The sequence below is a fragment of the Humulus lupulus genome, chromosome 7 (genome assembly GCF_963169125.1).
Source record: "Humulus lupulus chromosome 7, drHumLupu1.1, whole genome shotgun sequence".
Lineage (NCBI taxonomy): Eukaryota > Viridiplantae > Streptophyta > Magnoliopsida > Rosales > Cannabaceae > Humulus > Humulus lupulus.
In genome coordinates, this window is record NC_084799.1 from 8,267,872 (window position 1) to 8,377,000 (window position 109,129).

General features: G+C 35.5%; 7 protein-coding genes, 1 long non-coding RNA gene and 1 other non-coding gene across 12 annotated transcripts; 3 read left to right on the top strand and 6 right to left on the bottom strand.

Moving 5' to 3' along the window:
• Positions 1-9,988: 9,988 nt before the first annotated feature.
• Positions 9,989-11,112, bottom strand: LOC133790594 (putative F-box protein PP2-B12). Its single transcript, XM_062228268.1, has 3 exons — positions 10,768-11,112; positions 10,551-10,669; positions 9,989-10,478 (listed from the first exon to the last, which is right to left on the bottom strand). Exons 1-3 carry the CDS (start codon positions 11,017-11,019, stop codon positions 10,067-10,069), a joined length of 783 nt encoding a protein of 260 aa, XP_062084252.1. The 5' UTR covers positions 11,020-11,112; the 3' UTR covers positions 9,989-10,066.
• Positions 11,113-15,497: 4,385 nt separating this feature from the next.
• On the bottom strand, positions 15,498-17,789 carry LOC133790595 (F-box protein PP2-B10-like). Its single transcript, XM_062228269.1, has 3 exons — positions 17,310-17,789; positions 16,447-16,565; positions 15,498-16,338 (listed from the first exon to the last, which is right to left on the bottom strand). Exons 1-3 carry the CDS (start codon positions 17,667-17,669, stop codon positions 15,810-15,812), a joined length of 1,008 nt encoding a protein of 335 aa, XP_062084253.1. The 5' UTR covers positions 17,670-17,789; the 3' UTR covers positions 15,498-15,809.
• Positions 17,790-26,092: 8,303 nt separating this feature from the next.
• Positions 26,093-28,334, top strand: LOC133791324 (probable serine/threonine-protein kinase PBL25). Its single transcript, XM_062229247.1, has 6 exons — positions 26,093-26,192; positions 26,322-26,476; positions 26,620-26,809; positions 26,898-27,286; positions 27,465-27,841; positions 27,902-28,334. The coding sequence occupies exons 1-6, from the start codon at positions 26,093-26,095 to the stop codon at positions 28,332-28,334; spliced, it is 1,644 nt and encodes a 547-aa protein (XP_062085231.1).
• Positions 28,335-57,421: 29,087 nt separating this feature from the next.
• On the bottom strand, positions 57,422-58,536 carry LOC133790598 (uncharacterized). Its single transcript, XR_009874043.1, has 2 exons — positions 57,778-58,536; positions 57,422-57,665 (listed from the first exon to the last, which is right to left on the bottom strand). It is a non-coding gene; the product is annotated as an uncharacterized LOC133790598 (long non-coding RNA).
• A 296-nt stretch (positions 58,537-58,832) lies between these two features.
• Positions 58,833-62,051, bottom strand: LOC133790597 (syntaxin-52-like). The gene is made up of 7 exons (XM_062228270.1): positions 61,883-62,051; positions 61,695-61,768; positions 60,729-60,951; positions 60,189-60,394; positions 59,987-60,087; positions 59,846-59,890; positions 58,833-59,170 (listed from the first exon to the last, which is right to left on the bottom strand). Exons 3-7 carry the CDS (start codon positions 60,944-60,946, stop codon positions 59,039-59,041), a joined length of 702 nt encoding a protein of 233 aa, XP_062084254.1. The 5' UTR covers positions 60,947-60,951; positions 61,695-61,768; positions 61,883-62,051; the 3' UTR covers positions 58,833-59,038.
• Positions 62,052-62,196: 145 nt separating this feature from the next.
• LOC133790599 (inactive protein kinase SELMODRAFT_444075-like) lies at positions 62,197-67,446 on the top strand. Of its 4 annotated transcripts, XM_062228272.1 has the most exons (12): positions 62,201-62,301; positions 63,155-63,209; positions 64,255-64,321; positions 64,401-64,558; positions 64,641-64,735; positions 64,804-65,336; positions 65,422-66,030; positions 66,130-66,293; positions 66,412-66,488; positions 66,589-66,736; positions 66,823-66,972; positions 67,106-67,446. In XM_062228272.1, the coding sequence occupies exons 2-12, from the start codon at positions 63,165-63,167 to the stop codon at positions 67,406-67,408; spliced, it is 2,349 nt and encodes a 782-aa protein (XP_062084256.1). In that variant the 5' UTR covers positions 62,201-62,301; positions 63,155-63,164; the 3' UTR covers positions 67,409-67,446. The 4 variants fall into 4 exon arrangements, with proteins under 4 accessions (XP_062084258.1, XP_062084259.1, XP_062084256.1 ...); XM_062228274.1 differs by lacking the exon at positions 63,155-63,209 and having other exon boundaries at positions 62,197-62,301; XM_062228275.1 differs by lacking the exon at positions 63,155-63,209 and having other exon boundaries at positions 62,197-62,301; positions 64,641-64,721.
• An 818-nt stretch (positions 67,447-68,264) lies between these two features.
• LOC133790600 (violaxanthin de-epoxidase, chloroplastic) lies at positions 68,265-70,767 on the bottom strand. Its single transcript, XM_062228276.1, has 6 exons — positions 70,654-70,767; positions 70,127-70,442; positions 69,854-70,026; positions 69,487-69,583; positions 68,996-69,387; positions 68,265-68,901 (listed from the first exon to the last, which is right to left on the bottom strand). The coding sequence occupies exons 2-6, from the start codon at positions 70,412-70,414 to the stop codon at positions 68,400-68,402; spliced, it is 1,452 nt and encodes a 483-aa protein (XP_062084260.1). The 5' UTR covers positions 70,415-70,442; positions 70,654-70,767; the 3' UTR covers positions 68,265-68,399.
• Positions 70,768-83,590: 12,823 nt separating this feature from the next.
• LOC133791325 (uncharacterized) lies at positions 83,591-85,240 on the bottom strand. The gene is made up of 3 exons (XM_062229249.1): positions 84,847-85,240; positions 84,443-84,699; positions 83,591-84,199 (listed from the first exon to the last, which is right to left on the bottom strand). Exons 1-3 carry the CDS (start codon positions 85,238-85,240, stop codon positions 83,591-83,593), a joined length of 1,260 nt encoding a protein of 419 aa, XP_062085233.1.
• An 88-nt stretch (positions 85,241-85,328) lies between these two features.
• On the top strand, positions 85,329-85,434 carry LOC133792860 (small nucleolar RNA R71). The gene has a single exon (XR_009874332.1). It is a non-coding gene; the product is annotated as a small nucleolar RNA R71 (small nucleolar RNA).
• The last annotated feature ends 23,695 nt before the right edge of the window (positions 85,435-109,129 follow it).

The window sequence follows — 109,129 nt, forward strand, 5'->3', positions numbered from 1 at the left end:
TGGCTTAAAGCATCCGCTACCACGTTGGCTTTCCCTGGGTGATACAGAATCTCACAATCATAATCTTTCACTAATTCCAGCCAACGCCTTTGCTTCATGTTCAAGTCCTTCTGGGTGAAGAAATACTTCAGGCTCTTGTGGTCTGTATAAATCTCACACTTCTCTCCATAGAGATAATGCCTCCATATCTTTAAAGCAAAAACCATTGCTGCCAACTCTAAGTCATGAGTAGGATACCTCTTCTCGTACTCCTTCAACTGACGAGAAGCATAAGCTATGACTCTCTCTGATTGCATCAAATCACAGCCCAAACCCTGATGAGAAGCATCGCAGTATATCACAAACTTCTCCTGGTCTGTTGGAAGACTCAGAACTGGAGCTGTAATCAACCTCTGTTTCAACTCTTGGAAGCTGTTCTCACATTTGTCTGACCACACGAACTTCTGACCCTTGCGTGTCAGCTCAGTCAACGAAGTAGTAATCTTTGAGAACCCTTCCACAAAACGCCTGTAATACCCTGCCAATCCAAGGAAACTTCTAACCTCAGAAGCATTCTTTGGCCTTGGCCAATCTCTGACCGCTTCAATCTTTGATGGATCCACTTTAATCCCCTCCTTACTGACAATATGCCCAAGGAAGGACACCTGAGACAACCAGAACTCATACTTCTTGAACTTTGCAAACAATCCGTGTTCTCTCAACCTCTGCAGAACCAACCTCAGATGATGCTCATGCTCTGACTCAGTCTGAGAATATACCAGAATATCATCGATAAAGACGATCACAAACTGGTCTAAATAATCCTTGAACACCCTGTTCATCATATCCATGAAAGCGGCAGGGGCATTAGTCAATCCAAATGACATAACTAGAAACTCATAATGCCCATACCTAGTGCGAAAAGCGGTCTTCGGTATGTCTCCCTCCTTGACCCTCAACTGATGATAACCAGAACGAAGATCGATCTTAGAGAATACCGTCTTACCCTGCAATTGATCAAACAGATCATCTATCCTTGGCAAAGGATACCGGTTCTTAATTGTCAACTTATTCAGTTCTCTGTAATCTATACACATCCTCAGAGAACCATCCTTCTTCTTTACAAACAGAACTGGCGCACCCCAAGGTGAAAAGCTAGGTCTGATAAAACCCAAATCCAACAGCTCTTGCAGCTGTACCTTTAATTCTTTCAACTCAGCTGGGGCCATTCTGTATGGTGCTCTAGACACTAGCTCCGTTCCTGGGGCCTGTTCTATAACGAACTCAATCTCTCTGTGTGGAGGCAACCTTGGCAGATCCTCTGGAAACACATCCAGAAACTCACATACAAGTCTAGTATCCTCTGGTCTCACTGGCACGACCTGGGTGGTATCAACCACACTGGCTAAGAATCCAATGCAACCCCCTTGCAATAAATCCCTAGCCCTCAATGCTGAAATCATAGGAATACGGGGTCCATGCACAGTACCAAAAAATACAAAAGGATCCTCACCTTCAGGCACAAAGGTGACCATCTTCCTTCTGCAGTCAATGGTTGCCCCATACTTGGCTAACCAGTCCATACCTAGTATCATATCAAAGTCAGTCATAACCAACTCTATAAGATCCACTGACAACTCTCTGCCCTCTACTATCACTGGCAAAGATCTGACCCATCTTCTGGATACAACCAGCTCCCCAGTGGGTAACAGAGTACCAAACCCCACATCATAGAAATCACAAGGTCAACACAATATATCAATAACACTACTAGCAACAAAGGAATGTGTAGCACCAGAGTCAATCAATACATTATAAACAGTTCCTGCACTAAGAAGCTGACCTGTAACAACTGAGGGGGAAGCCTCAGCTTCTGCCTGAGTCAATGCAAACACTCGCGCTGGGGCCGAGCTGTCTGCCTTCTTGGGTTCTTCCTTTCTTGCCTTAGGGAAATCCTTTTTGAGATGACCCACTGCTCCACAAGAGAAGCAGGCCCTTGCTTTACACTCTCCCAAGTGATGCCTCTTGCATCTAGGACACTCGGGATAGGATTTCCAGGCTTCACTGCCCCCAGGACGACCTATTGTAATACCACGAGGTCTTCTGTTAGGACCTGGAACTGGGAAGGTATCAGGAACCTTCCTCTTCTGATCACTGGGGCCAACACCCCTACCAGAACCCACAAATGGAGGACCTAGCCTCCTGAAATCCCTTCTGGCTGCATTTTCACGCCAGATCTTAATCTCTGCAGTTTCAGCTGTAAGGGCCTTCTCCACCACCTGTGCATAAGTAGTCACTCCTGCCACAGTGGTGATGCGCACATCTCGGGCTAACCTGGGCTGTAGCCCCTGTAAGAAACGCTCTCTCCTGGTCCCATCAGTGGGCACCAACTCCTTGGCAAACTTTGCCAAACGGTCAAACCTTAAGGCATACTCGGTTACTGATAAGTTTCCCTGAAGTAGCCTCATAAATTCATCAGCCTTCGCCGCTCTAATGGCGTCATTGTAGTACTTTTCATTGAACAAGGTCTGGAATTCCTCCCAGCTCAAGAGATTAACATCCTTGGTCTGACCAACCACTTCCCACCAAATCCGGGCATCTTCCCGAAACATATAGGCAGCACAGGCCACCCTCTCAGTACCAACTACCTTCATAAAGTCAAGAACAGTGGTAATCATGCTCATCCATTGTTCAGCTTTGGTGGGATCAGCACTGCCTTCAAACACAGGAGGTTGCTGTTTCCTGAACCGCTCATAAAGAGGTTCCAATCTGTTTTCAACCCCAGGCAGTGGCCCAATAACTGACACCGACACAGAAGGTGCCTCCGCAACATTGGCCACCACAGGCAATTGCTGCTGTCTTAAGAGACGAAGCTCCTCTCCCTGTTTAATCACTATAGCCTGCAAATCATTAAACATCTACTGCCAGTTTGCAGGTGCTGGCTGTGGAACCTGAGATTGGTCATTCACTTGACCCTGACTATTGTCATTATTCTGACCCTGACAACTTTGGCCAGCTGAGGTGCCTGTCTGTTCTGGGTTCATTCTGTCACTGATACCTTACTGAAACAACAATCAACATGGCCAATCAGGTAGTAATAACTAAACCTCTTGCCGTCTTACGGTCCAAGAACAAACAGATAATAATCACATTCCACAGTCATTCAATATTCACAATCAGATACATGTTCATGGCATTCAACACTCAGCATGTATCACATAATAACCCATAAACAACCATACTAATAGGCAGGTGCCAGCAATCTCAGTACTAATCAGTACACATTTGCTGTGGATATAATATTTCAAGGCACAGGCTCAACATAATATCTCATGCTCACAGGTAAAGCATATATATCACATTTAAACAATTACACATGTAACCACGTAAATAGTTACCAAACCATGAGTCGAGCTTGACTTCGGTGGTGTGTGTACATACCCAGCCAGTCTACAGGAACCCTAACCTTGGCATTGCTCTGATACCAAGTTGTAACGCCCTGGTTACCCCAGAACAGTTACGGTGAACGGTGAACCGGAAATTTGACTCGCTACCCGAGTCCTTTGGTTAAAAACGTGATCTAAGTGTTATTATCAGGTTAAGGTGGAAACCAGTAAAAAGGAAAGGGTACATTTCATTAAGCAAATAAATTGCTCATGAGCCTTTTAAAATGTTTACAAGATGTCCATAATACAAAATAGTCGCTACAGTTTCAAATTTACAATCCCCGCCGGCCTAAGCGGCAAAAATAGGGTAAACCCCTAGTCCCTCTCAGAACTCCTTGACCGTGGCGGTCAAGCGGCCCTGTATGTACATCACATCGCCCAAGCTCTCCACTCAGGGTTGGTTAAGCTTTTCCTTCCCTTTACCTGCACCACATAGCACCCATGAGCCAAGGCCCAGCAAGAAAACATAATAAGACATGATATAATATCGACAACGATCATGATAACCATTCAGGACTATCAGTCCAACAAATAGGTGACAATAGCCAAAAGTCACAATAATGAGCATCGCTCCCTCTAGTCATGTGACGATAGGGTCACCAGGGCTTAACTGATAAGTGATTCTTTCATAAGCTTGTTCAGGACAGGTGCATGGTGATTGGTCACCAACATAACCTTCCTCACGACTCTAGAGTCGAAACTATGGACAACGTCCCTTAGCCACGTGACAAACGGTCACCGGGGTCATACACCTTGGCTATAGTCATCTGGTCGTAGACCAGGCAAGCGCTTATAAGTTCTTCGACCTTAGGGTCGGTCCCGCATTAATGCCATAGAGCCATTCAATGCGTGATCATCGACTTTAGAGTCGGTCCCTGACTAGTCAGTGTCTCAAACAGGTAATCAGCGTTCACTAGCATTTAACATGAAATCCATGTCCACATAAATCAACCAACATGCCTCAATATCAAACCGTGCATGTCATATACCTATACAGGGTGCAAATGTAATCATACACCGCTTTCTTACCTCTGGTTCGAGTGAGAATTATAATATGAACGACCCCTGAGAACGATCAACCTTTAAAATCCTTGACGGTCACCTGGTCATAACCAAATTATAGAATTCATCAATAAAAATGATAACTGAGGGTTCCCAAACCAAGATCTAGCCTCCGGGACATCAAACATAACTCACCTAGGTACTAGGTTCAACCCCGAGGCCTAAGGTTTGAATCCCTAAGCTAAAAACATGCTTTTGGCTAAATCTGCCCTGATGGGCCGCGGCTCACCAGAGCCATGCCGCGGCTCACCCTCCTGACAGGGCCATTTTCACATTTTGAGCCATCATAGGCCGCGGCACGCCATAGACAGGCCGCGGCTCATTACGCAAAACAACCAAGAACTAGCACGCACCAGCCAACTCTACCCTGCGTTTTCCCTTGGAACTAACCCTTCAAACCAACTCCAAACCTCCTCCAAACACCCAATTAAACCCCTAAATAACACCCATAGCTCACCCTCATCAAACCCCAATCAAAACAACACAAAAACCCCCTTTGATTTCTCACTTCCCACATCAAAACCATGAATTGAAAACTAAAACGAAAAACAGAGCATGTATAAAACCAGTGGCTAAAACTCACCTTGGAACCAGTTTTGAACCTCCCTTACAAGCTAAACCAAGTCTCCAATCCAGCCCTTAAGTTTCCCTAGCTTGAATCTCCACCAAGAACTCAAAACCCTCAAAGGAAAAGTGAGGAAGATGATGTACGGGAATGGAGGAAGCAAACCCCTGTTTTTATTCTGTTTATTCCACCACCTTCTACAGCCACTAAACATCATATATATCCTCCCTAAAAAGACCAAAATACCCTTGTGTCATTTAAAGCCTTTCAAGCTACTCTAGGGGTAAAATTGGTACTTTTAGCTTAACCCGTTAATCATAACTAACGCTTCCCAATTCCCGCTAATCTCAATATCCTTAAACACCAATAATTCATATCCCGTTACCCTAAAATCCCCGGTAACGCTATAGTCATTAATAACACCCCGAGACTCACCCTGAGCCCCGAGCTCAAACCTGTTATGACCAAACCGATAAATCATGTTTAAAGATCGTCTCGTGTCGAAATATTCGAACCAATCCACATTATAATGTGGTCTCACAATATATCATTAACATGCAAACAAATATTCAATTATACAATTATACCCTCAACGGGCCAAATTACCAAAACACCCCTGTAAACAAATGTGGACCCACATGCACGTACTTAACATCATATTATAATATAATTCTCATAAACATGCATAAACACACTTAATGGCATAATTAAACAGTTATGGCCCTCCCGGCCTACTCATCGAGCCATTAACCATAATAGGGAATCTGGGGCATTACAAGGTCACCCAAGTTCAGATGTTATTTCCCATGTTTCTTCTACTTGTAATTTTTCATTTCCAAGAAAAGATAGTTTATCCTTTTGTACTTCCTGTCAATTAGGCAAATCTCATAGGCTGAGTTTTCCTAACTCTGTATCTCAGGCTACAAAGCCTTTTGAATTAATACATTCAGACATTTGGGGACCAGCCTCGGTTTCATCCATTACTGGTGTTAAATATTTTCTCTTGTTTATTGATGATTTCACTCGTTTTACATGGTTTTATTTGCTTACTAATTGAGATGAAGCCTTCTCTACTTTTCTAACGTTTCGACAATTGGTTTCCACACAATTTCACTCAACTATTCAGACTGTTCGCACGAATTGGGGCGGTGAATACCAACCCCTTTCTCGCTTCTTCACCACTCATGGTATAAACACATGAAATTTCTTGTCCCCACACTCCCCAACAAAATGGTCGCGTCGAACGCAAAAATCGTCATATAGTTGAAACCGGTCTAACCATGCTTGCCCATGCTCATTTACCCTTGACATATTGGCCGTATGCCTTTTCCACAACCACCTACTTGATCAATAGGCTTCCCACTTGGGTCCTCAATTACTCCAGCCCATATCAACTTCTTTATCAAAAAGTCCCTAACTACTCACTCCTTCGTGTCTTCGGATGTCAATGTTTTCCCTTTCTCCACCCATATAATCATCACAAACTTGAGTTTCGCTCTCATCCTTTCACCTTTCTTGGTTATAGTAGCAAACACAAAGGCTACTTGTGTCTTCATCAAACTTCAGGTCGTATTTTCGTCACTCGTCACGTTATCTTCAATGAATCCCATTTTCCCTATTCTTCTTTCTCGACCTCCCCTCCATCTCCACAACAACCTCATTCTCTTGTCCCGTGTCTACCTTTTTCAGTCCCAACACCAAGTTCAGTCTCCCCACCTCCTCAATCTTCTCAGCCCTCGGCTCAAATGTCCCCGTTCCCCTCGTCCATGGCCCGTTCTCGATCCCCCATCCCCCATCCCCTTCCCCGACACTCCTCTTTCCCTTTCTCCCTCTACTCAATCTTCTAGTCCTTCACCTACTCACTCCTCCCCTACCTCATCCCCAACAATTCCCCTTGTGGTTGATATGCACGGTCCACATCCACTTCCCATTGCCCCTACTAATTTGCACCCAATGGTTACTAGAGCTAAATCGGGCATCCATAAGCCCCGTCTCTTTTTTAGTGTGGCTGCAGGTACACCAGTTGAGCCCTCCACTTTTCGTGAAGCAAGTGCTGATCCTCGCTGGAATGAGGCCATGAAAGCCGAGATTACTGCCTTACAATCTCAAGGCACTTGGGTTCTTGATCCTCCACCTACTGGTGCGCGTATTATTGGTTGCAAGTGGGTGTATCGCATCAAGCTTTGTGCAGATGGTTCTGTGGACAGGTATAAAGCCCGCTTGGTGGCAAAGGGGTTCCATCAAACACCTGGCATCCACTACCACGAAACATTTAGCCCCGTGATAAAGCCGAACTCTATTCAGCTAGTGCTTTCTCTTGCTGTTTCTTTCCATTGGTCTATCAAGCAACTTGACATTCAAAATGCATTCCTCCATGGGGATCTTACGGAAACCGTGTACATGAAACAGCCTCCAGGCTTTGTGGACTCATCTTCTCCTCATCATGTTTGTAAGCTGTCCAAGTCTCTTTATGGGTTAAAACAATCCCCACGTGCCTGGTTTCTGAAGTTAAGCACAGCTATACTTGACTGGGGTTTTGTTGCATCACAAGCAGATGCCTCTCTTTTTATTTACAGGAAAAACAATGAAGTAATCATCCTCCTCATCTACGTCGATGACATTATCCTTACTGGTTCATCTGATGTGGTTATTGCTGACTTATTATCATTTCTTAACACCAAGTTTGCGGTCAAGGACCTCGGGCATCTCCATTTTTTCCTTGGTATTCAAGTTCATCGGTCCCCTCGTGGCATTCATTTATCGCAAACTGAATACATTCGGGACCTCCTCGTGGCCACCCCGATGGCTTTGACTCCCTTGTCTCTGTATGATGGTGAGTTGCTCTCGGATCCTACCCCATTTCGCAGTTTGGTTGGCGCTTTGCAATACTGTACTATCACTCGTCCCGACATTTCTTTTACGGTGTACAAACTATGTCAGTTTCTTCATGCTCCCACTAGTGTTCACTATCAAGCGGCCAAGCGAGTCCTTCGATACCTCAAAGGTACAGCTCACCTTGGTACACTGCTACAACCCGATCCAACTCATGAGCTTCATTGTTTTACAGATGCGGATTGGGCCTCTTACCCCGACGATCGCCGCAGTACAAGCGCCTACTGTGTCTTCTTCGATCTGAATCTTATTTCCTGGTCATCCGCCAAACAGAAAGTCGTCTCACGCTCGAGTACCGAGTCGGAATATCGTGCATTAGCTAATGGCGCCGCTGAGATATCATGGCTTCAATCGTTACTGGCAGAAATCGGCTTCCCTCTCCGAGCTCCACCAACACTTCATTGTGATAATATGAGCACCCTCCATCTCGCGTCGAATCCTGTACTCCATGCTCGCACCAAACATGTCGAAATCAACTACCATTTTGTTCGGGAACGGGTCAAAAGCGGTCATCTTCGGCTCTGCTTCACACCTTCAGATAACCAAGTCGCCGACTGCCTCACCAAACCTCTGGTTACGTCTCGCTTCCAAGAACTACGAACCAAACTCACGGTTCCCAGTACCGTGTGTTTGCGGGGGCTGTTAAACAATAGAAAATACCTTCTGCCTTTTTCCTGCTTTTCTTTGTTATTGGTTCATTTCTCTTATTTGCTATTGTATGGACAAGTGTCTCTTTTACCCATTCACGTGTATTATAAATAGCCTTGTACTATGTACTACTTTTACTCAAGGAATACAATACACAATTTCTGATTCCTTCTGTGAATCATATACAAGAATCTGTGTCAAAAACCAATGTTATGTATTGAATATATTTAATTGTATTAATATTTAAAATGATTTTAAATTTAATTATTTATATAAGGTTAATTTTGTGACGTTAAGCAAAATAGAGTGTCTTAAGCATATCTAATAGTGCAATGCAATATTTAGCACATCTTACAAAAAATATAATTTTAATGGTATTTCAAAAAAATATCTTAAATTTGGCACATACTAAAAACTATGTCAAATTTAGCACAAAATATATCACGAGTCAAATTTGACATATTATTAAATGCTATTTTTTTATTTAACATATTGCCGCTAATTACTATAATTTAGTAATTGACAATTAATGAACAACTACATATCATTTTTTATTTATTTTTTTAATGACAAATTTTTTAGAGTACATAATTTAAATAATTAAAAAAATTAATTTTTGTATGGTCTCAATAAATATTAGATGAATTATTGATTTTTTTTGTGGTAACTTGCATCTTGTGCATTAGAACACATTTGTAAATATTGAGCCAAATATAATAATAACTCATTTTTGTGCTAAATTTAGATCTTGAAGATGGTCTTATAAGCTATAATATAAACTTATTAAATTTTATATCCAATAAAAAAATATATTAATTTTATATTAAATTATTGCTCTAATTTAAAGATAAAGAAAACAAAAAATTTATCATTTTAGAAAAGAAAAATAGGAGTTTGATCCTTATATTTTTTTTGAATATACGATCGATTTCTGTGTTTTGTTAAATGACAATTCAAATCATGTGTATTACAAAATATATCAAAATAGTACCTTATATCCAAGTTTAATAAAAAAAATCAAAATATAATTTTTCATGCTACTCGACCACTTTTTCTGGACTCATCGCATCGCTAACGATCCAAAAATTAATTTTATAATTAAAAATATTTTAATTAGAATCAAGTTTGATCAACTTTGTAAAACTTGTCTCAAATTGTTATTTAACAGCAGATCGGATAATTGAGAAAACACAATCCCAAAAAAATAGTATTTTTTTCCAATTAAAAAAATTTAGTACTTTGATTATGGACTATCCTTGCAACAATTGCATAATTTAGAGTACTTTATCAAGAGAGATTGGAGAGAGAAAATATGAAAATTAATCCCATATTGTCGATTACAAAAACACCAAACGACAGTAACTTATTTTTCTCTAATTCTATTTTAAAAAAAATAAAAAAAGCTTTTTGCTATTATTTCTCACATAAAATTCAAGATATTGAGAATATGAACAAACATAAACAGTGTTGTATCTTATTTTGGTCTAATTTCGATGCCAAGAACAATGAGACCATCCTTCCAATGGCTACTCAAATCCTGAAACTTCATTTCCAGCTCACCCTCTTGTCTTCCATCGTAGAAAAACTCACCCAGCTCAATTTCCATCCACCCATCTCTTCTCTCCTTCGGATAGTTATGCCCATCTCCTTCTTCTCTTTCGTAGTAATCGCCGTCTACAGCCGCTGTTCCCCGAACAATCTCTCCCGATCCCACAAATCCAATTGTAGTATTTCCTACTTGGGTTTTGAATCCATAAAAATCTTCATGCCTTACCTTGAAGACCAGATATGCAGTGTACAGTGTCAATGGAGATAGCATCGAAACCTCAATCTTCCCACTGATCTCCAACCAACACACCTGAAGGAGCAGAGCCACTTCTTCAAACCTGTTTGATTTCAATTTCAGTTCATATTCATTCACACAATTCTAAAATATATGTATATATATATATGCATACCTAGCATCAGGTGAAGAAATCCATTTCCAATATTGAGGAGTATCACCCCAAATGATACAGAGCTCTCTCGCAGATATCATGAAACACTTTTTTCCGGTCTCCTTCTCCAATGAAAAGCTCTAATCAAAGTCAATTAAAAAAGAGTTGAATTAGATCTGAATCGAAATAGAGAAGACTGGAGAGACGATGGGTGAATTGATGGTGATAGCGAAATTACCTTTCTACCCCCATCGATGAGTAAGGGTTGATCGCAGAGGGAGATGTACAAGTCTTTAAGGCGAGAGAAGGTCGGAACAAGTGTGGATCGAGCGACGAGGGAGGAGGAATCGGGTGGGAGAAACCTCTCCCACACGGTGTCGGATTCGGCGGCGGACCTGAAGGTGGTGGACACCGAACAGAGGCGGCATGCGTCGCGAGGAGTGGTGAAGGAGATGATATCGGCAATGCAGCCTTCGGGAAAATCGGCCATTGAAGATGATGAAGAAGAAGATTTGTGTTCTGGTTGAAATTTTTCACAGCTTCAAAACCAGTGTAGGTGAGAGTTGAGGGAGGAGATGGTTTTTATAAGCTTTTAATAAAATTAAATAATTAAATTAATAGGATTATGAAGAGGATAGGTGGAGGCTTAGTTGCTAAGTCATGGACACTCGAATTGGATAGTTGAGAGAAGATTCTCTTTCTGTCCAATAGGATAAGAACACGTGGTCAAAATTTGTTTGACTTTTGTTCCAACGCGTTCTGACTTGTTTTTGTAAGGATTTCGTACTTTCCTTAGTAAAAAAGAAAAAGAAACACTGCATTGTTGCGAGTATTGGTTGGGTTGGACTTGGAACAGTACACGCTAAATTAATATTCAATGAAATAATAAATTTAATTAAATGTTGATTTTCCACGTATAAGATTGAATTAATAATTTTGCTAAAATTTTTACCTATGTTTAAATTATTGGAAATTTTGTTGGGTAGGGTTTCAAAAAGTAGGGATGAGCATCGATCGGTTTGGACGGTACATAAAATCCAGAATTCGGTTTTTGGTCCGGATTGGTGCAATCCAAAAACCGACCGACCAAACCAGTTAAAATAAAAAAGGGAAGTTTACATAAATATGGGAAAAATATATATAGTTTCTAAATTTATGGGAAAAAAAATAATTGTACAAAATATGGTAAGTTTTGGAAAAAAAGTTTAAAATATAGTAAATAAATTACCATATCTTATTTTCTCTTCTCTTCTCACGATCTTTCTCTCTTCATCTCATTTCTTTCTTTCTCCTCCCCATTTCTTCCTCATTTCTTATTTTCTTCCTCACAATCTCTTCTCAGATTTCTTCCGGCGATGCTACCTCCGACAACGACAAACTGATTTTCTTCTTCTTCTTCTTCTTCTTCTTTCTTTCTTCTTTTTCTTCTTTCTTTCTTCTTATTCGGTCTTTCTTATTCTTCTTTTTCTTTCTTCAAATCTAGTTTTATTCTTTTTCTTCTTTTTCACATTTGATTTTGAACTTCATATTTGATTTTTCTGGGTTTTTTTTTTCTAAATCTGTTTAAGTAATCAGGTACTTGACTTCATATTTGATTTTTTCTGGGTTTTTTTTTTTCTTCTGAATCTGTTTAAGTAACCAGGTACTTGACTTCATATTTGATTTTTCTGGGTTTTTTTTTTCTTTCTAAATCTGTTTAAGTAACCAGGTACTTGACTTCATATTTGATTTTTTCTGGGTTTTTTTTTTTTCTTCTGAATCTGTTTAAGTAACCAGGTACTTGACTTCATATTTGATTTTTCTAGGTTTTTTTTTCTTTCTAAATCTGTTTAAGTAACTAGGTACTTGACTTCATATTTGATTTGATTTAAGAAATGTACTTAAGAAAAGTTGACTGCTATTATTTAGTGTAGACTAGGGTAGTATAAAAAGCTAGGTAGTTGAATATTTTAGGGTACTTTTAACATATGAAAGCTTAGGTTAGCTGATTAGCTTTTTTGGTTGAAAAGGGCAAAAGTTGTCAAAAGGTTTTTCTCTGTCATGTTTAGATCAATTGGATATAGGTTTAGCAGCCAAACGTTCATCAAATAAGGTTCTAACATAAATATTTATGTGTTTATTAATTATTTAAAGAAATAGAACTAGAACGTTTGCTCAAAAAATAAATTTATTTAGAATACAAGTACAAGAAATAAAAAAACAAGCAAACAAAATTTTTGATTTTTCTGGGTTTTTTTTTCCAAATCTGTTTAAGTAACCAGGTACCATGATGCCTGAATCATTTTATTCATATCAGATTTTTTTAAACCTAGGTGTAACCAGTTACAATAGCGATTAATTTAGATTTTTTTATTTAGATTTGATTTTTTTTTGACACATGACTATGCAACCAGGTACCATAGCAATTGATTATTTTTTTTAAATTTGATTTTTTTTTCAAACTTCACTGTAACCGGTTATGATTATAAAGTGGTACGTGAGCATTCAGTAGGTCGCGAGACAGATATGTCCATATCCGGTGAACAAAACAAATTACACTTTGTAAAAATGTATAAACCCTTTATATATTCCTTTTATTTTATTTATTTGGGGAAGAGAGAGACTTAAAAGTGCGGCAAAGTGGCCATTACAGAGGAAATGGCAAGCCTTCGTTAATAGCAGAGGAATTGACGACAAGGGAAAACTCCCCCATTCACACGCTGAAAACCCATTACAAGGAAGAGAAAGGGGTGCAAAAATGGTGGACGAAACTACGACTAGACATAGGCGAGTTGGGGTGCAAAAAGTGTAATTGTCTTCTTCAACGCCGCATCGCACCACTTCCAGAGAAGAAAACCCATATATGTATTAAGAAACAAAAAGCTCCCAACAAAACGCAGAGGATCCTTTCGGGTCTCCAGCCAGAAATTGTTGCTGATTGTTCTCCAACTGGGACTCATCATCCATGGCTGCGGTTAGTGGTGGCACTCACGGTTGCCGACGTAAACAAGATCAAACTCCCCCATCATCCCGGTCTATAAAGCTTTGAAAATCGATGGATCATTAAGAAGATTTGAGGTGCTGCCGGAAGTGAATACCGTAAAAATGAAAAAGTTTGAATAGTATAAAAGAAAAAAGTATCGTCTAACCGTATTTTTGTTTTTTTTTTTTTTTTGCTTAAAACAGTTTTAAACAGTTTTCTGTGTAAAATTCCCAAGATTATTTATATAGCTTGTCTCTTTTTTATTTGTTTATTTGTCTTAGTATATTAGACTCTCTGTTTCTCCCCCTATCCGATATCTCTTTAATTTTTAAGTTAGTAATAATCATGTCATTTTCTTCATTTTTCTACATCAACGCTTCCTTGATATTGTTATTCTTATATTAAAAAAATAGTAGGTTATTGAAAACATTAAACTATTAATTTAAAAAATATTAAAGAAACAGAATAAATACAAAGGTATAAACTTTTTCAGTCTTCACATTTTGATTGACTGCTGAGAAAATTGATGAGAAAGAAAAAGTTTTTCAGTTGTCTTGGCTGTTTTAGATGAAGTTTCGTTTAAAGATTTTTCATCATTAGAATAGAAGGAAAGTATGCAACTGAGTCGAAAGAATGGATAAAAATTAACACAGATAAATTAAAATTATAAAAAATAGGTACCAAAAATGGTACAAAAGATAAAATATGGTCTGCAAATAAAATTTTATATATATATGGGAAAAAAATTCCCATAAAAATATAAATAAAAAAAATATGCCATAAAAAACTTAAAAAAAAAAAATTGCCATATTTTTCAAAATTTATAAAAAATTCCCATATTTGGTGTAATTTCCTCAATAAAAAACTGACCGTTTTGGACCGCAGTACCGACCAAACCGAATTTCTTATTTTTTTTAATTTTTTTTTGAAAGTTTTAGTTAAAAAACTAAATTTTTTAGATTGTTGGAATCCATTTTTGTGCATTTTTAAAACATACATATATAGAACATAATTTTATATATTTTTTATTTTTATTTAATAATTAATAATTATATAATATTATATTGTTCGGTCGGTTTCGGTTCCGCTGGTCGGTCCGGAAAAAATTTTCAAACCGACCGAACAATGGTGTTTTGCGCCGTTGGCGGTTTTTTCGGTGTTCGGTTTAATCGGTTTCGATTTTTTCGGTGTTCAGAAGGTCGGTGTATACGGTTTTTTTGGTTTTTCGAATTTTATGCTCAGCCCTATCAAAAAGAGGCTATCAGTGAGCATTTTTTGTGTTCTTAACCCGTGAATAATTTTTGGTGCGATTTTTTTTATGATAGTGTATATTGTAGTTATTTAGAGCATCCTGCAAATTTTCAGAAAATTCTGAATAATTTACAGTACCAAAACTAGTTTAAAAACAGGTTGTTACATGCGTGACTAGTTTTTTTATGTGCATGGAAAATAACATGTTTAAACCTAGTTTTTGGTACGGTAAATTATTCAGAATTTTCTGAAAATTTGCAGGATATTCTAAATAACTACAATATATACGATCATGAAAAAAATTACGCCGAAAATTGTTCACGGATCAAAAATACAAAAAAGCACCACCGATGGGACTCTTTTTGAAGCCCTTCCGTAGAATAGTCCTTATTAATTAATTAAATACACAAAATATTCTGCCTTTTTAGGTTTTTTTTTACCGTTTTTTTAATTAAGTGAATTTTTAGGATGCATAAATGATATGATATGGTATTTTCCAATAAGAGTAATGATATGTGCACCCAAAATATGCACCCAAACATTACACTTAGTAACGTGTCACTGCGTTTTAAAACAATAGATCCCAATTTTAATAAATGTGATTGGCTAAGTCAAACTGCCACATCACTGTGTGTAATATTTGTGTGTATATTTTTAGTGCACGTATCATTACTCTTTCCAATAAATATGTTTGTATATATATATATATATTAAGAAAATTAAAATGTTGTTCTAATCAATACTCAGAAATCAAATTTTACACTAAAGATCACTGTATTTCTAAATTTAATTGTAAACCTGACTCCATATTTCTTGAGGAAAAATAGTTGCATTTAGAAAATGGATAGAGTATTACAAAAGATGGGAAGTAATTAAAGAAAAATAACATCACAAAGAACAATATTACATTTCAGAAGACCAAAACACCATAGACTTTTTTCTATGGTCAACTTAGAAATGGTCTTGGTAATATTGCAGAACACATGAGTTTGGTTATACAACTTCAGCATAACCTGTCAGAACATATGTACATAAGAATGGACATATATTTCAAGTACTAGCTTAAGCTAGATCTTTTTTGGCCTGATTTCGATCCCTTGAACAATGAGACCACCTTTCCAATTACCACCTTTCACTTCCAAAACATTAATTTCCAACTCCCCTTCTTGTCCTCCATCGTAGAAAAACTCACCAAGCTCCACTTCCATCCACCCATCTCCTCTCTCTTTTGGACGGTTATGCTCATTATTACTATATATATCCCTATTCCTGTTCCTATCTGATCTGGGTGTCGATATTTCTGTCTCCATGTTTCTGCGGTTTCGAAATAACAGCCCCATACGCCGCGGCACAATCTGACTCCTACGACTCCCTTGCTCTGCTACATCATTTAAATACACCGAGCGCGTAGATTTCTGCCCTCCAACAAGTCCAACTATTGCATCTAGTGTTTGAAGTTCAAATCCATAAGCACCCACAGTGGGCTTGAACACGAAATTTGCAGTGTACAATGTAGACGGAGACAGCATTCGAATGTCAATCTTGCCCCGGATTTCGAACCAGCAGACGCTAATAAGCTCGGCCACATCTCCAAATCTGATTCCAAATACACAAACAGACATTTTAGTAACCACAAAACCATGCTTGGTGTTGTATGGGAAGATATCAGTATAAATACATATGTATACATGTTTTTGTATATACCTGGTCTCTGGGGTAGGAATCCATGCCCAATACCTTGGAGTGTCACCCCAAACAATAGAGAGTGCCCTTGCTGATAGCATGTAGCATTTTTTTCCACTCATTTTGTCCAATGAGAAGCTCTGAGCAATGTGTCAAACTAACAAGTCAGCACATAAAATTGAGAGTAATACAACATTTGGCATAGTGGTTAATGAAAACCCTTCATCATTCCAAATAGAATAAAAACAGATGAGAAGTTTCATCAAGAGTGGAGGAAAACTTACAAAATAAGCTAGTTAAAGGTGGACAAAACATGTAGAAAAAGAAATAGGAATACTCAAGTGTATTGTACTGATAAAAAAGTAGTGACTCTGGTGGATAGTGATGTGAAACACAGTACTATTCCAACTCAAAAAGTATTCTTCTTTAGTTTTCTAATACCATTGCAAAACATCCCTAATACTACAATGGTGTCACTTTCACATTAAAAGTAGTCTAATTTTCATTTTCAAAATTATTCTAAACATTTTGGAACAAAGATATACATTTAGAAATACAAATAAATAAATTAAAATATTAAAGTTAAACGGGAAATAAAATTAAATATTCATATTGTTATAAGAACAGAGACAAATCTTCCAGAATTGCGCAACAAAAGGGCGCAATCATGTAATCCAGAAGAAGCTAGACCAAATTGCAAAATCCATAAATTGATAAATTTGTTCGATGTCCGCCGACAGAAATAAAAATCAAAATTAAAATTTCAATATCACTATTCTGAAAAGTGAATCAAAAAGCGATGAGTCCAAAGTACAGATTTTACCTCCATTAAATTAATAAAAAAATATCAATACATAAGGAAATCGAAATTTCATCAAACTTACCTTTCTACCCTCGTCAAAGAGGACAGGCGAATCGCAGAGAGAGAAATAGAGGTCCTTCTTCGACAAACGACGATAATCAGAAGAATCGACGGAGGAGGAGGAAGAGCGAGAGATGAAGGAATTGTACCCCGGCGGGAGGAACCTCTCCCAAACGGCGTCGGATTCGGCTGCCGATTTGAAAATGGACGACACCAAACACAACCGGCAAGCATCTTGTGGACTGGTCAACGACACAATATGCGCTATGCAACCTTCCGGCAACATGTAAAAGTAATCCACCGCCTCACCGTCGCTACCGCCGTCGTCGCAACCGACCTTTCCCGTTTCTCCTTCCATTTCGATCCCCATTACAGTTCCCATAAATGCTTTATTCGTGAGTTTGCGACTGTATATTCGTATTCTGCCGTTGTTAATTTGTGACAAGATTGATAGAGCTTTATATAGGAGAGTTTCGAGAGATGAGGAGAAAGGAAAGCTTAGCGCTTAAGAATGTGTTTTTATTTTTTATTTTATTTTATTTTATTTAAAGTACATATATATCCTTCAGACAAAAATAGATAAAATTCTTGGAATATATTACTGTAAATTTAAAATTCATGTACGCTTTAAAAAAGAAAAGAAAAGAAAAAAAAGAGAAATGAATCTTTCAACTTTCTAGATTTTTTTCTATCTTTTAAATTAATGTCGGTACAGTGTCCACTGCTTTTATATTATTATTTTATTTAACAAAATACATATAAATGTGAAAATAATTACAGATAAAATAGTTCGAAATAAATATATATTTTTCGAAAACAGTAAATACATATGAGTAAAAGAAAATGGTGAAATTTGCGTGAATAGAAAACAGTAAATTTTGATTTTATTTTTAAATAAGCTGGAATAAATTTTGTTAGATGATGGATGATTCATTTCATAGTAATTATTGGTGACTAGTGACTAGATTTGGTCAGTTGGTCGCTATTATTACAAAGGTAATATTTAAAAAAAAAACAAAAATAATATAAATAGGCCTTTTTATTTATTTAATTATTTGAAAAAGTGATTTTTAGTAACTCGATTGTGACTTAAAATATTTGAAGTCACTTTATTTATTGAGTAATTAATGAAAATTGTTTATTTTTTTAAAACTCTGTCGTAGTTTTGATAATTTTTGTCAAAAATTAATTTTTTAATTAACTGTTTAAAAAATTTGGTCTAACATCTGAAGTGTCGACACCATTTTATAAAAAATTATAACATTAAAACATACTGTAAAATAACTTCGAAAAAAAGCCATTTTGACAAGTGACAGCTTATTTATTTTTGACAAGGACAGCACTCACTGCATAATTGCAAGGCTCTTTTTATTTAGGAGGACAAGAACTTGTTTGAGTGGCACAACATAAGGAAAAAGTGCTCCCAATCAAGTACAGTGCCATGCAATAATAGCGGTTATAGTGGCTTTTTGTGAAATAATATTTTGGGACAAAAATAAGGTGACAAACAATCACATATACTCCAAGCATCACTAGTTGTTTCAAACACCACCATCTCCATCTCCAATCAAATAATATTTGACTACTAATTCTAATCCGAAAATTACACAATAACAATCTCTTTATCATAATTCATTTCTTAAAAATATATATGTTATAAATAAATCATGTTAAATAGGTCACAAACATATTATATTAATGTTAAACGAATAAGTTGTAAACGTTTTAAATACATTATATATAAGTTAATGGATTGATTTATCGACACAAATCGAACACAAATTTTCTGTAAACAGATTACACGAGTTATGTTATGTTAACTTATTTATAAATATGTTGGATTTTGGATTTGATATTTTGACACAATTATTATATAAGTCTAGTTTGGGTTCAATGTTTGCTTGTAATACATGAATCTCAACATGAGACGAATACTAATCGTGAAAATGAGATTTCGTGTTATTTTCTTGACCAAATGAGTCGATAATGGAATTGTTTTCAAATCAAACAGCTTTTCATCTTATACTTAACATTATAAATAAACTTAGACAATATATGAGTGCTCCTAGAGAGGAAAATTAGCAAATAAGATACCATATCTTTCACTTTTTTTTTATACTAGAATACTATATTTATTTTTTTTACGAAAAAGTACCAAACTTTAAATTTTCTTGATATTCTATAGATACCAGTTGATCAATGGTGTAAAAGTTTTTTTAAAAACTATTTTATCAGTTTTATAAATCATTAAAATTTTAATTTTGTAATGGACACAATAAAAAAGAAAATATAGAGATTATAATGAAAATTATTGAAGTTTGTGATGGACATATATTTATATATACTAAATACAAACAACGTTCAATATCCACGTTTAGTTAGTTTTATTTATAAAATTTATTAATTATTTTTATTAAATTTATATTAATGTCATAAATTTTAAAATAAATATCTTATTTTAATTAAATAACTTATTTATTTTTGTTTAAGTTTATGTTTGTTGTGGTTTTTGAATTTGATAGTGGCAACAAGAGATTATATATTATATGTTTAATATAATATTAAATATTATAGGTGGATTTTAAATTTATGTTTATTCCTAGTTTTTTTTTAAAAAAAAAGCAATTTGTTGCTAATTTAACAGTAAATTATTTATATGTTTAATATGATATTATTGTAATAAGTGAGTTTAAGTTTAATTAAATTTTATTTAAGTTATAAAACGTATGATTTTATTATTTTTAAATAATAATTATTAAAATATCTAAAAGATATTATATTTTAATTTGTTTAATTATTTATCATTTTTAAATAATTATTATTGTAAAATATCTTAAAAATATCATATTTTAATTTGTTTAATTATTTATTATTTAAAAATAATTATCATTATAAAATATCTCAAAAATATCCTATTTGAATTTTTTGAATTATTTATTTTATTTTATTTAAGTTGAAGGGTTTACAAACTAACGTTAAATATAAGAATATTCTGTTAAATATAATAATATTCCGTTAAAGTTAACATTACAAAAATAAAAAACTGTTAAAACTAAGAATTTCCGTTATCTACACACTTATTATATAGAATAGATATATATATATATCTATATTTATACCCGTCCAAAGTTTTATTATTTTTTGTCTAAGCATTCAATACTTGTAGAAAATTAGTTTAAATAAAGAGAAAAAGTTTGGTATTTGTTTTTTAAATCACCAATATTTTTTTATATAGATTTTTTTGTTATTTTAGAATACATTCCCTCCCTTTAATTCGTTTTTGATAGGTGAAAATATCATATTAATAATATTTAGTGGGCAAAATAATTTTTTTATTTGTATAATAGTATTTTTTTTTCTTCATAAAATTACATTCCAATCACATTTGGTATTCTGTCTAACACATTATCAAAAATACTTGACACACTGTCGAAAATACTTGATACCTTATCTAAAATACCATTTTGAAAAATGACACAAACCTTATCTGAAATACCATTTTGAAAAATGACATGAAAAAGGTTCAGTTACTTTTCACCAATTATATACTCATCAAAATTATTAGATATACGTTCATCAAATTAGGCACATCATATTAATGACTTAATTGCTATCTATTCTTTAGGGTTTAATTTGTAAAATTATAAATCGTTCGAGAACCAACCAAAATCACTAATAATTATAGTACTCAATAGTCATAAATTAATTAGAGTATTTTTCTTTCATAAATTAATAAGGATAAAAATTAATGGTCACATCCCTACATAAAAATGACTATTTCTTAAAAGATTTTTTTAAAAAAAAATAAGAACAAAAACTTTGACCTTCTTACTAATTGATATTACCAAAGTCCTAATTATATAAATTTCTAGTATATATGATATCTTCATTTATGATAATAGTTTTACATATTAAGTTTCAATAATACTACTAAATATTATGATTTGTTGGTTTTTGTCAAAATGTACACATGGTCTGCATATATACTATATATTTATTTATGTAAACAACCTTGGTATGCCTTGTGCTAGTTCATAACATTAAATATTCAAATTACAAGTCTATTCTCCTAAGCTTTCATTATCCTTTAACAAAAAGAAGATCACATGCTTCTCTCTATCTAATCTTCCAAGAACTATAAAGTACACACAATTATTTTTTAATAACAAAAAGAAGGGAAAATAATACAAGTGATGATAACCTTTACAATAGCCTATCATATTAGAAATAAAAATAAAATAATATGATCATGAGCAGCATATGATCTTTTGATGTCTGAAATTGCAACTTTCTAATGTGGCCACTAGTGTGGGCTTGCATGCCTACTCCCTCTTCACCCTCCTAAAAAAGAAAAAAAGAAAAGAAAAAAAAAAGTTTGAATGTGTTGTTGTAACATCCCATGCATTATTTAGGTACTTTAAGTATTTTAGGGTTTATACCTTTTTGGACATGTGTTTTTTCTCATTATCTGTTTGGACTATGTGTTTTGACAAATTACTTTTTGAACCCTATGTTTTGTAAAATGGTTAAAATAGAACCCGTAATCCGATTTTGGTCAATGTTTTTTCAACTAAAATCACAAATAATTTACCAAACTAATAATTCAGAACAAAAATAAAATCATTCTGCTTAAAAACTGTGTTGTTATATTCAATTTTTTCTTCATCAAAATTGAGTTTAGGGTTTTATTTTAACTATTTTACAAAACATAGGGTCCAAAAAGTAATTTGTCAAAACACAGGGTCCAAACAAATAATGAAAAAAAACACAGGGTCCAAAAAAGTATAAACCCATTATTTTATTGCTTCTTATGTGCCTTTCCACATAGCCAATTTATTGGCCCACATGTTCTTTTTCATGAAAAAATAAATACTATTTATTTTGACAAACATGTCACATTTGAAAGACTACATAAAGTGTACTAAAGTAGACAAAAAATATATGTATAAAAAAAATGTTCAAGTCGAGCAAAAAAATAAAATTTTATCACTACAAATGTCTAAGATGTGGATTTGCCTGTTTTTGACATCAACATTTTGAACGTTTATGTCTGTTTCATACAAGGACGTTTATACATAAAATGATCTCAAAACTTTATTTTGTGTTTAATTTGTGTATTGGGACTCTTTAGACTTGGACTAACTCAAATTTGTTTTCTTCTGGGATAGGATTTAGGGAAATCTACAAAAATACACTAAAAGTTAAAAAAAATCTGAAAAATACGGTACATTACAAAAATACAGAATTTTTGGATAAAAACACAGAATGACAAAATTGTAAATACGGAGTGGCAAAATCATAAATAAAAGCTGTAAAATACAATTTTTTGTAACCAACGTTTACAAACTAGTAAATATCTGTTACAAACTTGTAAATATCTGTTACGTGTTTGTAAATAATATTTACAAAATCAGTTATAGAATTGTAATTTTTATTTTATTTTTTTGTAAATAAAACTTACAAACAAATTCGTAACTAATTTTTTTATTTTTGTAACAATAGTTTATAAATCTAGTTTTACAACTAAGAAAGATATTTTTGTAACTAACATTAACGAAAATATTTTATAGTTAAGAAATCATAAACAAAAAATACATAAAAATATTATACTTTTCCATATTGTTACAATATTGTACCAAAAAATTACATGAACCATCATATTTATACTATAAAACTTAAAAATATAAATTTAAGATATTCATTATTTATAAAACACTTTATTGAATATAGTGGTGAAATACAATATTTTTTTTAACAAGTTTTACATTTTTGTAACAACAATTTACAAAACTAATTTCACAACTAAAACGTTTATTTTGTAACTCACATTTACATAAATATTTATAAATTTATTTAATATGATTATTACAAAGATTTACAAAACTAATTTTTTAACTTTAAATTTATTTTTGTAACAAAACTTGAAACTTGGATTAAATTTTGATTTTGGTTTAACATTGAGTGTTGAGACTTGACTAACTATGATTTAATAAAAAAATATATATAATATTTTTATAAAGAATAATAATATTGTGATTATCTTTAAATATATATATTGTAACATATAGTTATTAATATTAATTTTAATTAACAACATATTGTAATTTGTATAAATATTTATTTATTTTTTGAGTAATTGTATAAATATTAATTTTAATATTAATAAATACATTTATTTTAAATAAAAATAAATTAATCTACTTTATTTTATTTTATTGAAAGTAGTAACTATAATTATTATTATATATTATTTGATATGCCTAAATTTAAGACAAAAAAATAAAACAAAAGATCTTTATATATATATATATACATGGTTGAGGAAAGCCGTAATTTTGTTATTTATTAAACATACTATATAAAACGAATTTTTTTTTATATTACGGTGTGAGATGTAATTATCTCTAGGATTTATGCAACGAATATAGAAATGATTTTGAAAGTTTTCTGGGTCTAACAGAAGGTCAAAAAAAAAAAACAATTAAGTAATGTCTTTGTAACTCCTATAATTTTAAGAACGTTTATAAAATGACATTTTACCTATTTCATTTTTTTTTTCAAATAATGTCATTTTACTCAAGTCATGTTGTTTAGTGTCATTTTTCTTTAATATCGTCGTTTTACTTAAACCCTCATTTGATGTCGTTTTAATTAAGCACTATCGTTCGATGTCAATTCTTTTATGGGCGAATTTCATTCTGATCATGTTTCCCTGTGATTAGAGGTGAAAAGTGCACTTGTGTTGATCTTAAATGTCAAAATAAATTAAGTTTTGATTACTATTTTCATTTAATTAATATGATATATTTTATGGATAAAAATATTTGATCATGATTTAATTTATTATTATTTTGTAGGAATTAAAGTGTATTTTGGCACTTGGAAACAAAGAAAAAAGAAAATAATTAAATCTGAAAAAAAAAAAGAGAAAATGGTATATTTGAAAATCAAAGCCCAAGAAGAAAGCCCATTTTTTTGGCCCAAGCCCAGCAGCAAGATCCCTCTTCTCCTTGCCCAGCCGCCAGGTGTCACAGCTTCAGCCTCCCAGCGCGCCACGTGTCCCAGCATACCCATATTTCTCCACCTGCGTTGACTGGTCAAACTTGGCTCCTCATTTCCCTTTATTTGATCCACGTCTCACCCTCAGCAAATCAAGCCGCCAGCAAGCCCATCAAACCTCAAGGCCCAAATGAAGATCAGCCTCCAACGTGACCCAACATCATTCCTTTCCTCCAACGTGACCCTCCAAAGCCTCCTTCAGCATTTATCTCGAGCAGGCCTAGCAACATCCAACGGCCCAACACAGCAAGCTCAATCCGAATCAGTCCCAGCCAGCGCCTACGTGGCACCTTCCCATTGGCTGGGAGTGGGTCAAAACACCCATCTGCCACCAGCCACTTTCAACCTGCCACCAGCCACTTTCAACCTATATTTTGTGGGTATTGGGCCTTGCAAAATTACCATTTCGAGCTTTAAAGCTCATATTTTTTGGTGCTTTTGAAAAATGGCATTTTGACCATACACCAAAATAACTAGGTTAATATTTATAATAAGATTTGATTTTTCAAAATCATATTTTATTATTAATATTTCAGATTTATTTTGTAAACCCTAAATTGTTATTTAATTTCTTTTTAGTAATTTTTCTCCCTCTATAAATAGGGACTCTCATTTCACATTTTGTATGTAATTTTTAAGTAGCAAAACTCTACCAAATCTTAGTCTCATTTCTCATATTTTATAGGATGATCTTATATGCACAATATTTTCCAACATTTATGGCCGTGATGAATATAGACCATGGTCATTTATTTTAATCGTTGACCAAAAAATTCATATTTTTATAGATTATTTTTTTCCAAAATAACTTTTATTTATGTTTATTATATAGTATTTTTACAGGATTTGAAAGTTTGTTTCTTTCCTTTCTAACAAGGTTCCCCAAACATGTACCATTTTTTAATAAAAAATCACATAGTAAATGTATTTTTTATATACATACTGTAAATTTTTTATAATCATATATATACAAATATTTTCGGTTACAAATAGTTCCTTTTTTTTTTGGCAAAATATACCCTTAGTTCTTAGTTTGATTTGAGATGAAAGTGACCAGTTTGATGTATTATTCAATATTTGAGTTAAATATAGAGATGAAAAAACAGGTGTTGAGTCAAAATTGTGCTTAAAATAACACTTTTGCATTTAGGCTCTATAGAGTTGGACACCATCCATATATAGCCATAACCCTATATGGTATTATATATGGAACAAACAACAAAGCACATATATGCATATATATGGATTCTAATTAATCTTGATCTCTCCTCCTCCTCCATTCCATAATTACCTCCCAATTTATATCAATAATTGATCTTAATTCTCTCCAATAATCATTCCTACCCAATAAACTCCTCAAATCTCCACTCAATCTCCCTCATTTTTCTCCGAGAACTCTAAGGCAAACTCTCTCATTTTCTTGCACCAAAATAATAATAATGGTCTTCTTCTCTCTCCTTAGCCCTTTTCTTCTTTCCCTCTTCTGGTTATTCCTAAAAGCTTTTACCCACGTGGGGTCCCTTCAACACACCTTGGGGGACCCTTCGTTAATGGATTTTTGAGATTTGCTGGACTCAAACACACATATAAATCAAAGCTACTAAACTACTTGTCAACTTTTGCATATGCATGGCTTATTGATATTGATAAGAGAAAACCAGTTTATATAATATTTATTTATTATTGATATATATATATATATATATATTCTTGGTCTAGCTATAGCAAAAAAAAAAGTCTGGAGAAATGAGTTGTTTTCCGTGTTTCACATCCCAGAGGACTAAGAAATCGAGTTCTAGGAATGAGAACGGCGAATCACGTAATGTTAGTGGTGCAAAATCACCTGGTAAGCTCTCTTAAACCATATTAACTACGTACGTAATCCATGCACACATGCATGGTAATCCTTGGCTTAACATTTTCTTTTGTAGATTTACTTGTTTTTTTGTTCTCCCTTTGAAAAAAAAAATAGCAGAGAACAAGAAAGAAGACGAAGATAAATATATCAATGCTAAGAGTTTTACATTCCGTGAGTTGGCAAGTGCAACAAAGAACTTTAGGCAAGAATGTCTTTTAGGCGAAGGGGGATTTGGAAGAGTCTACAAGGGGACAATTCTGGCTACTGGACAGGTTTTCATAACTTCAACTCAAAATAACATTAAGAACATATCTCTTTTCACCAATTACTTACTTAATTAATTCAATCAATAAGTTAACTATCATTACATTGAGAATCTCTTTTAATTAGCACTAATGAATAACATTTTGCATAGGTTGTGGCTGTTAAGCAACTCGATAGGAATGGACTTCAAGGGAACAAGGATTTCTTATCAGAAGTTTCGACTCTAAGTCTCATACACCATCCAAATTTGGTCAATCTTATTGGGTACTGTGCAGATGGAGATCAGAGACTTCTGGTGTATGAATACGTGGCTGGGAGATGTTTAAACAACCATCTTCTTGGTGCCCTTCTTATGCTAGAACCACTATTTTTCTGTTTGTACATACAAGTTTATTCATTTAGTATTGACCCCAGTTTCTGTTTTGGCAGACAGGGAACCAAATCAGAAAGTGTTAGATTGGTTTACAAGGATTAAAATCGGATTTGGAATAGCTACAGGGTTGGAGTACTTGCATGAGAAAGCTAATCCTCCAGTTATATACCGTGATTTAAAGTCTGCAAATGTGTTGTTAGATGATGACTTGAACCCCAAGCTTTCTGATTTTGGATTGGCCAATCTTGGACGTGGTGGTGATACGCATATATCATCAAGGGTGATGGGGACATATGGTTACTCTGCCCCAGAGTATACTAGAGGTGGTCAGCTCACACTGCATTCTGATATATACAGTTTTGGAGTTGTTTTTCTTGAGCTCATTACTGGAAGAAAAGCCATTGATACTACAAGACCAAACGCTGAACAAAATCTAGTTTCTTGGGTAACTAAACAATTTCACTCTCTTTTATTTTGTTCTTAGTTTATATGGATTTTTCATCTACTTGCATGCACACACTCGACACTCCGTGTAAGCAAAAAATGGTCAATTTTCACCAGTAACTCATTTATCATCTACTAGCTAGACAGTTTGTTTATGACACACGTGTATTTTTGAGCAGGCTCAACCCTTTTTCCGCGATCCAAAGAAGTTTCCAGCACTGGCAGATCCGCTTCTTAATGGGAAATTCCCAGAAAAGGACTTGAATCAAGCTGTTGCAGTAGCTGCAATGTGCCTGCAAGAGGAACCATCAGCTCGTCCGCTGATTAGTGATGTTTTAACAACTCTAAGTTTCCTTACTACAACACCTGTTGAGTGTATCCCTGCTCCTATTCCTACTCCTACTACTGAAGAAGCTTACGAAATTTTGGACAGTGAAAGGAGTTCAAAGCCTCAGGAGGCAGATAATGAAGAGGGTCAGGAAACCAACAATTCAGATCATGAGAGTGGTGAGAGTTCAGAGAGTGAAGATAGTGACAGCTCAGAAAATGAAGATGAGTGCAAAGATGAAGGCCATGAGACTGTTAAAGAATCCGAAGAATGTGAGCAGTCATACAGATCACCTGACACAAGTGCTTCATCAAGCTCAAAAAGCAGCTCTGGATCAAACGAGGGAAGTGTTTGTTCAAGTTACAGAAGCAGCAAAAGATCACCATCAAGCCATGGAAGTGGTTCAAGCCGCAGAAGCAGCAGCAACAGATCCAATCGCCTTTCTTCTTCAGCTTCAAGCAGTAGAAAATCAAGTGAAGGAAGTACTTCTTTAGACCAGAAAGACAGCATGGAATCCATAACAAGAAGCAGCACAAAGGGATCAAGGGATGGAAGTTTTTCTTTGAGCTGCAGGAGCAGCAGCAAGGCTGCTCAGAGCGAAATTTTTTCGTTTAGGCGCAATGACAGCATTGGCAGTGAGGGATCACAAGGTAGAAGTGAGTGCCTAGAGCAGAGCTACAGCATAGGATCACAAGATGGGATTATTTCTTCACTCTCGTAACAATAATAACTTATATATCTCAATGAAGTCATCATATAGTGGACATGGTATTTTCTACTAAGCCATGTCGATTCTTTTGCCTTCACAAAAAGAAAATCTACACTTGGTTGGTACCTCTTTGAGCTATGTTGGTTGAGGGAGAAGGCTACATGAGGTTCTCTTCTAGTATTCATTTTGATGGATTTTGAATTCAAGGATTTTTGTATCTTCTTTTATTCAAAGAAAGAAAGAAAAAAATCATAAGTTTAGAAAGCAGCACTTATATTTTTTTTTATTCCTTGTAATCATAAGAGTTTGTATAACTACTGCCCTGAGTACTATGCCAGAGAGACTACACAAAGGAATGCACAGGGTGGTGTGGTGACTCCTTGAAGGAATGGTTTCTTATCTTTTATTTTATTTTAGCATATTGTGAATATTTTATGATCATTGTGTATAAGTTGATGAATTGGGTACTTATTCCATGGGTTAATTGGTGAATTTTCCATGTGAATCAAAGCTAGATTATTCATGTGTTTCAGAAATAAAAAGATGGTGACAAATTACCATGTTTTGTGAGAAAATTCTCCATGTTATCAAAACACCATTTTTTATTTGTTTTATGTTGTGTTTGATATGTATACTAAAATTTCTTGTCACTACAATTGTACAATTTCCATCACATTAGTAAATGATAAACTATGGAATACACTTGATTTTTGAAGTTAAACATTAACATTTTAAGTAAAGTAACTAAATTATATAATTTCAAGCATTTAAATCTATTAATATAAAAATTTAACTTTTAGTAAGTAAACAACAAAACTAGTAGAATTATAAATCTATTTTTTAGAGCCTTAAATTTAAATTCCGATAGGGGAATGACTACAGCGCATTCACCTTATTGACAACATCGGTGCAGTCAGTTTGTGTTTTCTATAACTCGATAATTTTTTTATATGACAGTGTACATTGTAATCATTTAAGACACTGCAATTTTTCAATAAATTCTGAATAATTTACAGTGTCGAAAACAAGGTTCAAACAATTGATTTTTACATTGCGTATAGAAAAAAATAAACACGTGTGCAACAAACTGTTTGAACCCTGTTTTTAGTATCATAATTTATTAGGAATTTCTTAAAAAAAATTAGGATGTTCTAGATAGCTATAATTTACACCATCATATAAAAAAATGAGATTATATCTATCCAGGTGTCGTTAATAGAAAAATGATACACCGATATTGTAAAAAAAGTGGATGCGTTGTAGTCGCTCCCCATATATATATATATATATATATATAGGGCCACGATTCCGTCCCGCCTTGTACGGCAACGAAACATGTTCCGTTTTTACAATCTCAGCCGTCCAATACAAATTTAATTGATCCAATGGTTCTGGTGCTTTTATATACTTTTCATCGTGACCATTTATGTAATCTATGGCTGGGGAGTGACCTGCGCAAAAGACTGTGCAACTGTCACTAATTTGACAGTTATAGACTAGGGAGTAAGGGTATGGCTTCAATTCAACATTGGTATTGCTGGAGAGAGAGAGCCGATTACCATTTCCATTATTCCTCAAGCCAAGCTCTGCGCCCACCTTCTCCTGGGTACAACCCAAGTTTAAAATTTGGTTCAATTACTTTTGATCAAGGCTTTAGGAACCTTTGGGGTTCTAAGCATCAAAGTCTTAACCAAGACTCATTGACCATCTGGCTTGATAGTCTCAGGTCTCGCTTCATTACTTCTTCTCTCATTTTCTTCATCTTAATCTATAATTATGTGGAACAACAAAAATATGAATCGAATTGGGCTTGCTCGTACTGATTTTTCTCTTCTAAAATCAGTGTTGTAGTGAGCCGGTTACCATTTCCATTATCTTGCAATTCTTAACATTACCCTCTTCTCAGGAAGAAAACCCCTGCATTATTTTTATTGTTTTGATTTCATCCTTTAATACTCCGTCAGTTGCTGTTGTGACTTTCAGTCGAGTGTTCTTGCTGTTGTAGGGGCATTCAATATCCGGTGTAGAAACCTGAGAAGAACGAAGCATTAGAGCCTACTCAAGCACGAAATCCAGGTATAAAGTTTTGTATGATCTTGTTCATTGTTCTTTACTGTGATTCACTCGCAGAGGCTTTTCGTTGAAAAGTTTTTGTTGTATTTTGTGGAGTATTTTCAAAAGTGTTGTTTATGCGAGTAGAAAATGGGTTTATGGAAAATAATTTGATTTCTTGTATATGATACCGAGGACACTCGTACAGATACTTTGAATTTTTGGAACAAAAAGGCAGTCTAGTTTAGTTTACTAAAAGCATTGCTAATAGTAGTATACTTGATACGAAAGTGGAAGTTCATTTTTTATGTTTAATACTTTATGCAACTATATGGATGAAAACAAAAAATTAGTTCACATTTATATTTTATAAGCAATATACTATCTTTTTATGGGTAGATTTTGCATAAAGTGAGAATTGCAGTGGCAATTACTTTGAAAAAATGTCCTTTTAATAAATCTTGTAATTAGTGGTTAGCTCTGCAACATTAAATCAATATGCCTAATAATAATGTGTGATTAAACTTTTTGTATGTTTAGAGTTGTTGTACTGTATATTGAGTTCATGAGTCGAACTCCTAATTTTGGTATCATTCTAATTTTGGTGTATAGGCGTGATATTAAGTAGTATATATTGAGTTTTAAACATGCACATAACCTATTTGATTGAATGCTCTAAAAAAAGGTACAAGAACTACTTATTGTTATATTTTATAGACTTATTTTGATTGTGATATACCCAAGTTCTGGATTTCGAGATTTAGTTGGATTTGATATGTATTTAGAGACTAGTTTATTTATTATTTCTATTTAATTATTGTTATTGTGTTGAGTGTCTGACAGTTACTTGTTTGCTATAGTAAGAATGTTTTTAATGTTTTGGCTGAAAAATATATAGTACTAATAATGCATAATTGCTCCCTCTGTTGAGTGTGGTGTTGTGTTTGATTCCCTGGTCTTGAAACTTGTTTGTGCAATTCATTAAACCCTCAGTGGAGAAATTAGAATTTTTTGTTCTTGAGGTACGAAACATGTGTTTGTTTCTTTGTATGCAATTTTGTTAATGATCATTAGTGTAAAGGTGATTATTTTGAATAGTTTTTGGGTGAAAAATTGTTTGTGCTTTCTAGGTTCAAACTTTCTGATGATGGAGTCTTGGTTCTAATGTTTTGGCTAAAAAATATTTAGTGCTAATAATGCATAATTGCTCCCTCGGTTGGGTGTGGTGTTGTGTTTGATTCCATGGTCTTGAAACTTGTTTGTGCAATTCATTAGTTCATAAGCACTAGCAACTATACTATCTATGTGTGGTGTATGATCTGGGTGTGGTGTGTCTTCAAAAGTATTTGGCTCTTCCATTTTCTCATCATTGCATGTAATAAAAATGATAATGGAAAAAGGTTTTGTAAAACCTTAGAAATCTTGAAGACAAAAAGAACTTAGAACAGGGCAAAAATGAATAGCTTAACACAACTAAATTGACTATGTGATAATATCAATTACAGAAAACATATGAAAATGATATGTATGTATATCATGGTCAGTTAAGTTCCTTATTATTACTAGTGTATTTTCTTGTTGTTTTATATAAGTATAAAACTAAAGTGTGTTGTTATCAAGTTACTATTTAACAAAGTCAAAATAGTAAAATATTTTAACCATTTTGATAATTGGGTTTTGATGCCTGAGTGCGCCATCCTGTGTCTTGAAATTATTTGAAAGTTGTGGTTGGTCTTAATGATAAATGTTAGCTATCTGCACATTATTTACAAATGTTAGCACAGAGATTTAATAAAAGATACACAACTGTTACTATAGGATGCACATTTATTTTTTAATTTTTTTTTTGTTGCTAGAACTCATGGCCTTCAACATTTATATTATTTTTTTTTACTTGAAAGATGATTATCTACTATTCATTTATCTTTTCTGTGAAGGACCATTATCTTTAGAAAAAATAATATTCTCCTTTCTCTTTGTTTCCATTTTTCAAGACTAAAAATAACAAATATTCTCCAAACTATGTCTAAAAACAGAGAAAGACTATATAATTATCTTAATGCTTCATAAATGCTCCCATTGCAACTTGTTTTGGCTGCCCTATATTCGTGCCTCGGCTCATTTTCTTAGCTGCCCAATATGCTGATGCAAGGCTTAAAAACTATAAAAGATATCCACTAAAATATTAGCAAATATTCATGACTGTAGTACTATCCTCTCTTTGTTGTTAAATTGTAATTTATACTTGTTAAATGTATCTTTTGTAAGTAGCAATTTATTGGGGACAAATATATATTTTAAAAATGCTGGCAAATCAAGTTAACACTACTGCTTTTGTGAGTTACATTAACATGTTTTTTCCTTAAGTATAAAATAAGACAATAATTATTAGCTTTACCTACTGCTATTGTTGTCTTTTGGTACTATAATCATTTTCTTGGTCCAAAACCAGTCAGGAGTATCATACCAATCCACCCAGAAAATGATTATAGTACCAAAAGACAACAATAGCAGTAGGTAAAGCTAATAATTATTGTCTTATTTTATACTTAAGGAAAAAACATGTTAATGTAACTCACAAAAGCAGTAGTGTTAACTTGATTTCTAAATATAAAGTTTACGTGAAACAAAATTCTTAGAAGCACTTCGAGTCCTAGACGACACGGCAGGTATCATGTTTGCCCGCTTTGCTTTCTTTGTCAAAAAACGCACGTCGGGTATGTCTTTGCTCGGACTGCCTAGACATTCAGATGGTGGACCGGTTTCCTCTTCCAAATATATAACAGTGTCTCCACTAGCTAGCCCAAATTCAAACTGAAAGTGGTCCTCACTTTCCCTCAGCACTTGCTCCATATTTTGATTTAGCTCGTGGAGAACAATCTCATGGCCAAGACGGTATCGCTCGACCATGGTATCAAACTGGATACAAGTAAACAATAAATACAATTGTTAACAATTAAAATTTCACTAATGTGTTCATTTAAATCAAAATAATGTACGCTCGTACCTCGTACACCGTTCCGTTCCCATCTCCAAGTGCTTCCATAAATTTCATAACATAAAGACTAGTATCATACTCTGAATTCTGCTGGGGTAGACCACTCTCAAATGTGATGGAAAATGTCTTGAATGAAAAACCTGGATCCTGTGTGGAATTTATGTCATATGTGAACAGCTCCTCCATAGTCGCCAGCTGAAAAAAGTCATGAAATAAGTATTAGAAATGCACAAAATAAGCTCCAGTCAAAATAATCAATGCATAAATGATCAACTGAGGTATATGCATATACCATTTCTTTTGTGTGGTCCAATTTTTCATCCTTTTCCTCTTCTGTTTGTTTAGGATCCCAAATTTGAATTGCTTTTCGACCCATGATTATCCTCGCCAGGAAACAGTTTGACACAATAGGACTATTATCAGTGAACATAGGGACTAGAATATGAAAATCAAATTGTGAATCAACAAATGTGATATACTTTATATCAATTAACACTGATTTCAAATATTTTATGTTCAGAAACTTTCAAAGTAGGGATAATAAAACCTCTCGACATAGACGGAAATTGCCAAAATGATATTCCTTCCACTTGTTTTCAAAAGCAGCCCGCCGAACAGGGTAATAAGGCCCGAGTTGTTCTTGCTGTAAAATTTAAATTTAACAAATGGAAATTAGATGTTTCTTAGCATCTAAGATACAATATTTAAGACAATGGAACACACCCAAAAAATTATCTATAAGTTCATTACCGAAACATCTGCTGGCATAAACCAGATCAAAGGACAAGAATCGATAATGAATTTTTGGCGTTCCTTAAAAGTCATGATTCGTGCATAGGCCGATATTATCTGAAAACAAACATTTAGTCCACTAAACTACCTTAGAACTAAACATTCAATGCAAAGAAATGAAGTAAAAAAGAAAACTTAAAATGGCCATTCAATCATACCAAGCAACAGTTATCATTACAAAACTATTATTCATATAATTGAACCAATTTATACCTCTTTGCGCACCCTGTTATGAGGCTGAATTGACCTAATGCATTCCCTATCCAATTTAAGCTCGTCATAATCACAAACTACATAACTGCATCCAATGAAAATGAAAATCAGCTTAATTATTTTCGTATAATAAACACACTTGACAGTAATAATTTTAGGAATTATCGAAACTTACGAATCTTGCAGTTCCGGGTTATAGATGAACTCGGCCAACTTATACATACATGGAGATCGATGAAGACAACTTGAAAGGCCCTGCTATAAAACATTCACTTGACTGAAACTTCTCATAACCTTCCTTCCCCCAATTCTTCGGTTCAGCAGGTTGTTTGAAATGGTCATTGCTAGCATTCCGGAACTCATCGATCACTGTGGTCAGGTCCATAACGGGAGGAAATCCAGCTCCCTCGGTGTCTTTTTCTGCATTATCTTTAGCAGTACGGTCGTCTTGTTTGGGAGGGCCATCCACAACCACATTGTTTGCAATGAAGTTCTTCATCTCCCTTGAAACCATTACCTTAATAACCTCTGGTAACCCCTCAACTAAGGCAACCAAGGAATCCATTTGAGAAGATAGCTTCGTAACCTTCTCCATCAATAAGTTAATAACATCATTATTTGAGGTAGACGGACTAGTATCATTGTCATTCAGGACATCCACGAGTTTGATCTGGTATCAACAAACAACATTAGCCAACATAAAATATAAGAAACTTAATAAAAAAAAAGGAAATATAAGAAGGTTCTTACAGTTTTGCACCCACTATAACCACCATTGTGACAAATATGATTCTTCACCCTTTTGCAAGAAGCATCATTCCAAAATTTAATTGGAGGAACACTCCGGTCAACAGAAAATTTGGGCACATCAATATGGTTAAAGTACAAAAGCTATAAAGTAAAATAAATATGGGTCAGTAACCAATTAAACAATGTATGCAAAGTAAAGTTAAATAAAATATTATAAAGTAGATAAGTTAGATATTAAAGAAAATGATTACCTGAAGAAAAGCAGTGCATCCGTTTATGTGATATGAAGAATTAGACAGATACTTGCCAATGGATTTCATTAGCGTGCTGTATGAGTGGTCGGCCCAGTTGTATGACCGAATCTTGGTGGGATCACTTACTGCATTTATGTAACTGACTCGAATATCCGGTCCAGCACGAGGGACCAAGACGCTGCCAACAATCATAAGAATGAAATTCCCTATGAAAAAATCATCAGCCAACTTGTAATTATTAAGACTTCTCTCCAAATATGCAAGAGAGATTCGAGGTTTGCCACCCGAAATCCTAGCCTTCAGATCCTTATCACGGACTCTTTCATCAACTTGAATGGGCAAGTGACCATTCGGAATGTCCATTACACGTTGTAAAATCCTACTTGATAATAAAATCTTATGGCCATACAGATTGAGACAGTTACTACCCACATCAACCCCCTGAACAAGGCACTGAACTAGTGGACTATACACATGTGGAAAATCAACATTTAAATATGAACCAAACCCTGCTACTACTACCATTGCTTTTTGTTCATTAGTTAAGCAACTCACTATTCTAATTACCCATTCAAAGGAACATCTTGTGACTATGTCACGTGAATCAACCTCTAAACAAACCTCATCTTCTCCAGACTTGCTAGAAGAAGCTGTATTAATTGCTTTTTTTTTCCCAGAATTCTTTGGGGAGGCTGTATTGAAAGCAGCCATCCACTTTCCAGCCAACTCCTTCTTCATCTACACGAAACCAAATAATACCATTAATCATTGCTAATAAATAACACATGAAAAATACAAAGTGTGGTTATATTCCAAGTACAGTATCATACCCCAGCGAGCTGAATTCGATTCTGCTATCTCATAGTGGCCTCCATTTTGCGGGTAGTTTCTGTTGTCATTTTCTCAATTGTAGCACTCCTAATAGAATAGAACATAGTAAACATTAAATACAAAATAATGTGGCCAGTTAATCAATACTCAACAGACTAATTGAAAAAAACAATGGTAACAAATTCTCACATTAAATCAGTCACATTGTCCTTCTTAGCAGCGACCTTTTCGTTCTTAACCGCGCCGTTCTTGGCCACCTTATCATTAGTAGCCACAACACCGCGCTTTCGTTTAATCATCATTTAAAAAATGATCAATAATTTATGACTAGCACAGTGATTCAGGCAACAACTAAATAATTTAGCCTGCAAAAAGTCAAGAATTTGCTCCAAAATTAAGGACAAGTCTACTTGTAAACTTATACAACCTCTAGTTCATATAATAAACTATTCCTCACTGTTTTACTTGATTTGCCAGCATTTTTAAAATATATATTTGTCCCCAATAAATTGCTACTTACAAAAGATACATTTAACAAGTATAAATTACAATTTAACAACAAAGAGAGGATAGTACTACAGTCATGAATATTTGCTAATATTTTAGTGGATATCTTTTATAGTTTTTAAGCCTTGCATCAGCATATTGGGCAGCTAAGAAAATGAGCCGAGGCACGAATATAAGGCAGCCAAAACAAGTTGCAATGGGAGCATTTATGAAGCATTAAGATAATTATATAGTCTTTCTCTGTTTTCAGACATAGTTTGGAGAATATTTGTTATTTTTAGTCTTGAAAAATGGAAACAAAGAGAAAGGAGAATATTATTTTTTCTAAAGATAATGGTCCTTCACAGAAAAGATAAATGAATAGTAGATAATCATCTTTCAAGTCAAAAAAAATAATATAAATGTTGAAGGCCATGAGTTCTAGCAACAAAAAAAAAATTAAAAAATAAATGTGCATCCTATAGTAACAGTTGTGTATCTTTTATTAAATCTCTGTGCTAACATTTGTAAATAATGTGCAGATAGCTAACATTTATCATTAAGACCAACCACAACTTTCAAATAATTTCAAGACACAGGATGGCGCACTCAGGCATCAAAACCCAATTATCAAAATGGTTAAAATATTTTACTATTTTGACTTTGTTAAATAGTAACTTGATAACAACACACTTTAGTTTTATACTTATATAAAACAACAAGAAAATACACTAGTAATAATAAGGAACTTAACTGACCATGATATACATACATATCATTTTCATATGTTTTCTGTAATTGATATTATCACATAGTCAATTTAGTTGTGTTAAGCTATTCATTTTTGCCCTGTTCTAAGTTCTTTTTGTCTTCAAGATTTCTAAGGTTTTACAAAACCTTTTTCCATTATCATTTTTATTACATGCAATGATGAGAAAATGGAAGAGCCAAATACTTTTGAAGACACACCACACCCAGATCATACACCACACATAGATAGTATAGTTGCTAGTGCTTATGAACTAATGAATTGCACAAACAAGTTTCAAGACCATGGAATCAAACACAACACCACACCCAACCGAGGGAGCAATTATGCATTATTAGCACTAAATATTTTTTAGCCAAAACATTAGAACCAAGACTCCATCATCAGAAAGTTTGAACCTAGAAAGCACAAACAATTTTTCACCCAAAAACTATTCAAAATAATCACCTTTACACTAATGATCATTAACAAAATTGCATACAAAGAAACAAACACATGTTTCGTACCTCAAGAACAAAAAATTCTAATTTCTCCACTGAGGGTTTAATGAATTGCACAAACAAGTTTCAAGACCAGGGTGTAACGTCCCTAAGGTAGGGTACGTCTGCCACATACTCGTAATTCTAGGGTTTACGAGTATGTAAGGCACTTGACCAAAAGAATTAAATAAAATGATACGAAGAAATACAGAAAAATTTAAAACTTTTATATAAACTTATTAGAAGAAATTATTACACGTATGAATACTTTAAATTTAAGGCAGCCATATGAAAACTCTAAACCATTATTGCATTGCTACTGAGTCCGTGCTCCACAAGTTGCTCAACAGCTAAAGCCACACCTGGAAAAATGTTGGAAAATAACATAATGAGCTAACGCTCAGTAAGCAAATCTCATGCATACACATACACATGAATGTCGTGAGTTTGTAGTGCACATATACTAATATGCTGACTTATATACTTATGCATTTCATTTATTGCTCATGCACTTTCAAACTTTACTTTTATGCTCTTTCTTTTAGTTTCACATTTTTATGGGCCCAATATCTCTTGTGCACACTGTTTGATTCAGCCAATGCCTGCAGGGCTTGTTACACATATCATATAGAATCCCATGGGTTCTCCTCCGGCTAGCCATCATCTCAGCTAGGCTCATCATAACACTCATTTCATCGTTGCCATAGCTGCCATACTTATTACACATATGGAGGAGAAAGACGGAAACATGGCAAACATATCTGAATGGTCAACTCTGACCTAGCCCACACTAGTGGGCAGCCACTATAAGTCTTATAGACTTCCGTCTTCTTTACTGAACTTACTTGATTGCTTCATCAAAACAGTGGCACCCTTTTTAAACATCTTATTATCACTTTGCTTAAGCCTTGTGTCATTAGAATGTTTAACTTTACATAAGACTTTTCAAGACATTTCATAACTTTTCTTATATTCATATGCATGGTCTTATATCACATAATAATGTATCACATAACTGTACATGCCATGCATACATGCTGATGCTGAAATGCCAATGTTCGTGTTCATGACTCATGTTGATGGTATTCAATCAAGGCATTGTATCACATCTCATATAACTCAAAACATCTTTAGTCATAATACATGAAGCTTTGGGTTGGTGGCGTTGTTATACCTTAACGTAGAGCTATGGCTCAGGTCTAAGGTTTCCAGCCTAAAAACTTAAACGCTTCATATATCATAACATATAACAAATCATGAACATAGAGTAATCCACATATCCATCAACATAAGAACACATACTTGCACATAATTCATATCATTCTTAACCAAGTAAGACATCTTTCACATATCACAGAATTCATCAATTACATATCACACAACACCCTTATGGTGTTCATATAACCATTCTTCACATACTTATCATATGCATCATCATCATACCATACTTAACTCATCAGATGTACACAATCAATGTAGTCATGCATCTTACACTTAAGCACAAAAGGTGAGATTTACTTACCTTAGGTCCTTAGCTTATTTTAAAATTCCTCACCAAGAGTCAATCAATCAAATCCATACAAATCCTATTCAAGGCACATCATTTATTAAATTCTATCAAAATCATAAATATACACTATTGATAGTGTATATTAATAATACCAGAAACTATATAAATGATAATAATAAATTATTATCAACGTAATGCAAATAACTCTTCATATAAAACCATGCTTTAAACCTTGCTCATAAGATAATGTACCTTTATGATAATAATAATAATAATCCCAACAAAAATAATAATTATCGTCTATAATTAAACTTATTTCGATATTAATAACAAAATACTTCAATAGCAATACGTATATGGATGTATATATTCAAATAGTCATTTTATAAAAGAAATCATATTTTTAACATAAAGTTGTAATAATCAATATAATGATAATAATATAAATATAAATATTTATATTATTATTAATTAGTCATAATATCAATTCCAGTGATATAATAAATATACTTTCTCCAAACTTCACTGGTCTTACAAATATCAATAACTGTAGGAAACTAATATTTGATATTGTTTTAATATTCAAATATTAATATACAATAATAATGGTTAGATAATAGGTTTACTATAAATCATACTTTTCATATATATATATATATATATATGAATCTGTATTCTTGATTTACTTAACAAAATAATAACAATAATAATTAAAATTACTTAATCATAATAATTTCCATATTAATATAAAATCAATTAAATATGTATTTTTATACTTGATTTAATATCTAATATTTTCTAGAAAATTAGACAGCACAACGGCTATACAGTGGACAATTCCAAAATCAAAACCTGTATCAAAAATATATATAATCCCAGACAGCCAGTAAATTACAGAAAATATTCCATATATCAATAATATATAATTATATACCATAAATACACATAATAACAATTACTCTAATCAATCACAATTAAATCACAATATATAGGTTAAAGAAATTATACCAAAATGATCGGGTTCCACAATAAGTCAAACGATGATTTTCTGAGACTCAAAACGTACTTCGGAACCTCGAACACTAAGTTTCGACCGTCGGTCTACGGTGGATCGCGGTGGCTCGTGGTGGGCCCACCACCCAACTATGGTAGATGTAGGAACAAGTTATTGGGTTTTGAAGCCCACAACACGAGGAGCACGATGGTGGTGACGGATCGGCAAACGGATGCCCGAGGTGGCCGAATCGCAACTTTGAAGTCGCGGGGTGGCCGAACTTAAATCGAGTGGTTGAGGCGTTTAATCGGCGAGTGAGCTCTAGATTCCCGCGTGGGTCGATAGTTCGGAGGCCTCTGAATCCAACGGTCCGGCGCGTGGCTAAAAATGGTGGCCGGAAAGTACTCCTGCGTCGTCGGCAACAGTGATACGTAGAGGAGAGAGAGAGAGAGAGAGAGAGAGAGAGAGAGAGAGAGAGAGAGAGAGGGGTTTTCTGAGGAGAGAGAGAGAGGGGCTCGGGTAAAATGAAAGGCTGAAGCCTTTTATTTTATTTTATTTTATTTATTTATTTATTTATTTATTTTTAAAAATTACACTTGGACCCAAAATACTAAAATTCTTTTCAAATAAGCCCTTTAGCCAAACTTTCTTAATTTTATAAAAATCCCCAATTAAAATTATATGACATTTGGGTCCAATACTTGACTACTCAAGTTTCTCTTTCTTTAATCTCATTAAAAACATAAAATCATATTTTAAACACTATTTTTCCATTACTATTTCTTAAATTTGTAAAGTTGTACATTTTATGTATTAAAACTCTGATTTATTATAAATAAATGTATTATGAAAATGTTGGATATTACAATCCTTCCCCCGTTAAAATAATTTCGTCCTCGAAATTTCAAACTAAAATTTGATAATCGGAGACAAGAACTACCATTACAAATAAACAGAACAACATTTCACAGCATAAGATTTTATACACAACACTTACTTTCACCCCGAAAACAAAACTTATTCCTGACTTCTTGTAATCCTTATCATATATAAAAAGGCGAGGATGTGTAAACGCCTCACATGAGGACTACAATATAGATAGAAAGGAAATAAGCTATAACAATAGTATAAATTACGATGAATGTATACGAAAATACAAACGAATCCTCATCATCCATACTTTTGAACACAAACCACATAACGTAAGAAGAGAAAATGACCATCATCATGAAAACATCCTTGATCTTCATGTCTTACAGTCAAATTTTTTTTTTTTTTTTTTTTTTTTTTAAGCAGATGCAATTGACTGGTTATACCTTGATAATAGATGCTAAATTGAGCAACAAGTTTGTTCAATAGAAAGTTTTTCGGCATAAAAAAAAAATTGGATAACTAGAAAACAATTATATAGCCGATGAAGATTATTCTTTAAAACCAAGTCTCTGTGAAACCCTTTCGTTGTCAAAACCGACTTCTTGCCCTGAATGAGAAATAGTGAGATAGGCCATTCATTAGGTACCAGTTCAGAAAAGCCTGACTCTCATTCTTTCTCTAAGAAAACATTTAAAAATCAAAATTGTTTCCAAATGTATAAAATAATAAAGGGCATATTGATACTATGCTAGAATGCAAATAACCGTGGCCACTCGGAAATTCACACACTTAGCTTAGTATCCCTTCATTGAATAAAACATGGGATAAGTCTTGACTGACCAATCCACCACTTCATCTACGAAAACGAATAATTCTCACATGTCTAATAAGTTAGACATGTCTCATTTCAACACCTATACCAATAATACTCAGTCATCACTTCACACAAGTAATACATTATCTTACTTTCGGGATAAAACAGCTAATATACTATAATTTAATCGCCGAAAGTAATTCACACTACAGAGTAATTCAGTAAATAACATTTATCACCTCGATTCATTCAACAATTTACAAATTGTTTCCATGTTCAAATCAGGATCGCAAAATCAATAGAAGTGATTTCCATGTCGACAACATCTAATAAGTTTGACTTTCATCATCAGAGAGGATAGCGTAACACATTGAACAAGATAAAATCTGTGATATCTATCTTGAAAACAAACAAATTCAAGGATCCAATGACCCAACAGTTCAACAAATTTTTCTATAAATAAAATTCATCACATACACACTAAAACACAATCAATCTCAAGCTTTTGAAAACCAAATCATTATTACTTCCGTCCATTACTCAAGCTAAGCAACCCATGGCATCCTCATCATCTCAGCTGAACTTAGACCTAACTTTAGCTTTACCTGAGCCAAATCTTCCCACTATCGAATCTTCACCACAAATTTCTGCACCCCTACCACAGCTAATGGTGTATCCTACGGTACACATCCCAGAACGAAATACTCAATTTCCCAGAGTTTGGCTTCCCAAATTTTATTCTGATACTGGCCTTGTCACGGTGGAGGATTCAGCTATTGTAACGTCCCTAAGGTAGGGTACGTCTGCCACATACTCGTAATTCTAGGGTTTACGAGTATGTAAGGCACTTGACCAAAAGAATTAAATAAAATGATACGAAGAAATACAGAAAAATTTAAAACTTTTATATAAACTTATTAGAAGAAATTATTACACGTATGAATACTTTAAATTTAAGGCAGCCATATGAAAACTCTAAACCATTATTGCATTGCTACTGAGTCCGTGCTCCACAAGTTGCTCAACAGCTAAAGCCACACCTGGAAAAATGTTGGAAAATAACATAATGAGCTAACGCTCAGTAAGCAAATCTCATGCATACACATACACATGAATGTCGTGAGTTTGTAGTGCACATATACTAATATGCTGACTTATATACTTATGCATTTCATTTATTGCTCATGCACTTTCAAACTTTACTTTTATGCTCTTTCTTTTAGTTTCACATTTTTATGGGCCCAATATCTCTTGTGCACACTGTTTGATTCAGCCAATGCCTGCAGGGCTTGTTACACATATCATATAGAATCCCATGGGTTCTCCTCCGGCTAGCCATCATCTCAGCTAGGCTCATCATAACACTCATTTCATCGTTGCCATAGCTGCCATACTTATTACACATATGGAGGAGACAGACGGAAACATGGCAAACATATCTGAATGGTCAACTCTGACCTAGCCCACACTAGTGGGCAGCCACTATAAGTCTTATAGACTTCCGTCTTCTTTACTGAACTTACTTGATTGCTTCATCAAAACAGTGGCACCCTTTTTAAACATCTTATTATCATTTTGCTTAAGCCTTGTATCATTAAAATGTTTAACTTTACATAAGACTTTTCAAGGCATTTCATAACTTTTCTCATATTCATATGCATGGTCTTATATCACATAATAATGTATCACATAACTGTACATGCCATGCATACATGCTGATGCTGAAATGCCAATGTTCATGTTCATGATTCGTGTTGATGGTATTCAATCAAGGCATTGTATCACATCTCATATAACTCAAAACATCTTTAGTCATAATACATGAAGCTTTGGGTTGGTGGCGTTGTTATACCTTAACGTAGAGCTATGGCTCAGGTCTAAGGTTTCCAGCCTAAAAACTTAAACGCTTCATATATCATAACATATAACAAATCATGAACATAGAGTAATCCACATATCCATCAACATAAGAACACATACTTGCACATAATTCATATCATTCTTAACCAAGTAAGACATCTTTCACATATCACATAATTCATCAATTACATATCACACAACACCCTTATGGTGTTCATATAACCATTTTTCACATACTTATCATATGCATCATCATCATACCATACTTAACTCGTCAGATGTACACAATCAATGTAGTCATGCATCTTACACTTAAGCACAAAAGGTGAGATTTACTTACCTTAGGTCCTTAGCTTATTTTAAAATTCCTCACCAAGAGTCAATCAATCAAATCCATACAAATCCTATTCAAGGCACATCATTTATTAAATTCTATCAAAATCATAAATATACACTATTGATAGTGTATATTAATAATACCAGAAACTATATAAATGATAATAATAAATTATTATCAACGTAATGCAAATAACTCTTCATATAAAACCATGCTTTAAACCTTGCTCATAAGATAATGTACCTTTATGATAATAATAATAATAATCCCAACAAAAATAATAATTATCGTCTATAATTAAACTTATTTCGATATTAATAACAAAATACTTCAATAGCAATACGTATATGGATGTATATATTCAAATAGTCATTTTATAAAAGAAATCATATTTTTAACATAAAGTTGTAATAATCAATATAATGATAATAATATAAATATAAATATTTATATTATTATTAATTAGTCATAATATCAATTCCAGTGATATAATAAATATACTTTCTCCAAACTTCACTGGTCTTACAAATATCAATAACTGTAGGAAACTAATATTTGATATTGTTTTAATATTCAAATATTAATATACAATAATAATGGTTAGATAATAGGTTTACTATAAATCATACTTTTCATATATATATATATATATATATGAATCTGTATTCTTGATTTACTTAACAAAATAATAACAATAATAATTAAAATTACTTAATCATAATAATTTCCATATTAATATAAAATCAATTAAATATGTATTTTTATACTTGATTTAATATCTAATATTTTCTAGAAAATTAGACAGCACAACGGCTATACAGTGGACAATTCCAAAATCAAAACCTGTATCAAAAATATATATAATCCCAGACAGCCAGTAAATTACAGAAAATATTCCATATATCAATAATATATAATTATATACCATAAATACACATAATAACAATTACTCTAATCAATCACAATTAAATCACAATATATAGGTTAAAGAAATTATACCAAAATGATCGGGTTCCACAATAAGTCAAACGATGATTTTCTGAGACTCAAAACGTACTTCGGAACCTCGAACACTAAGTTTCGACCGTCGGTCTACGGTGGATCGCGGTGGCTCGTGGTGGGCCCACCACCCAACTATGGTAGATGTAGGAACAAGTTATTGGGTTTTGAAGCCCACAACACGAGGAGCACGATGGTGGTGACGGATCGGCAAACGGATGCCCGAGGTGGCCGAATCGCAACTTTGAAGTCGCGGGGTGGCCGAACTTAAATCGAGTGGTTGAGGCGTTTAATCGGCGAGTGAGCTCTAGATTCCCGCGTGGGTCGATAGTTCGGAGGCCTCTGAATCCAACGGTCCGGCGCGTGGCTAAAAATGGTGGCCGGAAAGTACTCCTGCGTCGTCGGCAACAGTGATACGTAGAGGAGAGAGAGAGAGAGAGAGAGAGAGAGAGAGAGAGAGAGAGAGAGAGAGAGGGGCTCGGGTAAAATGAAAGGCTGAAGCCTTTTATTTTATTTTATTTTATTTATTTATTTATTTATTTTTAAAAATTACACTTGGACCCAAAATACTAAAATTCTTTTCAAATAAGCCCTTTAGCCAAACTTTCTTAATTTTATAAAAATCCCCAATTAAAATTATATGACATTTGGGTCCAATACTTGACTACTCAAGTTTCTCTTTCTTTAATCTCATTAAAAACATAAAATCATATTTTAAACACTATTTTTCCATTACTATTTCTTAAATTTGTAAAGTTGTACATTTTATGTATTAAAACTTTGATTTATAATAAATAAATGTATTATGAAAATGTTGGATATTACAGCTATGCTCGATAAAAAGGTGGCCATTAGTATAGGTCAAAGCATACTCACCCCTAAAGACCAAATAATTTTATCCCATAGGTCAGACCTACAAGCTGTAAAAGATTCCTTAGTTCTTACCACTCAGGCGGCAGCATCGGTCTCAAACCTAGGCCAACGGGTTCTTGCAAGAGAACAAGAGGTTGACCACTTGAAAAGGTATATAGAAACACAAAAACAAGAGATGATAACCATTAGAAATGCCAACAAGGCATTGACTCGAGAGAAGGAGAAGTTGGTTAAGGAGAATGGGACTTTAACTACACTTCTTGCTAACTACTCAGTCGATATGAAGGAAAAATTTCAGACACTGCAAACTACTGGGGAGACCCTTAGAGTTGAACAACAAAAGTTGATTGACGAGGTAGAACGTGTCCAAAACCCCAATCCTTAATAGATTATGTATTTTTTTTTTTTTTTTATCTATATATTACTACTGTTTCACTAAAGTCTCTTATTGTGTGTGCTCTCAGCAACAACCTAAAACTTTGCTCTCCAAAACACTAACCTGACATATTAACCCTTAACACACTAACTGAACTGATAGATCACTTTCAAAGCTTGAGAATATCAATTAACAATCCAAACATTGACATCGATAAATCATCAATTATTTATCACATCAATAATAAAGGCATGCATTCAGATAAATAACAAACTTCAATTTCTCTACCGTGCATGAGAATATTCATTTAATCCAAGCTCATACTTATATCATGGAAACTCAAACACACAATGAGTTTCTAATACAATTATACAACATCATTAACATACATTAACTAAAATATGGATAAATTATACTAACCATTAACGTGTGGCTTGTCTTGTGGCGGAACTCAGTAGCATTTCAGATCCCAAAATCTAATAACATAACGAGTATACGACATCTACAAACTCAAAGCTCTGATACCATTTGTAACGTCCCTAAGGTAGGGTACGTCTGCCACATACTCGTAATTCTAGGGTTTACGAGTATGTAAGGCACTTGACCAAAAGAATTAAATAAAATGATACGAAGAAATACAGAAAAATTTAAAACTTTTATATAAACTTATTAGAAGAAATTATTACACGTATGAATACTTTAAATTTAAGGCAGCCATATGAAAACTCTAAACCATTATTGCATTGCTACTGAGTCCGTGCTCCACAAGTTGCTCAACAGCTAAAGCCACACCTGGAAAAATGTTGGAAAATAACATAATGAGCTAACGCTCAGTAAGCAAATCTCATGCATACACATACACATGAATGTCGTGAGTTTGTAGTGCACATATACTAATATGCTGACTTATATACTTATGCATTTCATTTATTGCTCATGCACTTTCAAACTTTACTTTTATGCTCTTTCTTTTAGTTTCACATTTTTATGGGCCCAATATCTCTTGTGCACACTGTTTGATTCAGCCAATGCCTGCAGGGCTTGTTACACATATCATATAGAATCCCATGGGTTCTCCTCCGGCTAGCCATCATCTCAGCTAGGCTCATCATAACACTCATTTCATCGTTGCCATAGCTGCCATACTTATTACACATATGGAGGAGAAAGACGGAAACATGGCAAACATATCTGAATGGTCAACTCTGACCTAGCCCACACTAGTGGGCAGCCACTATAAGTCTTATAGACTTCCGTCTTCTTTACTGAACTTACTTGATTGCTTCATCAAAACAGTGGCACCCTTTTTAAACATCTTATTATCACTTTGCTTAAGCCTTGTGTCATTAGAATGTTTAACTTTACATAAGACTTTTCAAGACATTTCATAACTTTTCTTATATTCATATGCATGGTCTTATATCACATAATAATGTATCACATAACTGTACATGCCATGCATACATGCTGATGCTGAAATGCCAATGTTCGTGTTCATGACTCATGTTGATGGTATTCAATCAAGGCATTGTATCACATCTCATATAACTCAAAACATCTTTAGTCATAATACATGAAGCTTTGGGTTGGTGGCGTTGTTATACCTTAACGTAGAGCTATGGCTCAGGTCTAAGGTTTCCAGCCTAAAAACTTAAACGCTTCATATATCATAACATATAACAAATCATGAACATAGAGTAATCCACATATCCATCAACATAAGAACACATACTTGCACATAATTCATATCATTCTTAACCAAGTAAGACATCTTTCACATATCACAGAATTCATCAATTACATATCACACAACACCCTTATGGTGTTCATATAACCATTCTTCACATACTTATCATATGCATCATCATCATACCATACTTAACTCATCAGATGTACACAATCAATGTAGTCATGCATCTTACACTTAAGCACAAAAGGTGAGATTTACTTACCTTAGGTCCTTAGCTTATTTTAAAATTCCTCACCAAGAGTCAATCAATCAAATCCATACAAATCCTATTCAAGGCACATCATTTATTAAATTCTATCAAAATCATAAATATACACTATTGATAGTGTATATTAATAATACCAGAAACTATATAAATGATAATAATAAATTATTATCAACGTAATGCAAATAACTCTTCATATAAAACCATGCTTTAAACCTTGCTCATAAGATAATGTACCTTTATGATAATAATAATAATAATCCCAACAAAAATAATAATTATCGTCTATAATTAAACTTATTTCGATATTAATAACAAAATACTTCAATAGCAATACGTATATGGATGTATATATTCAAATAGTCATTTTATAAAAGAAATCATATTTTTAACATAAAGTTGTAATAATCAATATAATGATAATAATATAAATATAAATATTTATATTATTATTAATTAGTCATAATATCAATTCCAGTGATATAATAAATATACTTTCTCCAAACTTCACTGGTCTTACAAATATCAATAACTGTAGGAAACTAATATTTGATATTGTTTTAATATTCAAATATTAATATACAATAATAATGGTTAGATAATAGGTTTACTATAAATCATACTTTTCATATATATATATATATATATGAATCTGTATTCTTGATTTACTTAACAAAATAATAACAATAATAATTAAAATTACTTAATCATAATAATTTCCATATTAATATAAAATCAATTAAATATGTATTTTTATACTTGATTTAATATCTAATATTTTCTAGAAAATTAGACAGCACAACGGCTATACAGTGGACAATTCCAAAATCAAAACCTGTATCAAAAATATATATAATCCCAGACAGCCAGTAAATTACAGAAAATATTCCATATATCAATAATATATAATTATATACCATAAATACACATAATAACAATTACTCTAATCAATCACAATTAAATCACAATATATAGGTTAAAGAAATTATACCAAAATGATCGGGTTCCACAATAAGTCAAACGATGATTTTCTGAGACTCAAAACGTACTTCGGAACCTCGAACACTAAGTTTCGACCGTCGGTCTACGGTGGATCGCGGTGGCTCGTGGTGGGCCCACCACCCAACTATGGTAGATGTAGGAACAAGTTATTGGGTTTTGAAGCCCACAACACGAGGAGCACGATGGTGGTGACGGATCGGCAAACGGATGCCCGAGGTGGCCGAATCGCAACTTTGAAGTCGCGGGGTGGCCGAACTTAAATCGAGTGGTTGAGGCGTTTAATCGGCGAGTGAGCTCTAGATTCCCGCGTGGGTCGATAGTTCGGAGGCCTCTGAATCCAACGGTCCGGCGCGTGGCTAAAAATGGTGGCCGGAAAGTACTCCTGCGTCGTCGGCAACAGTGATACGTAGAGGAGAGAGAGAGAGAGAGAGAGAGAGAGAGAGAGAGAGAGAGGGGTTTTCTGAGGAGAGAGAGAGAGGGGCTCGGGTAAAATGAAAGGCTGAAGCCTTTTATTTTATTTTATTTTATTTATTTATTTATTTATTTATTTTTAAAAATTACACTTGGACCCAAAATACTAAAATTCTTTTCAAATAAGCCCTTTAGCCAAACTTTCTTAATTTTATAAAAATCCCCAATTAAAATTATATGACATTTGGGTCCAATACTTGACTACTCAAGTTTCTCTTTCTTTAATCTCATTAAAAACATAAAATCATATTTTAAACACTATTTTTCCATTACTATTTCTTAAATTTGTAAAGTTGTACATTTTATGTATTAAAACTCTGATTTATTATAAATAAATGTATTATGAAAATGTTGGATATTACAATCCTTCCCCCGTTAAAATAATTTCGTCCTCGAAATTTCAAACTAAAATTTGATAATCGGAGACAAGAACTACCATTACAAATAAACAGAACAACATTTCACAGCATAAGATTTTATACACAACACTTACTTTCACCCCGAAAACAAAACTTATTCCTGACTTCTTGTAATCCTTATCATATATAAAAAGGCGAGGATGTGTAAACGCCTCACATGAGGACTACAATATAGATAGAAAGGAAATAAGCTATAACAATAGTATAAATTACGATGAATGTATACGAAAATACAAACGAATCCTCATCATCCATACTTTTGAACACAAACCACATAACGTAAGAAGAGAAAATGACCATCATCATGAAAACATCCTTGATCTTCATGTCTTACAGTCAAATTTTTTTTTTTTTTTTTTTTTTTTTTAAGCAGATGCAATTGACTGGTTATACCTTGATAATAGATGCTAAATTGAGCAACAAGTTTGTTCAATAGAAAGTTTTTCGGCATAAAAAAAAAATTGGATAACTAGAAAACAATTATATAGCCGATGAAGATTATTCTTTAAAACCAAGTCTCTGTGAAACCCTTTCGTTGTCAAAACCGACTTCTTGCCCTGAATGAGAAATAGTGAGATAGGCCATTCATTAGGTACCAGTTCAGAAAAGCCTGACTCTCATTCTTTCTCTAAGAAAACATTTAAAAATCAAAATTGTTTCCAAATGTATAAAATAATAAAGGGCATATTGATACTATGCTAGAATGCAAATAACCGTGGCCACTCGGAAATTCACACACTTAGCTTAGTATCCCTTCATTGAATAAAACATGGGATAAGTCTTGACTGACCAATCCACCACTTCATCTACGAAAACGAATAATTCTCACATGTCTAATAAGTTAGACATGTCTCATTTCAACACCTATACCAATAATACTCAGTCATCACTTCACACAAGTAATACATTATCTTACTTTCGGGATAAAACAGCTAATATACTATAATTTAATCGCCGAAAGTAATTCACACTACAGAGTAATTCAGTAAATAACATTTATCACCTCGATTCATTCAACAATTTACAAATTGTTTCCATGTTCAAATCAGGATCGCAAAATCAATAGAAGTGATTTCCATGTCGACAACATCTAATAAGTTTGACTTTCATCATCAGAGAGGATAGCGTAACACATTGAACAAGATAAAATCTGTGATATCTATCTTGAAAACAAACAAATTCAAGGATCCAATGACCCAACAGTTCAACAAATTTTTCTATAAATAAAATTCATCACATACACACTAAAACACAATCAATCTCAAGCTTTTGAAAACCAAATCATTATTACTTCCGTCCATTACTCAAGCTAAGCAACCCATGGCATCCTCATCATCTCAGCTGAACTTAGACCTAACTTTAGCTTTACCTGAGCCAAATCTTCCCACTATCGAATCTTCACCACAAATTTCTGCACCCCTACCACAGCTAATGGTGTATCCTACGGTACACATCCCAGAACGAAATACTCAATTTCCCAGAGTTTGGCTTCCCAAATTTTATTCTGATACTGGCCTTGTCACGGTGGAGGATTCAGCTATTGTAACGTCCCTAAGGTAGGGTACGTCTGCCACATACTCGTAATTCTAGGGTTTACGAGTATGTAAGGCACTTGACCAAAAGAATTAAATAAAATGATACGAAGAAATACAGAAAAATTTAAAACTTTTATATAAACTTATTAGAAGAAATTATTACACGTATGAATACTTTAAATTTAAGGCAGCCATATGAAAACTCTAAACCATTATTGCATTGCTACTGAGTCCGTGCTCCACAAGTTGCTCAACAGCTAAAGCCACACCTGGAAAAATGTTGGAAAATAACATAATGAGCTAACGCTCAGTAAGCAAATCTCATGCATACACATACACATGAATGTCGTGAGTTTGTAGTGCACATATACTAATATGCTGACTTATATACTTATGCATTTCATTTATTGCTCATGCACTTTCAAACTTTACTTTTATGCTCTTTCTTTTAGTTTCACATTTTTATGGGCCCAATATCTCTTGTGCACACTGTTTGATTCAGCCAATGCCTGCAGGGCTTGTTACACATATCATATAGAATCCCATGGGTTCTCCTCCGGCTAGCCATCATCTCAGCTAGGCTCATCATAACACTCATTTCATCGTTGCCATAGCTGCCATACTTATTACACATATGGAGGAGACAGACGGAAACATGGCAAACATATCTGAATGGTCAACTCTGACCTAGCCCACACTAGTGGGCAGCCACTATAAGTCTTATAGACTTCCGTCTTCTTTACTGAACTTACTTGATTGCTTCATCAAAACAGTGGCACCCTTTTTAAACATCTTATTATCATTTTGCTTAAGCCTTGTATCATTAAAATGTTTAACTTTACATAAGACTTTTCAAGGCATTTCATAACTTTTCTCATATTCATATGCATGGTCTTATATCACATAATAATGTATCACATAACTGTACATGCCATGCATACATGCTGATGCTGAAATGCCAATGTTCATGTTCATGATTCGTGTTGATGGTATTCAATCAAGGCATTGTATCACATCTCATATAACTCAAAACATCTTTAGTCATAATACATGAAGCTTTGGGTTGGTGGCGTTGTTATACCTTAACGTAGAGCTATGGCTCAGGTCTAAGGTTTCCAGCCTAAAAACTTAAACGCTTCATATATCATAACATATAACAAATCATGAACATAGAGTAATCCACATATCCATCAACATAAGAACACATACTTGCACATAATTCATATCATTCTTAACCAAGTAAGACATCTTTCACATATCACATAATTCATCAATTACATATCACACAACACCCTTATGGTGTTCATATAACCATTTTTCACATACTTATCATATGCATCATCATCATACCATACTTAACTCGTCAGATGTACACAATCAATGTAGTCATGCATCTTACACTTAAGCACAAAAGGTGAGATTTACTTACCTTAGGTCCTTAGCTTATTTTAAAATTCCTCACCAAGAGTCAATCAATCAAATCCATACAAATCCTATTCAAGGCACATCATTTATTAAATTCTATCAAAATCATAAATATACACTATTGATAGTGTATATTAATAATACCAGAAACTATATAAATGATAATAATAAATTATTATCAACGTAATGCAAATAACTCTTCATATAAAACCATGCTTTAAACCTTGCTCATAAGATAATGTACCTTTATGATAATAATAATAATAATCCCAACAAAAATAATAATTATCGTCTATAATTAAACTTATTTCGATATTAATAACAAAATACTTCAATAGCAATACGTATATGGATGTATATATTCAAATAGTCATTTTATAAAAGAAATCATATTTTTAACATAAAGTTGTAATAATCAATATAATGATAATAATATAAATATAAATATTTATATTATTATTAATTAGTCATAATATCAATTCCAGTGATATAATAAATATACTTTCTCCAAACTTCACTGGTCTTACAAATATCAATAACTGTAGGAAACTAATATTTGATATTGTTTTAATATTCAAATATTAATATACAATAATAATGGTTAGATAATAGGTTTACTATAAATCATACTTTTCATATATATATATATATATATATGAATCTGTATTCTTGATTTACTTAACAAAATAATAACAATAATAATTAAAATTACTTAATCATAATAATTTCCATATTAATATAAAATCAATTAAATATGTATTTTTATACTTGATTTAATATCTAATATTTTCTAGAAAATTAGACAGCACAACGGCTATACAGTGGACAATTCCAAAATCAAAACCTGTATCAAAAATATATATAATCCCAGACAGCCAGTAAATTACAGAAAATATTCCATATATCAATAATATATAATTATATACCATAAATACACATAATAACAATTACTCTAATCAATCACAATTAAATCACAATATATAGGTTAAAGAAATTATACCAAAATGATCGGGTTCCACAATAAGTCAAACGATGATTTTCTGAGACTCAAAACGTACTTCGGAACCTCGAACACTAAGTTTCGACCGTCGGTCTACGGTGGATCGCGGTGGCTCGTGGTGGGCCCACCACCCAACTATGGTAGATGTAGGAACAAGTTATTGGGTTTTGAAGCCCACAACACGAGGAGCACGATGGTGGTGACGGATCGGCAAACGGATGCCCGAGGTGGCCGAATCGCAACTTTGAAGTCGCGGGGTGGCCGAACTTAAATCGAGTGGTTGAGGCGTTTAATCGGCGAGTGAGCTCTAGATTCCCGCGTGGGTCGATAGTTCGGAGGCCTCTGAATCCAACGGTCCGGCGCGTGGCTAAAAATGGTGGCCGGAAAGTACTCCTGCGTCGTCGGCAACAGTGATACGTAGAGGAGAGAGAGAGAGAGAGAGAGAGAGAGAGAGAGAGGGGTTTTCTGAGGAGAGAGAGAGAGGGGCTCGGGTAAAATGAAAGGCTGAAGCCTTTTATTTTATTTTATTTTATTTATTTATTTATTTATTTTTAAAAATTACACTTGGACCCAAAATACTAAAATTCTTTTCAAATAAGCCCTTTAGCCAAACTTTCTTAATTTTATAAAAATCCCCAATTAAAATTATATGACATTTGGGTCCAATACTTGACTACTCAAGTTTCTCTTTCTTTAATCTCATTAAAAACATAAAATCATATTTTAAACACTATTTTTCCATTACTATTTCTTAAATTTGTAAAGTTGTACATTTTATGTATTAAAACTCTGATTTATTATAAATAAATGTATTATGAAAATGTTGGATATTACACAGGGAATCAAACACAACACCACACTCAACAGAGGGAGCAATTATGCATTATTAGTACTATATATTTTTCAGCCAAAACATTAAAAACATTCTTACTATAGCAAACAAGTAACTGTCAGACACTCAACACAATAACAATAATTAAATAGAAATAATAAATAAACTAGTCTCTAAATACATATCAAATCCAACTAAATCTCGAAATCCAGAACTTGGGTATATCACAATCAAAATAAGTCTATAAAATATAACAATAAGTAGTTCTTGTACCTTTTTTTAGAGCATTCAATCAAATAGGTTATGTGCATGTTTAAAACTCAATATATACTACTTAATATCACGCCTATACACCAAAATTAGAATGATACCAAAATTAGGAGTTCGACTCATGAACTCAATATACAGTACAACAACTCTAAACATGCAAAAAGTTTAATCACACATTATTATTAGGCATATTGATTTAATGTTGCAGAGCTAACCACTAATTACAAGATTTATTAAAAGGACATTTTTTCAAAGTAATTGCCACTGCAATTCTCACTTTATGCAAAATCTACCCATAAAAAGATAGTATATTGCTTATAAAATATAAATGTGAACTAATTTTTTGTTTTCATCCATATAGTTGCATAAAGTATTAAACATAAAAAATGAACTTCCACTTTCGTATCAAGTATACTACTATTAGCAATGCTTTTAGTAAACTAAACTAGACTGCCTTTTTGTTCCAAAAATTCAAAGTATCTGTACGAGTGTCCTCAGTCTCATATACAAGAAATCAAATTATTTTCCATAAACCCATTTTCTACTCGCATAAACAACACTTTTGAAAATACTCCACAAAATACAACAAAAACTTTTCAACGAAAAGCCTCTGCGAGTGAATCACAGTAAAGAACAATGAACAAGATCATACAAAACTTTATACCTGGATTTCGTGCTTGAGTAGGCTCTAATGCTTCGTTCTTCTCAGGTTTCTACACCGGATATTGAATGCCCCTACAACAGCAAGAACACTCGACTGAAAGTCACAACAGCAACTGATGGAGTATTAAAGGATGAAATCAAAACAATAAAAATAATGCAGGGGTTTTCTTCCTGAGAAGAGGGTAATGTTAAGAACTGCAAGATAATGGAAATGGTAACCGGCTCACTACAACACTGATTTTAGAAGAGAAAAATCAGTACGAGCAAGCCCAATTCGATTCATATTTTTGTTGTTCCACATAATTATAGAATAAGGTGAAGAAAATGAGAGAAGAAGTAATGAAGCGAGACCTGAGTTACTATCAAGCCAGATGGTCAATGAGTCTTGGTTAAGACTTTGATGCTTAGAACCCCAAAGGTTCCTAAAGCCTTGATCAAAAGTAATTGAACCAAATTTTAAACTTGGGTTGTACCCAGGAGAAGGTGGGCGCAGAGCTTGGCTTGAGGAATAATGGAAATGGTAACTGACTCTCTCTCTCTCCAGCAATACCAATGTTGAATTGAAGCCATACCCCTACTCCATAGTCTATAACTGTCAAATTAGTGACAGTTGCATAGTCTTTTGCTCAGGCCACTCCCCAGCCATAGATTACATAAATGGTCACGATGAAAAGTATATAAAAGCACCAGAACCATTGGATCAATTAAATTTGTATTGGACGGCTGAGATTGTAAAAACGGAACATGCTTCGTTGCCGTACAAGGCGGGACGGAATCGTGGCCCTAATAACACATTGGTAAAATTTATTATGGAATAATCATATAATATGAAAGTCATTGTCTTTGTATTTTTTTAATATATATTTATTTTAAAGATTTTATCAAACCTCCACGTGTGATTATTTTAAAAATAGAGTGCACATTATTTATATTTAAGATTTTATCAAACCTCCATCTAATATAAAAAATATGAGAAGTAGAAATTTAGTTTTAAGTGTAAATATATGGGATCAAATTTAACTCTCATTGAGTAATCCGCACTTACACTAGTGTGGACTCCAATTGATAAGCCTCACAAGTGCCCTTTTGCATATATTATAGGGAAATTTACAAAAAAATACTTGATTTTGCCAAAGAATTTCTTTTTTATTTGTAAGATTTTGCCTATTTTCTTTCCTTATTTGTGCTGTTTTCAATTTTTTTTAGTTATTTTAATTGTTATTTTAAATCCCCTTATAAGCTTTCATACAAAGTTTCGGTTACAACAAATCAAGAACATAGTTACTCAAATCAAGATAATTACATCAAGGCAAGTTTATTTTACCAGAAACTCAGCTCAACACAACAGTCTCAACAAACTTCTCACAGATATGCATCTCTACAGAAATATATATAAATAAGAGGAAAGGGATTCAGAAAATCATATCATCCAAAAGATAAGGCTAGATCTTAGAGAGAGAAGCTCCTGTTCCAATAGTGTGTTTCCAGATCTTGAGAGAGAAAGAGAGAACCTCGTGAGGTGTTCATGTAAAGAAAGAAAAGAGAGATAGTTAGTTTCAGTGAGAAAAAAAAGTTGATAAACTGAGAAACAAAAGTAAGGAAGAGAAAGGTATTGAGGCTTACCAGTCAATCTATGACTTGGATCCTCCATTGCTGTACAGAACCTTTGATTGATTAGTGGAAGAACAGAGCTGCATCCCTGAGGCGAGCTCAACGAGGAAGTACTCCAGATTTGGGTCGAACCTCGATAAATCACTGTGTTTGTTTTTCATTTTCCCTCCACTCTCATCTTGCATCTCTGATTTGTTTTTCTTTTCTCTGAATATATTGTTCTCTGGTTTTTTTCCCTAACCATAAATCTCAGAAAATGTTTTTGTGTTAAGGAAAGAAGAAAAAGAAAAAAGATCTAATATAGTATCTGAATACAAAAAAGGCAATATTAAATAATAGGGTATTATTGATTTGTGTGTAACGTTTCACTTTATTGAGCAGTAAGTGTATTTAGTCTTTGGGAAATGTCATTTTGACCTTGATATTTTAAAGTAATCTTCTGAGTTGGTGTAGGGTCAAATCACTTTCAGTAAAAAAGATCCTACATTAATGTTGATGTTTATTTGTTCTAATGTGTATTGTTCTATGTTATTTTAGTTATTTTTTTAAATTTATTTTAGGTTGATATAGTGAATTGCTGACAAGTTGTTTTCTAGTGTATATTGTTTTTTGTGTTGTTTTTGTAGTGGATTGTTGTCAAATTATTTTCTAGATGATTCTTAGTTGTTTTTAATTTTTTTTTTCTTGCTGAAACCATATTTTTGTAATTATAAAACTTTTAAAATCGTATTTTTTTAAATTTGAGTTAGCAAAATTAAAAAAAAAATCATTAAAAATGTGAAGAAAAAAAACGTGTATTTAAGAAAAATCTCCTATATTATATTATAAGAGATAATACGTATGCCTGATTCCCAAAAATTTCTGTAATTGTTGTTTGTCTTGACTGACATAATCTCTAAACATATTGGTTTTTTATTCTTTTTCCAATATGCAATTGTCTATTAAATTAGTATCTTCCTCAGTCATATGTTATCCTTTTTCAATCATTTGTTCAATATTCGTTGCTTTTATCTGGCCAGTGAGGTGGAAATAGAGGAAAGAATAAGCACGAGAAAAGAAAAAAAAAAGAAGAAAAAAAATATTAAATTGTGCCAATGATACATCAAACAAGTAATTTAATTTATCCACAATTAAATCACGTAGGCACAAGAGGAAATTACAAAAACCATATACTATATTACAACCATTATGGCAATTGTCAAAGTCAAACCACACAAAGAAGCACAGTCATAGAAAATGCAGGCCCTGTTTTTGTTATAATCTCGTGATTCTACTAGAGGTATTTGACTAGCAGATATATGATAGCAGCCAAAGCCACAATCCCAACAACAGACAACAACATGCACATGCAGGAGCAACCACCCTTGGTGCGCTTGTTCATAATTGCCAAGGTCTTCTGCACTCTCTGTTTTTGTATAATAGAAAACAAACATAAGATGATGCTATTTTCAAATTTCGATGTATGAACTAAGGGCACGACATTTTACTCTGTTTTTGTATAATAGTACCGAACATAAGGGGTGTTGGTTTCAGATTTCGATGTATGAGCGTAAAATAGATAACAAAGATAAGATGATGTTAGTTTCAGATCTCGACGTATGAACACAACATTTTCAGCAAAAATACCATCTTTTGTTGAGGAATCGTTTAGTGTGATAGTTTCATAACAAAAGTAAGCATCTAATAATGATTTACAGGTGGTAATTTAGTTGTCTTTAGACATGCATTTTCTTTTCTCTCTCTTTGGCTTCCTTCCAAGTCGATTCATCCAATTATTTGGAGATGACTCCAAGAATTCCAAATATTCTAAAACTATGTCATATCCAAGTCTTCAGCATTGTGTACCTTAGAATCTGAATTATATTGCTACTTATTTTTTTTTTTTTGCATTTTAAAATTACAAAAGTAGAACAGAATTTTTGTCAGCAACATTCATCTTCACATATCTAAGAACAACAAAGGCACAAACAAGTTTTGACTAAGGACAGGACCGCAGACTGAAGGTATAAAAGTAAAGCACATGCAGTTGAAACAAGCAACTTAAGGCTTATTAGAATTATATGAGCAATGAGATTATTACCCGCAGCCTAGAGTCTGTAGTATCCACATGGTAGTCCAAGTCATCCTGCACAACAACATAGTTGCATTATTACTCGTACAGAGCAGAGTACATTTTAAAATATAAACAATCAAGGTGAAATATCAGAGACAAAACCCATACAATAAGTCTGGTGTGCAGATCTAGTTCTTCATTAACTGCCAGTGCAATATGCTTTGTGCTTATTACAGTTTCCTCCAACTTCTCAAGGCCTTCATCTTGCTCTGTTTCAAAGTTATGAATTAGAATTAATGATTAAAAAAAATCATAAAGAAACAGTAATACAAAAAGAAAAATATCGTTTCAAATAATTAAAGTGGATTGCCTTTCATAACTTGTCGTTGGAAACCGACAAGGCCATTATTGTCCAAGCCAGCTGCCTTGCTCATGGCATCAGCAGGCTTTATTTCTGGACCAAGCAAGCTGTCTCTATTAGCAAAGTTTGACATGTTCAATGCTGAAGCCATTTGGGAAACTTTTGTCCTAAGATTTCCAAGCATGTCTTTGCGGCGATTCATCTCTTTCTCTGATCTGTGAGCAGGCAATAAGCAACATTAACAAGTTTCAAACCAACACCCAGACTTCTATTTGTGAACTGAAGAATTTCCTAACATCACCATGTTCGATCAAGTGAACATTTATACAAATCAAGTTCAGTACTTCTTTAACTACTTCATGGAATCTTCCAAATTCCAGCTTATCAAATGGAAAATAGTAGAATCAACTTAATCAAAAAGCATAATCATTTTTTATCTAAGCAAACATCAATTCTATATTGGGAACAACATTTGACACCCTGCTAAGTTCCATGATATAATCGGGTTTCTATTTTATAAGTTGCTCAAATTCAATGAAGTTAACTTACATAGGCTGCTTCCCAGGAAGCTTAAATAAAAGGGACTGTAAACTATCAAGTCTAGTCCCTAAGATTGTAATCTTCCTCCTAATAGCAGAGGCATGACGCTGCAGTTCTGGGCCTGATGCAGGCAGTGAACTTCGTTCCGATATCATCCCATTGATATCATCAGCAAGCTTCACAGCTTCATTATATTCTTTCATCCATGAATCCGAAGAAGATGCCATCAAACCTAAAATATAAAATTTAATTTCCTATAAGACTCGCATAATAATCAGTAGAAACAACAAACAAAATAAGAATGTTAAGCATTAAGTGCAGGGAAAATATGGCTATTTGGCATTGAAATTATTCATTTTGGTTCACACAACCATTATTTATTTTTTTCTCTAAATTCAAGTCCTAGACTAACCCAACCCTACCCCCAATGCTTAGGAAAAACCCTAGGGGATTCTTTAATATCACAAAACAAAACAAGACATGACATAATAGGAATAATGCACACAATTCAAAACCATGGAGAAGCTACCAAGCCTAAACTTCTCTCCGTTAAAAGAAATGCACAAGTCAACTCAAGTAATGGTATAAGCACAAATCAAGATCAAGTTTCTAAATTGAAAAATAATGTGAGAAAACTCAATCAAAGAGAGAAACCAAACCAAATCACAACAAAACCTATTCATTCAGATAGACCATTATTATAAACAGTAATCAATTGAAATTGCTTTTCCAGCAGACATACTAAACAAATAAATTGACAAAATTACCACCTTTACCACCAATTTATAATACCCAAAATCTAACCAATACCAAATTGATCTTAAAACAACCAATACGAACCAAAATTGTGCACATAAACCAATACAAGAAACTGATCAATATTTGGGAAAAGTAAACCGACAATCGTATTAGCCATAAACAAAATCGAATTAGGAAGAATCAAAGGATCGCAAAAGAAGCCGTAAATAGAATTACCTGGTTTAGGGCTAAAATTGAGGTTCGATCGGATAATGGGGTTGACAAAAACAAAATTTTATATAAATTTCGATCTGAAATCAACAAAAAGAACAAAAAAAATAGACAAAACAAGGTCAGACCCAACGTGATTAAGAAAAAAAAATTACCAAAAAATCTTACAAATTAACAATAAAAACTATGAAGACCTTGTTATTTCATGCAATTGACGGAAGAATTTGGGAGTCTCAGTTGCCTTGGTCTTTGCCGGCGAGGGAATTGACAGAGAGGTACGACGGCGGACGGCTGGATTCTCTCTCTCACGCACGGCTGAGTGAGGCTTTTGAGTTATATGACCGGACCTTTAACAATTACTTTTTTCATTAAATTATTATTTTCAATTCATTTTTTTATTTAAATTATTTTTTTACGCTTATAATCATACTTTTACTAAAATACCCTTGCTAAAATAAGATAATAAAAAAAAAAATCAAAAGCCCGCTCGGCACGTTTTTATTTATACAACAACTCCAATAACTCATTCCATTTTTCACGTCCAACCACCGCCACTATGACGTCCGACCGATATAAACTCCGACGCCGGCGCTTTTGAACTCCGACGTTCAATGTGAGTTTGTACATTATTCATGATACTAGATCATTTCTGTGATTAGTGATTGTTGTTTGGTTGTTGAGGTGGATTATTCATATGAATTCTAAGTGTTTGATAAAATCTCCAAGTAAACATGTTTATTTTTTGAACATTTTAATCAATGATATGATTTGGTGTGTAAAGACAAGGCATGAATTTTAAAAATTGTAGCTACCAAGTTTTTTAGTCCATTTCACTTATTATATCATGAATAAATTTTTTTTATACATTTTTTATTTAAAGAATTTGTGATAAGCATGGTTGGTACTATAGCTTGAAGGTCCTTAGTAGTTGGAAATTTAAATTTAAACCATCCTAAATATTCTGATCATAACATAAATATATAGATAAGACCAAAAAGGTAGGACACTAAACCAGATAAAAATCTATTTTACATTCGATTTTTTAACAATTTCATTACACTCATAATAATAATAGCAGGGGATCTACAAATAGAACATGTCACAAAAATGTACAAAACTATAACCAATTATAGTTGGCTATTTTACCTCCACAAAAAGAAAATCGACAAATACATTACATCGAAAACGAGTTCAATGATCTGAGCAAAAAGAAAACGAATTCAATGAGACAGAGTTCAATGAGGTTCTCTCTTCTAGTATTCGTTTCAATAGAATACATTCATTTCAAGACACTTCATTATTCAAAGATACACCATTAATGAATACTTTATCTTCTTTTATTTGATTTAAGCATATTGTGAATATTTATGATCATTGTGTATAAGTTGAAGAATTGGGTACTTTATTCCATGGGTTAATTGGTGAATTTTCTATGTAAATCAAAGCTAGATATTCATATTTTTCAGAAATAAAAAGATGGTGCCAAATTATCATGTCAGAATCACATTGGAAGAAAATTCGGTATGTTATTAAAATACCATTTTTTAATGTGTCATTTGCATACTAAATTTCTTGTGACTACAACTGTACAATTGACCTGTCCATCAAGTTGACATGTCTTGGATTTTCTGCATTGGTTTTAAGGAGTGAGAAGAAAAAAATAATACATAATGTTTAATCTTAGCAAGTAAAAGAAAAGGACAAAAGCATAGTATAATATGATATTCAGATATTAAAAGTTACAAAGAGTCCAAAATTACAAAGAAATTGTTTCATTAGTCACTTAAATAAGTAGTTAGTAATATCTGAGAGCAATAATGCCCTCCCTCATAAAGGCAAAAAAGATCTCCCATAGATGTCCCACTAACTCTATCATTAATTTTCCTGTCACTGTGTTATCCTAAACCAATTATTGTTAAATTTTAGTGGTAGGTAATGGGAATCCAAACAAAAGAATTCCAAATTCTTGGTTAGGTTAAAACTCTACCAATGGATCATATAAAGTGAAATGATAGCAGTAAAATGGATGAGTATAGAGGAACATTACAACATAGAAAAGGTCCCCATAATAAATAAACAAATAGTTATAGTTGCTATATGTGATAATTGTTATGAAAAAGTCGAAGTGAAAATTCCAAAGCTTTGGTTAATGATTGACACTTGCATCTCCCTCCAAATACTAACAGACAAGAGAAAAAACATTTCGAAGGTTTCTCTTATCTTGCATAGTGGTGTTTTGTGGATCTTCTTGATTATGTCTGTCTCATACTTTTTTCCTTTGGTTCATTCTTTGGAGCCCATTTAACAGTCAACCTAGAAAATAGAAAATGTCACAAAAATGTACAAAACTATAACCAATTATAACATTGGGTGCCAAGGCATGTCTCATAAGTGGCATAATAAAAATATTGAGATTCCATTCAGCAACAAAAAAATGGATGGAGAGGTTATTTTAGTGGCAGTTGATGCTAGTAAAGAAATCACAGATTATGCACTTGAATGGGCAGTGATTAATGTGGCTAGAGCTTCAGACACTCTAATCCTGCTAGCTCTTCTTCCTTCACAGACATCTTCTTCTGCAGCGAGTCCAAGTATTCAATCACATCGTTCAAAAACAACTCAGTTCTTCTCTTGTAAGTCTTTTTTCTTTGAGAATTGTTCTTTTGGATAATGCTATCGATTTCAGCATCTCACCAATTTTTTTGTATTTAGGCCTGCTAAACAAGTTTGGTATAGGCCACAACAACGAGGGTAGTTCTAATGATGATATAGTACTTATAAATGGGGTTGATCATGATGTTTTGCATAGAGTGAACAGTGTTTGTGCTGATATGATGCAACAACTCTGCTCAGCTCTTGATCTAAAGCTGGTAATATGCTTCTCTTTCTTCATAAAAATCTTAAGAATAAAAACTTCTGAGTTCATTCTAATCCCAGCATGCATTTTAATAGGTGCATACTGAAGTAAAAGTTGTGACTGATGCTCAATTGGGAACAGTTACTTCTAGAGCTGAAGAGCTTCAAGCAACTTGGGTAATTTTAGACAGGTATTCATATTTCTTTTGAAAGGTTTTATAGATAGTTAAACTTGTTAAAACTAGACTTTCAATTACAGACGCTTGAAGAGAGAAAGTGATCATTGCCTTAAACAACTGAATTGCAATATTGTGCTCATAGACCATGCAATACCAAAGATCCTCAAAGCTGTAAATCTTCCAAAAGGAAAGAAACTTGTTAAGGGCAATCATCAAATTGAAACAGAAACGAAAATGCTTGGTTTGCTTCCAAGAAAGGCTCCTGAGTACACCAGTACTACTACAACTGGAAGCAGTCTAACTACTCTGAGTGAAATTTTCGACACAGATGTTTCACTCTCAATATCCAGTACAGATAGAGGTCATTTCAACAAGCACAGCCCTTCAACTAGAAAACTTATTCCATGCAAACAGTATCTTGATCTTAATTCCCAGTACTTTCCTGAGAAAGTAGAGGCTCAAGAAACAGTCAGCAAGCCTCATTTTCACAGTAATTTCCAACCATTTGAGAAGGCATCGAGTCTTATCACTGGTAAATCACATCCCAAGTCATTGGCCAATCCATTGTATGAGAAGAATAAAAGCTATGATGTTCTTTCAAAAGATAAAACTGGTGAGATATTCCCCTCTTAACTTTTTCAATAAAAATTGCATCATTTTACCATTGAGTTACTAAGATTTGCAATTTTTTGAAACAGACATGGATAAGGTTTATGATACTAATACACAGAAGTCAATGGTTCCACCTAGAAGATCAGCTGACTTACCGCATCTGAGGAAAACTCAAGAGGGCATTTACTCTTCAAAACAGCTGATAACTACAAGAGACTCTTTAACTGAGTACAAAAGAGAAGATTGTGAACCATTAGTACCCTCCACTTCACAAACCATGAACAGAATCTCAAGTATAAGAAAAGCCATGTCCTTATATACTAAACACCCGCCAAACCCTCCACCTCTTTGCTCTATCTGTAAGCATAATACTCCTATTTTTGGCAAGGCCCCCAGGAAGTTCAGTTTTAAAGAGATAGAAAGAGCAACAGACAGATTCTCAAGCAAAAACTTCTTGGCAGAAGGCGGTTTCGGTCCTGTACACAGAGGGGTGTTACATGATGGTCAAGTTGTTGCTGTCAAGCAACATAAGATGTTAAGTGCTCAGGGAGCATCTGAATTTTGCTCTGAGGTTGAAGTGTTGAGTTGTGCACAGCACCGGAATTTGGTGATGTTGGTAGGTTACTGCACTGAAACAGAATGGCTTCTGGTGTATGAGTTTGCTTGCAATGGTTCACTAGACAAGCACTTATATAGTAAGATGATCAAGCAAAAGAGTTTCCAAGTTCTTTAAACTATTATGTTTCATTGATAGACATAGCTGAAATTCAAAGAGAGTGATTAATATTTTGCAGGGTCCCAAGAAAAAGAGTTAATGTCTTGGAAAAATAGAATGAAAGTTGCAATAGGAGCTGCAAGAGGACTGAGGTACCTACACGAAGATTGCCGAGTTGGTTGCATTGTACATAGAGACTTAAGACCCAACAATATTCTCCTTACTCATGACTTTGAACCAATGGTCAGTTTTTTTTCTGACTAAACATACTTTATTTTCTTCGGTATACTTTCTTGGGGAGACTTTTCTTGACTCCCCATGTTTTAAAGCCTCATCATAATGGTGTTTTTTCTATAACTAGGTGGGAGATTTTGGGCTAGCAAGATGGCAAGTAGATGGTCAGTCAGCCGAGGAGACTCGGGTTATTGGTGCATTGGGGTACTAGACTCTTCTACTTCCTACAAAAAATCTCATCTCACACCTATAAATCTTTTTCTTTTTTTGGCAGAAACAAATTGAATGGGGTATGCTTTTGTAGGTACGTTGCCCCTGAATACACACAGAGTGGGCTTATAACAGAGAAAGCTGATGTTTATGCATTTGGGGTGGTTTTGTTGGAGCTCTTAAGTGGATTCAATGTCACTGAATTTTCAAGGAAAACAGGACAACAATTTGTATCAGAATGGGCAAGTTAACTCTTTATAACAACAAAAAATTTCTTGAAGAACAATAACATTGGTATTTATTAACTTGGAAAAACTATACGCTGCAGGGCTCGCCATTGCTTGAAAGTATGAAAATCGATGAGGTCATAGACTCGCGGTTGGAGAGAAATTATGAAAAGAATGAAGTAGAATGTATGATGTATGCTGCAAGTTTATGCATCTCACCTCACCCTGAGCAAAGACCAAGGATGTCAAAGGTTTTCTTTTCTTTTTTTTTTTTTTAGGATTTTATCATCAATTAGAGTGACTTTCTCCTATATTTTTGTTCATTTTCTTTCTTACTGTTTCCTTAGAAAATATTCTGAGAAATATCTGTGAACCCTTCTCTAGGTATTGAAAATATTGGAAGGAGATGTTCTTATTGATATGGCTTGTAATTACGGAGGGTCACCCTCTCTTTGCTCACCGCAAAGCATAAACAGTAGCCAAGCTACTGATCAAAGAACAATGCAATCGACATTGCCGAGTAGTAACACACTCAAGCCAGTGCCTCCCTCAAAAAGAAGTGAAATTCTAAGCACTGCCTGTTGTTTGAACCAGCTGGACTCCAATGTAAACCAAGAATATGAAGCATACTTGCAAAATTCACTAGCCAAGTTTGTTCAGAACTTGAATGGAAACTATAAAAACTGAAATTTATAAAGCTGAAGTGCAATTTTTTTTCTTTTCTATGCTCATTTTTCTCAAGCTTTTTTGCTTTGGTTATAAAAAAGAATAAGCATCTGGGGTTAGCAAGCTAGAACGAAAGATTTTGTATAATAACAATATAATTTAAGATCTAAGTAGTCCATGATGGTGATACACTACAGTAGTGTATCTCAATAATCAGATCAATATTTAGAGGTTAGGAAAGGAGAAATTTGATTGAAAATAGCAGAAAAAAAATCAAACACTTCCAGGATATTCAAGAGACCTGGTTTCTCTCCAGCCTAGGGCCCAATTACAATAGCTCAGACCTGCCTAACCCTTCATTCTCATCCCATTTATTCCCCTAAACTTACCAAACAAAACAGACCCCAAAACAGAAACAACAGGTAACTAAATTCACTAAACTCCCATAAACAACCCTTCCCAAATCTGCTCATTAATTACAATATCTCCTAGCATATTTGTACGTATTGCTAGTCTATCAGATGGATGACCACACCATGCATATATATATATGCTTCTTCACTGGAGCTTATGCCTTGAAACACCAATGGCTTTCATTACTACTCATAACCCCCAGCTCTAGATATTGTTTCTGAATAAGGCCATGTGTAGCTTGCCTATCCTTCAGCTTGATATGAGAATTGACTGGTTTAAGTTTTATGTTCTCTAAGTAACTGATCCAAGACTCACTTTTTCGGATTGACTGTACTTTATACATGAACAATACTGTACTTTCATGATACTCGCCATTTCTCAAAATGGGCAACATTTGAATGACACATGGTTTGATCCTAACTAGCTGTAAGAAATTTATTAGGAGGAAAAAAGAAGTAAAAAATGATACAAAAGAATTGACTGTTATATATCTTCTTTAGAAACTTGTAATAAATATGTAGTATTAGCTTACATTCTCCAAAAAATTGGAGTGTAAGAATTTGGTGCAATTCACAATGTCATCTTTTTTTCTTTTCAGTTATCTGAGCTTCCTGATAGGCAGTGCTCGTCCGAAAAGTTTTTCTACCTCAGTTGCTTCCATTTTCAGCTGTTCTAGTACTTCAGACTCTTCTTTGCTTAGGCTTTTTATGAAATTCTCCTCATCTTGTTGAAGCAATTTAAAACCCTCGGTTAACTTCTGAAATAATGTCAACTCAGTTCTTCCCACCTTCTCTACTTCACCTTCTATTTGTTCAACTTCCTCTACAATAGTCCTTTCCCCTTCTTCTATTTTCTTCTCTAGCCTCTCTACTAGAGGAGGCTCAGGTCCACAAGTATTATCTGTTCTGATAAATGTGCTCAAGTCCCGGCCAACACTTTTAGCAGCCCTTTCAAGTTCAGGAACAATACTTTCTGGCAAAGTTGAACTTCTTGTGTATATAACAGCACCACCATAGCCATCCCATGCATCATTTCGGCCACGGTAGTATACAAATATGTAATCATCTGGTGTGTTTTCTATCTTGGATGACAGAATGTACCTGCAAAATATCACATTGCCAATACTAATGACAAAAAGAAGAACAAGAGTGTTTTTGCGGCTAATCAAGAACATTATGGATATAAATGAATTACCAGTCATCTTGATAGTGAAGATACTCATTGCCATGATTGTATAGTATTCCAGGCTGCTGAGGATCTTGAACAAATCTCTGTGTAGCTGATCGAGTGAAGAAGCCGCCATCTGGAGTTTTTATTCTCCACGTTAAATTCCCAACAAGTTTGTCTGATTCTTTGTGGAATTCATGCAATTGGCAATCAAAAGTATCAAAGGTAGGATTCAAGCCACTTGAAATGAACCACTTTCCATCAAACTTTGCAATATCAAAGCTTTGAACAAGAACAGCAGGATCAGGAACAGGAAATTCGCCAACATCAGATTTCCTGGGCACACACTTCTTTCTTGATACTGCACATTCGTTAAATTCATCTACAACACTGTTTTCGAACAAGTCACCACATTTAATCTGAAAAATGAAGAACAATATAAGACCAAACATACCCTCATTGAATATATAAACTAGAAAAAAACAATGACTTGACCAAGAGAAGGTTGCAGAACTCGCCTGGCATTCAGTCTCATCAGGTCTATTGTTGCAAGTTTGAAGACAAGCAACATTGGCAGCACAAGATGGGTTTGCAATGCACTTTGCAAGTTCTACCCTGACACAAAAACTCTAGTGTTTGAATTAAGGATAGATACAAAATCACATAGTCTACTAAGGCATATTACCAAAACAATCAATCTCATTATGTAAGCAGCAGATAATGCTATAACTATATCAAATAAGGCTGCCTTTGCCTTTGCTGGAAAAATAGAAAGAACACTGACAAGCATAGGTTGGACAGTGGTATAATCCTAGTTAGTACCAGCTAATCTAAAATGACTAACAAAAATGTATATTTAATGTATAAGAAGTTCCACCAAGTTACCTGCATTCCTTCAATAAGCAAGAACATGTTTTGAGAGCATCAACAGCATTGGCTGAAGGAACGAGCATGAAAGTGCATGCCAATAAACCAATTAATTTCATCAAATGTAACTGACTCCATTCTTTAAGACCATGAGATAGATTTTCAACCAGAGAATTCATCACTTGTCTCATCTTGGAAAAAGAAGAAGCAAAACAAAATTATATATGATGAGGAAATTAGTTAAGGCAATCAATAACCCAACATTACCCAAGTATATGTACCAAGAATTACCTCAGCTTTATTAGCACTACTCATGGAAAGTGATGAAGAAATCTCCTCTCTTCTGCTAAGTAAAACCCTTGACCATTTTGACCTCAGACCACAAAAATCTCTACCAGAAGTTTTCAGATGCAAGTATCTGGACTTTTTACTAGTAGGCCAGAGCTTCACAACAACACGAAAATGAAGTGCCTTTTTCTGGTGAAACCGGTAACTATTTCCCAGACCAGACCTCACACAAGCACTACCAACACTGTCATCTCTGATAGATAAACATGTAGAACGAGCAGCCATGGCCATAGTAAAGTGTTTTGACCTCAAAAATGACCTGAAGACAGTTGATTATACTCATTATAAACAGAATGAATGAATATATACACAAACTTCACTAATGCAATGAATTACTCCAAATAAATCAAGAAAAGGACCAAATTAAAACTTGGGTCAATGTCAGAAAATGAAAATTTCAAGAGATAAATGTGGTTTTGAAGAGTATTGCAACAAATGCAGCCAAAAAGAAGAAAACCCAGAAAACTTACCCATGAAAAAAGAGAAGAAGACGTAGATGGATGGCGCCAAAGGGTGATTTTGTAGTTGTTGAAAGCCTTTGGTACGGGTGGAGTGAGTGAATCAGTATGGATTGAAAGATAAGAGCAACTTATCGTGTGGAAGTAAGCTGCTTAACGTAGTCCATTTTTTATGCAAGAGTAGGAGACTGACCACGTGTGTATTTTCCACGTACGACAGGAATTAAGGGACCAAACGACACTACTATGAGTTTTCAGTTTATAATGAATAGCATTTAAAAAAAATTTGTGCGACATGTATGAGAATGAGACCACCAAAGAATAAAGACAACAATTTTTTTTTAATATTCTTATTATTCTTTTTGTCTAAATTGTTTATATTATCCAAATGATTTTTCTTTCGTTTAATAATATGAGAATGGCTATAGGGTACTTTTGGTACCTAATACTATAAGAATGTGACAAACTATTATTAGTGCAATCTAATATCAGGTGTCACACATCTGAATTGAATAAGTAGTATAAAGTATCGCTAACCAACTATAGAGTAATATCTTATGTAGTGTGTAGACACCTTAAAATAACAAACAACAACATTTAATTAATATTGGACATTACTCTTGTCATCTTCTACTACTACTTCTTCGCTCATCTCACCCACTATCATTTTTCATCTTTGGAACGACTAGTATGATTAGTTAGAGATATTATGTTTTACCAATTAAAATTATTATATATTTTTTTTTAATAAAATATTATCAACAAAAAAAAAGAGTGAATTATATTTATTAAAACCGAATAACTGTTCATTGGTGTATTTATATAAAGATTTATGTTAAAATTATTGAGTTTTGTATGTATAGAGTAGAGTGCACGTAGAACCTACCTCTCCCTATTCTTATTATTAAGTTTCAAATTATTTTTATTATATAATTTTGACACAAATTTTAGACAAAAAATAATAGTCCAGCACACATTTTTAATATTTTTCCAAACTTCTAGCCAACACACATTTTAACATTTTCTCTTAATATTTTTATTTTTTAGTAATGAAATATAACTCGCCACATTAATCTACAACTATTTTATTTAAAATTTAAAATAGTAATTTAATTTTAGAAAAAATAGAAAAAAATATTACAAATTTGAAAAAAATAAAAAATAAATTATTCTCTTATTCATACTAAAAACTTATAAAAAATAAAATTTATGAATTAATTCAGTGGTTCATATTTATGAACTAATCCACTTATTAATGCACTTGTTCATAACATGTACTTTCCTTGTGGTTTTGTTTAGAAAAAATAATAATTAACATTAATCATTTTTTAAAACAACTTAATATGAAAATTCCATATTTTTCATTTATATAATTGAAATAAAATATTAACACTTTATTTCAAATTGATGTGGGAGCTGTTGAGCTAAACTCAACTAAATTAATTTAAATTTTATAATAGTTTGAGTCGGAGGAATGAGAAAAAGAGTTACAAAAGTTCTAGACAGCCATTCAAACAAATGCAGAGAAAGACACATTCACAGTTCTAATTCATTTCTCTAGAACTTCAAAAGAGCACTCACATAGGTCTCCTATTTTTTTTTTTTTTATCATTTTACATAACCAAAACTTCACTTTTTTTATTTTACCTCACAATACCATACACCAACTTCTCTATTTTACATCACCAAAACTCAACTTTAATAGTTTTTTTATTCATTTAAATATTCTCTCATGCTTTCAATAATATCTCTATACATTTTAAATTTTGTAATATTTATCTATATATTTTCAAATATAATTGTACTTTACAATTAAAAAATAATAATTATAATTTATTTTAAATTAACCAAAATTTATAAAATAAACTAAAGTATAAATTAATTAAAAAATATAAAAATAATAAAAATACTCATTATAAATATTGTAATAAAAATATATATAAAAAATAATACTTATATTGTAAAATTTAACAAATACCTAAATAACAAAACAACTAAATAATAAATCATAAAAAATAATAATTAAATATCACTACAAAAAAATGTAGTATTACTAGCGGAGAATTCCACCGATAATAATAGATGTATCCGCCGGTAATTCGCCGCCGGTAATAATCGGTCGGTAATTAGCGGAATTACCGGCCGACTGACACACCCGCCGGTATTATATTAATACCGGCGGATTAATAGAGGCGGGTCTCCGCCGGTGTAAAATAACACAATCAACCTCGGGTTCCGCCTCTATTAATCCGCCGGTAATAAATTACTAATATTAAAATATAATAATTAATTTTATTTTATTTCATAATAAATATACATATAATACTTATTTAAAGATAATAATATTTAACATAAATTAAAATTAATAACACAATTAATATTCATCAAACAAAAATAGCATTATAATTAATCATAAAATTAACATAATAAAAATATCAATTGTCTCATTTTAATTACATATGAACTAATTATAAAATAAACATAATAAAATTTCAATTGTCTTAATATAATTAAAAAATGTAATCTAATTATTATTGTTTTGATCGGGCCAACCAGGTGTAAAATATTCATTAAGGTCAATATCTTGATCACCAATATTAGGGCGCAACAATGGTGGTGAAGCAAACTATGGTGTTGGTGGTTGAGGGTAATATGTTTGTGGAGAGTGTTGCTGCGAAGATGATCCAAATTGTCGAGTATGTGGTCGCGCCGAGGGAGACTGATGCAATAAACTCTCAAACTGACCATACCTCTGCTGCTGCGGCGAACTCACAAATTGACCATATATCTTCTATGGTTGTTGCTGCTGCGATGAATCCCCAAAGTCACGATGCCTAGGATGTGATGTCTGAGATCCTGCATGGACGTCGTGGTAATAAAAAGGAGGGGACTGGGAGGAGCGTCCATACATGTTTGGATAATTCTGTTGAGGTGGAAGAAAATGTTGTTGTTGTTGTGGCATCGACTTAGGAGGTGGATTTTGAGAAGATATGCCACCTTCAGGTTGTGATGGTAAATATCGTTGCAGAAGGCTTTCAAATCGCAACTCAGTTTCTGTACTGGTATGCTGAGGATTACCAGATGGACCTTGTTGAGATTTCAACATCCGGATCTCTTCACGCATTGACTTCATCATTTCCGCCATAGTAGCCGTGTCTTCTTGAGGCGTAGGAACAGGTTGGGCCTGTGATTGACTTTGACTTGTGGAGCTGGAAGCTGATTTTTTCCCTTTGCCTTTGCTGTAACCTACTCCCCTTTGAAAGTCAGACCTCTCTCCAAGTACTTTACTCATAATCTCGTATTGATCGATCGACAAGGAATCAGTAGTAGATCCAGTTTCAGATCCCTCCGTCGGTCCTTGAGACTGGCTTTGAAGTTGTGCCCTCTCAAGCTCTTCCGTCATTTTTTCCTATTCATAAAAAAGTGTTAGAAACACAACAATAACATAGTTTAATGAAAATAATAACACAAAAGTTTCTCGAGTTGCGTTGTTGACAAATTTTTTTGTCGATTTTCTCAAATGGCTATCTTTCCAAGTATCAATAACATGTTCATCAGGGTTCGCCTATACAAATGTAGAGATAGGAAGTTAGAATGTAAAATTTTGTTAAATTAAATTAATATTTTTACTTACAAATTGGTGACGCTTAGCTGTCATCGATTTTGTGCCTTGCGTCGATGTATACTTCATTTCTTTTCTATTTTTCTTGTTTTGGTTGGATCGCGCAATAAATTTTGGGCTAAAAAACAACTGAACAATATCTTTCCAACCCTCCTTGGTGCAATGGTCAGGTGGGGCAATGAGAACACTCTCCAAATCTTCCGGCTTAGAGTAATATTTTTTGAAGTGAGTATGTCTGATGTTCTTTCTCTCAGAATATCTTTTGTGCATCTCTGTGTGGATAGTTTTCATAACTCTCTCGGTTCTGGATGACCATCAACATTATAAAAATGCTACATTAAAAAATAACACGTTAGTTTAGTTTGTAAATGATTTTCATAAAAAATTTATACCACAAGACTTGTTCTAAATTTTTACCTTCATCTTTTATACGACTTGTTCCTTAAATTGTTGAGGTACATCAGCAATATCCAAGTAATCTCCTGGCAACAACAAGGTGACTTGGAGGCCTATCTTGCGGACAAAAGCTTGGTCCTCCAAGCCAAGCACTTTGTCTGTCCTAGGATCAAGCTGAAGATCTAGTGGTTTCCCAGCATTCCGCCTTCGAATTTCAAGTGGTATGTTATTAGCCAGGCCACGACCATTTCTTCTCGGCACTTCAGCTATCCACATTTTCAACAATAGCCAAAATTTGAAATATTAATATATATTAAACATTCATTAAGCTTGACTTTCAAGCTATGAACAAAATTTTTAAATTATTATTAACCTGACTCGCAGGAAGAGTGTAACGACCCAAAATCACTAAGGTGGCTTAAGGGCCTTGGTTAGTGTGCCGAGAGGGCATAATTGGTTTATGTGTGAATTTATTAAATTAATGTGTGATTATATGATAAACATGTTATATCGCTATATGAATGTAAATGTGAGTATATGTTATATCTGTGAGAACCACATTATTATGTGGGTAAGTCTGCAGCATGCGACTCGAGGCGATCCTAGGGAGCTAGTTAGCGGGAAGTCACAACGGGGCTTAATATTTGACTTGGGGCAAGTCAATGGGTACTTCAGGTATTAGATGATTATTTGGGTTATCGGGTTATGGAAATAAATATATGGAGATATATTTGAGGTTAGGAAGCCTAGGCGAAAATATTGGGGAATTTTACCATTTTGCCCTCGGGGACGTTTTCAGTACCCCGAGCCTCGGGATTGATTTAATTAACTAGGATTAGACTAAGTAAAATAGAAGTCAGTGGAATAAAAACCCAAACCGATCCTTTAACATTTCTTCCCCTCTCTTCTCTTTTCTCTCCCAAGAAGGCTATAGAAACCTAAGGGAATTCAGCTGGAAATCTTGTGATTTGAGCTGAAGTCTGAGAGATTAGCTCAGCTCTAACCAAGGAACACTCAACCAGGATCAAGGTAAGAACTGAAATTTATTCTTGAGTATTAGAATTCTGAGTTTTGGCTGAGTATTAAAAGTGTTTATGGTTTTAATGTTAATGATTGAATTAAAGCCGAGAACCCTGGATTTTAGCTCAGGAATTTGTTAAGGAAGTGGTTCATCAAAGGAGGTAAGCTTCAATTCATAGTCTAGAGCTTAAATTCTAAATTTTGCATGACTGGTTTTTGAGTTTTTAAGTTGCTGGGTTTCAGAAATCAAAATGGGATTCTAATGAGTTTTTAAGCTGGATTTCTGTTGGATTATGTTGTTAGAATCAAGTTAAAAGTCTTGTGGTTAATGGGTTTTTGAATTAGGCTACTTTGGGGTGGTTTTGAATAAGGTTAGGATGTTAGAAATTGTGGATTTTCTGGGCACGAAGGGTTGGGCCGCGGCTCTGTTCTAGAGCATTGCGGCCCTGCGAAGCAAGGAAGAGCCAAGGAGGCTCTGCAGTGGGGAAGCGCCGCGGCGCCACAGGGCAGGGCCGCGGCGCGTGTCTGTCTTCATAGAGGCTTAGCCTCTGTTTTAGGGGCGGGCCGCGGCTAGGTTTCAGGGGCCGCAACCCTTATGGGCATTTTTTTTATCTTTTTGAGGTTTTAAGAGCGGGAACCTAACTTAGGGTGCTCGGGATCGATTCCACCACCGTGTTTGGTGGAATTCGAAGTCCCGGAAGCTAGAACTCCACCCAGAAATATTAACGTGATTATTAATAGTACTCCCTATCTTGGTTGTGACTAGGTGTTAAGCTAGGGCTCGGGAAACGGATCGTGCTCGAGAGGCGTCGCTCGTAATCAGTGAACTTGGAAATTAAATGTAAGAAAACTGCACCCGGTTGTGGAATTATAATGGGACTAAGGGTTCCCTATTTTGTATGCTTTGTAAAGGATGGTATTATGCCATGAAAACAGTAAACCAACGGCCTAAGAGTGCGAAGCTTACACCAGCGCATAGGGCGCGGCTCGGCCACTGGTAGCTGAGGACAGCTTGTTATACACTGAGCTCGGTTTAAGCGGGCCGGAGTCAGTGGGATAAACAGAGAGTGCGACCTTAAGTGTCGACCCTGACTATTATATGATTTGCTTGCTATTATTGTTTGGTGGATTGTTATGCTGAATCATTGGGTGATGATTAGCTGACTCATTAGTTGAATCTCCATGCTTTGTGAACATTGTGGTATGTTATGTGTATGAACGTGCTTAAAGGGTTATCCAAATATTATTATTGCTTGTTATGTGATATGATGTGTTTTCTTGCTGGGCCTTGGCTCACGGGTGCTACGTGGTGCAGGTAAGGGCAAGGGCAAGCTTGGTCAGCCCTGATTTGGAGAGCTCTGAGAGCAGAATGTACATGAACAGCTGCTCAGCCGCCACGGTTGAGAGTGAGACAAGAACAGGAGAACCAGAAACATCTATTTTGCCTTAGGGTGGCTAACGATTGCTTAAACTCAGGAAAATTTGAAAATAGACTTTTAAACGCTATTTATTTTGGGATCCCATATGTAAACATTTAATTATATGGGAAGTATCTTTTGAGGCCAAAACCTTTTAACCCTAGCACTCTAATGATTTTAGACTTCACGTTTTTAACTGTTTGACTTGATTAGCAAGTCCTGCATCTTTATAAACACACAGTGTAGTGGTCTTGGCTATCCAGGGCGTTACAAAGAGGGTACTCTACTAGGATCTGGCGGGTCTAGACCACCACCATCTCCGCCGTGAGAGGTGGCTATATCCGCTGACATTGTACTTAGGAACAAAAATTATTAGTTAGTATTAAATTATTAGTTAGTATCAAATATCACCAATGGGAATGAATAAAATGATTATAAGTCCCATATATTTTATTTTAAACGATTTTCTTTATTACAAAAATATAAAAACTATGTAGAATAATCACTATCACTTTCATCATTAATTAAATTAACATCAATCAGAGACACATGATTAACATCATCTTCACAAATATCAACTAGCAATTCATCTTCTTCATCGACTTCTTCTTCGCCTAAGTCGTCATTTATGAAATTATCATCCAATTGATTAGCAGGTGAATTTTGTATAGTGCCAATATATGTTGCAGGTTCATGAGATTCCATAACCAACTGACCGAGATCCACGGTCAACACAAAATTTGATGAGCTTCTGTCATATACAACATCAACATCTGCATCAGCTTCATCGTCCTCGATGTCCCAAATTTGACGATGATTGACATCCTCAACAATTTTCCAATGTCGGCCTCTAAGTAGATCATCGAGATAGAATACTTGCTTAGCTTGGCTAGCAAGTATATAAGGCTCATCTTTGTACCATTTGCTACTGACGTTTATACTGGTGATATTATTTTCAATGATTGTTTTCTTCTTGCTTGGATCAGTGTTAAACCATTTGCACCTAAACAATGCAACTGAATATGCACCAGTGAAAGATTACACCAATACTTCTTGAAGCGCGCCATAATAGTTAAAACCTTCAGTTCCCGCAATAGACACTCCACTATTCTGTGTGGTGCGCTTTTGATCTCGGTCGTAAGCGATAAATCGAACACCGTTAACTATACAACCTTCGTAGTAGGTTGCCAAGTGATCTGACCCAGATGCTAAAGCTAGCAACTCATCACCATTCTCTAAAGATCCAAGATTGTGCAAGTCATATATCTAAATAAATTAATAAACCTATATTAGAATGACAAAAATATCATTACAACAATAAAGGTTTAAAAATAATCTCAATTTTAACTTCTTATGAAACCACTAGCGAAAATTTTTCTTGTGTAAAAAATTATGACCACCATCTGGGTATTTCAGTTTGATCTCTACTAGGTGTTCGCTGTAAATTTGAATGATTTGACCATATTAGATAAAAAAAATTGGAATGAACATAAATTTCACTTTAAAGGGAATAAACTTACTCTAAGTAATCCTGAATTTCAGGAGAATTGTCAAGTATGAACCATTAAGCCATTTCACGAGTCGCAAGGTCGAAAGGCTTGAGAGTTCCCTTTGTCAGGGGACGACATTGAGATTGAAACACAGTAAGGTGTCGTGGGACATACACTTCATCTTCATTGCAATCAAGATGGTTAAATTTTGTTTCAACCCCTTTGAAATACATCGAACAAAATGTCAAAGCCTCATCAGCAACATAGCCTTCAGCTATCGATGTTGTGAAAATTAAAGCTACGCAAGTATACGTAATCACTTTTGTAGTTTATTTCGGTAAGACCGATATCGTTCCCACGGAGACTGATTATCAAGTACCAATAGTTTATTTTATTTCTATTTGGTAATCAAAAATTGGAATTTTTAAATCTAAAATAATGAATAACAGAATTAATTGAAAAACAACAAAGAACAATAATCTTGCAGCAAACTTGATTCAAATATATATAAGAAATTAGGGATTCTAATCTCCTCTACTATCCACTTTATTATTCATTAATGCAATCACAGAGATAATTCTTCTCATTAAGATGAAAGACATGCAAACGTGTTAAATATTCAGGTTAAGAAATATAAAACTCGACCTAATGCAAATGCTCTATATTTCTATGAGAAATCTAAACAATAGGGAGCAATGAACTCAACCCTAAATCACATAGGCCAATTTGATACTCTCGTTCTAAATTGAAATCTATGTCTATTCAATTTTAGCATATCCAAATCTCACTTCTCATATTTTGATTTGAATTCATAAATAACATGTAAAAGGTGCACAATCAATCACATACATAATCAACACAAATTGAATAAATCTTAAATGAAGAATAAATTAAAAAACTTGCATTAATTCATAATAAAGATTCAAGAGATTCAATTAAAAACCCTAAATAGAATTTAGTTCATGTTTATCATTAAGAAATCTATAAACATGAAATTAACATAAACTAAAAGTAAAAAGAACAGAAAAGAACTCTAGATGATCAATCCAATCTTCATCCAAAGCACTCCTAAGCCTCCTCTCCCAGTCCAGATCTGCAAAAGTGCCTCATTTTCTCTCCTTAATTGTAATTTAAACCTAATTAGCAATTTTTTAAACATGAAAGGACCAAAACACCCTTAATTAAAAATCTACGTTTTTCTCATTTGTAGACGTATCCTGCGGTCGTAGGATGTCATTCCTGCGGTTGCAGGAATGCTCTAGAAATGCCAATTCTCTTGTGGACTTGCGGTCGCAAGACACCCTTCGTGCGGTCGCAGGAAGTGCTTCGAAACACCGTTTTCCACCAATTTTTGTCATTTTGTAAATTTTTCCTTCATGTTTCCACACCTAAGTCACCTAAGCCCTTCGACACCTGAAAACATACAAAAACCAGCGTAAAATAGAACAAAGCAAAATAAACATCTAATACTTTACCTAAAAAACACATAGATAAACAAGTCTAAAACTCGTTTATCAAACTTCCCCAAACTTAACATTTGCTCGCCCTCGAGCAAAGAAAACAAGACTCAAGATAAACTAAACAAATAAATACAGACACTACTAAACAAATGAATCAGGATAACCACAATTTTTAAGCCTAAAAATTAATGAAGGACAAGCATATATAATTTTCGAAAAATAACTGACAAGTCATCCAGATTTTCAATCCAACCACTTCTTCAACTTACCTTAACCCATTGATCATTTTTGTCTACTGAACCATGAACAATAAGTAACACATATTTATTGTCAATCCATCAAATCCCAAATTTCCATATGCTTGCTAACTTATTATTCTCCACTAATATAAATCAATGCATGTTCAAAAATCAAAAGGTCTTTTAAAGCTTGTATTGAGAGACTTAGGTAACGGTAGATAAAATAGTCATTTAGGCTCATATATACCATAAGCATATAATCCAAACAAACCACACCTGATATCCACATTGTAATCCAAACAACCCCAAATTTTCCTTTATTTTCTAAGATTGGGAAAAATTCACACTAGATGTATCTTTTTTTCTTTTATTTTTTTTTTCAACTACACTTCCCCAAACTTATGTTTTTCAATGTGAACAAACATAAGAAGTGTAGTTTATTTTCAATCTTTTTTTTTCGAATTTTCCTCTCAATCTTTCCTTTTATTTTTCTATTGTCACAACCAAATCACACAATAACACCCATTACAAATCAATCCCCATTTATATGTTTATATGCTCATGGTATAAATCAAGGGAATGAAAAAAATAATAAGTGTTCAATTAGGCTCAAAATAAGTGGTTAACAATAAAAAATTATACGTTTAGGCTCGAAAAAAGGGTAACTAAGGATAAATTAATCAAGGATGGCTTGAAAGGCTCAAACGTTCCAAAAAAAAAAAATTCCTAAATCATTTTCCTAAACAAGCATTGTCTATGATTTCGGCTCAAATAATAAGCAAGCAAGTTCTAGAATTGTTCATACAGTCTTTCCACATTCAAAATTCAGCAAGTATAAATATATTTAAATGAAAGAATTTACCAATCATGATCAAATATTCAGTTTTACAATGAATTAAAGTAATCCAAAAAGGTGGTCAAACCAAGCACACAGATTGTTTTTTTAATAATCAAATATAGTTTTCTCGAATTATATTACAAGTCATTCACGTATTCTCATCGACTAATCATTGTTATCTTGATTCAACAGACTCTCTAGATACCCTAGCACACAACACAATTAACACACAAAACCAAACACAATTTAACAAAACACCAAACTAAACAGAAACTTGACTCAACTAACCTGACACAAATAACTAACATAATTCCCTCTTCCCCAAACTTAACAAAAACATTGTCCCCAATGTTTAAATAAAAGCTAAGGAAATGAAACTTACCTGACTCGACTCATGATGAAGGTCCCATGATGAAGGTCCTGCCTCGGCATCCCCCTCAGGTGGAGGATACCCTGATTAGTAGTGAAAAATTCACATTTATTGATTTTAATAGTCAAAATAAATTAAGTTTTAATTAATCTTTTCATGGAACTAATATGATTTATTTTATAAATGAAAATATTTGATTATGATTTAATTTATTGTTATTTTGTAGGAATTAAAGTTGTATTTTGGCACTTTGAAATGAAAAAAAAGAAAACAATTAAATCTGAAAACAAAGAGGAAAGAAATGGCATTCTTGAAAGATTATTTCTCTAAATTTGGCCCAAGACTTCATCATTCCTCAACCCAACACCCCAAGCCCACAGCTGAGCCGAGCCGAGCCGAGCCGAGCCACGCCGCCACCTAGCCGAGCCGCCTGCCACACCTGACATCTGCACCTGCCAGCCGCCTGCCATCTGACGCCTGTCAGCCGCTTGCCACCCGCCTGTCAGCCGCCTGCCAGCCTCCCTGTCAGCCAACCACGCCCCGCCACGTCGTCAAGGGACCAGCTGCCAGTTTTGTCCACATGCCCAGCTAGCCACGCCAGGTGTCCGCCTCTTATTGGTTGCGGCTGGGTCAATGGACCGGCTGCCACCAGCCCATTTTGTGTGCTCTTTGGGCCTTGGACCTCCTATTTTGAGCTTAAAACTTATCTTTTTTTTGGTGTTTTTGAAAAAGAGCATTTTGACTATACACAAAAATAGCTAGGGTAATATTAATAATAAGATTTGATTTTTCAAAATCATATTTTATTATTAATATTTCAGATTTATTTTGTAAACCCCATTTTGTTGTTTAATTTCTTTTTAGTCATTTTCCCCATCTATAAATAGGGACACTTTCTTCACATTTGGTGTGCAATTTTTAGAGTAGAGAAACTATAGCAAAATTTCCACTCACTTTCTTCTCATATTTTCTTCTTAGAATTTTGTGAGAATCATAAGCATAATGGCCTAATCTTCCTAGGAAGGTTAGGGATGATTCCATATGCAAGTGATGTTATTTTGCCACTTTGATTTACTATGTTCTTAATGTAATATATTTGAGTTATTTATGTTCTTTCATCTCTATTTTTATTTTGTTATCTTTATTTACTTATGCTAATAGTATATAGGATTAATCATGCTCTTTCTATGTGCTTCTAATTAGTAAAAGTAATATTGATACATAATTTTATGTCTAATCTTCTATTGCATTATTGCCCTTGGGTATTTTGTCATTTTTAGATTTTTCATAAGATTAACATTGTGCTTTTAAAGTAAAGAACTTTATAACTCAAATGAACTTTTGTTAGAAAAGCTATGGACTTTAATGTTAGATTTTCCAAGTAAATGTTGAGATGTGAACTATTTACTTGTGTATTTTTGTAAATCAAGTAACCAAGTAACTAAACAAGCATATGGATGATTCTTGAAACCTTTCATTTTCTCAAACTCTTGATTACATTTTACCTTTATTTCACTTATCTCATTTCATCACTTTATCAAAATACAATACCAAAATCTCAAACATCTTTCCATTTACAATTTTATTTACTTCTTGTTACTAACTTTTTGTGCTATTTTCTACTAACCTTTTGATTTTAGGTTACCTCCTTGTGGATCGACCGCCCGATTATACTACAACCACCGCTTAGTGGTTGTCACATTTGGGCGTTGAACATACCCAATGTTAGGTTGTTGTGGATATGGTGGAAATCCACTAGTGTCAATGCCAAAATGAGTGGCGAAGGCTTGGTTGTAGGCATATTGGTTATGCACTTTTTTTTTCTATTTTTTTCACGTATTTCACGATTCCAGAATCAACAATATTTACAAGAAAATATATATTAAACAAAAAATAACTAAAAAAAATAAAAATTGTCTCAACAAAAATAGCTTAAAAACTTAACGAACTTAAACAAATTTAAATGAACTTGGGATGCCTCCCAATGGCGCTTTATTTAACGTCTCCAGCTGGACGCTCACTTCCTTCATTGAACTTCAACTCGGGTCAAGTCCACCCCGCTCATCCTTTAGAGCCATAGTGTCATAAGCAAAATCTCATCTTTTGACGTTACTAATTGTCGGAGCCTTCCACCGCTCGTGTAACCTTCGAGCCTTTCCACTATAGAACTGTTTCAAACAATTACGAACTGCTCGACTACCAATTTTAGCATTGGTTTTTCTCTTGGTGGTTTCCAAATTACTACCACCACTACATACCACATCCACCCTACAACAAGTTGGAATATCAGTTGCTGCAAAAACATCAAATGTTACCTCTTCGTTTTGCACTCGCAGCTTCAACTCCCCTTTTTGTATGTCAATTAGTGTTCTCCCTGTGGCTAAGAATGGTCTTCCCAAAATAATGGGAATGTTTGCATCTTCCTCCATATCTAGAATAATAAAATCAGTAGGGAAGATAAATTTACCAACCTTAACTAAGACATCCTCAATTACTCCACGAGGTTGCTTAACAGGGCGGTCTGCCATTTGTAAGGACATAGTAGTGGGGCGAGCTTCTCCCAATTTTAGCTTTCGAAAAATAGATAAGGGCATTAAATTTACACTAGCCCCTAAATCACATAAGGCCTTGGTCATAACAGTATCTCCTATTGAGCAAGGAATCACGAAACTACCCGAATCTTTAAGCTTGGGAGGTAGTTTATTCTGCAAAATAGCACTGCACTCCTCAGTAAGCGCCACTGTCTCATAATCCTCCAACTTCTTTTTCTTTGACAATATTTCCTTCATAAACTTCACATAACTTGGCATTTGTTTAAGTGCCTCAGCAAAAGGTATGTTAATGTGAAGTTTTTGAAAAATATCTAGAAACTTCGAAAATTGTTTGTCAAGTGTCTTCTTTTGAAGTCGCTGAGGATATGGAATCTTGATGTGGTGATCATAACTCACTGGTGACTGATTCTTCTCAAGGTCTTCAATAACCTCTTCTTCTACCTTACCCTCATTCTCAACTTCAACTTTTGGTGCAGGTATAGACTTCTTGACTGGCTCTTCCAACTTCTTCCCACTCCTCAAAGAGATTGCATTGCACTGCTCTTTAGGATTCACCTCTGTATTACTTGGAAAATTTCCTTGAGGCCTAATTTGTAACATATTTGCCAAATGACCAACTTGCATCTCAAGATTCCTGATGGATAAGCGAGTTTCTGTCATAAATTGAGATTGAGAGTTAGTCAGAGTTAACAGTGCAGCTTGTAACTCATTTGTCTTCTCTTGAGCAACAGGTAGTATCGGTGGTTATAACGGTGCCTGAGGTGGAGCTTGAAGCATAGGTTGCTGAATTTGTTAAAAACCCTGATTATTTGTCCATGCAAAATTAGGCTGATTTCTCCACCCTTGATTGAACGGGTTGGAGAATGGACTATTCGCTTGCCTATTGTAATTTCCCATCATATTCACCTGTTCCATGAGAATGGAGTTGTTCATCTCAACTACCATGCACTTCTCAAATGGGTGAGGACCACCACAATTATGACATACCGCTTGGATTTGCATGACCTGAGTGGCCATAGAATTTTGTTGCAGTTGCTTGGCCAATGATGCAACTTGAGTAGTGAGAGCAGTAATAGCATCCAGCTCGTGCATACCGGCTACCTTCTTATTTCTATCTCGTTCACTAGGCCACTGATAGTTATTCATGGCCATTTCCTCAAGCAATTCATAGGCCTCATTAGCACTCTTGCTCATGAAAGCACCACCTACTGTAGCGTCAATAATGGTGTGAGTCGTCCCACACAAACCGTTGTAAAAATTATGGACTAGCATCCATTTTTCAATCCCATGATGAGGACACTTCCTCAAAAGTTCCTTAAACCCCTCCATGCATCATAAAGATATTCTCCATCAAATTGAGAGAAGTTATTAATTTCCCCTTTTAACTTTGCAACCTTGGATGGAGGGAAAAATTTAGCAAGAAATTTTAGAGCTAATGCCTCCCATGTAGAGATTGAATTGGCTTGAAGAGAGTTCAACCAACTTTTAGCTCTATCCCGCAGTGAGAACGGGAACAATCTCAGTCTAATAGCATCGTTGGTGACCCCATTGTATTTAAAAGTTCCACACAGCTCCAGAAAATTGGCTATGTGTGTATTGGGATCCTCAGTAGGGAGTCCACCAAACTGGACAGTAGACTGGACCATTTGCAAAATTGTCGGCTTAATTTCAAAATTATTGGTTGCAACTACCAGCGGTTGGATGCATGATTGTACTCCAGTAACAGGAGGAAGTACATATTCTCTAAGTGGGCGAACTGCTGGCTCAGCAGCATCCCCATTCAACACATTGCCCTGATGTTGGGCCATCTCTGCTACCCGTTTTTGCTTTCTATTCGGTCTACAAGTCCTCTCAATTTCAGTATTAATGGGCAAAAGATTGTCAGTCCTTTGACGTCGCATATACCAATTGGCACCTGAAATTAAGATTCTCAAACACAACAGTTAGAAACAATTAACACAGAAAAACCAAATTAGAATAAAAATTAATTGTATTGATATTAATAAAAATCAGTCCTCGGCAACGGCGCCAAAAACTTGTTGCGAAAATTAAAGTTACGCAAGTATACGTAATCACTTTTGTAGTTTATTTCGGTAAGACCGATATCGTTCCCACGGAGACTGATTATCAAGTACCAATAGTTTATTTTATTTTCTATTTGGTAATCAAAAATTAGAATTTTTAAATCTAAAATAATAAATAACAGAATTAATTGAAAAACAACAAAGAACAATAATCTTGCAGCAAACTTGATTCAAATATATATAAGAAATTAGGGATTCTAATCTCCTCTGGTATCCACTTTATTATTCATTAATGCAATCACATAGATAACTCTTCTCATTAAGATGAAAGACATGCAAAAGTGTTAAATATTCAGGTTAAGAAATATAAAACTCGACCTAATGCAAATTCTCTATATTTCTATGAGAAATCTAAACAATAGGAAGCAATGAACTCAGCCCTAAATCACATAGACCAATTTGATACTCTCGTTCTAAATTGAAATCTATGTCTATTCAATTTTAGCATATCCAAATCTCACTTCTCATATTTTGATTTGAATTCATAAATAACATGTAAAAGGTGCACAATCAATCACATACATAATCAACACAAATTGAATAAATCTTAAATGAAGAATAAATTAAAAAACTTGCATTAATTCATAATAAAGATTCAAGATATTCAATTAAAAACCCTAAATAGAATTTAGTTCATGTTTATCATTAAGAAATCTATAAACATGAAATTAACATAAACTAAAAGTAAAAAGAACAGAAAAGAACTCTAGATGATCAATCCAATCTTCATCCAAAGCACTCCTAAGCCTCCTCTCCCAGTCCAGATCTGCAAAAGTGCCTCATTTTCTCTCCTTAATTGTAATTTAAACCTAATTAGCAATTTTTTAAACATGAAAGGACCAAAACACCCTTAATTAAAAATCTACGTTTTTCTCATTTGTAGACGTATCCTGCGGTCGTAGGATGTCATTCCTGCGGTTGCAGGAATGCTCTAGAAATGCCAATTCTCTTTTGGACTTGCGGTCGCAATACACCCTTCGTGCGGTCGCAGGAAGTGCTTCGAAACACCGTTTTCCACCAATTTTTGTCATTTTGTAAATTTTTCCATCATGTTTCCACACCTAAGTCACCTAAGCCCTTCGACACCTGAAAACATACAAAAACCAGTGGAAAATAGAACAAATCAAAACAAACACCTAATACTTTACCTAAAAAACACATAGATAAACAAGTCTAAAACTCGTTTATCAATCGACCCTTCAGGACGAGCTTTATTTCCCACGTAGTTCTTCAATTTTTTCATGTACCTTTCAAAAGGATACATCCACCTCATAAATACCGGTCCACCCAAAATCGCTTCTTCAGGCAAATATAAGACCAAATGAATCATTATATCAAAAAAAGCTGGAGGAAAAATCAACTCCATCTTGCACAATATCAGAACAAGGTCTTTTTGTGCTTCCTCCATATCTGTAACATTTATAGTCCTCGAACATACTTGCTTGAAAAAATTACACAATTCAGAAATGGTGGTCGATATATCTTTTGGGAGAAACTTGCGAACACCCACTGACAGTAATCGTTGCATCATAACATGACAGTCGTGGGATTTCAACCCAATAATATTTGTTTCATTCTCGATTACTTTTTTCTTCAAATTTGAACAAAAACCATATGGAAATTTCACTTCTTTAATAAATTGACAAAATTGTTGTCTCTGAGCAGGAGTTAACACGTAAGAAGCATGTGACTTCATCAACTTTCCATTCTCATCTTCATAAATCCACAATGATTCCCTTACTCCCATCTTCTTCAAATCATATCTTGCATTAGTGGTGTCCTTAGACTTGTCATTGTCCAAGATTGTGCCGATGAGACTATCACACACATTTTTTTCGACATGCATGACATCGATGTTATGTTTTAAAATGTTTGTACACCAATAATCAAGCTCGTAGAAGATGTTTTTTTTCCTCCAATTTCCGTCTTCCACAACTCTTCTACGTTTCACACCTCCAAACTGCAAGTGTTTTCCAGAAACTTGGGGTGGAATGTTGTTCACTTGTTCTAATATTTCCTCACAAGTAAATCGTCTCGGATGACGTCTTCTCTCAATTTGGCTGTCGAATTCAGTGTCCCTTCTCATTCGATGTGTACTGGGCAAGAATCTTCTGTGACCAACATAAGATGTCTTACCGATCACTTGAATGGAAGATGTGTCTTCATTACATGTGGGACAAGCTTTGTATCCCTGACCACTCCATCCAGACAAACTACTTCGAGCTGGAAAATCATTGACTGTCCATAAAAGGGCTGCACGCAGCTTGAACATAGTGTTGGTCGTACTATCTCTCGTAACAACTCCGTTAACCCACAACTCCTTCAACTCATCCACCAATGGTCTTAGAAATACATCTATGTCCTTACCTGGTGATTTTGGACCAGGAATAAGGATGGTCAGCATCAAATTATTGTCTTTCATACATAAACAAGGTGGAAGATTATAATTCGCCAACACCACAGGCCACATGCTGTATGCTTGGTTCATGTTGCCAAATGGATTAAATCCATCAGTAGCTAAGCCTAAACGAACATTCTTAGGATCATTGGCAAAAGCAGGATGATTGACGTCAAAGTTCTTCCACGCTGTCCCATCCACCGGGTGTCGCATCACCCCATCATCTTTCGATTTCCTAGTGTGGTGCCACAGCATGTCCTTCGCTGTAAGCCTTGAGCTGTATAGTCTTTTCAATCGAGGTGTCAATGGAAAGTAACGTATCACCTTATGCGACACCTTTTTTGCTTTAGTTTTTTCAAAAGTAACCCATCGACTACTTCCGCAAACTGGACATTCCTCTCTGTTTGCATGCTCTTTGTAAAATAAACAGCAATCATATTGGCACACATGAATCGACTCGTATCCCAACCCTAATTTCTTCAATCTCTTTTTAGCCTCGTAGTACGTTGATGGAATTTTATTTTCCTTCGGAAAGAAAAACTTTAACAACTTCAATAATTCATCGAATATGTAGTTAGGAATCTTCCCTCTAACTTTCAAATGTAACAGCTTAGCTAAGAAGCTAAGGGAAGAAATCCAATCACATCCAGGATACAACTTAGCTTCAATCTCCTCAAATAACTCGTCGTAAGACTGACTTGCACCGTAATTATTGTCTACTTGCTCAGTTGTCGGTAAGAGGAAGTCCTCCACTATGAGAATCATCTCGTCAACTTCATCATCATCAAAAACATCTAGTTCCGCTTCCCCGTGATAAATCCACCTCTCATAACCTTGATAAAATCCCCTATCGAATACATATGCTTCGACAACAGGTAAAATTTCAAGCCTATTATATATGCATTTGACACACGGACATCTAATTCTTCCATCAGAATCCTTATGTTCCGAGGCCATCGTCAAAAAAGATTGTAGACCATTCCAATATTCTTGACAAACACGATTTCTCAATGTTGTCAAAATCTTGTCAATCGCTATCTAAAGTGTTACAAGAGTCTCTGAGTTTTAGTAATGTGAATATTAATGAATAACAAAAAAAAATTGTTATCATTTTTGAAATCTTATGCAATATTATAATATCTTATGTTATTTTATGATGTTTTATTAGATAATGTTATTTAAATTAACAAAAATGCATTCATTATTTTATTATTAATATTTTAAACTTATCATTTCTGTGCCGATATCCCTGTAATCGATGGTTGTAGTCAACAACCATCAATCACAAGCATACCGGGACAGAAAAAATAAATTATTATAAGATATGTAGTCATTTTAATTAATCATTATTAATTGTAAAAACTTTTATTAAATAAAATTTTCAATTTCTATATTCAAATAATTTAATACTAGTTAATATTAGATAATAATATTTAATAAATAAATTAAAATAATTTATTATTTATTTAATTAATCATTATTAATTTTTAAAACTTTTATTAAATTAAATTAAATTATTCAATTAGATAATGTTATTTAATAAAAAATTGAATTAAATTATTTAATTAAATAATGTTGAATCAAACTTTTATTATTTAATTAATTAAAAAATAAATTATTATAAAATTTGTAGTAATTTTTAATTAATCATTATTAACTGTAAAAACTTTTATTAAATAAAATTTTCAATTTCTATATTCAAATAATTTAATACTAGTTAATATTAGATAATAATATTTAATAAACAAATTAAAATAATTTCTTAAAATAATTTATTATTTATTTAATTAATCATTATTAATTTTTAAAACTTTAATTAAATTATTCAATTAGATAATGTTATTTAATAAAAAATTTAAATCAACAGAAAGAGATCCTTACTCTACAGAATCCTACTTTTGTGCTAAATCGTGCAAAATACAATTTACTTTGGTGCAAACAATGAATTTACTCTGCTAAGGGACCAGCCTCAAGAATTAAAACATAAGATTTTCCATTTCCACCAACAGAGAGAATTTATGTACTATAGCACTTAATAGCTTAGGCAAACAATGAAAATGTTATGCATTACATACCTGTCAAGAGTCCGACCCAGAGGAAGTGAAAGCCTTTTCGTCAGCTCGAGATAGCCTCCTTGAGAGAAAACATAACCTGCATAAGGAATCAAAGGAAACAAAATTATTTTAGTTGCTTCAAAATGAGCATACATGGAACTATACGACTTCATCAATTATGCAAGGAACGAAAAAAAAATTTGTGTCTTGAATGTAACTCACGAATGAATGACAAAAGGAAAACCGTTCCTTTATACTATAAAGATTAACAGAAAATAACTATAAAGATTAATAGTCCCAAATAAGTGTTGGATATTTGAATGGAAAAACCAATTGGTTTTTGTCCCACATTGGTATTAAGAGGTTATACCTCTCCTTGTTGGCCTATATATAGAGATTAGAGGCCTTAGTTTTATTTACACCAAAACATATTTACTTATATATATTTGTCTTCCTTTGAAGATTGTGATATATATATTTTCAATATTGTTTTTTCCTTTCTACTCTTTATAGTTCTTAGATTTGTACTGGTGTGATAGAGTTTGGGTATATTTGGTTCGGCGAAGTAATTGAGTTAATATTTGGTTCGGCGAAGTAATTGAGTTACTTGTCGTTCACTATTGTATCCTGGGAGATAGACGTCGAAACCTCGTAGAGGCGGCGAATCTGTTTTAAGGAAATTGTGTGTTACACAGGCCTCGGCTTTTAATTTTGTTCTTTATAATTATTGTGTAAATTAATTATAATTGCTATTTATATTATAGTTATTTATATATTGTTATTTATAATTATAATATTGTTATATATATTATAAGTTATTTATAATTATAATATTATATTGTTATATATATTAGAAGTTATTTATAATTATAATATTATATTGTTATATATATATTATAAGTTATTTATATTGTATTATTTATAATTATAATATTTATGTATCTTTAATTTAGTATATATAAATATTGTATTTATCATATTGCGTTTATTCAAGTATTATATAAGTTATGTTTTTCCTACAATAAGCATATACAAAATTTATCTAACAAAACTATAAGAAAATGAAAAAAGATCTGACCTCAATCACTGTGTAGAGGTTATGAGAGGTTATGGAAGTGTCGGGATTGTGAGTGAGAGAGACCGAAGTTGAGAGATTGGGGGAGAGTGATCGGAGTTGAGAGATCGGGGGAGAGTGAGAATAGGAGAATTGGGAGGGAAGGACGAACCAATTTTTCATGTATAACATTATTACTGGCGGGGACCCGCCGCTATTAATATTCGCCTACCGGTAATACACTATTAACGCGCGGGTCCCACCGCTATTACTATAACCCATCGGGACAACGGTTATTACCGGCGAATATAGACCCGCCCCTAATAACATTAGCGACGGATAGTCTACCGGTAATTAGGGAAAATACCCGTCGCTAATAAATTTGAAACTATCGTCTTTCTCATTTCCCGGGCATTGTATTAGCGGCAGACTACCCGTCGCTAATAATGGGTAAGTCCGCCGCTAATAAAAAAAATATTTAATTTAATTTCCCCATTATTAGCGGCGAACCCAGTACTCCTCTGCTAATAACCTATACAATACTGGCGAACTCGGTCCGCCGGTAATATTTCCCCCTCTAAAAACATTTTTCCTTGTAGTATATCTAAAATAATTTAATATCAATATATATAATATTATAGTATTATCTATGTATGTATATCACAAATCACAAACACACACTGTGTAAATGTTTATATACTATATGTTATACCCAAAAATTGGAGATTAATGACGTGGCAATAAAGGTGACAAGTGGCAGTGCATGGTCAGTAAAAGACATATTAATAGTCAATAAATACATTGACTCCTCAGAGTTGTGATAAAGTGACCCGGTAGACTGGTGAAAAGTTTGGACTGCTTGAAAGATGTCATAACCAAGCCAAGCGCATCCTAGGAGAGCTAAGGAGAGTGCATCCTAGGAGACCCCAAGGGTGTGGTCCTAGGAGAGTGCATCCTCGGAGAGCCCAAGGGACTTTGATCCTAGGAGACCCCAAGAGAGTGGTCCTAGGAGACCCCAAGGATGTGGTCCGAGGAGAGCCCAAGGGACTTTGGTCCGAGGAGAACCCAAGGGACTTTGGTCCGAGGAGAACCCAAGAGAGTGGTCCTAGGAGACCCCAAGAGGGTGGTCCTAGGAGACCCCAAGGATGTGGTCCGAGGAGAGCCCAAGAATTTGGTCTTTGTGCATATGTCCAAATAGAGACATGGCATGCTAGAGGAGAGTGCCATGTTAGAGGAGAGAAGTGCATGTCCTACCACCATGCACAAGTCGTACCAGCAAGTGTATGTCCGACCAGCATGTGTATGATCGACCAGAGTGGAGGTGAGGTGGATCAATCAACTAGCTAGAGGAGGACTAAGTCAAGATTCCCAGAAACAGCTTCAACAAGAACCGGTCTTGGCGCGCGGGAATCTCTCCTTCTTCCCACAAATTGGGGGTTTTGTTACATTTTGAATGTTTTCTGTAATTTAAATGTAATAAATATAAGAAAATATCCCTATTCTAGGGGATATCAGATGTATGACCCTAAGCCTATAAATAGAGGGCTTATGGGATTAGAGAGGGGTTCTTCTTCTTCTTTTTGGGTCTGAGTATTCTAGAGAGAGAAAATTTGGGTCTGAGTATTCTAGAGAGAGAAAGTGCTGGTATTTGAAAGGATTCTTGTATTTTTGCAATCTGTACTGAAGAAACTCAGTTGGCTCAGTCCATCTGATCTTGAGTACAGATCTATAATCACAACTCTAAGTGGATTAGGCTATTACCGACTGATCGGGGCTAAACCACTATAAAATCTCTTGTGTTATTTATTTTTCTTGATTAAACTGTCTGTGTTATTTAAATTCTCTTGAATGTTTGTCGTATTTGACGTTCTCACGTCGTTGGCTAAAAACACAGTCAACACTATAGGTGCAAGCAATTTGCAATATATGTATGCTTAGTTTTATTTAGAAAAATTATTAATTATTGTTCTTATATATTTTTTTTTATTTCCATATAAATTATTTTATGTTTTTTTTATAAAAAATATATGATTATACTCCACAATTAAAAAAATATAATTATACTCTACTTTAAATTAATCCAAAGTTATAAAACAAACTAAAATATAAGTTAATTAAAAAAATATAAAAATAATAATATTCATTCTAAATATTGTAATAGCAAAATAATATATTGTAATTTGATAAATACCTAAATAACAAAAAAAATTAATTAATGAGTCATAACAAATAATGTAAAAAATACTTAAAATTATATGTGTCTATATATATATATAAAATAGAAGAAAGAGAAAGTGAAAGAGAAAAATTAATAAAAATAATATATACAACATGAATAGTATTTTATAAATCTACAACATGAATATTACTTTGAACTAAATTTTTTGTATTTTACAACATCTGATGGAGGTGTAGTTTTGAGGATCTGGAACTTGAGCCAGATCTCTCCTTTGAGGAGCAGCCAGTTCAGATTCTTGATAGAAAGGATAAGGTCATCATGAATAAGACGATACCTTTGGTTAAGGTATTGTGGAGGAACAGCAAGGTCGAGGAAGCGACCTGGGAGCTGGAGTCAGATATGCAGAGTCAGTATCCCGAGCTATTCAGGTAAATTTCGAGGACGAAATTTCTGTAAGGAGGGGATAGTTGTAATGCCCCGAATTCTCCAATGTGGTTTAATGGCGGGAATAGTAGGCCGGGAGGGCCATACTTGTTTAATTATGCCATTAAATGATAATATGCATGTATATGTGAATTATATTATAATATGATGTTAAATGCATGCATGTGGGTCCATATTTTAATTACAGGGGTGTGATGGTAATTTGGTCCGATGAAGGTATAATTGTATATTTGTATGCATGTCAGTGATATATGTTGTTCTAGCTATTCGGCATGAGACGATCTTGGAATATTGATTAGCGGTCTAGTCACAACATGTTTAAGTTCGAGTCTCGGGATGAGTCTCGGGGAGTTTTTTATGATTAGAGCGTTACCGAGAATTAAAGGGTAACGAGATATGAATTATTGGTGTTTGAGATTATTGAGAATAGCAGGAATTGGAGAGCGTTAATTATGATTAACGAGATAGGTGGAAAATATCAATTTTTCCCTTGGGAGCCTTTAGAAACCTTAAATTGACCTAGGGGTATAATGGTCATTTCACCCCTAGGATAGATATAAGCCATTTTAGGCTGTGAAAGATGAGAAAAATAGAGTAGGTTCTTGAAGCTTTCCCGTATCTTCTCTCTTCAGTTTTCTTTGGGATTTTTGAATCATTCTTGAGGATTCAAGCTTGGGAAGTAAGCTTTGGGAGTTTGGGAGTGTGTTCCTCCATTGAAGAGCATCATAAGCTGAGCTTTGGGTAAGTTTCTAACCATTGAAATTCCTGGCTTGCCCTGTTTTAGTTCTGTTTTGCAGCTGAGATCTCTAGGTTGAATACTTGGTTTTGTTGGGAGTTTTGGATAGGGTTCTCATGGTTGTGATGTTTGGGGTATGTTAGAATGAATTTTGGGTTCATTTGGCATCAAATATGGGATTTGGAAGCATTGGAATCGAGTTAAAATCGAAGGAATTGAAGAAGGAGGTTTCAGGGGGCATCTGGTCTGGATGTAGCGCTATAGCGCCCACCCTAGGGCGCTACAGCGCTACACAGGGGTCTTTTGGGCGTGTTGGGGGTTATGAGTATAGCGCTGGGGCGCTAAGGGTCAGCGCTGTAGCGCTGCTCTGTTCCTTCAAAGTCCCATTTTGAAAGTTTTTAAGGGTTTTTGACTTGGGGTTTCAATCCTTAAGGCCCGGGATCGAATCTACTCACCGTGTGGGCATGTTTCGAGGTCTCAAGAGTGGTGCTTAGGTTAAGACCTGTTATCCAAAGAACAGGCACGGGTGACGTGGCAGACTTTTTGAACACGTGGCTGACACCTGGCAAGTTTCTCGTTCGACTATCGACCAGAGAAATGACCGTGGAAAAACATTCGAACCTTATATACGACCAGCCTGGTCGCATACTGGATAAACTTGGAGAAAATCTTAGACAATTATGATCATATCCGAGATTATCTCCCAGGATTTCCTGAATATCTGATTAATTAGGAAAGAATATCTGTAACTAATTCATGTAATCTTCCTTGAGCCTATAAATAATGAGAAATAACTCAAGGAAGAGACTTTTGGCTTTTGCTTAATTAGAATTACACATTCAGGAGAGAATTAGAGCTATTGTATTACGATTGTACCGTTTATCTCTCTCAGGTTTGTGAAACTCAGAGAACCCTAGTTCTTTGATCACTCCTTTGAGACCTCATATCAATAATAGCTTAAGTGGACGTAGGTCATTACCAGTTCTTGGGGCCGAACCACTATAATTTCTTGTGTCCTTTACTGTTTTTGTCATTACATTCATTCCAACACCTCTATCCACGTCAAGCGTTTTGACTCCGTGTCAGGTGGCCAAATTGAAGGTCAACATTCTGGTGTTTTCATTGAGAGCTTGATACGAAATCATTGATATAGTAATGGCGAAAACAACAAGGAAGACTGGACAGGCGGCTAGCGCGGCACCATCTCAACCGCCTCCTCCTCCTCCTAATGTGGCTGAAAATGAGCCGCACTTGGAATTTGATGAGGAAGAATTGGATTCTGAGCCGCTGAGGAATACCCTGGGGGTATTGCAGGATGAACTGGACAATCTGAGGGCCAGCCAGGAAAGTGTTGCTGAGATTATGGCACGGCAGCAACAAGAGATTGAACGACAGCGCTAGGAGTTGAGTGAAAGACAGGCGGAGATGGACCGTCGTCAGAGGGAGGCCATGGCAGCCCTCGAAGAAGCCCTACAGTTGGCTAGAAATCAAGCTGCACCTGCGTCACAACTTGATCAACCAGCAAATGGGCCACCCCAAAGGGGTCCCAATTCTAGCCCGCCTATCCAACCCTTGAGCCCGCAAAGGCCCGAGCAGCCAACAATGCCTCAGGAGGATGTCCCACCAAGGGATCCTGAAGCGCAGCCTCCATCCCAGGCTGGTCGTGGCAATCCCCCGCAACCAAGGCAAAATAGGGTCGGGCAGCAGCCCCGCAGTCCTAGACACCATAGGGGCGAAGAGTCGAACCCACCGAGCAGAGGGCAGTGTCCTTATGGTAACAGAAGGAACTCAGAGATAAGCTCTGCGGTCTGGGGCCCCCCATGGCATGATAATGCACGGGGACCTACGGACCAAAGCAGGCCACCCTCTAACGCTCGAGAAGTTCCAGCCCGGGGAGGCAACCGAGGGGACAGTCGATCCCACCATGGCCAGTCAAGGTTCAGAGAAGGCCATGGCTACAATGAGGCTGACTCAGGCAGAGGAAATGCCGGTCGGAGAAATGGAGAGAGAGGTGGGGGAAAAAGCCCGCCACCTAGGGATGACCAACCCGAAAGACGTGACGCTGGGGGGAAGCCCAGGAAAAATAACGTCTTTAACCGTCTCGGAGCTAGCGAGCAGCGGCAAAGAGACGAAGATTTAAGAGATGTACTCAACGATCGTAGGGAACGACACGATGAGTACATTTCCCCAGCAGCAGAGGCCCTGGCGATTCCTGGCGCCGTGCAAGCCCAAATAAATGCCCTCAACCAGGCAGTGCAACAGCTGGTCGGGGGAAGAACGTCTCACATCAATCACGATAGGAGAAAGGGCACTCATTTCGTTCAAAGGATAGCTATGGCAGAAACTCCTAGCAAGTTTAAGATGGCCACGCTTCCGAATTTTGACGGGTATGGTGACCCGGTATCTCATGTTAACAAGTTCGAGATACAAATGGACATCCAGAAAGTGTCCGAAGACGCTCGGTGCAGGATCTTCCCTGCAACACTTTCTAATGCTACACAAGAGTGGTTCTTTAAGTTCCCCCTGCGAGTATTGTCTCTTGGGAGATGTTCGTAAAAGAATTTTACGGACAATTCTATGCGGGTCGTGTGCACCCAATTGAGGCGAATCAACTGGTCGAGATACACCAACAATAAGGAGAGCCACTGAAGGATTACGTCCAGCGCTTCATGCGAGCAGCGGCTGGAGCGAAAACAGTGGGAGACGAAGGCAAGATGATGGCCATAACTGCATGAGTTAAGCGTCGTACGCCTCTTTGGAACAGCCTCAGAAAGCATGGGGTCAGGACAACCCAGGAATTTTTGGATCGAGCTGATCGATACATCAAGCTCGAGGATGCCATTGCCAGCAAAGGGAAAACCCCAGGCAAGGATAAGGGGACTGCCGAGCCCACCAAAGCCGCCAATGGGTCAAAACCCAATGGCAACGGCAAAGGTACTGGAACGGCAATGGCAATGGCAAGAATGGGGGGAAACGGCCGCACAATGAGCCTTCCACCTCTGAGAACAAGCGCGCCAAGAGCAACCGTTATGAACCACGGTTCACTAACTACACTGCCCTTGTTAAGTCTCGGGGAGAGGTATATCAGGCCACAAGTTCCAGTGTGCCTTATAAAAGGCCCGCTCCCATTTGAAAAGAAATGTCGAAGAGAGATACTACCAAGTTCTGTCATTATCATAACGACTATGGACATGATACAAACGAGTGCAACCAGCTGAAGGATGAAATCGAGTTCCTTATCAGACAAGGACACTTGAGGAGGTATATACGGGTCTCGGGAACTTCCCAACGAGAGGCTCCAGGTGGCAATGAGCAAGCGCCCGCACGCCAACGTTCGCCCCCATTGCAGCCTGACCCCGTAGCTGGCACTTTACTCACCATCTGTGGAGGCTCGCACCTCACGGGAAACAGTGGAAATGTGAGGGAATGATATGCTTGGACCCTACGCCACAACCAGGACATCGAGATGATGACTGTGGAGGACAGGGCATCGAAGAAAGCTCGATCAGAGGATGGTGAGCTAACCTTCTCTGATAACGACGCCCAGCATGTCCGGTTCCCACATTTCGATCCGCTGGTTGAGGACGTTCAAATCGCCAACATGATGGTGAAGAGAGTACTGGTCGATACAGGAAGTTCAGTGAACATCCTGTACAAATCTTCGCTGGAACGCATGAGGTTGTCCGTCAAGGACTTAGAGCCCTGCAACCAGAAAATTTACGGCTTCTCTGGTGAGGGACTCGCCCCTACGGGATCAATCAGACTGCCGATTACAGTAGGTATAACGCCTGCTACCAGGACATTACTCGCTACTTTCATAGTAGTCAATTGTCCTTCGGCGTACAACGCTGTGATCGGTAGGCCCATACTGGTTGACCTTCAGGCCATCACCTCAATATGGCATCTGTCCATGAAATTCCCAACAGACGCAGGGGTAGGACGTGTGTTGGGAAATCAAAGGGAAGCAAGGGAATGCTATAATGCCTCGATCACGAAGGCAAAGAAGGGAACGTCAAAGAGCACTCCCCCAGAGAGGTTGCAGATGGCCATTGATACACAAGCCCAATTCGGTGATGGGGTCACCAAATAGAGTGTTGCCCAAAGTGAGGATAGGGATTTAGATCCTTGCTTTGGGGATTTTGAGGAAGATGTTGGACCTGTCGAGGACCTTGAAGAGGTCCAACTTGACGAAAAAGACCCGACCAGAAATGTAAAGGTCGGGAAAAATTTAGAAGCAACAACGAAGCACACACTGGTGGAATTTTTGAGAAAAAACCAGGAAGTTTTTGCCTGGTCACATAAAGACATGGCTGGGATAGATCCTGCACTTATCAGCCATGTCCTAAACGTTGACAAGAAGTTTCCACCCGTGCAACAAAAAAGAAGGCTGCTCGATAAAGATAGATCGAAAGCCTTAAAGGAGGAAGTTGAAAGACTGAAGGAGAATGGGTTCATCAAGGTGGCGTTTTATCCATCGTGGGTCTCTAATCCAGTACTGGTTCCCAAGCCTAACGGGAAATGGTGAACCTGTGTGGATTTCACAGACTTTAATAAAGCCTGCCCAAAAGATTGCTTCCCACTCCCAAGGATCGACCAGCTGGTCGATGCAACTGCGGGACATGAGATCCTCTCTTTCATGGATGCATACTCAGGATACAATCAGATTAGTATGCACCCCCCTGACGAGGATCACACTAGATTTCGGACTGATACAAGGCTATACTGCTATAAAGTAATGCCCTTCGGACTGAAAAACGCTGGTACGAATTACCAGCGATTGGTTAACCACATGTTAAAGGAATTGATCGGAGTAAACATGGAGGTGTGCGTAGACGACATGCTGGTAAAGTCGAAAAAGGCAGAAGGACATGTGAAGGATTCACAAGAGTGTTTCAATGTTTTGAACAAGTATCAAATGAAGCTAAATCCTCTTTAAGTGTTCCTTCAGAATAGGATCAGGGAAATTTCTAGGATTCATTGTTAATTCGAGGGGAATCAAAGCCAACCCAGAAAAGATCAAAGCTCTGATCGACATGAAATCGCCGGTAAAAATCAAAGATGTACAAAGTTTAACTGGGAGGATTGCTGCGCTCAGTAGATTCATTTCAAAGTCGACGGATAAATGCGTCCCTTTCTTTAATCTACGTAGAGGCAACAAGAAGTTCGAATGGACAGAAGACTGCGAACAAGCTTTCCAAGCCTTAAAGGCCCACATGGCACAGCCTCCTATTTTATCGAAACCTATAGATGGAGAAACTTTGTTCATTTACCTGCCGATCACCGAATTTGCTGCTAGTGCGGTGCTAGTACGAGAAGAAGAAGGCATACAAAAGGCAGTTTATTATGTAAGTAAGAGGTTAATCGGGGTTGAGTTGAGGTATCCTCCCATTGAAAGATTAGCCTATTACTTAATTTTGGCATCAAGGAAGTTACGTCCTTACTTCCAAGCCCATCTCATCACAGTCTTAACCGATCAGCCCCTCAGGCAAGTTTTGCAAAAGCCAGAGGCTGCTGGACGTTTGTTGAAATGGGTAGTCGAACTCGGGCAGTTCGATATAACATATTCACCGCGAACAGCAGTAAAAGGACAAGTCTTGGCTGATCTTATCGCCGAATTCACCGAACTCCCAGACGACGAGCAGTGCGAGAAACCTAGTGCGCTGGAGCCCCAAGACGAAGCTCCTTCATGGAAGTTATTCACGGACGGATCATCCAATGAATCGCACGCAGGAGCGGGAGTGATATTGATAACGCCAGAAGGGCATTGATTTCACTGCGCTATTAGGTTCGATTTCGCCGCTTCAAACAATGAAGCTGAGTATGAAGCACTCCTCGCTGGGCTGAAATTGGCCAAAGACATGAATATAAAAGTGCTGGATATTTACAGTGATTCACAGCTGGTAGTGAATCAGGTCGTAGGGGAATATCAAGCACGGGGCCTGAAAATGGTGGCCTACTTGAACAAAACCAAAGATCTGTTGGCGCAGTTCGAGAAGTATACCCTCCAGCAAATACCTTGAGATCAGAATTCAAACGCATATGCCTTTGCCAAACTCGCGAGTGCAAAAGACACTGACACTTTGAATATAGTGCCAGTGGAACGACTCTGTGAACCGAGTCTACGAGCAGAAGAAAACAATATGGAAATTCGGATAGAAGATACGTGGATGGCACCATACTTGTAGTATCTCACAAATGGTGTATTACCAGTAGATAGAAGCAAAGTCAGGACTCTTCAAAGACAGGCTGCTAGGTATATACTGGTCGATGGTGTTCTTTACCGAAGAGGATACTCCCTGCCACTGCTCAGATGTGTTACACCTGAAAAGGAAAAAGAGCTGATGAGGGAAGTACATGAAGGCTTCTATGGAGATCACGCTGGGGAGCAAAGCTTGTCAAAAAAGATTCCGAGGCAGGGTTATTTCTGGCCAACTATGAACGAAGATTCAATGGAGTTTGTGCGAAAATGCGATAAGTGTCAGAGATTTTCCAAGATCCCACGCGCAGCTCCTAACGAGTTAAAGCAGATGCAAAGTCCGTGGCCCTTCACAGTATGGGGTATCGATTTAATTGGATCCTTGCCAATAGGAAAAGGCGGAGTAAAATATGTAGTTGTGGCAGTCGACTACTTCACCAAGTGGGCCGAAGCTGAGCCACTCGCTACCATAACGACAAAGAAAGTTCTTGACTTTGTTATCAAGAACATTGTTTGTCGATATGGATTGCCTCGAAAGATTGTCTCAGATAACGGCACCCAGTTCGACAGTGACCTATTCACGGACTTCTGCGAAAGACATGGAGTCGTCAAAAGCTTTTCTTCAGTTGCGCATCCACAGGCAAATGGGCAAGTTGAAGCATTGAACAAAACTCTTAAAGATACCCTGAAGAAAAGGCTCGAAGACGCTAAAGGAGCATGGCCAGAACAGCTGCCTGAAGTACTTTGGTCGTATAGAACTTCTCATCGAACAACGACAGGCCATACCCCATTTTCCTTAGCATATGGGTATGAGGACATGTTGCCAATCGAGTTAGATCCGCCATCACATCGGAGAATCACATACGACCAAGACCAGAATAGCCAACTGTTGATGGAGTCCCTAGACTCACTTGAAGAGAAAAGAGAAAGGGCCCAAGTCCGAGTAGCTACGTATCAGCAAAAAGTCGCCCGGTACTTTAACTCAAAAGTAAAAGAAAGAAAATTCAACGTTGGAGACCTAGTACTTCGACGAGTTTTCTTCAACACCCGCGACCCAACTGCTGGCGTACTCGGGCCAAACTGGGAAGGACCTTACCAGATTGAAGAAGTCCTTCACCCAGGCACGTACAAACTTGCACGCTTAAATGGAGATCTCGTTCCACGCTATTGGAACGGAGAACACCTGCGCAAGTATTATCAATAAACAGTCTTTTTTAAAGGACTGGCTTGTATAAATTTTTACATTTTACAAGTTTTGAAAAAAGGTTAGCCATGTTATATGGCTAATCACTTATAAGTGTAAGATCTTTTTAAGATCTCTCGTAAAGACATGTTTAGTCCATTTTAATACGAGAATTATAAGGGACTGTGCGCAGCCAGTCATTCTTGCTAACCTTTGTAAATTTTATTTACAAGAATTTGTTCATTACGTGTGTTGTTTTGTCGTATTCTACATTTTACAAGTTATTCCGAGCAGCAATGTTCGTACAGGTCGTGGTCAAGGCAAGTGACCAAGGACCTAAAGCTCCTCAGTCATTTGGGGGGCATATAAGGTATACCGATAGCAAAGCATACCAAGAGGTATGTAAACACATGAACAAAATAAGTGAAAGCATACTACGGTACTTAGAGTATCTTTCAAAATTTATATTTTGAAAGATCAAGCCAAAGTACTATGCTAAGTTCGGTCATGCGAACATATATTATAATAAAGAGAAAATATTATAATGTCAAAAGGAATTCTTTTACACCGCGAGCAGTACTGCTTGGATGTAACTGTTCAAATAAAAGAAAAATTGCTGCCCTTGCAGCAATAAAAATAAAATTGTCTTTACAATACGACCCGTGGGTCGTGTAGTTGAGATAAAAGAGAAAAAATTTCAAGGAGCTGGAGGGTCCCGAGGGTTTTGAGGAGTGCCTTGGTCAGCGGAAGGGCTAGTTTCAGCATTTGCACCATCTTTCCCCCTTGGGGAGGTAGGCACTTTGGCCTTTTTCTTCTTTTTCTAGACGGATGGCACACTGCGTCATCAGAGTCTTCCTCAGGCGTTCGGAAAGGTAGTTGAAGTTAGCCTCCCAGTTGTGCTTCCAAAATTCGTAGAAGCAAAGATGAGTGGCCTCCTTGTATTTCTTCAAATCCCTGACTCCAGCCTCCTCAAGCTCCTGCACCCATTTTCCAAGCTCCTCCGCCTCCTGCCTGCTGGCAATCAGATCAAGCCCAAGCTGAACAGATTCTAGGTGGTTGAGCTTGGCGCTTTCCTTGAACTTTTCCTTGGTCTCGTTGGCCTTCCTCAAGGTTTCCCAGGTGTCCAGCAGCTCTTGGGTCAGTGTGGCTTTGTCTTCAAGCAGTTGCTATTTCTGCTTGGACAACTCCTTTTTCTCCTCGAGCAGCTTGCCGTTCTATTCAACAAGCTCGTTGTTTGCAGCTTCGAGTGCTTGCTTACTCTCGGCAAGTCTGGAGTCAAAGTTCTTTCCCCGAGAGACCAAGGCCCCAGTATGGCGCTAGCCAGTAGTTAAGGTCAACAGTCCCTGAAGTCAGATAGAATAAGATAAAGTAAGGACATAAGTGTTAAAGCAGCGGAAATTGACTTACGCTGACTATCTCGTTCAGCCCTCTGTTGATGACTTGATCAACCTCCATGGAGGTGGTTTCAGTAAGGGCCGCCTGGCTACGTTTGTGCTTAGAGAGTTTGTATATCCTCTCCCTGGCAGAGCTGACCATGAGGCTGGGCAGGGAGCCTTCGGATTGAGCGTTCAATGCCTCCCTGTTGGGAGCCTTGGGAGAAGGCTGTTGGTCAGCAGGAGTGGAAACTGGCTGCTCGGAGGGTGGCGGAGGTGGTGAGTTCTCCTTTGAAGGGGCAATGGCTGGAGCATCGTCTGTTTGAGCCTTCTTCGAGGGAGTCTTGCTGCTTTCCCCTCGAGCCCTCTTACTGTCTTTATTTTATCCAGATGAGGCAGCAGCAGCCTGGTAGTGCTAAAAACGTCCTCAGAGTCCATATCTGTACAAAAGGAAATAACGCAAATAATGAGACTAAATGATTGCGCAAGGCAAAAGAATGAAAGAAAAGAGATTAATAGTAAAGTACCAGCACTACAACTACTCGTCGCTACACTATTGACTCTACTAGTCATACACTCACTCTCTGGCACGAAGAAGTCTGGCCCTAGATTTGGAGTATATGTAAATTTTCCTTCCTCATCAAACAAGTGACAGGGAATTGGCAAGCTATTTAAAAGCAAAATAATAGTACCGTTTTCATTCGAGGACTCATCCAAGTCTACGATAGTCTCTGCTGCCTTTTGTTTCCCCTTCCCTTGGGGAAGAGGAGGCCTTCCTGCCAAAGGGGCGCCGGAAGGTTCCCTGATCGTAACCCCAGTCGGTCTCCTTCGAGGAGGAGACGCTGGAGGTTGCTGCTCGGGGTGTTCACTAGCAATGACATTAGACGCCGCTGTCTCCCTCGTTTCCTGATGAGAGGGCAAGAGGCCAGATAGCCTCAAGTTCTCATCAGTGACCAGAGACTTAACACTCTTTGCAGAGTCAGTCATTCTGGCCAACGCGTTGGCCCTCAACACCATGTCTGGTGTTAGGGGTTGGGTGTAACCATGGTCCTGAAAGGCACAAGATATCTTAGAAGAAGTGCAAGAGAATCGCCAGGTAAAAACAGCGACCAAGAAAAGAATGGGACGTTTACCTCCTCGAGCGAAGGCCAGGTTGTTTGTAGTCATGTCTAGCATGAGGAAATGCTCCAGATTGTATTTCCCCACGTTGGAGATATGAGTAGTGTCAGTCTGGAACGTGCGGTTTATTTCCTGGTGACAAAAGTGGAAAAAGCCTGTCCCGGACTGTTAAGGGTTGGACTTAAGGTCAAAAAGAAAGTTGACCTCATGGGGAGCAGGCTCTGGCCATTTTTTGAGTTTATAAAGGATATAGAGTGCAGCAAGCATTCTATATCCGTTGGGAGTAATCTGAAAAGGGGTGACGCCAAAATAGTTCGCCACCCCCTGATAAAAAGGATGAAGAGGAAGGGTTGCCCCCGCCTCTATATGGTATCTCGACCAGGCGCTATAGGCGCCTCCGGGCAAGTTAGCCCTCTGGTCTGCGGTAGGGATCTTCAAATTGACCCCAGTAAGGGGATACTTCTTAATGTAATTAGCCAGCATTCTGGGGGTCACTTGGCTACGGGGGGAAAGGTACCACTCGACTTCAGAAAGGGATGAGTATCAAGGACGAGCCCTAACCAGAATGCTAGGGTCCGGGACAATGTTTTCTCGACCGCTGGTCGAGGGAACCCGAGCCTGCGAATCAGGCTGGGCAGGAGAATTTGGATTGGCCTCGGGGTGTGTTTTCTTTTGGCCGGGAGTCTTAGAACGGGCCATTTTGGACGATGGTGGCTGAGGTCTGGAAAAAAAAGGTCTTGAAAAGGGAATATCGTGGACTCGTTGAGCAGGCTGTTCTTCGCCTTCAAGCAGCTATGCGAGAAGATCGTCTTCGATAGGCCGCTCACCTCCCCACAAATCTGGCATTAAAGTCTGCGAACAGAAAAATGGGGAGGTGAGGATGAAGAGTCTAAAAAGGTGGTTAAAATAATGCTGGTCGTGTATAAAAGTCAAACTTTTATACAACAGTATTCTAACAAAAACCAAAGTTTTCCATACAAACAGTTTGAAAAACAGATCTAAAAGTGAAAGAAAAAGGTTTTTTGGAAAGACTTTTTCAACTCCTTTAAGGGCGGGAAAAACTCAGTTTTTCATCTAGCATAAAAATCGAATTTTTACTTCGGTTTTACGTCCTAAGTCTATGATCTCAACTAGCAAACTGATACACAACTCCTAAATAACAAAGATACACCAACCTATCTAGCGTCACTTAGTAAATCCCCTATTTTCATGCATTTCTACTAAAGAACACAGGCAGTAGCAGAACCTAGAAGATAAATCACAACGTCATGCACAACGAAGACAAAAAGTAGAAAGGCTCTGAAACGTACCGAAGCGAAGATTACGGAGGTTGGAAGAAATTCCAAACGTAGACGAGTAACCATTGGTGATTCTTGAAACGTTGTCTTCAGGAAGAACGAAGGTTCTGGTTTAGGGTTTCTTTTTAGAGAAAATGGCTTGCGTAAAAAGAAAAAGAGGCTCTGAAGGGGCTATATATATATTTTGTCTGTGGCATAAAAAAAGAGGTAATCATCAGTTTCCTCTTTTCGGAGCATGGGGAAAAGTGATAGCCGTCAATGGTTTACTGGGGAACCGAAAGGTCATGATTAGGCAGGCGTAGGTTGCTTTTTCCAAGAGCGCATGAACCACTCTGACAGATTGGGTGAAGTAACTGAAGAGTCATTTGCCTTAAAGTTCATTTATTACTGGTCGTAATAAATAAACTTGGGGGGAAAATGTTATCCAAAGAACAGGCACGGGTGACGTGGCAGACTTTTTGAACACGTGGCTAATACCTGGCAAGTTTCTCGTTCGACTATCGACCAGAGAAATGACCGTGGCAAAACATTTGAACCTTATATACGACCAGCCTGGTCGCATACTGAATAAACTTGGAGAAAATCTTAGACAGTTATGATCATATCCGAGATTATCTCCCAGGATTTCCTGAATATCCGATTAATTAGGAAAGAATATCTGTAACTAATTCATGTAATCTTCTTTGAGCCTATAAATAATGATAAATAACTCAAGGAAGGGACTTTTGGCTTTTGCTTAATTAGAATTACACATTCAGGAGAGAATTAGAGCTATTGTATTACGATTGTACCGTTTATCTCTCTCAGGTTTGTGAAACTCAGAGAACCTGTAATGCCCCAAATTTCCTAATAGGGTTTAGGACCTTGATTAGGAGGTCGGGAGGGCCATAGTTGATTTATCATGGTATTAAATGATCATATGCATGTTAATGTGAATTATATTATTATATGATGATAAATGCATGCATATGGGTGTATTTATAATCATAAGGGCATTTTGGTAATTTGGCTTGTTGAGAGCATATTTGTAAATTGGGTGCATATTGTGATTTGTGTATGAGATTCCATTATTATGGAGATATATTCGAGCAATTCGGCATGAGATGATCTTATATAATGGATTAGCGGTTTTATCACAATGGGGTCAAATATTGAGTTATGAGGATGTAATTTGATGATAAATTGGGAGTTATTGAGATTAGGAGGAAATTCTGGGAGTTTTAACTATAATGTCCCCGGGGGTGTTTTCGGGACCCCGAGCACTAGGTTTTATTTGAGGTTACTTAAGCTTGAAGTAGCTTGTCAGATAAGAACGTACGTTAGAAAATCTCTCTCTCCCTTCCCGATAGCTTATTTTACCGTTCGAAGCCTTTTTGAAGAAATCTCGAGTTCTAGGAGTCGGAATCAAGTGAGGGTCGAGGCATAACGATCCTAGGAAAGATTATAAGCTTCTTAACCGAAGGATTTGATGGAAAATAACCCAATCGAAGGTAATCTAAGTTTAAGTTTTAAGTTTTTAAGCTTAGAATTGGACTTTGTGAATCGTTGATTTTTTTGTTCGATTGAGCCTTGAGTTTTGATGGTTTTGGACCATTGGGAAGCTTGGGAACTTTGATTTGATGATTTGGGAATGTTTAGGCATGTTTTTGGAAGATTTGGGAAGTTGAAAATCGTGTTTGGGGATGGCCCCGCAGCCCTGTTCTTGGGTGTCGCGGCCCTAGCTCGAAGAAGCAGGTGTCAGAAAATTGGTCTTGCTGGGCGCCGCGGCCCTTGGTGTTGGGCACCGCGGCCCTTGCTTTAGGTTTGGCTGGGGGTCGCGGCCCAAGGTGCTAGGGCCGCGGCCCTTGAGCAGGGTTGAGCCCGTTTGTGCGTTTTGGCCCCGGGAACATGGTTTTAGGCCTCGGGATCGTTCCTACTACCCGGATTAGTGGGGATTGATGTCTCGGAGGATAGATATTGGTTTGAGAACCTATAATGGTCATTTTTATTGATGGTGTCTCGTATTTGGTTATGACTAGGTGACCGCTAAAGGACTAAAAGTTGATCGTTCTCAAGGGTCGTTCTTTTATTCATTCTAGCTCGAATCTAAGGTAAGAAAACTGCACCCTGTGTATATGTGACATGCATGGCTGTTCTTGGTGCATGTTGGATTGTTAAATATAATGCATATGACGCACGAGAAAAATGTGATTAGGACATGCTTTGTATACTGAGTATGATATTGTTCAGAGCTTGAGCCTCTGTGTTCGTGCATGGTCCTAATTGTGCTAGTACTTGTTAAGTAAGCATGCTGAATGCCTTGTATGTGGATATTGGATATGTGATATATGTTTGGTGGCATGGCTTACTTGTGTGTGGCACTGACTTATTAGTCAGAACCGGCAATGGTGTTAGATCCATCTGTGAAGTTGTGAATTACGAGTCAAGTTCACAATGGGTTGAACACTGGTCGAGTTCTACTAACCTAAGAGTCAGAAATGGCATAGCGTCATGAACGCTGAGCCAAATGAAGATTAGATCTAATCGATACCAGCGTTGAATGACTCATATGGGGTATTAATGCTAGACCGACCTGAAGGTCGATAAAAATTATAAGTGCTTGCCTAGTCTAAGACTAGTTATTCAGAGCCAGGGCATATGGCCCCGGTGACTGTTTGTCACATGGCTAGGAGGGTATGGGACCTCCGAGATGGACTTATTAGTCATCTAATCGGGATGGACTTATCAGTCATCTGACTGGGATAGACTTATCAGTCATCTGACCGGGATGGACTTATCCGTCATCTTATCATCTTACTGGGATAGACTTATCAGTCATCTATCTTTATCCAGGGCTACAAGCTCTCCAAGCACAAACGCAACCATGGTTACCGGAACCACAAGTGTTGAATCACTTATCTGATTGAGACTGACTTGATAGTCGTCCATTCAGGAGGGTAGGATTCTTTATCCTGGATACCCATTG

Coding starts and splice junctions, on each gene's coding strand:
- LOC133790594 (XM_062228268.1), bottom strand. CDS start 11,019: ATGGCCGATTTTCCCGAAGGCTGCATTGCCGATATCATCTCCTTCACC. Junction 10,670..10,767: donor TCATCGATGGGGGTAGAAAG/GTAATTTCGCTA, acceptor GACTTTGATTAG/AGCTTTTCATTGGAGAAGGA. Junction 10,479..10,550: donor ATTTCTTCACCTGATGCTAG/GTATGCATATAT, acceptor GAAATCAAACAG/GTTTGAAGAAGTGGCTCTGC.
- LOC133790595 (XM_062228269.1), bottom strand. CDS start 17,669: ATGGGAACTGTAATGGGGATCGAAATGGAAGGAGAAACGGGAAAGGTC. Junction 16,566..17,309: donor TCTTTGACGAGGGTAGAAAG/GTAAGTTTGATG, acceptor CACATTGCTCAG/AGCTTCTCATTGGACAAAAT. Junction 16,339..16,446: donor ATTCCTACCCCAGAGACCAG/GTATATACAAAA, acceptor ATTTGGAATCAG/ATTTGGAGATGTGGCCGAGC.
- LOC133791324 (XM_062229247.1), top strand. CDS start 26,093: ATGAGTTGTTTTCCGTGTTTCACATCCCAGAGGACTAAGAAATCGAGT. Junction 26,810..26,897: donor TTTAAACAACCATCTTCTTG/GTGCCCTTCTTA, acceptor CTGTTTTGGCAG/ACAGGGAACCAAATCAGAAA. Junction 27,287..27,464: donor AACAAAATCTAGTTTCTTGG/GTAACTAAACAA, acceptor ATTTTTGAGCAG/GCTCAACCCTTTTTCCGCGA.
- LOC133790597 (XM_062228270.1), bottom strand. CDS start 60,946: ATGGCATCTTCTTCGGATTCATGGATGAAAGAATATAATGAAGCTGTG. Junction 60,395..60,728: donor CTTCCTGGGAAGCAGCCTAT/GTAAGTTAACTT, acceptor GCCTGCTCACAG/ATCAGAGAAAGAGATGAATC. Junction 59,171..59,845: donor CTACAGACTCTAGGCTGCGG/GTAATAATCTCA, acceptor ATACAAAAACAG/AGAGTGCAGAAGACCTTGGC.
- LOC133790599 (XM_062228271.1), top strand. CDS start 64,027: ATGTACAAAACTATAACCAATTATAACATTGGGTGCCAAGGCATGTCT. Junction 64,559..64,640: donor CAGCTCTTGATCTAAAGCTG/GTAATATGCTTC, acceptor GCATTTTAATAG/GTGCATACTGAAGTAAAAGT. Junction 66,973..67,105: donor AAAGACCAAGGATGTCAAAG/GTTTTCTTTTCT, acceptor ACCCTTCTCTAG/GTATTGAAAATATTGGAAGG.
- LOC133790600 (XM_062228276.1), bottom strand. CDS start 70,414: ATGGCCATGGCTGCTCGTTCTACATGTTTATCTATCAGAGATGACAGT. Junction 70,027..70,126: donor GTAGTGCTAATAAAGCTGAG/GTAATTCTTGGT, acceptor TCTTTTTCCAAG/ATGAGACAAGTGATGAATTC. Junction 69,388..69,486: donor CTGATGAGACTGAATGCCAG/GCGAGTTCTGCA, acceptor TTCATTTTTCAG/ATTAAATGTGGTGACTTGTT.
- LOC133791325 (XM_062229249.1), bottom strand. CDS start 85,240: ATGAGCAAGAGTGCTAATGAGGCCTATGAATTGCTTGAGGAAATGGCC. Junction 84,700..84,846: donor TGCATGGACAAATAATCAGG/GTTTTTAACAAA, acceptor AATTTATGACAG/AAACTCGCTTATCCATCAGG. Junction 84,200..84,442: donor TTGAGAAGAATCAGTCACCA/GTGAGTTATGAT, acceptor GCTATTTTGCAG/AATAAACTACCTCCCAAGCT.